Source organism: Sceloporus occidentalis, unplaced genomic scaffold (assembly GCF_023333645.1).
Source record: "Sceloporus occidentalis isolate IW3139 unplaced genomic scaffold, rSceOcc1.0.p SCAF_68, whole genome shotgun sequence".
Lineage (NCBI taxonomy): Eukaryota > Metazoa > Chordata > Lepidosauria > Squamata > Phrynosomatidae > Sceloporus > Sceloporus occidentalis.
The window spans coordinates 1458125-1602303 of NW_028317048.1; the positions used below are offsets into that span (position 1 = coordinate 1458125).

The 144179-nt window shown below is 38.2% G+C and overlaps 1 protein-coding gene across 1 annotated transcript; it reads left to right on the plus strand.

Annotated features, from left to right (window-relative positions):
- The first annotated feature begins 1524 nt into the window (after nucleotides 1-1524).
- Nucleotides 1525-67405, plus strand: COG6 (component of oligomeric golgi complex 6). The gene is made up of 19 exons (XM_089494004.1): nucleotides 1525-1596; nucleotides 2064-2207; nucleotides 3797-3868; nucleotides 12897-12955; nucleotides 23900-24011; nucleotides 24660-24742; nucleotides 24855-24925; nucleotides 32701-32794; nucleotides 40351-40479; nucleotides 42308-42399; nucleotides 43528-43592; nucleotides 48311-48402; nucleotides 52587-52704; nucleotides 56374-56505; nucleotides 57865-58032; nucleotides 60430-60537; nucleotides 60855-60908; nucleotides 61223-61302; nucleotides 67258-67405. Exons 2-19 carry the CDS (start codon nucleotides 2067-2069, stop codon nucleotides 67403-67405), a joined length of 1818 nt encoding a protein of 605 aa, XP_089350130.1. The 5' UTR covers nucleotides 1525-1596; nucleotides 2064-2066.
- The last annotated feature ends 76774 nt before the right edge of the window (nucleotides 67406-144179 follow it).

Consider the following 144179-nt stretch of genomic DNA (forward strand, 5'->3'; position numbering starts at 1 on the left):
GGCTTCAAAGATATTCCAAAGAGGAGAGGGAGGCACAATGACCAAATGACCACCTGAATTACGCATGCCCCAAAAGTAGCCTTTTACCAGCCAAACAATCTGACAAACCCATGCATGTCGGGTATCACTGCACTCAGGAGATGTTCCTGAACACACATTGGGGGGTTGTTTGACAGTGACATATACCAGCACCTGTATATCTATAACTAAAGTACAATTTGTGTGGAAAAAAAAATAAAAAAAATTACTATTACAAAGTTTGACAAAGTGTAGTTGTATAATTGGTGCATGGAAAGGGTTAAAATAACAGCATTTGGAATACCCTGGGGTGTCTAGTTTTCAAAAATATATGGTTTGAATGGGTTAAATTGAGTTAACCGGCTTCAAAGATGTTCCAAAGAGGAGATGGAGGCAGACTGACCAGATTTGTTAAAAAAGATTTGGAAATCATAAAACGCTGCTTGTACTTATTGCCCTATAACTTACAAAAAACAGCAAAAAAACATAAAAACATTGGGTATTTCTAAACTCAGGACAAGTAGTAGAATCTATTTAGCTAGTTTTTTTACTTGCTTTTTTAGGTGAGTAAAAGATTTTTCAAATAAAAGTCATAAAATGTGTTTTTTTTTCAATTTTGCACCATGTTTTTTTAATTTTTTTTATAGTAAATAAGATGATACGATCAAAATAATGGTATCTGAAGAAAGCCCATCTTGTCCTGAAAAAAACAATATATAACTTATGTGGGTACACTAAATGGGTGAGGAGAAAATTACAGCTGAACACAAGCACCACAAAAGTGTCAAAACAGCCTCGGTCCCACAGGGTACAAAACGAAAAATTAGCCCGGTCCTTAAGGGGTTAAGGGCAGTGTTCCTATGGTTTTAATGTATAATGTTCTGTGCGTTCGTAATGGAAAACATACTCGTTCTGTAATATTTAGTCAGCCACTGAATTGCTGTTTTTTTAATAAACAAACACTTTTTGAATGATTTCTTCCCATTATTGGCTTTTGTGCATTGTCCAATAATACCTTCTTTCTGGTCTCTGTGGAGACAAAACACAAGTTGCATGTATGCATTAAGCAAGCCCTCAACTAACTATACACTTCAAGGCCACCTCATGAGTGACTTTATAATTTATGTTATATGAAGGTAAAGAGTCGTCTACAGCTTTATCGGCTGTCCAGCTGAAATTGCCAGCGAGATTAACTATTTTATAGGCATTATTAAGTACATTACATTGTCACACCAACAGGGCACAGCCACCATTCATGCCCTCATTAATCTGCCCCCCCCCGGAGAATAGCATTTACGTCGCAGCTGCTGACGTGTCGCGGCATCTCATTGGCTATTATCCCGGAAGTCCGTGTTGGTTTCTATGCGTGTCACCAGATCTGTCTGCGTTCCACGGGTTTTGGACGAAAGGAAGATCAGAATAGTGTAACGTCGGGCTGTGTAACCGCCAAGCATGGCCGATGTAGACTTGAATGGGGGAAATGCATCTCTTTCCAGCTCCTCAACCTCGGCGCAGAGCTCTAACCCTCTGTCTAGGAAGCTCAATAAGATCCTGGAGACCCGTCTGGATAATGACAAGGTGGGGGTGATGGTGAACTCACTGCCAACTGGTGCAGGAAGTGTTAACACTATGTGTGAACACGCACAGACACACACACACACACTTCTGAGTTACACACACACACACACACACACACTTCTGAGTTACACACACACACACTTCTGAGTTACACACACACACACACACACACACACACACACACACACACACACTTCCACTATGGTTTATATGTTTTTATGAAAAGATGTCAAACTGATCCTAAATTATTGAATGATGTTACATTTCTATAGACTTTAGACACAAAAGTTTGAACTGTAAATACATCCTGTTCTTTTTATCTCTTCAATATCAGTATTTCGGTTTGGCTCTAAGCATACAATCCTAGTTCAAACATTACGTTTATTGCCCTTTCTCTGATATGCACTGTAAAAAAAAAAAAAAAAAGGTAACTTTTACCATTTCTTTTTATTTATTATTATTTGCAGGAAATGCTAGAAGCTCTTAAAGCCCTCTCCACGTTTTTCACTGAAAATAGTTTGAGAACTCGAAGAAATCTACGAGGGGATATAGAAAGGCGCAGCTTATCTATAAATGAAGATTTTGTGGCCATTTTTAAAAAGGTTAAAGAGGTATGTAATTTTTTAAAGGTGCTGTTCCACCTGTTCTACACTTTACCTAAAATATAGGTCTGTCTTAGTCTGCCAGCTATAGTTTTGTCATATATATATATATATATATATATATATATATATATATATATATATATATATATCACACACACTTTTAATAAATGCACTTTAATTTAGTGAATGCTTAATTGTCATGGCACACATAAGCAAGCAATCATAGACTGTTGCCATATAAACCTTATAATGTTATGATTTCTGTGTTTTACGAAGTGCCAGGATTAGTACAGCGCTGTATACAGTAATGCAATTTAGCACTGAAAAAAATGTAGTTTTACTTTAAAGAAGTTTATTGCAATAAAATTATCTGCAGATGTGGAGGCTGCCATTGTTGTCAGTCACATAATATTTAAAGTGACTTTCTCTGGACAGTCACCACACTGAGCTGATTCTTCATAGCAATGCTAATGAAGTCCATTCCTCCATAGACTTTCACTAAACAGAGAGTCCATCTGGGGATTAACACTGAGCCATTCAATTGTTTACTATAAGACAGTATGATAATATGTCAGTGTGTTTGGCAGATACGGCTAACAGAACTAGAACACATACACATGAGAAACAGAGAATCCCAGAAATCTCCCTTACAACAGCTGTCTGGACCAATTGAGTACATGCAAGATATAATATAATGAGAGGGATAATAATGCATCTTCTGAAAGTATGTTTATCCTTGATATACAGGTTAGACGTATTGCGAATATGTATATATATATTGTTGGTGTTTTGTTGTTTTTTAAGCTATAAACACTATTAAATAGGCTTATTTAGTGTGATGTACCACAAACGGTAATATTCATAAAACGTGATTAAAATTAACTATATAAATAAATAGAACACATTTAGACAAATGATACAACCTAAAGCATTTGTATTACTTAATAACATATATATGTATGTTATGCAGGGGCTCACCTGTAAGACAAAATTGTCTAAAGTTGTCAAGTTTACATTCTCTACATCTTTATTATACATTGCGGTTTATTCATTAAAGTACGGATTTGCAGGAGAGCTGTGGTTTTGCTTCTTCAACGTCACTCTATATCGTGATGAGTGGACCCTATTTCTTTTGCAGGAGTAAACCCTGTGTAATGCATATAGCAACGTGACTTTAAAGCTCAGCTTTTGTTGCAGCGAACCTCTGCAAGAAGTGCTTAGCTGGCCCTGTATAATGGATAGTTAAAGTGGAGGATCAGAGCTCATCCCTTCTTGCAGGAGAAGTACACTGGAGTTGACTAGTCATAATGTATAGTGAATTGCGGTAGATTAAATGTTCATCTATTCTGCAGATTCCTGGTTTAGTGAATACGCTCGCTTTACAACATCCGTAAATAAGTAACTCAAAAGTGTACATATTTCAGTAGATATTCAGACATGGGACATTTTCCATAGAAAGCAATTTGAAATGTCCTTCTGCCATGGGGGTAAGACCACTTGTACACATAGTGTCACTAACTGAACCGTTCTGTCACCATTCTTCCCAACAGAAAATAGCAGGTAACATATAATTGTACCATCTGTTTATTATACAGGAGCTTGAAAGTATAAATGAAGATGTGCAGGCAATGAATAGTTGCTGTCAGGACATGACAGGACGGCTGAAGGTAAGAATATGTCTCTGCTACTTCATGATGCCCACGGTCTTATAGCCAGCAGATTAGATTCAGGAAAGCTTTTAGTGTGGTAAGTTATACCGCTTCTGCTGGGAGCCTGTTCCACTTATCTACCAACCTCTCAGTAAAGTAAATCCTCCTTACATTACATCTAAGCTTCTTACCGTCTAGGTTAAAATGATGACCTCTTGTTGTAAGATTTCTCTTCCTTTGAAATATACTTTCCTCGTGCACGTTGTTAGATCATTTTAAATATTTAAGTGTTTCTATCCCATACCCTTCTTCTTTCCATCAAGCTATACATATTGAAAATACTTTTTTATCCTACAAAACATTCACTGGTAGAATATAATACAGTTCTGCGGAAAAGGACAGGTCTAAAAACAATCCTGTTCTGAATTCAAAGTGCAAAGTTTCCAATACACTTAGAATTCTAGGTGATAATGACGTAAAGTATGCCAATGCTTGATTCTTTGCCCGTGGTTTCGTGGGCTCCCTCATTTACATATGTTTTATACTTTGTGTAGAGCGCGGGTTTTAATGGCATGAGCCGGAGAGTTCCACCCACATACAGCTCTTTCACTCTTGTTAGACCCTCATCAAATGCATGAAGTATTTATAATCATGTACGATGTGTAAATGTACACATTTATGCGAGCACTCTCAAACTTTTTAGTTTCTGTCATTATGTGTGAGTAATTCCAAGCGCGGTTTGTATCTTGCTGTGTTTCGCATATTTACTCACTCATATTTATATATTTATTAGACGCCACTAATAAAGAATACATGCAGCTTCTGCCTGCCAATGTTCTCAGCTGAAGAGATATAGCAGCCACTATTTCATCTGTGAACCTGCTCTGTGACATCCTTTTCCTCTTAAGCAGGTGTTACTTGAACTGGGAGAATTATTATTACCTTTTAATTACACAGCGCTGTTCAATTTAGTTGGGGCTGTTAACACATAGGGAACAAATAGACATTAATACATACAGACACATGAGGAGTTGGGAACACTGCCTGTGAGCTTACTATCTAGCCTTATGGTACTTTTATACAAAGCTCCTAGCAGGAATGGTGGGCTTAAGAGGGGCCCGCTCATGAGCTAAAAAAAATTGCTCCCCGGTGTCGCTGTGCCAGCACGTGTGAGTTTCTCTGCAAGAAGAACTTCAGTTGATGCTCGTAATGCATAGTGATATCAGGGACTTGGGCCATGAAATGTCCAGGTTACAATACTATGTTCTCTGAACTATCAACACTCATCATTGAATTTCTGCAGATACAGATTTGTACTTGCCGTTGTGTTGAGATTTGTTGATTTTGTCCAGCTAAAGTTTTTATAGGCATCCATTGTCGCAATTGGGACCAAATTGGGCCTGGCTTCTTAAAGATGAATTGTCATATAAAATGTGTATAAACAACTGAATTCAGCTGTTACTTGTTTTTTTTTTTGTTTTTTAGTATTATGATTCCCATTGATATTTTCAGCTCTGGCATCCACCAAAAGCATAGCCCGTTCACGGCAAGCAGTTTTTTCCTTGTTGTCCTAAGTGAAGATGACCTATTGTCAAATCAAGTAGAAAGTATAACAATCAGCATATAACATAAATGTTTGGTTTAACACATTGAGAATAGGATGCATAGTAAAAGTTATCCAGTAGTAATTACCGTAAAATCTCATGTATAATAGACACATGTATGTAATACGCAGGTTAACTTTACATGTAGATTTATAGGAAAGTGCTTGTGTGTAATACGCACCCACCGGATTAGGTCACTGGCTGATGATTAAGGAGACTGATCATTGATCGGTGCCTTAAAGAGTCACTAATTATCATTCAGATAAGATAAAATAAATATTGTAAAGTAAAAAATAAATAAATCTGTAACCGCTATCAGATCACTTGTAAGTGACAGGTTTAGGCCCCTGACATTGTTAGGTGAATCGATCAATAATTAGAGACCTAAAATAAAAAAACTTATCAGATTTGTTGGTGTAATAAAAATGTAAAAATAATAATTTTATAGGTTTGTGGATTTGGATTCATACAAATTTAAATTTTAACACATATTGTGACATTTGTCAGTTTGTATGAATGTCGGAAAACGAGGAGAGCTTTGGTTACTCTTCCACTCCCCGTCTTGTCGGGCCTTTCATTCTTTTCCTCTGCTGCTCCTTTTGTTGGCCTTCTGTCTTTTCTCTTCTCGACTTTCCTTGTCCTTTTTTTTTTATATTTTTTTTTTCCCCTCTTTCTCTCTCCTCCTCTTTCTCTCCTTTTCGTCTTGTCTTTTTCTTTCCTGGGAGTTTCTGTTTTGGGTATTGTTTGCTCTCCCTGCGGGGAGCTTACTCTGTGCTTTTGTTCTTTGTAATTTTGATGGTTCGTGACCCGCTGTGCCGGGTACTTTTTTGTTATTTGTACCTTCTTGTTATACTACTGGACTCCCCTTTTGAAAACTTAATAAAAACATATTTACTAAAAAAAGAAAACAAGGAGGGGCCTCGACGAAAAAAAAGCAGTGCGCCCTAAATTTTTGGCTGCATTTCATTGTTTTTTTACTTTTATTCAAGGTCACTCTCGCATGCTCTCTGTCAATGCCTTGCTACTTCCTCTGTGTCTCCATCTCTCCTTCGCTATACTGCTTGTCCTCTGTTCCTTCTGTCTTCTCTAGGGGGCCGTTTGGCTTTCTGCAGTTTTATTTAATGTTGGCGCTTCATAGGAGTGAAGTATTGATTGTGACTTGGTCCCCCAAGCCTTAGGGGACCAAAGACGCAAGCGGTAACCACTTCAGTGCCACAATCGTGTCATTGTGATCCCGGCGTTCAAGGGGTAAGCGACTCTGGAGCAGTCATGCGGCATAAACAAATTTGTATTATACCCAAGATTGTACAGGAGTTTTACTAAATTATGCTCATTTCAGCATATAATAATTATAATAATGATGTTATCTAGTTCTTGGTAGTATATTGTATATAGTATATATTGATATAGATGGAGACTCAAGATTGTAAGCTTGCGAGCAGGGCTCTCTCTACCTAATGTATCAGTTTGTCTTAGTCTGTCAATTCTAGTCGTGTCATACCCTTTGAATATATGTAATGTGAGAAGCACTATATAAATAAAAGATAATAAAGTAATAATAAGACCCTGCTCTTACAAGTCCAGCCCAGTTTCATTAAGTAACTGTGTAATCATTTTCTGTGTTTGCGTATATGACCCTAGCGTCTGTATTAGAGTGCTATATTGGGTTTCTAACCAACCACTTGGCTTAATGCAGGACCACCAATGCCTTCCTAGACACCTCATATATATGTTCATATAGCGCCAACAATTTACATATTGCTTAATACAATACATATATATCCAAGGGGTACGACAAGACAAGAATTGACAGACTAAGACAAACCGATACATTAGGTGGAGAGGGCCCTGTTGCTCGCAGATCCAATGCAGAGTAGGGACACTTTACCTTGACAGCTATCACGTTCTCAAGACTGCCTGGCAAATTCGGGAATGGTGGCAGCTATAGCACTGTATCAACCACATGTGTTGAAATCACATATGTTACCAAAATGAATGAAATAAATCTTCGTGCACTACCCATTTTGTTTTAGATTTTTTTGTAAATTTAGAGCTGATGTTATCATAAAAATAACTGGTTAATTCGTGCAGTACTTTGAGATAATGAGACTCGCGTTCCCCGAGCAGTAATCTGCTAGGAGACGTTATATTTTATTCATTTATATCAGGACTGCAGCTGTATGCATTATAAAGATATGTTGTTATACATCTCATTTTGGGTATAATTTTTCTTTATGGAAAGTACCAGCTTTCCTCAAATAAGCAAATCCTAAGGAAAAAACACATAACAGATTTAATAGCCCGTTAGGCTCTGTACTTAGAACATTATTCCATTCATTCACCAAATGCGCCACATAAAACAAATATTAAGCATTTCATTGACTTGAAAGATATTCATCATACATGTATGCCTTCCTTTTATCATCACTGTCTGTCAGCTTCAATGACAAATCATTGATATAACATTCCTATAGTCTGAAATATTGCTCTTTTGCTGAATCCCCCAATGCCTTTTTTGAAGGGACACCACAGGTTAGACCCAGATAGCCTTAACCCCTTGACTACCAATGGCATTTCAGGCCCATCCCGGAAAAAGGGAAAAACCAATGACGTGCGTAACTGGAAGTAGAATAAGTGCATGGGAAGAGTTAAAATACCACCATTTAAAGTACCCCAAAGTTATTCCAAATAGGACACGGGGGCAGGGTGACCAAATGTCAACATTCCAAGTTGAAACACTAAATTGCACATGTCCCAAATTTGGCCTGTTGGCCTCCAAACAGCCCAACAAACCCATGCATGGGTGGCATCACTGTACTTGGGAGATTTTGAACACATATATGGGTGTTGTTTAGAGGTGACATATACTAGGAGCTGTGAATTTATGCCTGAAGTACAATTTGTGTGAAAGAAGAAATGCACAAATTACTACCACAAATTTTGGCAAAGGCTGGTGATAAAATTAGTGCATGGAAAGATTTACTAGCATTTAAAATACCCTGGGGTGTCTTGTTCTCAAAAATATATGGTTTGATGGGGATAAATTGAATTGTCTGGATTTAAAGATGTCCCAAATAGGACATGGGGCAGCATTGCAAGGTTTGGAAAACAATTGTTTTGAAATAACAATACTCTACTTTTTGACCTTGCAAAAAAAAAAAACAACAAACAATAGAAACATTGGGTATTTCTAACTCAGAATAGAATTGATTTAGCAGTTTTTTTTTTTTCATTAGGCTTTATAGATAACACACGTTGGACTTCTTTCCTAATTCCACTAGGAGCCTTCTGCCAGTGAGGACTATTGCATGCCATTATCCTTACTCCCCATCTACCTTCATATTCTTAGAATATGATCTTCGGCCTGCAAGGCTTATTACATTGATCGAGGAAGGGGGAATCAGGGAGTTTCATACGCAATATAACTGGATTCTTGTTAACGAGCACAGCATTAGGGCTACCTATGTATTGTCTTAAAATTGTAACCTTCTTTATTTGGGGATCCTTTTAATTAATACTTAATAATGTTTACTTTTTAACTTTTTAGTTCCTGTTTTCCACTCTTGAATATCAAAAATGGGACATAATAAATGTTGCCCCCCCACCTTTCAGAAAACAAGTTTTTTGCAATTACGCATAGTATAAAATGGCTTGTGAATACTGTGTAAAGTGTAAATGGAAGGCAAGCTTTTAGCTGACGCTGCATCATTTAGAATTCCTCTTGCTCATTAATCAGTTTGCAGCGATTGCGCCAGTTTCTTGTTATTTATTTGTGCTATTTTGAGGGTATTTTAATTGGAAAGTGTCATTGCTTTGCATACAGCAACATAAGGTAGCTGCCCGGAGCTTTTTAATTTTGCCAAGTTCTGAAAGCGCTCTTAATTTCACAGGCAATTACTCCATAATTCTCTGGAATCTGACTGAGTATTGTGTTCTCTCTGGCCTTATTACGCCGACATGGTTGCTTAGCTATGCTAAAGTAAGCTTTATTAACAGCTAACAGAACACACTGCTTTTAACCCCCCTGACATGGCACCAAGGTCCCTGAGTCAGGGATTACTTCAACCTTACTGTTTATATCAGGACTTCAAATACTCTATATGGACAAAAGTATTGGGACATACAGCTTAATTATTTTAATCAGACCCATCGCCACGGGTGTATAAAATCGAGCACCTAGCCAAGCAGTCTGCATTTACTAACATTTGTGAAAAAAGGGTCGTTCTGAATAGCTCCGTGAATTCACACGTGGTGCTGTGATATGATGCCACCTTTGCAATAAGTCAGTTCGTGAAATCTCATCCCTGTTAGATATTCCTCATTCAGCTACAGGTAGTATTATTGGAAACAGCAGCAACTCCGCCACGAAGCGGAAGACCACGTAAAGTCACAGAGCGGGGTCACTGAGTGCTGAGGCGCATAGTGCGTAAAAGTGGCTCTGCTGATTCCATAGCTGAAGATTTCTAAACTTCCATTGGCATGGAATGGGTTTTCATGGCCAAGCAGCTGCATGCAAGCCTCACATCACCAAGTACAATGCCGAGTGTTGGTGGTATAACACACGCCACCACTGGACTCTGGCGTGAGGGATCGCGCTTCTCTGTTTGTCAGTCTGATGGGTGAGTCTGGGTTTGGCGGATGCCAGGAGAACGTTACCTGCCTGACTGCATTGTGCCAACTGTACAGTTTAGTGGAGGAGGAATAATAATATGGGACTGTTTTTCAGGGGTCGGCCCCTTTCAGTCAAGGAAAATCTTAATGCTTCAGCATTCAAGACATTTTGGATAATGCTTTGCTTCCAACTTTGTGGAAACTGTTTGGGGAAGGCCCTTTTCTATTCCAGAATGACTGTGCCCCAGTGCACAAAGCAGGGTCCATAAACACACAGTTTGATGAGTTCTGTGTGAAAGAACTTGACTGAGACCTTACTTCAACCCGCCAACGCTCTACTGGATGAATTGGCCAAAGTTTCCACAGAAACTCTCCAAAAACTTGTGGAAAGCCTTTCCAGAAGAGTGGAAGCTGTTATAGCTTCAAAGAGCAGGCCAACTACATATTATTGTCTGTATTTAGAATGCAATGCCATAAAAATCCCTGTTGGTGTGATGGTCAGGTGTCCCAATACTTTTGTCTATAAAGTGTACATTTAAACATACAGAATATAGATTGAGAACATGAGCCATTTTCATATAAGAAGTAAATCTATTATTTATCTGGCTGAAGCACCTGTTATAACTGTACCACCAGTAAATATTCCATGTTTTGGGGAGCTTTCCTAGAAAAACAGTATACCTGTACCAGATGGACACACTTGCTTGGACCTATAGTTTAAAAGCATGCATTTTTGTAAGGGTTTCTCTTTTAAAAATTAGGTTTTTATTGGCACCTGCATTTTATCCATGGAAGTTTTAATATAATCAGACCTTGCATCTGCTCCAAGATTACTTACCGCCAAGTACAGCAGGCTTTCATTGGACCTCTGTTTTGCTAATTGTGATAGAGGGTAGAACTTTACCTGTTCTTTGTCACTAATAGTCTCCATCCCTTCAGTTTTTTTTCTTTTTTCTTCTTTTTTTACCCTGGTGTTTTGGGAGTCCTCAGTCTTTAGACAAAACAGTGCTCTGTAATCTTTCCGGGTACTTGCCATTTATTAGATTCTTGGCTCACTCCTTGTTTTGACTCCTGTCTTGTCTCTGGCCTCAGTTGTGGGAAAGTCCCATGGAGAAAAAAAAATATGATCCTTGAGCGTATTGTGCTGTATACAGTAATATACGTTAGCATGTTCAAAAACCTGGTTTCATCAAATTTTGCACCAATGATCTCCTTTATCTGCATGACTTTTGTGAGTCGTGACAACGACAGCCTACAGGTCTGAATCAAGGAGCGGAATCAGTAGGACTTCAATGCATTGGGGAACGCACAACCTAAAGGCCTATGTCCTTTACGCTTTTAGGTTGTGCACTCCCTTATTTTATATATATATATATATATATATATATATATATATATATATATATATATATATATATATATATATATACCGTATTGGCTCGGATATAGGCCGCACCCGAAAAGTTAGGTGCTTTTTTTAATGAAAAAAGTTTCTGCCCCCCCCGAGATATGCTGCCACTCTGTCCCCAAGATGTACCCCCCCGAGATATGCTGCCACTCTGTCCCCAAGATGTTCCCCCCCCACCAGACTTAGGGGACATCTATACATAACACGTATTCAACTTCTGGTGCCGGCACTTCCGCCGTGGGAAGTACCGGCAAGGAAGATTGTTCACGCAGACGTTCACCGGCAGCGGCGACGCGAGCAGAAACAACCTCTGCTGCCGGCACGTCTGCAAGATGTGCTTTAAAAATCTCCCTTGCCGGGACTCCCCCCGTGGGAATTCCCGGCTGCCGGTGAACGTCTGCCTGGACAATCTCCCGTGCCGGCACCCCCCCCCGTGGGAAGTGCTGGCAGGGGAGGCTGTCTGAGCACATCCGAAGTAGGATGCAGGTCCCCTGCACAGCTGCGGGGGATCTGTATCCTAACCCCGCTGCCTGCCTGGCGCCCGGGACTGCATGTCCCGGGCGTCGGGCACTAGACCCCGAATATAGGCCGCACCCCCAATTTAAAGATTTAAAGTGGGGGGGGAAAGTGCGGCCTATATTCGAGCCGATACGGTATATTTTTTTGTGCTGTGCATATTTACAGGTTCTAACCAAACCTTGGTGTTGAGCGGCCCCTCCTGACACATGAGTGCCTCATTAATGGTGTCCAGAGAAGGCTTTCAATTGCTTGAGAATCTCACTGGGTTAAAATGCAGTCCCACTGATTCAGCTCTGGGGGAAGCAATATAGCCATGAAAAATTAGATAGGATTCACCAAAATGGTAGCACTTTGACATAGTGGCAGGCTAAAAAACATATGACCATATAGTGTGATGAAATCCCTAATATTTATGCCTTAGGAGCTTTTAAATAGTATTTTTTGGGTGTGGGCTGATTTTCTTGCTTTGGTATGTGTGTGTGTATAAATATATATGTATATAGACACATATAAAATTGTTGGCTATTGAACTTTCATATATTAAAAAACAGTATCTTTTGAAAACTAAAGGAAATAGTATTCTTAAACCCCCATAGTATTTCACAAGATCCTGCAATTTCTTGAGTTAACTAGCCATTTACTTGATGTTTGTGTTTTTAATGAATAATTCATAGTAGAGTCATTAGTAGGAGGTATATTAGATACTCCCGTGATAAAACGGCAGGTGGTTTTAATGGGTTTCTGCTCGTCATACATACATGGGTAATTATGTTTTGTTTTATATTCCTCAAGAATAAAAAATCGTGTTTTCAAAATCCTATACCCAAGCGTGTTGTCTTTAACCTGAATTAAATAATGAGGTATGTTTTACTTTTTGTAAAGTAAATTCATATTTTCTTCCTAGGCAGCAAAAGAACAAACTCAAGATCTGATTGTAAAGACAACAAAGCTTCAGGCAGAAAAGTAGGTGAACTTTAATTTCAATTAAATGGCCCACTTTGCCATCGTATTGTATGAATAAACGAGCGGGCTGCATATTAAATCACCTGCTGCTTTGAAACATGTTATATCTGGTAAGTAAGAGCTTATACATGTAAAACCCAAATTATAACAACTTAAAGGGACAGTAATGGTGTTTATATTGTTTACCGGCATGGTAAGCCTCGCTGTGCTCAGATAAACCAGTGGTGTTTCACTCACAATCACTGCTTGTTTCATTAAGTGTCGATGCTGCTGAATTCATGGTAGGCAGCCGTGCGCATTTTATTGTGCTTGTTGTACTTGCATATGCCATGCGCGTTCAGCAGGTGAGAGCTGGCACATTTTGGATTGGGGAGCAAGTGAAGCCAAGTGCCTCTACAGAAATTATATACACACACACACTTACACTTATTTCCTGTTGTGCAAGCTGCCATGCTGCTACTGCTGGGTCACACAATGCTGCATTGCATTACCCCCTACGTACCAATCCCTGTTTGAGGAATATGAACTGGCGTGGGAGGCAATTGCCCCAACCTGTTAGACCAGCCTGCCCCGTGCTGCAGTCTTCAGACTAAAGTACTATCAAATGTAAAGGGGCAAAGCCAAGCGGCTCTGCAGGGTGTTTAATTCATAAACCCTCTGCAGAATAAGATTAAGACTTCAAGCAGCCAATCGGGACCAGGAGAATGATCCCATTGGACTCAATGGCCGATATTCTGTGTATGGGGGTCTGAATAGCTTCTTCTTGCAGCTTTGGCCAAGCCAGCGATGGACCTGACTGACGGTGAGTATACTGGCAGAATTCTCCCATGCATTTGTAAAAGGGAAACCACAATGGACCTCACGTCTATCATATGCATTAAAGTGCATGCAGTAGCTGGAGTGTCCCTTTAAGACACACCGGTACAGAAGTAGAAGAGGTTTTTCAATCTATGCGGATGTTACAGGGGAATGGGACTGACGCAACAAATGCGTATTTATATAATACAACCTTACCTTTTAAAGCATTGTTTTTAGAAATATATAGAGATTTTTGCCCTGCCCTCCTTTCATAATTACATTAAAACAATAGCAGATACACGGTAATGATCCTAATACTAAGGAAGCTTCTGCTGTAAATGTTTTTTGTTTTTTTTTTGTTTTTTTTTTTTTTTGCTCCTATGACTGCTCATCGCAATCCTATCCTATAGTTTGTTGGGCTCTAAAAAAGTATTTATCTCGCTAACAGCACGATTCCCGTCCCCTTTCTCATTTTTATGTGCGGTGGCACTCATGTTTTATGGTACACATGAAAATATAGTTTACCTGTAATTCATCTATCTGACCTCAAATAGTTGTATTTGCAGAGTTTGGAACACGAAATTCATCCTGGGCACATGGCAGCGCAGCCATAATTGAGATTTAATAACAGCCGAGCCGGCTTGAATGTGCGGTATGATAAACCTTCCCTTGCTTTGGCCAACTTTAACGACCCTGGAGGTTGTACAAAGCAAACATTTCCTACCTGCTAGTCTGTAATACGCAGAGCGGAAGTTTTATGACTCGCTCGTAATAAAAAAAAAGAAAACTTGGTGTTTATGTCCCATTCATCTCCGTAACAGGTATTTACAAGCAGGGCTATAACGTTATTTAATTCAGATTTGGAATCAAACAATTGATCAAGGTCGTTCAGTAAACTTAAGGAGTACCTAGCATTTTGATTCTAATTAGGTTACAAAGTTCTGTAACTACAATTAGTTCTATCCAAAACAAATAAAAATAAAACACAGATCCGTATTGTTCCTTTTTTGATGTTAAGGAAGTGATCCTCTGGTGTTGTTGAGGAACAGCAGAGCCACCTGGTACTTTATAGTTGTCAATTACATCTATACAATGTTTATGAACAGCATCTCAGCTCTGCTCTGAGCCAGAACTAAGTTCTAAAAGTTGTCTTATTATAATAGTAATGAATAGAGGTCCAGTAATTGGGGTACATTCTGTTGGCTGCTTTGGAGAGAAGACCATTTTCAGATGTATTACCGTGATCACTCGTTACACATAATCCCCACAATTTGTTTTGTGTACGATATATTTAACGAACACTGCAGAGATCTAGTTTATGGTGTGAAAGGAATTCTTCTACACCAAGCAATATGTAGCACCTGTCATTCAATTTTTCACAATCAACTTCTAGAAGACTTTGTTGGAATTATCACCTGTAGTCAACTTTTTCTAATGGTACAGGTGTGTTTTTCATATATTTTGTTTGATTGATGTGCCCCGGGTACATCTTCTCACAGTTCATTATCCACATGGGAGTTTGCAGGAGATGGTCGGGACATCACCTATCTCTGGATGTCACACTGAAGCGGTAAAGCTGATGATTTTTTTTATATATATATTTTTTTCACCCCAGCTGAGCTAGCTTTCAGTTTCCCCTGACTCTGCAATCATCTCAAGTTCCTCCAAACTTGTTTAGTAGGAAATGAATGAGCCAACATGTGCTCCAGGATGATATCCATACTAGTGCCACCAACAATTCATTAGTATATCCTGGATGCTGGGCTCATGATAACACATGAAGATTTTAGGGCACGATGCCCCCTTTAGTACCCCCCCCCTTGTATTAAGTGATGTGTGGGGAATTTTGTACTTCTAGAGAATCTTTAAATGTTATGTTTGGTTTTCACCAGTTGGAACTGATGTGTCAAAAAGAAGAGACTACCAACACTCAATGTGTGATTACAACTATAGTATTAGAGAATCCTCTTTCTTTTCCTGCACCGAGTATTCTGGTGCTTAATGGAATTCTCTGTGTGTGAATTCATGACTGTCTAATTGTCGTTGCGCATGGACAGTGCGGGTTTAATGACGTTTGGCATTGTGCATGAGAGGGACCAGGTAGATAGAATCAGAGTACAACATTATTGCGCGTACTATGTAGAACCCGGCACCGAGAAAGTTCCTCCAGTGTTTGTTCCTTTACTTTTTCACTGCATAGTGTACATAATTTAATAGAGAACTATTTCCATACTGGTATAATAAATAATCTGTATATGGCCTTTATTTAACAGAGGATCTTTACAAATAATGAGACGTTGTCTCCTGTTAAATACAAATAGTAGTGTGTGTGTGTGTGTGTGGGCGCACAGCGGATTAGAAAATCTTTTATAACTTTTTAAAGTGCTAAAATATAAAATCTTCAAACAAATAGAGTTTGACCTCCTAATTTGCAAGTAGTTTAGCCATCATAATGTATAGACACGTGCTGTGATAATATATAGCCTGTAATTTAACCCTAATCTAAACATTTAAATACCGGGATTTGAAACATTAAAATTCCACTTTTTCATGTATTTTCATTTATATGCTACATATGCACATTCGGCAATCAAGAACTGATTAAGGAAGTGCCTTGCATCTGGTTATTTTATGTTTCTTTTCAATCTTGATACGTTTTATATGAAATCCTGATAATTTCATATCATGCTCAGTACCGTTAGGCTATCAAAGTGTTTTTTTTTTGTTTGTTTTTTCTCTCATTTCACAACTGTTTCTTTTAGATTGGCATTGCTAATTACTTAGCTCCTAATTCTGAATCAGCGGCATCACTTTCATTTTGTTCTTTTCATGAATATTCAGGAGTGGCACTCATAGCCCCTCGGGGAGCAATTTTTCCTGCCTAAGATGATCAGAATGAGACACCGTCTTGCCACCTTTGTCCTATATGGTTGTTCCTCTATGTTCACCCTGTGTGGCACTCAAGGTGTTAACCAGATCCAGTGAGAATGGGTTTGTGGATTTATGTAAATGCACTTGACATGTGTAAGCCTGATTGTCACTAGTGGCAAATCTATGTGCGCGCATGCAAATTGAGGTCAGGCTGCTCAGTGCCCAATAACCGAGACAGCGCGTGTAGCATGGATGGCTGAACATTTTCTATTACTGAAAGCAGCAAAATGTCAGATCATCATTTTCAGTCCCATAAAGTGTCAGCAGTCTATAGTGGTAAGGGAATGTGTTGTTTCGCTCATATAAGACATATTACTGATATGTGTTATATTTATTATTATTATTTATTTTATTATTTAATAAAATTAATGTCTACCAATTGTTTGCACTGTAAACAATAATGGTATGTAGGGTACATTAATCTAACATTCTGTAAGTTTTCTATATACTCCATTCAAACATAATGAAACATATGGTTTACTCCGCACTTAATATGCATATAACTGGTTCTTACAAAAGCTATGATCCGAACAGAGTTGAAAACTTTTTTTTTTTAATTATTATTATTTGTGTTATCGGCATTCCCCGCTTATATAAAACCAATACACTAAAAGAACATCATAGGTCAAAGCTGCAAACGTATCATTTAGATTTAGAATATGGGTGTTTATAGTGATTTAAAAAAATAATCTGGTTTAACATGTGACTGAGCAATATTTCCTGTTGTATAATAAACCCCCCCTTAATAGTATAATGTAACACGGAGGAAGGACATTGATAGACTGTAAAATCTCGGGTTTAATATGCACAATTAACCCCTTTTTGAGGAGACCTGTAAATGAGGGGTGTATTATACAGAAGTACAAATTTGTTTATGCTGCATGATTACTCCATGAGAGTGATTGTGCAGCGTTAACCCCTTCAATGACACAATCGTGATGAGGCATTTGTGGCATTAAAGGGGTTAATGCGTGTCTTCCGTTCCCACAAGCTTGTGAGGACCAAGCCACAATCACTCCTGTGCTCTGATGGAGCTCCAGCATTGAAAGGGTTCCCATTAGTGAGAGTCAAAGAGGGAGAGGTCATCTAGGTCATAAAGTAAAGAAACACACACTGATTACTATCTGATTAGTGACATTTTAGGTCACTGATTATTGATCAGAATCACCAATCAATGTTGGTGGCCTAAACCTGTGACTTACAAGTGATCTGATTAATGACTCCCTAGGTCGCTGATCATTGATCTGTCTCACCGATCAGCAGCCGGTGACCTAAACTGATGGGTTCGTGTTATATGCAAGTATTGTTGTTTTTTTTTCTACAAACTTGAGTGTAAAGCAATACCTGCGTACTATACTCTACACTAAGTACATTTTACAAGTGAATACAGCATGATGGACAACTTTAAAGGAACAAATACAAATAAAGGACCTGAAACCATATTTGTACTGCCTTCTAAATTACATTAGTCTTGAAGATTTTTTTTATATTAAACTAAACTATGAATTACAAATTGAATTGTTTCAACGTAACATTTTAGATCTAAAGGGTTTTTACTTCCCTGAGAGGGTAGTAAAAAAGTGGCACAGCCTTCTAGCAGAAATGGTACGGGTTAGATATAGGTTGGATAACCATATACCAGACCAAGGTCTGATTAAGGTGTTATATTTTTACAGCAGGAAAGCGTGGACAGACTACATGGGCCAGGTGAATTATATCTGCTGTCTAGTTGTATGTTTATATGCATTATGAAGACTCAGTATTTAGAGGTGCATGTAACACATGTTACATGACCCTGCAGTAGTAAAGCACTGAAGATAAGGGTTGTGCTTAAGGTAAGAAGGAGAGTTATGTAAACTGTATCAGTGATGGGAGAGGGCTAAGGTTAGAGGGTATGTGTATATTGTTAGTCAGTATGTTTGTGTATGGTGTTGGAGTGTGTACGCTACTGTATGGTGTCAGTGTGCATCAGCATATGACATTAGTGAGTATGTTAGTGTTTGGTATTAGCATGGCTATATGTTACACTAGCACATGCACTCTTACATACAGCATATTGTTAGCATGAGTGTGTGTATGTTAGCAGATGGTGTTAATATAAGTCTGTGCATGTTTGTAGATATGTGTGTTAGTGTACGGTGTAAGCTTGAGTGTGTGCGTCAACAAATGGTGTTGATGATGGAGTTAGCCTGGAGTTAGTGGCACCTGGGAAAGGAGGAGCAGGTGAGGGAGAAAGTATCTATGTGTAGGGTGTTTGCATGATAGAGAGGGGAGGGCACACCAAAGACATATTGCACCCTGCTGCCTCTAACCCTGGGCTCATCCCTGCCAATACCAGTTATTTGGGTTGGCCCATAGTAATAATTAAGCTTGAGATTTTCTCATCAGCTCTTCCAGTGTTGGCAATTCAGACATTGCTGCGTCAGTGAGTTAAAATGCTTTCTTAAATAAACCCTCAAATTTGAATGCGGTGGTGAGATGAGCTTTTCTTTAAATGTATTTCTGCTGAACACAAAGAAACTGCCTGCAGAAATGTATAGTTCCATGGCATCTCTTGCATCGAAGAGCTCCTGAAATTGCAGTTCAGAATATCCAAAGATCCCCATAGTTACTGCCTATGAAATCTTAGAAATTGTCTACATTTGCTCAGGCAATCCTGTCTAATTACTGAGAATGTTATTATGAAGCTACCTGCGGAACAGTTTTGGCTTTTATTGCCTCAGCGGGGTTGATGCTACAGTTCCATTTAAGTCATTATGCAGAATTCTCACCTCTGCCTCACTTAACATTCTAATAGCCCGCTAAGCAAGCAATCAAGTGAATTAAAGTTTTAGTTGAGGTAAGCAATTTTCATGGTCAACATTAATTCACATCACTCCTACCAAAACAAGATTTTTATTGGAAATAAAAAATATGTGAACTGTATCCTAATATTAAAATGGAAATACATATTTATGTGACATCCTGCTTTAATGTTTTATTCATAGAAGTTTTACGTGTTTTATGTGTGTAATGTATATAACATATTTTTTAAAATTTTAGCCTAATTTGAAATAAGTCCACACTAACGAGTTGTATGTTTCATATGTAAAATTGGTGTTTCTCCTCTACTCTTGATCCATCTTGAGTGCCTGAGCCTGAGCATATTCATGTAATAACTGTATTTTTTTTACATTATTTCATAATTCGGGCATTTTATGTGCCCAGTCTATTTTTTACACAGGTTGGAATTGTATATTAAATAATACATTTAAAGTGATAAGCTTAAATAAATTGCAATTAAAAAAGAAAAAAGTAATTAAACCATTTTTCATCTAGTACATTAGGAATTGATGAATATTGATATTAGTTAATGAAACTAAGGATGTTATTCCAACACTATGATGGGTAAAGCAAAAATGAAATCAGACTGATAGCATCCCTGTCTATTTACTGCAAGTCTTAATATACTGCGTGTAGCCGATTGTTTTAATAACAGTAATTTGATTATTGTATATGGAGTTTGATACAGTGCCCATAATTTTCATATTAGTTACATAGGCTGAAAAAAGACGTCCATCGAGTTCAGCCTTTCCCATATCTGTTAATTGCTGTTGATCCAAAAGAAGGAAAAGGAAAGATCCTTCTTGACCGCAGACTGGCAGTCAGATCTCTCCTTGGATCAAGAAGGAGAGCCTCATAATTAAAAAAAAATATTTCCCTGAATATTATGTTTTTGCCAGTATTCATCCAGTTGCTGTTTAAACGTCTTTACAGACTCTGATAAAACTATCTCTGCGGGCAGAGAATTCCACATCCTTATTGTCCTTGCTGTACAAAATCAATTCCTTTGCCTAAATCTCCTTTCTTCCAGTCTAAACGCGTGACCACGTGTCCTGTGCATAGTCCTGTTTATGAATACGTTTCCAGACAATTTTTTAGCCCACCTCTGCACCTTTTCCAGTGCTATGATATACTTCTTTAAAATAGATTCCCAAAATTGCACAGCATGTTCAATGTGTCATCTGCAACATGACTTTCAACACCTATTTTATATAATATATATATATATATATATATATATATATATAATAAATAGATGAATATAGTAGAAATTTACTAGTCTGCCTGATCTAGTGAATTTAAAGTCCTATGAAGATGATCAACAACAGCTTACTTCTAACTTTAGAGCTAAAAGAATCAAATGATACTTTTTATTATTTGACAATGATACTAATGATGTCTGAGGCATTAGGCCGGTAACATGTACCATGGAAGCCAAAAATGGCAAAAGAGGTGCCCTTTAGTTTAATACAAAAATAAAACTTTTTATTGTGACATACAAAAAGTGTCGGCCAACATTTCTGCCAACCCATTGCAGCCACGGTCTTGATGAAGCAAAAAAGTTGACCACCGGTTTTTCTGGCCCATCTAGCCTGCCTGCAGGCTGCCTTCATTTGATCTTTGGCCTTGTCTTATGTTAAGATAACCTTACATTTTTCCCACACAAGATTGAAGTCCTTTCTATATTGACTATTGTGGTTTAACTGAGTTTTTTTCTGAAAAGGTAAAGTTGAGTATTCCATGAATGGAAGTTTTTAAATTGTGGTTGCAATAAGCATTTTTTTTAATACTAGAAACCCGCATGTTGGCTTCAGTATCTGTCGCTTGTGGGCAGTTTCCGTTTCATTGATCCATGTTGTAATTTCTTTCAGCCTTCGTCTTTCTAACTGAATAATAAGCACAAAACTTGGCTTTACGAAGTTACTGTAAATGAATTAAAGTAGTTGTGGTCTCTGTGCTGAAATCCCAGGAAACAGTACTCTGTTGTAGTCAGTTCAAAGGCAAATGGACTATCACTTTATTGACAGCGTGAGTTCGCTACCACGGGAGCCTGGTTCCCATAGAAACTGGTTAAACTGGGGAATAGGCCTTGATTAGGCCCTCCTGAGATCAGGAAGCGAGGCCGTGCTGGGGAACGTTCCCATGATCTGCCTGCTTTGTATTCCTGTGGCGTCTTTAAGTTTTCAATAAGACTTTTGTTTCCTGTGTCCGCAAGACTTATTCTTACAAGCGTGTTTAAAAGCCAGGCCAGTTATTTCAGCCGACTTCCTACTCACAGAAGTGCGATAGCCATACATGCTTAATATTTTGCGCCTTGTGACGTTAAGATTGTGACAATAATAATTTGATCCCTGGCAATTTCCATGTTAAATAAAAAGGCTATTAAAGTTTAGGGCAACTCCTAACCTGGGAACTTGCAGGCGGATTTAATGTTACTCCCTTACTTCAGTGTGAGCTGTGAAGGTCCCACACACACAGCCTACATATTTATCTGCTGCCTTAGCCCAGGCCTAGGCTTTGTTGCTGCCGTTGTTACTGCTGAGCGTCAGATGCGATGTTCCGGCTAGTGGTAGTGTAAACTGGCCAGATTGTAACTGGCTTATTAACCGGTGGTGTATTGTGGGGCCTGATCGCTCAATAGGGCTATCCGCCCTGGGTATGGTGGCTACTGTGTCCCCCCAAACCTGTGGTCCTAGTTAGCTAAGTTTAGAATGCACCTCAGCCAACACCCATGATGTTTTCTCACAGAAAGCGCTGAGCTGATCCTGCATAATGCATAGTTTGTGTGAGAAGACCTCTTGAAAGTTATCTAGCCATTGACTAGATAACTTATTGATCCAGCTAAACGACTGGGTCAGAGCATCCCAAAAACTGTGCGTTGTTCCCGGTCTGCAGTGGTCAAAAGTGGTCAAAGGAAGGAAAAATGGTGAACCAGCGACAAGATCATGGGCAGCCAAGGCTCGTTGATGCATATGGGTGGGTTGAATCCACCAGACAAGCTATTGTAGCTCAAATTGCTCAAAAACTTAATGCTGGTTATGATAGGTGTCAGAACACACAGTTCATCGCAGTTTGTTGCATATGGGGCTGCGTAGCCGTAGACCAGTCAGGGTGCCCATGCTGACCCCTGTCCACTGCTGAAGACACCTACAATGGGCATGTGAGCATTAGAAGTGGACCACGAAACAATGGTGGAAGGTGGCCTGATCTCCTGAATCGTGTTTCAGTCATATTATGATCTGTGTATATTCATTTTAGGATAAGAAGTCAGATTGATATGAAGTGAAAGGATAGTTTCCAGGTGATGCTTTGCTGCCATCTCCTGTTTGCAGAATTATTAGCCTTGTTATCTTTTTGTCATATTACACAAAATGAAACTTGCATATCTATCAACAAAGGAAACGTCTTCATCCAGTTTTGATCCAGTGACTGAAAACTGGTTATCCTACAGTTCTTAGATGTAATAAGTAGTCGCAGTCCACGTCTTGTAACGTGAATAGTAATAGCAGAACAAATTGATCCCAATTTAACAGTGTTCTTTGTGCCTTTACCAGGAGACACTGTATTGCATTAAAGTGGGTATAATTTAAGCCTTCTATTCTCTAAACCCTTTAGTGAAGCTAATTCCAGTTTGCAGGCACAAACGTCTGGTAAAGAACTGTCAATTAGCAGCTGAAGTATTCACTGAAGCAATTAAATGTAGAAACAAAGAGATACTCACAACATACAAAAAAGAATGAGAACTGCAGACACTCAACACAAAGACCTTGTAATACCTTATGAATGGACAGAAAACAAACTGGGAAAAGAGGCTGTCTTTGTGAAAGTAGGTACACAAGTAGAACAAGAAGCCATCCGTAAATCTTTTTCTGATCTCCAGAAACAAATCCACGCTGGTGCGTTGAGCAGATTTCAACAGTCACCCAAGTGCCACCTCTGTTTCTATAGTTTATTCACAAGCCAAGTCTCCTAAACCCTGTAATTGAACTTGGCCTGATCTTTTTGCATCATGGAATAGCCTGCCGTCAGAAGTGGTAGAGACTAATACAGTGAGGGAATCTAAACATGAATGGGATAGCCATAACGCTATCCTGAGTCTAAGACAAGACCAAGGAACAGTCCCTACAAATCTGCTGTCAAAATCTCAAATCTGGGACAGATTATATAGAATATAGATTATATAGAATTTATATTTTTAATCCCTCTGGTTAGGTAACTAGGAACAGGGGGTTACCGTGGCCTGCTACAGAATTCAAGTTACCTTATTTATAGTCCTTACAGATCCGTAATAGCAGTCCTTTGGTCCGTAGATTAATGTGTTGTTAACATACTCGTGTTATTGATTTATCTTGTTAAAGTTACCTCTATTTTATTTTCTGCTTTTTAATACAGTCAGAGACTAGAGGTTCGAGCACAAGTTGCAAATGCCTTCTTAGACAAGTTCCAGCTTACGTCGGATGAAATGAATATACTCCGCGGTAGTCGAGAAGGACCTTTAACTGAGGTATGGCCTGATTTTCTGTACAGTGTATATTATTTAATAATAATAAAATAGATTCTGCTTAGGGGCTCCCCTTTTACTGCTAACTCGCCAAATACCAGTAAAAGCAGACCCTGGACATGGTTACGTTGTCAGCCCTCCATAAATATACATTTACTCTGATCCTGTGACCTACTGCCCTTACATTCACTTGATTACTAATATATTACTTACTAATAATAATATTGATTGCTATCAAAAGAAAAACCAACTGCTGTTGAACCCTTACCAGCCCAGCATCCTGGTCAGTCGCGTAGGTCGCAGGTATGATAGGGCCGTCCCTGCCCCACACATCCAGAAATAACGGTGCCACAACAGGGCCAAAATAGCTACTTATTTTACATGGTGTAAACAAAAATCTACTTTTCTGTTGGAAAAGGAGCCATTCCTAAATACAGTAACTTGACATCGATTAATAAATACCGGTACTATTTCCTGTGCTTTTGTTGTTGTCATAATGGTCATTAAATGCATTTAACCCTTGAGTGCCAGAGAAGTATGCAGTCCATTGCAAACCCATGCTTTGATCGCCTATAACCCAGTGGTTTGATTTTAAGTAGTATTTTTTTATATTCTGTGCTGATTTCTGCTTCTTCTTCTTTTGATTTGCAGGACTTTTTCAAAGTACTGGGTAAAGTTAAGCAAATACACAACGATGTAAAGTTACTACTGCGTACAAACCAGCAGACCGCAGGGTAAGGATCGTGGCGTGGATATTTTGGCTGTAATATTTTTCATTTTCGCATTCTAAGTGGCTAATATGCTTAATGATCTAATGATAATTAGACAATTAATTTTTTTCTTTAGCCTTGAAATTATGGAGCAGATGGCACTCCTTCAAGAAACATCTTATGAAAAGCTTTACAGATGGGCACAAAGTAGGTGTTTATTCTTAAATGGATCTCACAGTCATATTGTCACCTGATTAGATACATATTGATCCAGCTAAAGTTTATTCTTTGTATTATGTACATAAACGTTTGCATTATTATATGTATTCTGCAGTGTGTATGTATGGATGTATATATATATGTGTGTGTATATATATGTGTGTGTATATATATATATATATATATATATATATATGTATGTGTGTGCATATATATATATGTATGTGTGTGCATATATATATATGTATGTGTGTGCATATATATATATGTATGTGTGTGCATATATATATATGTATGTGTGTGCATATATATATATGTATGTGTGTGCATATATATATATGTATGTGTGTGCATATATATATATGTATGTATGTGTGTGCATATATATATATGTATGTATGTGTGTGCATATATATATATATATGTATGTATGTGTGTGCATATATATATATATATGTATGTATGTGTGTGCATATATATATATATATATATGTATGTATGTGTGTGCATATATATATATATATGTATGTATGTGTGTGCATATATATATATATATGTATGTATGTGTGTGCATATATATATATATATATGTATGTATGTGTGTGCATATATATATATATATATGTATGTATGTGTGTGCATATATATATATATGTATGTATGTGTGTGCATATATATATATATGTATGTATGTGTGTGCATATATATATATATGTATGTATGTGTGTGCATATATATATATATATGTATGTATGTGTGTGCATATATATATATATGTATGTATGTGTGTGCATATATATATATATGTATGTATGTGTGTGCATATATATATATATGTATGTATGTGTGTGCATATATATATATATGTATGTATGTGTGTGCATATATATATATATGTATGTATGTGTGTGCATATATATATATATGTATGTATGTGTGTGCATATATATATATATGTATGTATGTGTGTGCATATATATATATATGTATGTATGTGTGTGCATATATATATATATGTATGTATGTGTGTGCATATATATATATATGTATGTATGTGTGTGCATATATATATATATGTATGTATGTGTGTGCATATATATATATATGTATGTATGTGTGTGCATATATATATATATATGTATGTATGTGTGTGCATATATATATATATATGTATGTATGTGTGTGCATATATATATATATGTATGTATGTGTGTGCATATATATATATATGTATGTATGTGTGTGCATATATATATATATATGTATGTATGTGTGTGCATATATATATATATGTATGTATGTGTGTGCATATATATATATATGTATGTATGTGTGTGCATATATATATATATGTATGTATGTGTGTGCATATATATATATATGTATGTATGTGTGTGCATATATATATATATGTATGTATGTGTGTGCATATATATATATATGTATGTATGTGTGTGCATATATATATATATATGTATGTATGTGTGTGCATATATATATATATATGTATGTATGTGTGTGCATATATATATATATATGTATGTATGTGTGTGCATATATATATATATATGTATGTATGTGTGTGCATATATATATATATATGTATGTATGTGTGTGCATATATATATATATATGTATGTATGTGTGTGCATATATATATATATGTATGTATGTGTGTGCATATATATATATATGTATGTATGTGTGTGCATATATATATATATGTATGTATGTATGTGTGCATATTGTTAGGGATATTAATGAGACAAAATAGGCAAAACCAATATTTTATCACACACGCAAAATAACGACGCTACCAAAGATTGTAGTACCACATCCACAATATTAATTTAAGGAGATACCCTATATTTTATCTCCGATCCTAAATCCTTTCATATCGCCGAAAATTATAATTCAAATCAGATATATATCACAATAATAATCAATCAAAAATATTTATTTATTGTGAATACAATTTATAAAATCTATATATGAGTCAAACAGTGCATGATATAAAACACGAAATTCTTAAAACATGTCAAATTGCAGTATATCCAAATACGGTATATTATCGAAAGTTATCAATATGAATTAGTACTTTGAGTCTAACACAGCATTAATTTCCATCCCACTCAGCAACCAAAAATGATAATCAGGGCGGTAATAAAAAGATCACTAACTCTATTATATTAGTTTAACTAATATGACAATTTAAAATAATTTAATAATGTCCAAGAGTATTCAGTGACATTCCTAATAGATGCAAATAATGTCAAACTTCATCTACAGGTAAAAGTACCTTTTCATTATTGTTATTATCACGGGTTATAAGCTGCAGTCTCACAAGCCGTCATATACAATAATGCAATATACTATTTCCCAGAAACAGGGAATTCTATACGAAGAAGACAAAATTCACCTCTAGTGAGAATAATAAAACAATTATATTTACCACCACTTGTTGCTGTTGTCCAACTGGTCCTTGTAGAAATTAATCCAGGTTCATTGGCAAGAAATTAAGTGGAAAGAAATATAACTTACTAAAAGTTATATAGGTTGGGACTCAAAGTAATTCTAAGAGTAAAATTATGGTGCCAGGATCTTAAGATTCCAATTCTCTGGGGTAAATTTAAATGAGTCCGTCAGGGTCTGTCTGTTTCAGGTCTGTTTCTTTTTTTAAGGTCCGTTTTTAAGGTCTGTTTTTTAAGGTCAGCCCCCTAATTATTAAAAACATAAGCTTTTAAAGACAGAGCTTATTATCATAGCCTCCACCTCTTGATTGGAATTCTCCAATCATAACGGTGGGTTTTACCCATTATAATTAGGACTTCTACTCATATTTACATCGTTGTAATTTCTTAATTTACCTCCGAGAGACGCTCTGGTCTAAGAAATAACTTAAGACCATTACATATGTGTTAGGAATTTATCCTTGGTCACCTTATCTTTAGATGTTACCTCCTATATAGTAAATCAGGTCTTTGTAGTCACTCATATCTCCAGACGTTGCCTCCTAGGTAGTAAATTAGGTTTTGGTGGTCTTACGACGTATCCCCCATTCCAATTTACATTCCTAAGGATATGCAGTGTCTACTCCTTAACTTTCTCATGGAAGATAACATTAATTGAATCATATATACTGAATACTTCTTTGTTCTCAATTATTGAGGGAACAAAGACACACAGAAATAACCGTTATATGATTAAATAAAATAAAATGGCTCTGACTCCATTTTGTGCTCATGTAAAATACAGAATATATAGAATACATGTTTTCTAGCATAAAATATCTGACAATATATATGTATGTATGTGTGCATATATATGTATGTATGTATGTATGTGTGCATATATATATATGTATGTATGTGTGCATATATATATATGTATGTGTGCATATATATATATATATATGTATGTATGTGTGCATATATATATGTATGTATGTGTGCATATATATATGTATGTATGTGTGCATATATATATGTATGTATGTGTGCATATATATATGTATGTATGTGTGCATATATATATGTATGTATGTGTGCATATATATATGTATGTATGTATGTGTGCATATATATATATGTATGTATGTGTGTGTGCATATATATATATATGTATGTATGTGTGCATATATATATATGTATGTATGTGTGCATATATATATGTATGTATGTGTGCATATATATATGTATGTATGTGTGCATATATATATGTATGTATGTGTGCATATATATATATGTATGTATGTGTGCATATATATATATGTATGTGTGTGTGCATATATATATATGTATGTATGTGTGCATATATATATATGTATGTGTGTGTGCATATATATATATGTATGTATGTGTGCATATATATATATGTATGTATGTGTGCATATATATATATGTATGTATGTGTGCATATATATATATGTATGTATGTGTGCATATATATATGTATGTATGTGTGCATATATATATATGTATGTATGTGTGCATATATATATATGTATGTATGTGTGCATATATATATATGTATGTATGTGTGCATATATATATATGTATGTATGTGTGCATATATATATATGTATGTATGTGTGCATATATATATATGTATGTATGTGTGCATATATATATATGTATGTATGTGTGCATATATATATATGTATGTATGTGTGCATATATATATATATGTATGTATGTGTGCATATATATATATATGTATGTATGTGTGCATATATATATATATGTATGTATGTGTGCATATATATATATATGTATGTATGTGTGCATATATATATATATGTATGTATGTGTGCATATATATATATATGTATGTATGTGTGCATATATATATATATATGTATGTATGTGTGCATATATATATATATATGTATGTATGTGTGCATATATATATGTATGTATGTGTGCATATATATATGTATGTATGTGTGCATATATATATGTATGTATGTGTGCATATATATATGTATGTATGTGTGCATATATATATGTATGTATGTGTGCATATATATATATATGTATGTATGTGTGCATATATATATATATGTATGTATGTGTGCATATATATATATGTATGTGTGCATATATATATGTATGTATGTGTGCATATATATATATGTATGTATGTGTGCATATATATATATGTATGTATGTGTGCATATATATATATGTATGTATGTGTGCATATATATATATGTATGTATGTGTGCATATATATATATGTATGTATGTGTGCATATATATATATGTATGTGCGTGTGCATATATATATATGTATGTATGTGTGCATATATATATATGTATGTGCGTGTGCATATATATATATGTATGTGCGTGTGCATATATATATATGTATGTGCGTGTGCATATATATATATGTATGTGCGTGTGCATATATATATATGTATGTGCGTGTGCATATATATATATGTATGTGCGTGTGCATATATATATATGTATGTGCGTGTGCATATATATATATGTATGTGCGTGTGCATATATATATATGTATGTGCGTGTGCATATATATATATGTATGTGCGTGTGCATATATATATATGTATGTGCGTGTGCATATATATATATGTATGTGCGTGTGCATATATATATATGTATGTGCGTGTGCATATATATATATGTATGTGCGTGTGCATATATATATATGTATGTGCGTGTGCATATATATATATGTATGTGCGTGTGCATATATATATATGTATGTGCGTGTGCATATATATATATGTATGTGCGTGTGCATATATATATATGTATGTGCGTGTGCATATATATATATGTATGTGCGTGTGCATATATATATATGTATGTGCGTGTGCATATATATATATGTATGTGCGTGTGCATATATATATATGTATGTGCGTGTGCATATATATATATGTATGTGCGTGTGCATATATATATATGTATGTGCGTGTGCATATATATATATGTATGTGCGTGTGCATATATATATATGTATGTGCGTGTGCATATATATATATGTATGTGCGTGTGCATATATATATATGTATGTGCGTGTGCATATATATATATGTATGTGCGTGTGCATATATATATATGTATGTGCGTGTGCATATATATATATGTATGTGCGTGTGCATATATATATATGTATGTGCGTGTGCATATATATATATGTATGTGCGTGTGCATATATATATATGTATGTGCGTGTGCATATATATATATGTATGTGCGTGTGCATATATATATATGTATGTGCGTGTGCATATATATATATGTATGTGCGTGTGCATATATATATATGTATGTGCGTGTGCATATATATATATGTATGTGCGTGTGCATATATATATATGTATGTGCGTGTGCATATATATATATGTATGTGCGTGTGCATATATATATATGTATGTGCGTGTGCATATATATATATGTATGTGCGTGTGCATATATATATATGTATGTGCGTGTGCATATATATATATGTATGTGCGTGTGCATATATATATATGTATGTGCGTGTGCATATATATATATGTATGTGCGTGTGCATATATATATATGTATGTGCGTGTGCATATATATATATGTATGTGCGTGTGCATATATATATATGTATGTGCGTGTGCATATATATATATGTATGTGCGTGTGCATATATATATATGTATGTGCGTGTGCATATATATATATGTATGTGCGTGTGCATATATATATATGTATGTGCGTGTGCATATATATATATGTATGTGCGTGTGCATATATATATATGTATGTGCGTGTGCATATATATATATGTATGTGCGTGTGCATATATATATATGTATGTGCGTGTGCATATATATATATGTATGTGCGTGTGCATATATATATATGTATGTGCGTGTGCATATATATATATGTATGTGCGTGTGCATATATATATATGTATGTGCGTGTGCATATATATATATGTATGTGCGTGTGCATATATATATATGTATGTGCGTGTGCATATATATATATGTATGTGCGTGTGCATATATATATATGTATGTGCGTGTGCATATATATATATGTATGTGCGTGTGCATATATATATATGTATGTGCGTGTGCATATATATATATGTATGTGCGTGTGCATATATATATATGTATGTGCGTGTGCATATATATATATGTATGTGCGTGTGCATATATATATATGTATGTGCGTGTGCATATATATATATGTATGTGCGTGTGCATATATATATATGTATGTGCGTGTGCATATATATATATGTATGTGCGTGTGCATATATATATATGTATGTGCGTGTGCATATATATATATGTATGTGCGTGTGCATATATATATGTATGTGCGTGTGCATATATATATATGTATGTGCGTGTGCATATATATATATGTATGTGCGTGTGCATATATATATATGTATGTGCGTGTGCATATATATATATGTATGTGCGTGTGCATATATATATATGTATGTGCGTGTGCATATATATATATGTATGTGCGTGTGCATATATATATATGTATGTGCGTGTGCATATATATATATGTATGTGCGTGTGCATATATATATATGTATGTGCGTGTGCATATATATATATGTATGTGCGTGTGCATATATATATATGTATGTGCGTGTGCATATATATATATGTATGTGCGTGTGCATATATATATATGTATGTGCGTGTGCATATATATATATGTATGTGCGTGTGCATATATATATATGTATGTGCGTGTGCATATATATATATGTATGTGCGTGTGCATATATATATATGTATGTGCGCGTGCATATATATATATGTATGTGCGCGTGCATATATATATATGTATGTGCGCGTGCATATATATATATGTATGTATGTGCGCGTGCATATATATATATGTATGTATGTGTGCGTGCATATATATATATGTATGTGTGCGTGCATATATATATATGTATGTGTGCGTGCATATATATATATGTATGTGTGCGTGCATATATATATATGTATGTGTGCGTGCATATATATATATGTATGTATGTGTGCGTGCATATATATATATGTATGTATGTATGTGTGCGTGCATATATATGTATGTATGTGTGTGTGCGTGCATATATATATATATGTATGTATGTATGTGTGTGTGCGTGCATATATATATATATGTATGTATGTATGTGTGCGTGCATATATGTGTGTATGTGTGTGCGTGCATATATATGTGTGTATGTATATATATAGTAAAATGTTTACTTTTTTACGACAGATGAGTGCAGGACACTGACCCAAGAATCCTGTGACATTTCTCCAGTTTTGTCTCAAGCAATGGACGCCCTGCAGGACAGGCCTGTATTATATAAGTAACTATCCATTTATACATATATTCTTTTTAATTCCTGCATTAAGCTAAGTTTTGTAATTGTTTAAATTGTAGCTATATTTGACTTCCTTGTGTTTTATTATAGGATAGACTAATAATTATACCGCTATTGTAAGGGCTTGTCCCCAGTCACAGCTCTAACCGAACCCCTTGAAACAAGTGTCTCACTCCCCTTCCCAGTTCAAATGTATACATAAGTGATAAAAGTTATACATTAGCTATATGATTAAGCAGACTTGGAACGCCACATGTTAACATAGGAACGCAGAATTTTATTGCAAGATAAGATACCATTCGGCCCATCTCGTCTCAGTCTCGACCTAGAGCAGTGCCCCCGTCCACCCTTCCTCGTCGGAGTCTACAATGCCTTAAAAGGCGCCTTTAAGACATGGAGCGCCTGACTGTTGTGCACAGCCTCCATAGTCTTAATTGACCGGTTGAGGAGTTTAAAGATCTCCCCTGTAGCTAACACGGCAAAGGCATAAGGCTATCTTGAATGCAAGATCAACAACTGAATACGATTTTGAGGTTTTTATATCGGGGGGGGGGGGGAGATGGCAGACTAGAATGGTTCTTATCTGCTATTTAAACAATAAATAGCTACTACAGGGTTCCTGGACAGACATTTTTAGCAATAATAGGATTTCATTCTCATTTATTCAGGAAGCCATTAAGTAACTTCACCCTTAAAAAGGACAATATGGAAAAAATCTAGTTTTGTGTATTTTTCAAATTTTTTTCATCTCACATCTCACCACAAGGTGGCAGCAGCAGAACAGTATAATGAAACGCGATAATAATTGCTGATAATGCTGAATTACGTGTTTTCAATGAACTTTTCCGTTTCATTTCAATTAAAGTTGAGTGAACTTTGTGTCAATGTAAATACGCCAAAACAAATTCAGAAAAAAGTGTGGGGCTCGAGAAATATAATTAGATTATGTTCCTTTTTGCGTGCCCCAGTAATGTTAAACCTACTGGTGTTATTTGAGTCACATAAAACCGCCCAAGGACACATTGCCCAACTTTCACAACATTTCTTGGAAGCAGCATACACTTACGCAAAACTTGTGTTAAGTTTTACAAATAATCCACAGCGGTATTTTTTTTAATACCTGAAAACAGCTTAAAAGCAAATATATGAATGTATAGCAGACAAGATAATATATCTTGCTTACTCATTGCATACATGTTCATTGACTGTAAGTTTTAACTTTATTTCCTTGTTTTCAAGACAAGTTCCAGGTCTATTTTTTTTCTTTGTATTTTTTTTTATTTTTTTATTTAATCAATTGGATCTCATGATTTTGGATCTTTATCAAAATATCTTGATAAATGTCCAAGACCCTAATTGATTCCAGCTAATTATTTTCCATTTCAGTTATTGTTGTCATTTTATGTTCCATTTTTAAGTTATTCAAATTTATATTTTCCTTGTCTGATATTACATCTGCCTCTACCAAAGGCATAGCCAAGACATTTTATGCAAATGTTCCTTTATTTCCCATGAACCTTTAGTGAACATAGCATCGGAATCAGTCCCTGTAAGGGGGTTGTAAGGAGTCTTCTGGGGGCACTACCTGTGTTTAGCATGTAAAATACATAAAGCAGTATAGATGGTTTACATTGTTATAGTTCCTATATGTACGTAAAGGTACTTTCCCAGATAACTTGGGGTGAGCCACCATTTTAAAATGCGATGGGGCAATAAGGGCTCAAATATGGCACAGAAGAAGACAACGGAGGTAATTTCTAAATTAATACTAATAAAAAAACCAATGTTTATAAATGATATCCGCTAATTATGGATATAGCACTTTTCCACCTATAAGGGTTAAGTCCAGAAAACATTACGTTTGCAAAACACAGTAACATTTCCTTGGAAAGAACAATGAAAAAATTAGGTATCCAGTGTATATTAACTAAAGAGCGTACACATAGCCCTAACGTCCAAATCTCCACTGTGTCATAGTGTGCCGTTCCTTTCTGTTCAGTTAACTTAAAATGAGAGAACACAGAAGTCCAGCCCTATGTCTTTTAGTAAGTAGAAACGGTTTATTAAGCAATCGATTAAAAATAAGTTTAATTATAGTAAATGGACTTGGATCTCTGCTGCTGATGATGTCACTTCCTCAACACATTAGTGTGCACTTCTCTTTCGGTAATAATTCTTTGTGCCAAAAGAAGCAGGCAATTCTTTTTTTTTCAGGGGCCTGTTCGAGTCTTGACGTTTTAAGTGAAAAATATCCAGTCTCTAAATCTGAATCAGTATTTGGTTCCAACTACACTATATGGACAAAAGTATTGGGACACACCGCTTAACTATTGAGTTCAGATGTTTCAATCAGACCCATTGCTACAGGTGTATAAAATCGAGCACCGAGCCATGCAGTCTGCATTTGCAAACATTTGTGAAAAAATGGGTCGTTCTGAAGAGTCAATGAGTGCTGATCCACATGGTCTGTAAAGTCACCAACGCTCTGCTGATTCCACACCTGAAGAGTTCCAAAATTCCCTTGACAATAAGATCAGCACAAAAACTGTGTTTTCATGGACGGGCAGCTGCATGCAAGCCTCGCATCACCAAGTACAATGCCAAGCGTCTGATCGAGTGGTGTAACACAAAAGTGTTCTGTGGAGTGACGGATCATGCTTCTGTTTGGCAGTCTGATGAACGAGTCTGGGTTTGGTGGATGCCAGGAGAACGTTACCTGCCTGACTGTCAACTGTACAGTTTAGCGGAGGAGAGAAAATAATATGGGACTGTTTTTCAGGGCTCAACCCCTTACTTCCAGTGAAGGGATATCTTAATGGTTCAGCATACCATTTTGGGGAAGGCCCTTTCCTATTCTAACATAACTGCGCCCCAGTGCACAAAGCAAGGTCCATAAAGACATGGTTTGGATGAGTCTGGTGTGGAAGAACTTGACTGACTCTCACAGAGCCCTGACCTCAAACCCATCAGACACCTTTGGGATGAACTGGAATGGAGATTCAAGCCAAGCCTTCTCGTCCAACATCAGTGCCTGACCTTACAAATGCTCTACTGGACGAACGAGCAAAAAATCCCACAGAAACACTGCAAAATCTCGTGGAAAGCCTTCCCAGAAGAGTGGAAGCTATTATAGCAGCACAGGGGGTGCCTAAAGATTAATATATATGTATTTAGCAATGTCACAAAAGTACCTGTTGGTGTAATGGTCAGGTGTCCCAATACTTTTGTCCATGTGTTGCATAATCCTAAACCTGCATTTGTCATACACCAGATATTTGTGATGTTTTGGGTGATTACCGTACAGCTGTGTAATGTTTGACTACAGATAATCTTAATGGGATCATAAGGGATTGCCACTCTGTTCACCTCATTTACACACACACACTGCAAGAAGACACACAAAGTAAAAGTAAGCATGCATAGTTATCTAACTTATACATGTTTGTGTGTCATCTGACCAGCTGGTATGTTTGCAAGAAACCAGAATTATAATATTCAACTATAGCCAGCTGTCAAAGTTTGAAGACTGGGTAAAAAATGGTGAGACCATCCATAAAGACTAGGGCCACCATAGGAGTTGCATCAGCTCTTTTGTGATCTTGATAATATATGGGGTAACAAATGAAGAGTGAGTAGGGTTTACCTCAATCCTGTCAAGATTGGACCTGTGGGGGATGGTTACCTTCTGGGCTGCATTGATTTGAAAATGTTAATCCTCTACCAGAAACTGTTTGTTTTTACTTGGAATCACTTGAGTGACTCAAAAAACTTGAGTTCATTATAAAGGGCAATGTAGTAGCTTTTTGGGAGTATGTTTTCTATGTTAGAAGGTGCACTGACTGTTTTATCTCCCACCTATGTTTTGGTCCTACTATCACTGGATCATCCGGCTTGGCGGCAAGCCTTTTTTTTGGGTCTGAATTTTCCAGGAATTGCATCTAAGTTGACTAATTCCTGGTTTATACAACTGAGGATCTTTGACCATGTTTGCTTATAAGGATTGCACTTACATGAGACCCACCGCCACACTGTATAAATTACAGTATAAATTGTATGTTTTAATTTTGGATGTCAACACGTGGTCTAATTATCACAAATCTATTTCTGTATCTATTAAGCGTTTGTCTTCATTCAGGTTGGACTCTATTATTATGCGCAGGGCATCCGTGAGAGTTGGCAATAAACGAAACACAAACAATCCCGGCTTTCTCACAACGTTGCAGTGACAACGTTTCGCTATCTCAGCAAAAAATGATCTATGGGTCTTTAAACTTAAACTTTCTGGTCCGTCCTTCGTTTACACCATGTAATGGGAAAAGCGTAGAACTTGGTTCTCACTGAAGCCAAAGCAAAACATGGAGATAAATGTGATGTTTTGTGCAGACTCGATTGGACAAAATTCTTCTGTCCTTTCTATAGATATTTGTACTTTTTCATATCACACCATAATAATACAAAGTGTACATTTTGGAAATTAGTGAGAGTTACAGGAATTAAGTGAAGAGACACATTATTTGTATTCTCTATTATGTATTATGCTTTGCTGTTTGTTTCCAGATTGTCAGTTTGCATACAATGTTCTGTTGGTTTCTGTGTTTTGTGTTCACAAGGTTCCTCCCTTCTGAGAACTTGGGCTTGAGTTGTGGGTTCATACTTTGTGGTAAATAATAGAATAGGTCTGGAGAAATGGCAGAGATAAATAATCACATGATGACCGTTGGTCTCTATGAAGATGCTCGGCAATAAGCACAGACCTTTAAATTCTCGTTAAGCAGACACTTAATGTTCCCATGATGATTGCTTCCCATTTAGAACATGTAGGCGTTTTTTGTTTTGTTTTTTTAAACGTGTTTTTAGAGAAAAAAAAAACCAAAAAACAGTTGGAATGTCCCTGTTTATTGGATCCTTACATTGGACTACTTTGTGCCTGTTTTGTCCAAATTTTTATTGTGTATGGGCAAATAGACAAGCTTACCCTGGAGCTTAAGGACTAGTCCGTTAATTAAATTAAAGAGCACCTAATATTTTCTTGAAGCAGAAGATGGGGTCTGTGGACAACCTTTTCGTTCTTTTCACCCTTTCATGGAAGGTGCCTCTTTGCCTAATCTACTGAATTCAATATATATATATATATATATATATATATATATATATATATATATATATATATATATATATATATATATATATATGTATAGCATTAGAAGCTTCATATATAGTATTGCTAAATGCAATACAAACATTTTGCCTAGAACACTTAATGTTTATGTGACACAAAGAGCAGGCAGTGATTGGTTGTTGAAATAGAAACTGAGAAAGTTCCTAAAGTTTCTGTGTCGTTTTATCATAAGGAGAAAGAATAAAATGATAGATTATAAGGTTTCTTGGCTTGGCATACTAGACAATGCAATTAATGGTTTGGCTTAATGGAACAACACCTTTAAGTGCAATGGATTTCCTTGATCAATAGCGAACATTTGGAAAATTGTGGTTAACTACTCAGTAATTTAGTGAATATATAAACCTATGTGCATTTCAACAGCTAAATTGACCTTGATTCTTGGTTATGTCTGTATGACTACAACTTTGAGATCTCTCGATTGCTTTTAACGCTGTATCGCATCAATATGAAAATTATTCATGATCTATACATTCTTTGTTCCAGCAGACTGAAAATACACATTGGCCACAATGTGACCCATAGTTATGCGTAATAGCTTTCATTTCGGTTATTGAAACGTATCGTAATCTACAGAAGGCATTTGTGAACATGCAACGGGAATGGCTTGTGTAAAGTGGAGTTTAATTGTGGCCTTTGATCGTTCGAAATATTTAACACAATAGGTTGTTTTATGTCAAACATGATGAGAGCAATTCTGCTTGTTATGTTGTGACTGTGCAAAATGGATTTAGTTGTTTTTTTTGTGTTTTTACACATACCGTATTTGCTCGATTATAAGACGAGGTTTTTTTCAGAGAAAATGCTTCTAATCAGGGTCGTCTTCTAATCAGACCTCAAATAGAGGTCTGATTATGAGACTAAGATCCAGATCCCCCGCACCGCTGCAGGGGACCTGGATCCTCCTGTCTCCCCTCCCACACACACACACATACACACACTTACCGGTGCTTCCTGCTGTATTGCCGGGGGAGCGGGTTGACGTCTACGCGATCCGCGTAGACAACGTCCGCTGCAGCCGGAAGGAGGTGGAGTTGGCAGCGGGGGTTTGTCTGCGTCCATCCCGGATACCTTCCCCGACTGTCAGAGATCAGAGTTCCCCGCACCGGTGCCGGGAACTTTGATCTCTGACAGCCGGGGAAGGTATGCGCGACGGACGCAGACAAACCCCCGCTGCCAACTCCACCTCCTTCCGGCTGCAGCGGAAGGAGACGTCAACCCGCTGCCCCGTCAATACTGCAGGAAATTGGAAGCACCGGTAAGAGAGAGAGAGAGAGAGTGTGTGTGTGTTAAATGGGGGCATAGGGCATTTCTGGAATGCCTTTTACCCCTATATGCCACTCTGGCACTTAGGGGGTTAAAAGGCATATTATGGGGCAGAGTGGCATATAGGGAGGTATAAGGCATTTCAGGAGGCAGAGTGGCGTTAAGGGGGCATTTAATAGAGCGCTCTGCCTCCTGAAATGCCTTATACCTCCCTATATGCCACTCTGCCCCATAATATGCCTTTTAACCCCCTAAATGCCAGAGTGGCATATAGGGGTATAAGGCATTTCTGGAGGCAGAGTGCTCTATACAATGCCTTTTAACTCCCTTAATGCCACTCTGCCTCCTGGAATGCCTTATACCTCCCTATATGCCACTCTGCCCCATAATATGCATTTTAACCCCCTAAATGCCAGAATGGGATATAGGGGTATAAGGCATTTCTGGAGGCAGAGTGGCACATAGGGGGTCAAAAGGCATACCATGGGGCACAGTGGCATATAGAGGGTTAAAAGGCATATCATGGGCCACAGTGCCATATTGGTGTGGCAAGCCTGGGGGCAGATGTGCGTAACTGGGGGGCAGGTTGGAAAATACAAGGAAATAAAAACAAAAAAAATATTTTTCTCAATCATAGCTTTTATTTAAAAAAATAGTTTACATGAATTAACATTTACTGGTAAAACTTTTTTCCTTTAGGGTCGTCTTATATTCAGGCTTTTTCTTTTTTTCCTAAGTTAATATTCAGATTTTGGGGGGTCGGCTTATAATCAGGGTCGTCTTATAATCGAGCAAATATGGTATTTCCCTAATAAAATCCAAAACACAGTAACTGAAAATCAGTTAATGCAACCTGTTAAATTGATATGTCAGTATGCAGCAAACTTTTGTTTTCATAGCAGATTTCATGATTTTAGCTAAAAGCTTCACAAGGCCGTTTAAACGTAATGCTTTTATTCAAAATATAAAACCAATAGATCAGTGTATAGTTAAATAAATGGAAATCACAGTGTGATACACGTAAAGGCAATTGAAGTAACATCACCCCAAGAAAAAAAAATCTGTAAAATTTGAACAAAATTGTGTTATTTTTCAGATACACCCTGGATGAATTTGGTACAGCCCGAAGGAGCGCAGTAGTCCGTGGGTTTATTGATGCACTCACAAGAGGTGGGCCAGGTGGTACCCCTCGACCTATAGAAATGCATTCTCATGACCCTTTAAGGTAAAGCATGGCCTTTTTCTATATTTATTCTTCAAGAATACTGAAATAAACATTTATCTGTAAGAATACACGTGTTCACCCATATGGTTATGTTTTATGGGTTATCTCTCACGTTAAATGGAATGTCATCTACGTTATCCTGACTGTTCAGATAATGAGTAGCATACTTGGGAACTTCCCAGGGTAGCATCTTGCGCTTCTGTGGGAGTGGCTTCATGTGGGAGGGCAGGGATAACCCCTTTACAGTGAGGGTATTGGGTGAGCAGAGGGGAAGTGGGCGGGGCAAGGAGTGGGTGTGATCACACAGAGCTGTCCTGCTCAGAGAAGGAAGAAACTGACTGGGTGACCTGGTGAAGGAGAGCTTCACTAACACACTCCGTAGATGAAGCATGGATTGGTCGGTTAGCCCTGAACATCAGTGTATTTAGCAGTATATGGGCAATTAATATAATATTCTCCTATGTGTATAGGTAATTAATATAATGTACTCATTTATGTTTACATATACATATCCATATAATGTTGGAAATAGATTTTCTTTGTTTGCTTAAAGCTTTGTTACCCCAGCTCTAGAAAAATACTATTCTGAAAATGTTGATTTATGTCCAGCAGCAGTTCTTTCAGTCTGCCCCAGGTTTTGTACCTCGATGTGAAGTCTTGAGATGGCAATAATGCACTATAGAAAATAAACTGAAATTCATGAGGCCTGTTTGCTCAGGGCTAGTTTGAATTAGGGCGCATAGATCACAGCTTTTGCGAACATTAAAGGGGTCTGTCCCATGCAGCCCCGCCAACAAAGAATGCATATTAAAGTACTTTAAAATCCACCCATTAAACCTTATTTTTAGTAAAAAAATAATAAAGTGGTTTAACCTTAGGAGAAGTTGCAACTCCAGAGCTGCAGAATACGGTCCCCTCTGTGGTCCCGTCTCCACTCTTTAAATCACCTGAATTCAATCAGAGTCCTTTCTGGGCATATCGGCGAAGGATCATGCAGAAGTGGTTATGATGGCTGGGGTGTCCCTTAACAAACTTTACTTGCATTTGCTAAGGTTTTGTACAGAATGATGGATTGGTAGATTTTTTGTTATTTGGCATTCTGTATTCACAGTCTGAACCACATGTACAGAAATATCTTGGTGTGTTTCTTACACAAACTACAAATAAAGTCCAAGAGTCCATAGCAGCAAGATTGGAAACAACATTCCAGTATTGTTTTATCTGATTTATTATTTGTTGATTTGCATAGCACAGAGTAAACCGTCAGAAGAAAAATTAAAATAACAGGACTGCTAAGGTCCATTTCATTAAAATAGATTAAAATTGTTTAAGTGGAAGAGCACCTTTTAATATGCTTCTACTGTGTCCCTGACACTCCCATTAAACAAGAACACACAATAAACTACTAGAGTTCTTTAAAATGCATTTTTCATAACTAAATAAAACACCTGACCTAGAAGTTGCAGCCCTGTGGCTGCAGCTGCCCCCTTCTTTCATGGTCTGAAATTCCTTGCTGTTGGTTGGCTGCTGGAAGGAAAGCTCTAAAATCAATCGATTGGAGTGCTAGCCACGCACGTGCATGGGGGTCCGAGCAGCCGAGCCAGCCTTGGAGCTCACTGTAGGTAAGTATATTACGTGCCAGGCGATGTGTTCAGCTGGGCGGTGGGAAAAGGTGCAAATGGGGTATTGCGCTGAATCCCCCCTCCAAGCATTTGCAAAAGCAACACCACAAAGACACCATGCAGCTGTATGCACTGAAGTACATTTCATATGTTTCTTAGTTATAAGGAACTTTTTAATTCTAAGTGTGTTTCGTTCTTATGTAAAGGTATGTTGGAGATATGCTGGCCTGGTTGCATCAAGCTACTGCGTCTGAGAAGGAGCACCTGGAAGCACTTTTGAAACTTGTAAACATTCAAGGTAGGCCAAAAGTAGTGCTATTTTTTATAACCATTCCTAAGAACTATCATTAGATGTTTTAAGGGGATCTGTGTCCCATTCAATTAAAAATCTCTATTCACACAAATGAGTTTCTGCCTGTCTGATGGATTTCTTGTAGACAAAACCTCCAGTGATGCTAGCTGTGTGTTCCTGTATAACGCTTCTGCCCATAATAATCAATAGTGGCGGTAGATAAAACCAAAGAATTTAAGATATTTGGAAAACAGATTTTTTTTTGTGTTATGCAAATATAGTATAAAATATCTCACCCCGTCTAAATAATATTCCAGGGTTATCAGCGAGTTCCCATGATGGAATTTGCAGTAAATGGATTTGATTATTAAGTCAGCATGAAATATCCAAAATGAAGAATGTACACGTCCAGTGGTTGGTGAATCATTTACCCCTTTATACCCTGGTGCATGGTATTACATGAGCTTGGATAGGTCTTGGATTCACAAATGCAGACTATTCCCTGTTTTACCAGATTTGACTACCTTAAATTACAGCATCTGATTAAGATACTCCAAGAAATTGACTCCCTAAAAGTTCAAGCTGAATGTGTGGTTACAAGACATCAGAGGTAGGGTGATAGTGTACTGAGCCACACGTTTCTACATATGTTGCCTAATAGTTATTGAGTACAGCGATTGTTTTCCATCCTCTACGTCGTTCCAATTAGTCAGCCATGTATTTAATCTCTGTCCGTACCCCGTACATGCAAGAACCTTTGCCGATTAGCTATTGGTATCCAGTACTAGCTATTTTAAGTTATGTAGATTTTAAACTCTCAGCCAAAGTTTGGAGATCCAGGTATCTAAACGTGATTTACTGCATATTTTCATGACGACATATACGCATAAAAGTATATTAACATCTGCATAAATATATAATTGTATAGTATATGTATCTCACATGCAGAAACTATGAATGCTTCTGTATCTTTATTTGCGACGCCATTTTGCATATGTCGTTTATAGGGTTAAATAAACGTAAGGTTCCAGGGTAAATAAACCCGACGACCTTTACCAGTATAGAAGACGCAATATTTAATCCATGATCCATCAGGATGTTCTGAAAGAGATGTCACTGTGTGTTTGTTGACAGGGGTTGAAGACAATATCCAGGAGGTAGTCGGCCACATCACAGAGGGTGTCTGCAGACCACTAAAGGTTAAAAACAATAACTAATTTTTCTTTAATTCTTCTTTTGTTTTAATTCTTCTGTATAACTTTAAACACATGCAGTACAATTTTATGTGCCAGCCCCGGCTCCCTGCACACATGCTCTGTTATCAAAAGAAGTAACTGTGCCTGCTCTGGAAGAACAGAATATTTTATTGTAATATTGTTTTAATTATCTGACTAATCAAACGGAAGTGTCGCTTTCATATTTCTTAGAACACAATTCATTTCTCAAAGACAGCTAATAACTCGTACTTTTCTATTTTTCAAATAATGAAATTCTTTAGGTGTTATTTTGTTTCAAAGCAGACCTAATTTCTGTGTTGAGGCTATCTAACTTCTCTTTACGCACCCTTACATACGCTGCCTGAACCTATCAACAACTTAACACCTGGGAAGAAATAACTTAACTGTACATATTGCATTTATTTATATAGCGCCAGCAGATTCCATAGCGCTGTTACAGCAGTATCGGTAAAACAATTTAAAATCACACGCAATAACAGACTGGTACAAAAGAAGAAGAGGGCCCTGCTCTTGTGAGCTTACAATCTAGTCTGTGGTTGAGGGGCAAGTGAAACAGTAGGACTGCTTGGAAAGGGATGAGTCTACTGAGGTTGTTGAGATGGCTTGATTAGGATGCTGGCTGAGAGTGTTAGAAAACGTTGTATGTAAGGGAGAAAGTCTGAGTTGTTAAGGGCTCTGTAGGTCAGGGTCAGAAATGTGTATTACTGCGCTGTACTGAACGATGAAATGTAGGATCTGCTTTACATTTGATATGCGAGGTGTATTTTCTTTTCTTTATATTCATGAGGGATTATGGGTAGTCTATTTTGTATACATGTTACAGTGGTTCTTAAATTGTTTTTGTTTTTTTAAACTTTATTTCCAAAAGAGGACAGTTCTTGCAAAACGTACGTTACATGAAGGTTTCAAAGTATTACTGCTAGCTGTCAAAGCATTTCGTGACAAATTATGCCATTGAATACCCTAAGCCAGACACTCGCCTGGCCTCACACCCCACAATTCAGTTAGCCTGTTGCAACCCTGTAGAGCAGAATCAGAAAATCCCCTAAAAGGCGTGAGGGTGGGTAACAACAAATACCAACCCGCATTACGAAATGTCTGATGGTGGGATCGAATGATGCAATATAGGTGGGGCATTTGTTAAAAAATGGATCTTGCCTTCCTTTATGGAGAGATGTTTCAATCTAGTCCATGTGGAAAATAAATTGCATTCTGGAGAGCATCATAACCAACATTCGGGGAGGATGACTTAACCATGGCGCCATCATGGCCTTTTTCCCCACTGCTGAGAAGACCTCTAGTAGCGTTCTGTCTTTTGCTGTCAGCGGACCACTAGCCGTTACTAGCCACAATGGTAAATATGGCCCAGTGTATGGACAGATTAAGCTTTAGGCCCAAGTAATAGTTACGGGGTATTTAAGAAAGGATTACAATACATGGTGGGAAAGTGACACGGTTTGTTCATTTTTAATCCCACTAAACCTGCACATACGGAATTTATTCTGTAGTACACAATCTGTATACAATCCCTTGTATGGGAAAAAAAAGGTCCCGTTTCAGATGTTTTCATTTGAATTCCTAGAAGATACTAGAGAAACGTTCTAATGCTATCAACATTTTATTTATGATTTGTACGAGTCAAGAACACATGCAATCATAATCAGTCTTTCAAGGTTCCCTAACTGTTACTACTGTAAACAGAGTGCGAAAGCGGACCTATCGTAGATATGATTACTTGAAGCTGATAATGCTTCATTATGTGGTTAGCTCATAAGTCGTAACATCTTGACCTTTCCTTCTGAGCTGGATAAAAACCATTGGTTTTTGGTGATGTGATGAACCTTGTAATTCTTGATGCTTTCATTTGGTTCCCAGTTGTAGACTAAAGAGGTTGATTGACCCTTAGGGGCTCATCTAAAGAACTAGGCTTTTCTGTACAGGCAGGGGAGTAACCAAGTGTAAAAACTAGGGCTGAAACAACGAATCGATAAAATCGATAATAATCGATAACGGAAATCGTTGTCGACGATTTCTGTTATCAATTAATCGAGTGATCGATTCGTTGTTGGAGCACTCGGCTCCTTTTACTTACCTCCGCGAGCGTTCCCCGCTTCCGCTGCACTCTCCGCCTTCTTTTAGTTGCGTGTGGCTCCGTTCGCACAGAGCGGTTCGCGGGGGTGGGGGTGGGGTTTCAGGGGATGCAGGGCAGAGTGGGGGTGGGGATGCAGGGCAGGGTGTGAGTGTGGGGGCAGGGCAGGAGACTGGGTGCAGGGCAGAGTTGGAGACTGGGTGCAGGGCAGAGTTGGAGACTGGGTGCAGGGCAGAGTGGGTGCAGGGTGTGAGTGTGGGTGCAGGGCAGAGTGGGTGCAGGGTGTGAGTGTGGGTGCAGGGCAGAGTGGGTGCAGGGTGTGAGTGTGGGGGCAGGGCAGAATGTGGGGGCAGGGCTGGGTGCAGGGCAGAGTTGGAGACTGGGTGCAGGGGCACAGTGCAAAGTGCTGGGTGCAAAGTGCCAGGGCTGGGTGCAAAGTGCCAGGGTGCAAAGTTCTGGGTGCAAAGTGCCAGGGCTGGGGCAAAGTGCTGGGTGCAAAGTGCCGGGTGCTGGGTGCAAAGTGCCGGGTGCAAAGTGCCAGGGTGCAAAGTTCTGGGTGCAAAGTGCCAGGGCTGGGGCAAAGTGCTGGGTGCAAAGTGCCAGGGCTGGGGCAAAGTGCTGGGTGCAAAGTGCCGGGTGCAAAGTGCTGGGTGCAAAGTGCCAGGGCTGGGTGCAAAGTGCTGGGTGCAAAGTACCAGGGCTGGGGCAAAGTGCTGGGTGCAAAGTGCCAGGGCCGGGTGCAAAGTGCTGGGTGCAAAGTGCCGGGTGCAAAGTGCCAGGGCCGGGTGCAAAGTGCCGGGTGCAAAGTGCCGGGTGCAAAGTGCCGGGTGCAAAGTGCCAGGGCTGGGTGCAAAGTGCTGGGTGCAAAGTGCCAGGGCTGGGGCAAAGTGCTGGGTGCAAAGTGCCAGGGCCGGGTGCAAAGTGCTGGGTGCAAAGTGCCAGGGGTGGGGCAAAGTGCTGGGTGCAAAGTGCTGGGTGCAAAGTGCTGGGTGCAAAGTGCCAGGGCTGTGGCAAAGTTTCTTGAACAGTAATAGTCCACCTCTTTTCAGAATGTTTGGGGTTATTTTGTTTCATAAATATTGTGTTTGGGTTTTTGTACTTTGAACATATTGTTTTTTTATTACATCATAACAAAATAAGAATGTTAATGTAAATTTTAAGTTGTTTTTTAACATCCAGTTCATTAAATTTTAAATAAACAAAAAATTTGCATATTGTTTTTTTATCCGATTAATCGATTAATCGAAAAAATAATCGGCCAACTAATCGATTATTAAAATAATCGTTAGTTGCAGCCCTAGTAAAAACATATCACCTGAACAAGGTATTTCAGTTGGCTTTCCTTTCCGAAATATAGAGGTCTCCTCTTCAACTATCATTCTGAATGTCTATCTCAGACATTTGAGAAAGGAGCTGATCTCGGACTATGATGAGAGACTCGTTTATAATGAGATACCAGGATTATACATCATTATACATTATAAAGGCCCATCCTAATAAGCTTATCCTAAGGGAATAGCTTAGCTGGCCAGTATAATTAAATCAGTGAGATTTCTTCGGTTTCCTTGCACATTGAATTATGCATTATGCAGGGCCATAATGAATAGTGAAGTGAGGGAGCTGAAACCACAACTCCCCATTTAGTAAATAAACCCCATTGTTCATTTAGAACAAATGCATATGTATGTGAACCAGAGATTAAATTGCATCTGGTGTCGGGGAAAAGGCAATTGTGAATCCTGCTTTTAAAAACAGCAAACAGCAGGATTTGCAGTTCTGAATGTGAGTAAAGGTTTTCTCCAGGATTTGATGTCTGTACAATGAAACACCTGAAAGATATCCTCTACCGTACTGTTGCAGTCGCAACTTTGTTGGTAACTACCTTGGCTGGTGCTGTTACATTTATTTATATAGCGCCAGCAGTTTCCGTAGCGCTTTACAATAAGCAGGTTAAATGTAAAACCCCAAAAGTACATTGATTGTCAAAAGCACAAGCTGTAGGAAGTTTCAACACATTGATTTATTTATGGTAAAACCTATAACAGTCTCTATTTTAAGTGTCTTCATTTTGTTGAAACATGAATCCCTACAAGTGGTGTGACAAGATCAATGATCTTTTGAAAAGCAAAAGCACATATTGATAGCGCACGCTCCAGAACCGTTATTTGAAACATTGTAATTTCAATATAAACATATAATTTGTTTACCATCAAACCATTTTGTCCCAATTTTTTTTTTTTATCTGGCTCTAAAAGGCTTTCAGTGCTGGTCAGTTAATTTAGTTTATTAAAGTACCCCCAAAAGCACTGTTAGCCATAACTACTTTGTGTCTCATTCTTTATATGTAGATCTATACATTTGTCACATTGGTTAAAGCAAGGAGGCAGGGGATTATGTGCATATGTACACACACACACACATTCATACACACACCAGCACGCAACTGTTAGTGGTCACGAGCTTGTTGACTAGATTGCTGGCATCTGTGTCTTATTTTAAATATTGACATATATGGCAACTGAAAGTCCCATTTAACAAGTTTTTATTCTGCTTGTTTCTGTAATTTCTTTGGTGTTGGTTTCCTTCACAGGTTCGCATTGAGCAAGTGATCATCGCAGAGCCAGGCGCTGTTTTGCTGTACAAAATCTCCAATCTTCTGAAATTCTACCACCACACAATAAGGTACCTGCACGATCACCCAGAGTACATTTTTGTGCTTACATTTTAACCCCTCCACGACAATTGAGAGCTGTCACAAGCGCCACTGCGGGAGATTTTGCTTCTCACAAGATGTTGGCGTCCTTTAAACAAATACGTTTCCAAGAGGGTCTCTCCAGACCCTCCTGAGAACTCTGGGCTCCCCCTGCAAAGTTTGACAAAGACTGGTAGTAGAACTAGTGCATGGAAAGAGTTAAAATACTAGCATTTGAAATACCCTGGGGTTTCTAGATTCAAAAATATATGATTTAATGGGGTTAATTGCATTGGCCGGTTTCAAAGATGTCCCAAGTAGCACATGGGGGCAGAATGACCAGATTTGAAAAAAGAAATGGTTTCGAAATAGCAAAATGCTGCTTGTGCTTATTGCCCAATAACTTGCAAAAAAAACCCCAAAAAACATAAAAACATTGGGTATTTCTAAACTCGGGACAAATAGTAGAACCTATTCAGTAGTTTTCATTAGCTTTTATAAATTTTTCACCATATTTTATACTTTTTAAAAAAAAAAAAATATGTATGATTGTCTAATATGATACAATCAAAATAATGGCATCTAAAGAAAGCCCCTCTTGTCCTGAAAAAAAATATAACCTGTGTGGATACATCAATTGAGAAATTACAGCCATGGGCGTAGGAACCGGGGGGGACAGATCCCCCCCAGTATCTCATGCGGGGGGGACCGATAATGAAGAAATCCCCCCCAGGGCCGTAGGACCCCCCCCCAATAGAAACGCCGCAAATGCGGCCCGCAAGACCTCGAGGTGCGGCCCGCGTAAGATCGGCAGCCAGGGCCACCGATCTTACGCGGTCTGCACCTCGAGCCCTGCTACTTACCTGTGGGAGGGTCTTCTGTACTGCACAGAGGAAGCGGAACCCAACAGAGTTCACGTGACATCACATCACATCCTGCTTCCTCTGGCAGTACCAGAGAATGCAGAGGGACGCCGCGCCCCCTGCTGAAGTCTGTGAGCAGCATCGAGGAGCTGCAGTGCAGGTAAGGGGGTGGGGAGGGTGTTTGAATGAGTATGCGTGATTGAGGGAATGAATCTGTGAATGAATGAGTATATGAATGAGTGTGTGTGTGATAGCATGGATGTGTAAGTGCTGGAACCTAGGCATGATGGGACTGTGATTGCTGTTAGCAATCACGCTCCTATCATGCCAAGTCAGCCAGTAGATGCTGAAACCTAGCTAGCTGCCCCCCCTTGTGTATTGATGCTGCCAGCAGTATGGGGTCTGCACACCACTTACAGCCACCCTTTACCAGCATGTACTGGCTGACTTGGCACGATAGGAGTGTGATTGCTAACAGCAATCACAGTCCCATCATGTCTAGGTTCCAGCATTCACTGGTTGGATGTGTAAGTGCTGGAACCTAGGCATGATGGGACTGTGATTGCTGTTAGCTGTTAGCAATCACACTCCTATCATGCCAAGTCAGCCAGTACATGCTGAAACCTAGCTAGCTGCCCCCCTTGTGTATTGATGCTGCCAGCAATATGGGGTCTGCACATCACTTACAGCCACCCTGTACCAGCATGTACTGGCTGCCTGGGTATGATAGGAGTGTGATTGCTAACAGCCAAGTCATATTGCTATTTTTTTTGTCCAGTTGTGGTGTGTTACCTACTTTTATAAAAAAAAAATTTGAGTTTATATTATTATTTTCAAAGGTGGGGGGTCATTTTCGGTTTTGGCTAAGTGAACCGTGAATGTTTTGGTCCAGAATTTTCATTTTAGTGCATCCCTAGAATAAATAGAACTATTTCATTTTTAATTATCCTGAGTCCTGAATTTGTAGTCACAAAACTTTCTAGGCCCAGAAATCAGTGAGAGGAAAAGTAAAGGTTTTGTAACATAGTAACATAGTTCATAAGGTTGAAAAAAGACCAAAGTCCATCAAGTTCAACCTATATACATATTGTGTCCCTACTGTGTTAATCCAGAGGAAGGCAAAAAACCCTTATGAAGCAGATGCCAATTGCCCCATACCAGGGGGAAAATTCCTTCCCGACTCCAAATATGGCAATCAGAATAAATCCCTGGATCAACTTTCTGTCCCTATTAATCTAATATCCATAACTTGTAATATTATTGCTTTCAAGAAACACGTCCAGGCTCCTTTTGAACTCTTTTATTGAGTTTACCATCACCACTTCCTCTGGCAGAGAGTTCCATAATCTCACCGCTCTTACTGTAAAGAACCCCCGTCTGTGCTGGTGTAGTGTTATTTACTTTATTTTAATCTGCATATTTTATTAAAGCCCATATTTTCTCACAGTGAAAAATGAGTGCGGCCCGCACAAGTATACAATTCTGATGAAGTGGCCCACTGCAGAAAAAACTTGGACACCCCTGGGGTAGACAGTGAGAAGGGGGGGTAGGCAGAGGGTAGCTAGTGAGAAGGAGGGGTAGAGACAGGGTAGCTGGTGAGAAGAGGGGGTAGGGAGAGGGTAGCTACTGTGAAGGGGGCGGTAGGGAGAGGGTAGCTAGTGAGAAGGGGATGATAGGGAGAGGGTAGCTAGTGAGAAGGGGGGTAGGGAGAGGGTAGATGGTGTGAGAAGGTAGGGTAGGGAGGGGGTAGATAGTGTGAGAAGGGAGGGTAGGGAGGGGGTAGATAGTAAGAAAGTGTTAGAGGGGGTAGATAGTGTAAGAAGGGGAGAGGGGGTAGATGGTGTGAGAGATAGGGAGCATGATTACAGCTAAACCTGAGCACCGGCCACTGTCACAAAGGGGTTAATTATTATGCCTTCTTCGGACCCTGTTTTGTGTGCCTCTTTTATGTTTTTACAAATAGTTTTTAAGTTTTTACTATTGACTACCGAAACTTCACATTATAGCAGGATTTTCATGTACTAACCTTCCGTGCGATGCAGCCACCAATTTGTATTCTGTCCGTCATATTTGTGGCTATAGCAACACTTAAACCTTTAAGGGCTATTTTACACTACAGGTCCAGAGTAATTTTCATGTATTTACTATGCCTTTTTTCAACCATAATTTCCCTGTTTCTCATTTAGTGTACCCACACAAATTCCTAATTGATTTTTTTTTTCAGGACAAGTAGATCTTTCTTTTGAAACTATGTATGCATAAGACATTACATGTAATGAATACAATTTTAAAAAGGGGGCTTTAAAAAAGGCAAAAAATTCTGTTCACAGTATTACAGGTATATACATCGACAGCTAGTATAGGGGAAAAATTCCAGAAATATACTTGATAAATTCTATTTGGACACCACTTTATATTCCTACATTAAGTTTTTATTTTTAACCCCTGCCTAAGGACCCTAACCTAACAAATTCCCCACCAACTAATCACCTACCACACTGACTAAAAACAATTAAATATAACATTTTAACTCCTTAGGGTAAAGTTTTTTTGCGGGGGGGGGAGTTATAATAAACCTGAGGCATGAGGCCTACGGAAACACGGTTTTCTTACTGTTGCCTGTCTGTCTCCAGATCACGATCACAGTTATAACAAGAGAGGCAGTGATCAGAGACAAGCATTGCCTTTGTCATGTGACAGTGACCATGCATGTGATTGGCTCCCATACTGGGAAATGCGGGGTATTTGCTGAAGATTGACCGCTGGGGTCACAAAGCAATCAGCAACAGCATTACCTCCGCGATCATGGGAATGATTTTAACATATGATGTACCATGTACGTCACGGGTCCTGTGGAACCATTTGTTTTTCTTTGATATACCTGGTACAGTTTTGGTTGCAAAGGGGTTAAGGTTGACTAGGAATCCATTTTTTTTCATGTCTTTTATTCATGTATTAAAGGAGAGGCTAGATGTACATCCCATGTACACCCCTGGGATAGTCGTTTTTCAAAGATCAATGTTTTTGCTATCCCAGCAGTTAAGTGTGGGAGAGTAACAAATGTTACTTAAACTACGTTGCTCACTAGTAATGAATATTGGCAAAGGATACAGTAATGTAGAGCTGGGGTTTTTTTTGTCTTTTCCCAACCCTTATTCTTTTTTTGTCTCCTTATGGTCCTGACAAGCTCAGTGCATTAACAATAGTTACTTTCCCCTCTGGAACTCAGATAGTTACATTGGCTTTTCCATTATGGCTGACAGTATACAGTGGAAAACTGGTTTAACCTCTTTATTTTTTTTCTTTTTCAGTTCTATTGTTGGCACGAGTGCATCCACCTTACTGACCACAATTGAAGAAATGCACTTATTAAGTAAAAAAATATTCTTTAATAGCCTGAGCCTGCATGCGAGTAAACTGATGGACAAGGTATGTACTGTCTGTAATTAGATACTGTCTGAGCAACCTTATCTACCCTAATTTGCACTGGTCAGCAGCCTTCCTTCCCTGCATGTTTGTTCAGCGGTAGTAAGTAAACATTCATTAAAGATTTCAGGAAGCCAGAGATGACCAGACAAAAGGATGGAGGTTGTGACCACGGCCAGCAATATACTTTACAGTTCAATGTGATTTATGTGATAAGACGTCTCATTTACTTGAGGGTTGCAGAAATGTTAGAGATGGAAAGGTCCACATAGCAAGTTCCTTTCACATGGGGCTTTCTTTCGGCCTCAAAACTCTCCCTTTTCTTTCCTCCCCTGATGTCCCTCTTTTCACCGAGCTCTGAAGGTTGTATCGCAGTGTACCACATCCCTAAAGCTTATAGTAATGTGCATAAAAAAGGCTGAAAGCTTGTTTTACGTTTAACTATGTAAATAAAATATTTACTCATTTAAATGCCTTATTAAATAACATAAATGTGTGTATCACGCGGCGGTAAATCCATAAATTATCATAAAAAGGCCTTCCTCCTAGTCTTGCCTCTAAGAAACGTCCAAAATCATAGCACCCTAAGTGTTGGGATGTATGTGAGACATTATAGGGACTGTATGTTTCATATGTTTAAAACACTTGTCCCACAGTTGGTACTCCTGGCACGTCTATGATGTTTCCCCCTAATCTGGGCACACCAGTGGTGTTATGCCCCTAATTGCGGCACGCCGGAGGTGTTATCCCCCAGTCCCGGCATGTCGGTGATGTTATCTCCCTGATCCGTACAACAACAGCCGCCACTGGCCTCTTTTTGTCATATGGCCGTTAAGTGTCCCCAGAAAAAATTATGAATGGGGCAAATTTTAAATTTTTGTAATTATTTCTGGGAGCTGTTTTGGTATTCAGCAGTACCCCGAATATTGTTTACCAGTTTACTTGATAATGCGATTTGTTTATGTATCTTCTCACATTGAAAGTAACAGAAGCTAAATTGTAAGCAGCATGAGTTTATTTTATCATAGCAAGCAAACACTTAATTTTATCCTGTTTTAGCTGCTTTTTTGTGGCTCAAAACACATAACCTTCGTTCAGTAAGTTGTGCGTGCTTGTTATTTGGTTAATACATGGCACAAAATGAGCTCTTAGCTGGATTATTAGTATTGATTGTGCTTCGAACAAGCTGTTCTTAGTTCCAGTCTGTGCCGTGTTCAGAGATATTTTGGCTTTAATTTAAACCTGAAGTGTGATGTTGTTTTCACTTTGAATCTGCACGGCACTCATGTCAGGGAAAGCATATAGTTTAGATTTTTGCTTTGCTCATCCTTCTGCCGTTCTCAATAATGAGCTAAAAGACCAGAGTCCGATAAATTGGGAATGACGAAGATCTATTCTGAGTCTGTGGGTCACTGATGATCCTGTGCGCCAGTAGAATGGAGCGTTTATGTAAATGATTTAGTGCAACTACATCAAAGCTATAACAGAGCAGGAATCAAGATGCCAAATTTGTGGGGGGGGGTTTATGTAAGGCCACATGGGATACCCAGAATGTGTTTTTTCAGTTGAGCTTTTTGTATAAGAACAAAATTTAATGTACTTCTCTCACTCGCTTGCTTTCTCTGTCTCTCCCTCACTCGCTTGCTTTCTCTCTCCTTCTCTCTCTCTCTCCCCCCTCCCTCATTCTCTTACTTTCTCTCTCTCTCTCTCTCTCCCCCCCCTCATTCTCTTTCTCTCTCTCTTTCTCTCTCTCTCTCTCTCTCTCTCTCTCTCTCTATCCCTCCCTCGCTCGCTCGCTTGCTTTCTCTATCCCTCCCTCGCTCGCTTGCTTTCTCTATCCCTCCCTCGCTCGCTTGCTTTCTCTATCCCTCCCTCGCTCGCTTGCTTTCTCTCTCTTTCTCTCTCTCTCCCCCTCGCTCGCTTGCTTTCTCTCTCTTTCTCTCTCTCTCCCCCTCGCTCGCTTGCTTTCTCTCTCTCTCCCCCCTCCCTCATTCTCTTGCTTTCTCTCTCTCTCTCTCTCTATCCTAGACACATAATAATCAATACGCATAGGCAATACCTGCTACACAGTAAATCTACCCTATACACATGCATCTCAAGCTTTTCACAGTGACACAATGCATACTAAACAATTCACAGAAGGCGATACATACGTTTACTATGTAAAGTCACATTACTCCATGCACATAGATTAATCGATACACAGTGACCCAACCCAATGCACATTCAGTTCCACTGCCCTATATACATGCAAACTACATAGATTGCTTTACCTACATTCTTTTAATTATTTATATTCCTCATCTCACTGTTCCTCTCGTTAACGTAATCACTTGGAAGTAGGGCTGCAACTAACGATTATTTTAATAATCGATTAGTTGGCCGATTATTTTTTCGATTAATCGGATAAAAAAAAAATATGCAAATTTTTCGTTTATTTAAAATAATTTAATGAACTGGATGTTAAAAAACAACTTAAAATTTACATTAACATTCTTATTTTGTTATGATGTAATAAAAAACAATATTTTCAAAGTACAAGAACCCAAACACAATATTTATGAAACAAAATAACCCCAAACATTCTGAAAAGAGGTGGACTATTACTGTTCAAGAAACTTTGCCCCAGCCCTGGCACTTTGCGCCCAGCCCTGGCACTTTGCGCCCAGCCCTGGCACTTTGCGCCCGGCACTTTGCGCCCGGCACTTTGCACCCAGCCCTGGCACTTTGCACCCAGCCCTGGCACTTTGCACCCAGCCCTGGCACTTTGCACCCAGCACTTTGCACTGTGCCCCTGCACCCAGTCTCCAACTCTGCCCTGCCCCTGCACCCAGCCCTGCCCCTGCACCCAGCCCTGCCCCTGCACCCAGCCCTGCCCCTGCACTCACACCCTGCCCCCACACTCACACCCTGCCCCCACACTCACACCCTGCCCCCACACTCACACCCTGCCCCCCCACTCACACCCTGCCCCCCCACTCACACCCTGCCCCCCCACTCACACCCTGCACCCACTCACACCCTGCACCCACACTCACACCCTGCATCCCCACCCCCACTCTGCCCTGCACCCACACTCACACCCTGCCCTGCATCCCCACCCCCACTCTGCCCTGCATCCCCTGAAACCCCACCCCCGCAAATCGCTCTGTGCGAATGGAGCCACTCGCACAGAGCGAACCGCTCTGTGAGAATGGAGCCACTCGCACAGAGCGAATCGCACAGACATGAAGAATACTTACCTCCGGAACGCGTCACGTAACTAAAAGAAGGCGGAGACTGCAGAAGCGGGGGACGCTCGCGGAGGTAAGTAAACAACGAATCGATCACTCGATTAATCGATAACGGAAATCGTCGACAACGATTTCCGTTATCGATTATTATCGATTTTATCGATTCGTTGTTTCAGCCCTACTTGGAAGCTGGCCAGGAGTTTGTGATGTCATCCATCAGTCAATTACCCTTTGTTACATTTTATGACTCCAATGAAAGTAATTAACTGCTGGATGAGAACCAAAAAAATCTGCGCCAGCTTCCGCATGATAATGTGAGGTGAGGCACCAAAACAGACCCAAATAATAATGATCTTAATTTTTTTTTTAAGATTTTAAAAATCTCGCTTATATGTATAGGTTTTAAAAGTGGTAGACTAATCTCTTACATTTTATATAGGTGGAGCTGCCTCCTGCAGATCTCGGACCAAGTTCTGCACTGAATCAAACGCTCGCCTTGTTACGAGAAGTTCTGGTTTCTCATGACTCCTCTGTTGTTCCACTTGATGCGCGTCAAGCTGACTTTGTTCAGGTAGCACAACTAACAATGTGTTACTTTCCTTGTAGATGTGTTATTAACCTTTAATCATATTATCAAAGTGGTCTTGCGTGCTGTCTATCTTGAAATGGTGGAATCAATCTTTTCCTGTGAATCAGTGTACGGTATTGATTTTGATTACACTTGGTGCTCGTGGTACATGTGGAATGTAGCAGTATGGACAGGAACAAGACATCCAAATAAAATACAACGTAAAATACAAACATCACAACTCTACAATTCTACCTGTAACTCAGACTAAAATGTCTTGTGTAAAAAAAAAAATTTATTTCAGCTTTATACTATAATGTTATTTTAATGTAAGTGGGAGCTGAATATTTTGAAACCCCAGGTTTTATAAAAATATTAAAATGCAGCAAAGTGTTAGATCTGTTATTACCCTTGAAGGTCATTAGATCTTAATATATGAACAATATATATATATGTGTGTGTGTATATGTGTGTATATACATATATGTATATATGTGTATATATATATATATATATGTGTGTATATTTGTGTGTGTAAAAAGCACATATGCAATCAAAAACAAACAAAAAACCCTGCTTGCTCAGTTGTCACCCGCAGCTTTCCATCAGAGTTGGTAATGACGTCCACATTTGTTTTATTAAAAGTATCGTATTAAAGCACGTTTTTAAGAATCCTTTTTTCCTGTTATTCTTCAATGGTCTTCATTAGCTCTTCCTTAAAGAGTGAGATCACATGACTGCCTACAATGTTATATATCAAGGATCCTCGAGCTTGGGTTCAGGACCAAGTGTTGGGTCACAAGATGCCCTTCACTGGGTCATGCCAAAGCTCTCGATCTTCCCTCGCTGTTGTAACTCTAATTTTTGAGGTGATGCAATGCAAAGGATCATATTCTCTGATTGATTACTGTCTTCCAAATGTGTATTAAGCAATGTCATATTACTGGGCCTCTTGGCTGGACTTGGTCCTGTGGGCTAGAATTCATCCTGCCGTTATTGTAAACACACAAACAAGGTCGTGAGTGTATCTGATATGACTGCACTGGTTCACCGGAAACCCTTGAAGTACACTGACCTACTGCTTTGTAGATAAAGTCAAAAGGCACAAGACAAAATATAACTAATACAACATGCTAAACTGCGTTACAGTATAAAGCTGAAATTAATTTTTTTATGTAATACATTTTAATCTGAGTTGCAGGTAGAATTGTGATCGTTGTGATTTTTGTATTTTACATTTCCATTGTGTGCAAGTTTCTATCAGAAAACATTTTTTTTCCCCGGTCATAGTTAATGACAAACATGGCAAGGAAGGCATGAATGGTAACTTTGTATCGTGTGCTTGATGTTTTGCTCTCTTAGGTTCTCTCTTGTGTGCTGGATCCGTTGCTGCAGATGTGCACAGTGTCTGCCAGTAATTTAGGCACAGCTGACATGGCCACATATATGGTGAATTCCCTCTACATGATGAAGACAACGCTGGCTCTGTTTGAGTTTACTGACAAGCGGCTGGAGATACTGCAGTTCCAGGCAAGTCAATAAATCGGTTGGCTCAGTTCCGAGCTCAACACTGAGATACGATGTCATAATTCAGCCTTTTGTCTTAAAACGATGCACGTGCAAGGAGATATCACAGTTAAGACCACTGTAGTCTTTCCCCAAGCATCCTGTTTGGCCACAAACCTCCATGGAGACTGATCTCCCGATTGGGATGCTCTGTCCCCAATAAAGCACACAAGGACCTAGTCATCCCAGGCCAGAATATACTATGCCTAGAGCCTCAAACAATGTAGAGGTACCGCTTACATATAAAATTATGGCGGAAATAAATTCTGTGCACTATGAATAGAGTTAACCATAAAATCATTCATACTGCAGTATTTCTTGACAGAATGTTGTGACCTATAACAATCCAATAGCCCCATAATGCAGCTGAATAAAGGCATACAAGCTCAAGTTAAAGTGTTTCTTCAAGTGGCCTTTAAACCGAAGGTAGTATGTACCAATGTATCTATTTCTGTCCTGGAGTGAAGCAAGGACAATGTTTTATGTGGTTTCTAGTGAAAATATTACTTTTGGAACTTTCTCAAAGTTCATTCTAGGATGAACCAAACTCACTGTTATAAGTATTTAGCCTTGCGATTTAAAATCAGTAGACGGCTATAGGAACTGCTATCTCCTCATCTTAGAATAGTTCGTCCATTTATTAAAATCAGCTATACCCTGTATTTTTCCCATTTTATCCCAGGAAAGCCGAGACAAGGAGGTGGAATTTCTGTCCCCTTCAGTCTCTTGCTGCCTTCTCCTCCCGCCCTCTAAAGGCAACCAGAAAAATTCACCTGCCACCAAAGGGAAGTAATAACCGATTGGGTAGGAATTATCCTGCAGATCCTGAGAACATGAAGTTAGCTACAGAACATGCACCCCATGGGGTACATAATACATAGCAAGGCATGAGAGGCTGGTGTTCTTGAAATGATATTCCACCTTCGGTCACATTGGAGAATGGACAGTCTGTATAGAACATGATGATGTATTCTGCTTTATACATTTGGTTTGGGCCTGGACAAATTGTAAGGTTTTTGTCCTGATTAGGGCTGAAACAACTAATCGATAAAATCGATAATATAGTCGAATCGATTTTATCCTTATATAATCCGACCTCAAACAGAGATCGGATTATAACACTAGAATCCAGGTCCCCGCAACGCTGCAGGGGACCTGGATTCCCCTCACTGTCGGCCGGTCTCTCACTTCCGTCTCTCTCCCCCCTCCCATACACCCCTCTGACTCCTCCCCCCTCCCATACATCACTCTGCCTCTCTCCGACTCCCTGGTATTTTGTGAACCTCCGTTGCTGACGGGCACTTTCACTGCAGCTTCATAGAAGCCTCAGCGTAAGTGAAGGTGAGTAACGGAGGCTGTCTGTGCGCATCGTGCAGACCCCCACCGGCTGACAGAGAATCGAGGTCTCCTGCAGAGGATCCTCCTCTCTGTCAGCTGGTGGGGGTCTGCATCGCACAGACAGCCTCCGTTGCTGCCCTTCACTTACACTGAGGCTTCTATGAAGCTGCAGTGTAAGTGCCTGTCAGCAACGGAGGTTCACAAAATACCAGGGAGTCGGGAGAGAGGCAGAGTGGGAGGGGGGAGGAGTCAGAGGGGTGTATGGGAGCCACCCTCCCATACACCACTCTGGCTCCTCCCCCTTCCATACGCCACTCTGCCTCTCTACCCGGCTCCCTTGTGTCTTGTGACCCGCTGTTGCTGACAGGAGGCAGAGTGGAGTATGGGAGGGGGAGGAGGCAGAGTTGTGTATGGGAGGGGGGAGGAGGCAGAGTTGTGTATGGTAGGGGGGAGGAGGCAGAGTGGTGTATGGGAGGGGGGAGGAGGCGGCAGAGTGGAGTATGGGAGGGGGGAGGAGGCAGAGTGGAGTATGGGAGGGGGAGGAGGCAGAGTGGTGTATGGGAGGGGGGAGGAGGCAGAGTGGTGTATGGGAGGGGGGAGGAGGCAGAGTGGTGTATGGGAGGGGGGAGGAGGCAGAGTGGTGTATGGGAGGGGGAGGAGGCAGAGTGGTGTATGGGAGGGGGAGGAGGCAGAGTGGTGTATGGGTGAGTTATAGTGGTGTATGGGGGTATAATGAATTTCAGGGAGGCAGAATGGCATATCTGGGGGAGTTAGAGTGGTGTATGGGGGGTATAAGGAATTTCAGAGTGGCATATCTGGGGGAGGCAGAGTGGTGAATCAGGGAGAATTTCAGGGTATTAAAATAATCGTTAGTTGCAGCCCTAGTCCTGATAACTGAATCTAGATTTGTCATGCCTGATCACTAACGTCACTAGCACCGATGTACTGTTTCGTCATTCCATAAAGTGTGCTTGATGATGTTACTAGCATTTGCTTAGGTTTCCTTATTGCTGTGATTCACAGATTGAAGCACATATGGATACTCTTATCAACGAACAGGCCTCTTTTGTGTTAACAAGGGCAGGACTGAGTCAGATATACAGCTGTGTACAGCACCACAGACCTGAGCAGGTACATTTCTTCCTATAAATAACTTACACTAGACTTGTACTTTCCGTTTCATACTGATTTCAATTTTAATGAAATTTGCCAGTTTTGTCAATTCATACAAATCTCTGGAAATGAGGAGGGACCCCCAATGAAACCAACAAAAACAAAGCAAAGAGCTCTGAAATGTTTTTTATTTTGTTGGTTCTCTCACCCTCTCTCACATTTTCACCCACTTTCTCTCGCTCTTTCTCTCGCTTTCGCTCTCTCTCTCTCTCTCTGAATGTCTACCTACCTTCTGCGCAAATTGTACTATATTAATCTTTTTCTATCCTATGTAGGGGCCATTAACAAACTTACCAAGCATGGACTCTGTATCACTGAAGGCGGCAATGGTAAACATTTGCACTTTTCTTCCTTATTATTTTGTTGTTTAACCACACAACTTGTGCCATAACATAACTAGCAAATAGTGATTGTCAGGAGATAGTTTTTGTTACTGTGATGTGCCAATTAAAAGCCACCACAAGAGGTGGGCATCGCATTCCTCTCCATCTCTTAATAGACAGAAGTAAAATCATTGGTATGATAGATATGGGCCTTTTGTGACATAACTATTTTGCTAGTACATGGCTTATATTGATCCCGGCCTAAATGCCTTTGATTAAAGACATGTCCAGTAATTTGACATCTCTTATGTCATCATTAGGTGCAGTTTGATCGTTACCTTTCATCTCCTGACAACCTGCTCATGCCACAGCTTAACTTCTTCCTGAGCGCCACCGTAAAGTAAGTGCTTTCAATAAATCACTTCAACAGAAAAGGACAGCGATCCATAGCACTCTTTCAAGGTTGCTATTCCATTACATAAGTTATGGTGGGTAAAGATGATGGAAAACCCTTCCACTAAAATTAAGGGTAGTATTATTAAACACTCATTTACAGACACCAGACAAGCCAGAAGGCATGTTTTTCCCTCAGAAATCTCATGGTGCTGCCACAACCACAAGGGATTCTGGGTAGGCGCATGCAAATAAGGTCAATAATTATCACCTTTTTCCTCTATATCCACTTTATACATGGATCCCTTGAAAGTAATTGCCCGCTGTACAAGACAGCCTTTAGACAAAACTCAGGAAGAGGAGCAATAGCCAGATCACCACTCATGGACAGCTGTTTCGTCCTTAATGGGACTGGTCAGCATGAGGTTGTCATACTGACTTAATAGTTGAGGCTTGGGGTAACCAAGAAATACCATTACATAAGTTATGGTGTTAAAGGTGATTGTAATGGGTTCACCAAGAGCGGTGTAGTAACTCCCAGAGATCACCCACATGTATCCTCCTCTTGTCCCCGGAATCACTTCCAGCACCAGCCAGCATGCGCACTTTGGAACCCTGCTATGTGTACCCAATAAGTAGACACAACTACCTTGAATTGAGTACAGCAGGAATCAACAGTTTATTGTTGTAAAACATAGACTGATATAGCCACAGAACTTCATTAACATAAAGTAACATTGATAAACAGGTAGACAACCCAACCTTTGATCCCCTTTAGCTACTGAATATCCCCCTGGTAGCCATCCTGTTAATGGGATTAGTTTAACAATGGAGTTCCTGCCTGTTTGGCAGCCAGGCTGGAGCCATCTCTGAGTACCTTGGGCCCCTGTATGACAGGTAATTCTGTCACAGAGATGGAAAACCCTTCCACTAGTTGAAGCATTAATAAACACTCATCTACAGGGATCCATGTATAAAGTGGATATGGAGGCAAAAGGTGATAATTGTTGACATTATTTGCATGCGCCTACCCAGAATCCCTTGTGGTTGTGGCAGCACCATGAGATTTCTGAGAGAAAAACAAGCCTTCTGGCTTGTCTGGTGTCTGTAGACGAGTGTTTAATAATACTTCTACTACCCCTTAAATTTTAGTGGAAGGTTGCTATAGATACTACTACTCTCCTCTGTAGCACCCTATGCAGCTTATGTTACTGACGCCCCTTCTCAAACATGCCTGCTAACATACTAGTCAACCAAGAGCAACACCACAGCCAGTCGCACAGTAAGGCCAGCCACGTTCATTACTCAATTCCTGTGTTGCGATATCAGAAACAAGGGTGAAAATTGAGGGATGTGTATACCTACCTGTTTGGTAACCAAGGGTTTTAATAAAGAGCAAAACAGCCTTTCAAATTAGAGTATGTTCAATTCATAAATATATACTATAGTCACAAATAAAAAATAAAACCTAATGCAATAATATGCACAGAGCAGCCTGTATATATACAGGCTAGTGCAAACATCATGCCATATGTACCTCTTGAACACACATAAACCTGAAAAATAATGTAAGACATTACATTGAGGATGGCTGTGGGCTTCCCAGGTTACATAGCTTAATTGCAACCGTAGACGCATACCAACCCTCTGCCAGAACACATGCGCGTGGCTACCTACAGCATAAAGGCATATAGGAGAACCTGCACTGAATCTGATACGGCCAATCAATTGTACCCTGTGTGCCAACATACTGAGCGGACTACTTAGGGCAATATTAAAGAAGACTCCATAAGAGTGTCCGGCTGGGTAAACCATACTGTTTACAGCAGTCAGCAGTGAGACTTTAGTATATTGGTTCTGGGAGCAACCGTGTAGAAACCGCAGCAGTTACCTCTTTGGCAATGACCTTTGAAACAAATACTGCACTTAACAAACTCCCGGGCTGCTTAATGGATTGAGCGCTCCAGTAGTGCTTTGTGTGCGTTGCCTGTGATTTTAGCGTGAGATAAAGACATATATGTTTAAAAGCATTGTTGAGTAGACGAGTGGCCGTGTTTAAAAGCATTGTTCAGTAGATGAGTGCTCAGGATTAGGACCGGGTAATTTAATTTCTCCTCCTGGTAAGTGAAGAGGAAGCATTTGAATTCAAAAAGACACGTGACTACTGGGTTAATTGTAAATAGGCTATCCTCTGAGATTGAATTATATGTTTGATCAGACCAATATTCTATACAAAATCAGAGGGGGAAACAAGTATAGGCTTTTAACCTCCGTTGCATAGTCTTGCATGTAGTTAACTATTACTCTTTTTTTTTAAAGGTTCAAGTTTAAAAAGAAATAACTCAATAGACCAGACATACCAAATGTAAGCAGTCATATTGTCAGCTTTTCAAAGAAGCCATGACATAGAAATTGACAGCCCTTCTAATCTGCCCATTTATCACGGTTGTAAATACCTCAAATCTTATTCTGTCCTTGGTCTCATCGTGGATTTAAGACACCCATATGCCTATACTCAGGGCCGGCCTTTGGGGTGTGCGACCTGTGCGACCACACTCCAGGGGGCGCCGCCGCGGGGTCCGCTGCCGCCCCCTCTGCACCTAAATAAAAACATTGTTGGTTTTTTTTTTTTTACTTTATTTAACATCCTCCATGTTAAATAAAGTTTTTTTTTACTTTATTTAACATGGAGGATGTTAAATAAAATTAAAAAAAAACAACAAAAAAAACCAACAATGTTTTCATTAATGTCCCGGGCAGGGGCGCCGAGCGGTTGCTGGTGAAGTTCTCAGCAACCGCTCGACGCCCCTTACTCTCCGTTTGAAGGGGCAGAGGGGGGGCGCCAGAGGAGTAGTTCGCACAGGGCGCCGGAACACCTAAGGCCGGCTCTGCCTATACTATCCATATTTACATTCTCTCACTGTGTTAACCTCTACCACCTCTGCTGGGAGGTTCTTCCGCTTGTCTACCACCCTGTCAGTGAAGTGAAACCTCAACATTACATTTGTCTTTTGTTAGGCTATGTCCTAACATTTCCCGTCTTTATTAAATAAACCTTTCTGTGCTTTGTTCAGTCTCTTATCAATCCATCATCATTAATAATATTTTATTCTTTTGCAATAGTTGTTCCATTTAGATATGTGGTTTAAAAGTAAGGGAATATCTTACCTTAAGGAAGCTGAGATCTGTTGCAAATGGGGCGGAACTTGCGTATTGCGTAAATTGTTGGCACTATATTAATGAAATATAATAATATTTAGTTAATGCTAAATGCTGTGACAGCGAGAATTCCCCTTTAACTCGAAAGTGTTCCCATTTATAAAGGCAGGAACGATGAGAAAAAAATATTACAAGGTCTATTTTTTAAATGGTTGTGTAATTCGGGTAAATCAGATTTTAAGAGTCTTTTTTTTATTACTGTTCCTATATATATATATATATATATATATATATATATATATATATATATATATATATATATATATATATATTTTAATCTCAACACTGGCTTCCTTTTCTGTTTTTCTAAAATTGAAATGCTGTATGCACATATGTAACCCACAAACAGCTCTCATTAACGTGCTTCTATTTAAACTATTTAATAGGGCTTTTAAGAAGCATTAGCCTCTTCTGTAACGATGCCTCTAATGTCCTTCTCCCATTGAACGTTAGCTCTCTAGACGAGCGGAATTTTGTGGCATTTTAATGTGGGCGATGTAGGGGTAGGATCAAACATTAAACAGGGAAAATAACATTCATTGTGTATTTATAGTTTTCTAAGATATAGAAAAACACAGCATATTTAAATAGCATACAAAGGATGTACTCTCCTTGAAGGTATAGCATTTATACCGATTTAGAAGCATGCTTGCATGCAAACCTATGCATATAAATAAGCATTTTCACTAGTGCAATCTAGATGCATTGTGAATATATGCAAACGTTCAACTTATCGAGGGCAAAATATTTATTTCCTTTCCATAGCCACAAATACACTATTTAGGGGGCACCCGTATAGTTCTACAATATTGGGTGTGACATAATGAAACTTTTTATTTGGATTCATATGATAACACTATAGGAGTCCTATAGAATTAATGACATTATTACAAGTTGCATTAACCATAAAAGTCTATATTCTAATTGTATCACAAATATAAATGAAGTTAGGAGAATTTGACTTTAAATGGAAAATAGATGCGAGTCTAAATATCTAAAGAGGCTTTTATGGTGGGAATATAAATGTAGTAAAAACCAATATTATTGGAATCGGCTAACAGTAGAATTAAATGCATTCATATGTAAAGGATATCATTTCAAAATACTACTTTGACATTCAGTGCATTGTATATATAAATAAATATTATGCAAATATATACGTCCGTACAGATTGCTCGTTGCTGAAAAGTTAAACACACAAGGGCTATGCCGTCGCTCACCAGGTCCCTTTAGCATGAGCCTTATGCTAAACCCTCACATCTTTGGAACCGAGCCGCCAACATGCATTCAGTAGTCTGAGTTTTTTACTGATCTTGTATTGTAAAGATTTATGCTTTTTTATTTAATTTCAGTTTTTGCCATGATGTGCCAGCTTTGTTATGGTTCGTATTAAAAAAAATGTTTTGTGATTGAAGGTCACGCTCTACAACGCAGTGAAAATTTGTTGAAAGCTGAATGATGTCACCATAAAAGGGATACTCTTGAAGGCTGTGATCACTTTAAATATTCCACATACACAAACTACTTTGGTTTAAAAACACGGATACCGATTTTTCCTCAAAGCAAATTCTAAAACATTGCAGCAAATAATGTGCCATGAACAAATTAAAAAAAAAAAAAAAAAAGCTATCCTGTGAACTATTCAGGTTTGGAACAGTCTGTTTAGATGTGGTTACCACGAGATCCAATATTAGATCCTTTATTTACCTTATATGATCTTATCGTAATAAATACATATTTGATGAGTTCATGTCCGTGGCATATGTTTGAATGTTTAAATTGTTATTTTTATTTACGTGGTACTGTTAATACCGTATCGGCTCGGATATAGGCCGCACCCGAATATAGGCCGCACCCGAATATAGGCCGCACCCTAAAAGTTTGGTGCTTTTTTTTTTTAAAGAAAAAGTTTTCTAATAGATATGCTGCCACTCTGTCCCCCCCCACCCCCGAGATATGCTGCCACTCTGTCCCCCCCCTCGAGATATGCTGCCACTCTGCCCCCCCCACCCCCGAGATATGCTGCCACTCTGTCCCCCCCCCCCCCTCGAGATATGCTGCCACTCTGCCCTCCCCCGACTTACCAGAGCAGACTCCCGGGGGTTTTGCGGGACCGGAGGGAGACATCTACGCAATACACGTATACAACTCCCGGTGCCGGCCCCGCAAGACACCCGGGAGTCTGCTCTGGTAAGTCTTGGGGGCAGAGGTAAAATGCATCGTGCGGACGTTCACCGGCTGCGGCGATGCGCATAAACAACCTCCGCTGCCGGCACGTCTGCACGATGTGCTTTAACAATCTCCCTTGCCGGGACTCCCATCGTGGGAATTCCCGGCAAGGGAGATTGTTAAAGCACATCGTGCAGACATGCCGGCAGCTGAGGTTGTTTATGCGCGCATCGCTGCAGCCCGTGAACGTCTGCGCGATGCACTTAGACAACCTCCCGTGCCGGCACTCCCCCCGTGGAAAGTCCCGGCAGGGAAGGCTGTCTGAGCGTATCATAGAGTAGGATGCAGGTCCCCTGCAGCGCTGCGGGGGATCTGTATCCTAACCCTGCGGCCTGCCCGGAACTGCATGTCTCGGGCGTCGGGCGCTAGACCCCGAATATAGGCCGCACCCCCACTTTAAAGACTTAAAGTGGGGGGGGGGAGTGCGGCCTATATTCGGGCCAATACGGTATATATTTATTTGTGTCAGACATTGGTTTCTACTTTTGTATTGAAACTCTTTTGTCTTCTGCAGGGAACAAATTATTAAACAATCTACAGAGCTGGTTTTTCGAGCGTATAAAGAAATCTATGAAGCCGTTATGAATCCAGCCAATGGATACAAGGAACCCACAAGCATTCTTCATAGATCTCCACAGCAAGTTCAGACACTACTGTCTTAAAAACTTTTTCCTATCCTGAACACGGTTATGTACAATAAAAAAATATGCAGTACATTTGATTATTATTGTCAGCGCTATTTCTATCTCTGACCATGGTTATATTTTATGAAGCTTCTGCGATGTTTATGAATACACAGGACTGTGAACTATTTTCACTTAAGGTACCGAAAATGGTTCTTTACAGTAAAAAGGATAAAGATATGGAATTCACCTCCCAAAAGATGCATACATGTATTTGATGTGTTATCAAATTCGAAAGATGCCTTTTAAATATTTATATGGTTTTGATAACTTTTTAACAAAGAAGACCTTTTCTCCTTTTCGATGCACAATCAGAAATTGCTTCAACGTCTTTGTTTTTTTTTCCTCTTTCTTTTGAAGCAACACCAAGGTTAGACTTGATGGAGTGTGTCTCTTTTTCAACCTAAATCAGTGTGTTACTATGGTAAATATATTAGGGCGGCCACAACTAATCGATAATGAAAATCGTTTCCAACAAATTTCATTATCGATTAGTTAAATCGACTTTATCGATTATAAGATGAGGGTTTTTCAGAGCAAATGCTCTGAAAAATACCCCTCGTTTTATAATCTGACTTCAAATAGAGGTTGGATAATAACACTAAGATCCTGATCCCATGCAGCGCTGCAGGGGACCCGGATCCTCCGGTGCGGGGTGTCCTGTGCGATGCGCGCATACAACCTACGCTACTGTCCTCCACTTCCGCCAGGGCTTCTATGATGGAGCACCAACGTGACGTTATTTTCTGGTGCTCCACCATATAAGCCTCGGCGGAAGTATCGGCCAGCACAGCAGAGGTGGTATGCGCGCATTGCTCGACGTTCGCATCATGGACTCCATCAAATATTTACAGATATTAAATGAACACCTGACTGCCTCTGCCAGAAAGCTTAAAATGGGCAGTGGTTGGTTCTTCCAGCACGACAATGATCCAAAACATACAGCAAAATCAACACAAAAATTATTTACTGACCATAAGTTCAAGGTCCTCATCCCAGGCCCCTGACTAGAACTCCTTAGAAAACTTGTGGGGTGAACTGAAGAAGACATGGAATTCGCCCAGATTGTCTCAGATCCATTGCCATGTATTCTCCAACCTCATCAGGCATTATAGGAGAAGACTCAGAGCTGCTATCTTGGCAAAGGGAGGTAGCACAAAGTATTGAATAAAAGGGTACAAATAATTGTGCCACACTTAACATTTTTGTTGTTGTTTTGGATATACCTATGTTGTATTTGCAATGGTTTGATATTCATGAGAGCTGAATATCTTTGTGTATTTTTTGAAGAAAGGTTAAATAATCACAGCCTTCTTTAATATTTACCAAGGGTGCCAATATTAGTGGAGGGCATTGTAGATTGCACACAAACCCATAAATATGTAACAACATGTCACAGTGTATGGCACATTTCCATGATTGATTAAAGATACAAAATATAGGTAGAAAATAAATATGTCCATTACCTTCACCATCAACATTCTATCTATGGGTGGTAGGAGTTGTAGACCACAGAAGGTTCACCAGTATATTTTTATGTTACAAATTAAAAAAAATGTATTTATATTATTTAATCCCATAGGGTTTTTGTCTCCTCGTTGGGTTACGCTAAATCTTCTGGTCAGTCACAGAGCCTTCGCATTTAAATTTAAAGAGACAGTCCAGTTGTTGGGGCATTTTGGGGCCTTTCAAGTGCCAGGACTTGGAACACAATTTTTATGTAATTTAAGAATTATCTTTGGGAAGGGTTCAGACATTTTAGGTTTATGAAATACCTTTCTTATAAATATTTAATAACATGTTGAATTATGTAGCTGTTAATCCTGTACAGTTTAATGAGACCTACAGTGTTGCCTTTCAGCCTAATAACATAGACTTGGTAATATATAATTTTGACTTCCAGACATAATTTATTTTTAGTGCGAAATTTTAAGTTACTATTAATAGAATCCATAAACACAGCTCTAGAGGTTTTATCTTCCAAACATAGCTTTATGCGTGAATGATCACAAAGTCCTCTATTACATGTTTTTAGTGGGATGCTTTGTAAAGGCTGAACACATTAAATAACTTGTTGCCAAAGGCAAATAATTGTAAAATTTGATTAACATAGAATGTAACTTTTCAGCACAGCTGGAAAGGTGACTTTTACAAAACCATTAACATAACTCATCCCTAAATAATATGAAAACCTTTCTGTGTACAGTGTAGACTCTATAGTTCCAGTGGGTTTGAAATTAATGTGGTGCCACTAATTCAGCCTCATGGTAAATAAATAGTACAGCCATGGAAAGATTACATAGGATTTGCCCAGATTGTAGCCATATAGCATGACTGAATCAATGCTTATACCTCCGATAGGTATTCTTAACTACGTTTTATAGCATACGTAGGATATATATCTACAGGGTACTCATTTGAAGTTTTCTTATCTTGTCACTAAATCCACCGTGGCTATTGTATTTTGCCCGGTTTGCGGCCAGTCGTCCACCTAATGTGGATATAAAGTTTGTAACACACTGGTCACAACCTAATGCTATATTATATTAGCTAACAGGATTAAGTTAATAATGTTTCACTTCTATGTTTGTTTTCCGTTGGGTGTAATGTTATACATACCACTAGTCAATTTGTCACATTACCATCAAATGGGGAAATATAACAATGGCATTTAAAATTGAGGAGTATGTAAAAAGTTTGAAAGGTTATCTTATTATTCAAGCAACTGATGCTCCACAGATATGACCAGTTTTCAAGCTTAGGACCAGAATAATTTGTTATACAAAACCCAGTTTGTATTAATGTGATTGCATTCAATTAAAACATTTCATCAATAGGTAAAAAGTAGTTGTGAGTTTGGACAATAAAGCAGAAAAAAGTTAATAAAAAAACAGTAATAACATCTTTTGGTCACGAACAGTTTATTTCTCATACATAAGAGATTAGTTTGATTTATTTCAGGTGTCAAGGCTAATAGAGTCATGGCTGTGGTAGAGTACTTTGCACTGATAGGATCTCACTCCCACAGAGTAATTCCCTCTATCAAGCTATTTATGAATGGTAAGTCACATCGCTTGTTCTCTTCCCACTTAATGTGGGGGTATGACTTGCACATGATCTTATCACCAGGTTTGTAGTATAAATTACGTGACTTCGTTCCTATTAGCAAGTCAAGTGTCTCCACCAACCCCGTCAGGTTATGAGTGTTAAATAGGATCAAACATGAGAAAACTGATATTTCCCAGTGTATGTCAACAGAAATGCCACCAAAGGAACACGATCTAGGAATAAAATATGCATTTGCACAAATACAATACCCTTTTTGTACCTTTGATACACTTGATTTTATGGGTTACTCTCGTTATCATTCTAAGGATCATAGAGGTTGTAGACATGGATGTTATGAGCATGCGCAGAATCGTTATAGCAACGATGACTTTCAACCGCTAGCCATATAAAAGTATATTATTGTTATCCGTGCACAACAAAAGGCTAAATTTTTGTATAGTCAGCAGGCTAATGGCATCCTTGGAAATCATTGATTGGGATAAAATGGAAAAAGATTAAATGGAATATAATATGGCATCCAAAGCATATAAATCAAAGGGAACAGTGGCAACATATATGAAATACAAAGACACCGACAAACTATTGGGACAGGGCAATTATGGTAGCTTAAATTGAAAAAGAGAACTGGACAGCAATGACACCCCCCCCAAAATGTTGAATATAAAAAAATTGGACATTGTTGGTCCATTGATATCTAAAGTTGGTTTATGATGATCAGGAAAATGCAGAAGATCTTATGTGTGTACCAATTAGACTTGCACATTCCATTTAGATTCTTACAAATATGAATTTCACCAACTTTTGTCAAATTTGTTCAAAGACGAGGAGAGGCCCTAATGAAACAAAAGAAAATGAAGCGCTTGAAGAGCTCAGCCCTGTTGCCGAAGTACTACACCAGACCAAAATAGTGCAGACAGATCCATGGAGAAAGAGAAACATCTTCTCTTTCTCCTCAAAACCAAAAGGGCCGAAAACAAAATTTGTTGTCTGAAAATGGTTGGACCAAAAAGCTTTTCTAATTTGTTTTTGGTCCATGTGTACAAGTCTACTCCAGCATGAATGTAAAAAATGCAATTTTGGGGGCTAGACTGTTCCAGTTATTAGATTTTAGCAATGATTTCACCTGGACATACTAGAGCAAACAGCACCACTTTATATGCTCAAGTATTATTTGAAATAGTGTGGACTGTGGAGGAGTCCGTTCCAGGCAGTGTAGTCCTGAGTTCCCAGGTATGGTTATTGGTGATATTTCTGAAATTAGTTTTACAGAATTCAGATTATTCTATGGATCAAACAATGAATGGCTCTCCACAAATTTTATATGGATGATGAAACTCCTAATATACCAGTATAATGTGCCATGTTCTGGGTAACCCAGCATCCCATGTGTTTTGCTTATTATATAAAAATATTAAGTTCCATATGGCTATGCTGTGTATGTGAGTTAGTGTGGGTGTACTAGAGTATGTTGTTAGCATGAGTGTGTGTAAATTTTTGGTGTCTGGTGTATGTATCAAGAGTATGTGTGTGTGCTGGTGTATGTATCAGGAGTAAACCTATGATTAGTGGTGGGAGAGGATGGACATAGTGTGTGTATAGATGTGTATGGGGTTTGCATGCTAGTATGTGAGTGTGATTTAGTTACAGTAGGATATGCCACTAACCCTCGGCTCACCACTTATTGAAAGCCATATACCTGTGTTTGTGGATGATGCAAAACTTCATTAGAAGAGTGGCCAAATTGGCGGTCTGGATAGCCAACTGGCAGATCCGATTTTATGCTGACAAATATGTTGTATATACTTCTCCTCTCTCAAACCAATACCACCAATTGATATGCGTGGAGAATAATCCGTTCTGCGTTGTGTATTAATGATAAATGTAATACCCTTGTTACCTCCTCCAAGAACTACATATAACCGTATCCCCTTTTCCAGATAATATATATGTCTAGTTCTACTAAGGTTTTCTACCTGATATTACAATAAAACAGCCAACCCAAGATTCTTACCAGAGAGAGAGCTTTAATTAGAATCTACCCAGATTAATGTTACAGCAAAGACAAAACCAGAGTTACAGTGATATACAGATGACAATCATTCATACCACTCACAAACATCCCATCTATCTAATATCTGCTGCTAAGTGTGTATGCTGTGTGGGTGATGTGCCAAAGGTGAGACTCACCAATCCAGTCTCCTTCTATGTGTTTCTACAATGTCTTTTTAAGGGATTTCTCTATTGATGTGTAAATGAGGTCCCTGTCCTCTGTTCCCAAGACCCCACCGTGTGATGTTATTGACTTGCTATGTTTCCCATGCCTATCTCCAGGTGATGCATTTCCTTCCTTCTCTACATAGTATGCAGGTGTGATATCTTCTTACAGCTGTCTTTCCTGTTACTTCCCCCCTAAGTGGCTTGCAGCTATCATACATACATATATACACATAAACTTAATCAAGCACATATTAATTACAAATATACATACTTTGTATTTACCCCAACAAAATAGAGAAATCATTAGATGAAAATGATTTGGGAATGGAATAATTGTAGAAAATAAACTTGGCGACAGTGCCACTAGCGGTGCGGTCCAGGTTGGAAGGGCTCTTTCTGAAGAATTTTGAAGTGGCACGGAGAGACAGGGGTCAGTTGCAAATCAGTAAAATTTCTTGAGGGTCACCAGACTACGTACTATGCATTATGCAGGGTCGGCTTAACACTTCCTGCAGGAAGACTTTGCCAGGGATTGCCCTTCATAATGCATTATGAATTCAGTACAACTGTCCAGCCAATTCCAGCTTTAGTAAAAAAATTTGCCCACTAGCAACACAATTTTGTTAATCTAACTCCGTCTCAAAGGCTTGGCTCTCAGTACATTTTTGATTTTCATTCTTTGTTGTTTGGTCTTGCAGGGGATGGAGGTGAAAAGAGTCACAGAAAGGTGCTTTCAAGCACATACTTGAAAATAAAGGAAATCTCGATTGTTCCATCATATATTGCCAATTAAAAGTGCTAATAGGTTGTAAATAAGAATTACCGGAAGATGACGATGATGATGTAAGTGTTATTAATGCAAACAAATTGTAACCGCTCGACAGAATTCGTTTTGATCATTTATTTAAAAAAATAGTGAGACTATCAGTTAATACTAGTAATTTAGAAATACCTTGACACTGAGTTCAATTTTGTACATATTTGTTAAATATTTATGTGAAATTGCCATTTATATGAATATCCTATTCATACACCATTTGCTTATAGATTTTCAAAACGGTTTTCCCACTACACAATTTATTCAAAGGTAACATCCTAGCACACATGTGAGTTCATTTATTTATTAATTCCTGATACTAGCTATTAGTATGGCCTTGTTAGTACTTCTGCTAGTGGTCCTTTAGGGTCTTTGTTGAAGGACATTAGTGGAAATACCTTTCATAATCCTGCCAAAGGAACTTAGTACAGCATTCTGAGGACAAGTAGTTGCTGGGAAAGTTTGCAGCACTCAAGAGAACAAAGTAATCCAAACAAAAGCAAGGCAGACCTGAAGTGCCCAAACCATCAGAAGACCAATATTTCAAGGTATAATTATTACATAATTCAAGTGTGGATGTACCAGAAACTTCCTACTCCATTAAGCAAAAGTAGAGACAAACGATGACTAGTGTAGGGCAACCTCTGTAGGTGAGTACTTCTCTCTAAACCTTTTTTTCTGTGAAAAAGGAAATCTAATTGTCTAGCATGGACCAAACAATACAGATTTGTTATGATGAAAATTGGAAAAACAGACAAATCCAAATTTGGATTTTTGGTTCATGTAAGATGATGGCCTCATGAGAGGCATTTTCCATATTATTGTCAAAAATCATAGAAATATCACGTTTCACAAAATTAGCAAGCATTTTATTTCAAGGCTACAGATAAGTGATGGATCCTACTTTTTGTATACAAAGCGGTGATCTTAATTTCTCATTTTCAGGGTTTGCATGATTATATATCACCATTAAGTTACTCCTACCCTGATTGTTCTGACAGAAGGATGAGAGAGGAGATTCTGAAGATCTTTAAAGTGAAAAGTGTTATGTCTCAGGCTACTTTATGTTGCCCCAGACAAAGACATCCGAGCTCTCGACAATCAATTCATCCAAAACCACAAGAGAAAGGTAAGAATTGACAGTCATCTTCAACAAATAGGATAAAATGCCCTAGGTAATAATTGGGCATCCAGAAGGTGAGGGCATGAAGGATATGAAGACTTGAGAGTGAAATAAATGCTCAGATAAAGTCAGATAACCCATCCTGAGCCATACATGGTCCTCTGAGGACATGTGATTGTTTCCTGAGGGTAAATAAAATGGCTCTGACACTTAAAAATAAAAAATAAGTACATTCTAATGTTGGTATCAAAGGCCCTCTACTTTAAATTTAATTTAGGTTGCAAAAATAATAATGGCTATTATAGTATTTTCATCCACATTGTTTGATTTCAATTACAAGAATTTAAATGGCATATTTTAAAAAATCTCTTCATCCTTCTACAGAGGCCTGGTTAAGTGTAATTTATGGTATTTCTCCTGCTCAAAATTGGATGATTCTGTTTCATAGTGTGACAATTAACCTCAAATGTTTGCTTTCCATCAACTGCCCAAATAATAGGAGCACTTTGCTAGGCATTCAGAGTGTGTGTTGTATGTTTTCCCATTTGGAACTGAATATCTTGAATATACAGTGGATAATAGTATATATATTTCTAATTGACTAAATAATTGAAACTATGACCTGGTTACATATTCAAGGGAAGAGCTGTTGCCATGGAAACAATATTTTATAAAAAGGTGTTTTAGATGAACTGAGATTTAATTAAAAAAAAATGTAAATGATTACATAAAACATTGAGTGAACCTGAAAGAATAGTTTGCTACAACATTACATCTGGACAAAGAACCTGCACATTTTTTAAATACATTTTTCTTTTTAAAATTAAGTTTTATAATCATTAAAGGTGTGTGATTTAGAAGAACACTGTGCTTTGTTTTGCATTTCAAAGCTGATGACCAGAAATCTCAGAAATATTATCAAAAAGACAAAATATAGTTTGATAAAATGAAGAAAAATAGACGTATAAAGCTGTAGTATAAAGTCTATATTCTCTGTGGGACTGTCACATCCAGCCCATTACAAAATGAGAGAGGCCTGTAATTTTCACCATAGGTACACTTCAACTATGAGAGACAGAATGAGACAACAAAGTCCATAAATCACATTGTCTGATTTTTAAGGAATTTATTTGCAAATTATGGTGGAAAATTTGGTCAATAACAAAAGTTCATATAAATACTGTTATATACCCTTTGTTGGCAATGACAGAGGTCTCTGTTTCTCTGAGGTCAGTTTTTTTTCCTGGAAAGTGGAGCAACTTTGGCTGTTCCCCCTCCATGCCTCCCACTTCCCCTGCTCGCCAACCAATGACATTAGACCAAAAGCCTACCTGGTGCTAGCCCCACCCCTATGTGTGGCTACACAAAGCAGATCCACTTTGTGATTGGCTATAATGGTTTTGCTACCATGGGTCTCTAGGAGGAACTATCTGAAATCATAACATTTCTGCTTTGGGGATAATGCCATATGTATCATCGCTTTGCATTATTGGTTTAATGTATGGCTATTAAATACGATTATTTACGTATTTGAAGATAAAGTTTAGTTTGTTTTGTTCCTTAAGGTCATTATATCGTAAGTGTGTTTCCTTGTATATATATTTGGTGCGTCTGTGAAATATGCAATCATTTTCATACAATCCTTTCAGTTATCTGCTATATAAATTATAATCGCCCGACCATTTAAACTGTATACTTCTTTCAATAGCTTCTACTAAATTGTACGTATGAAATGAAATGAAATTAATAATTACACAAATACAAATGTCACCCAAGGACATGATAACAAATGGAATAATATTTTCCATCCATTAAGTCACAAACATAGCAAAGGCTATATATGTAATGCTCATGTATTCTGGTCTGTGACATGTTCCAAGGCAGAGGTGTCTTGTCCTCAAGGTCCCCGTTTCTGAATAATATATAGACAATCATCACTGTGCATCAGCACGCATTAAACAATATGTATTGTTTTTTTACAGTTATCGAGCCCTAAAGTTAGATACAAGCCATGCTAATGCACAGACGTAATAGATCTATAAGAACACTTTTAAGGACTGTCCCACCTGGTATATTTAAAAAAAGACTGTTATGTTTTGTTTTTGTTTTTTAATTATTATCCCCGTTGTAACAGGTAAGTATAAAGTACCGTATTTGCTCGATTATAAGACGACCCCCCAAAATCTGAATATTAATTTAGGAAAAAAAGAAAAAGCCTGAATATAAGACGACCCTACAGGAAAAAAGTTTTACCAGTAAATGTTAATTCATGTAAACTATGTGAACAATTGTTTGTTAATAAAAGCTACGATTGAGAAAAATATGTTGTTTTTGTTTTTATTTCCTTTTTTTCAACCTGCCCCCCTAGTTATGCACATCTGCCCCCAGGCTTGCCACTCTGCCCCAGAAATGCCTTATACCCTCTAAATGCCACTGTGCCCCATGATATGCCTTTTGACCCCCCCCCATGTGCCACTCTGCCTCCAGAATTGCCTTATACCCCTATATGCCACTCTGGCATTTAGGGGGTTAAAAGGCATATTATGGGGCAGAGTGGCATATAGGGAGGTATAAGGCATTTCTGGAGGCAGAGTGGCATTAAGGGGGTTAAAAGGCATTTCACAGAGCACTCTGCCTCCAGAAATGCCTTATGCCCCCCCATTTAACACTCCCTCCCCCTCCCTCCTCCAAACTTACCGGTGCTTCTGAGTCCCCGGGGCTTAGTCCGGGCAGCGTGTAGAGCTCTACGCGCTTGAGCGGAAGTTGTCTACGTGAATCGCGTAGAGCTCTAAGCACCGGGGACTCAGAAGCACCGGTAAATTGGGGGGGGGGGAATAACACAGGAGGATCCAGGTCCTCTGCATCTGAGACCCCGGTGCTTAGTCGGGGCAGCGTGGATTCGATTCGCGTAGAGCTTTACACGCTGCCCGGACTAAGCACCGAGGACTCAGAAGTACCGGTAAGTTTGGGGGGGGGGCATAACACAGGAGGAAGATCCAGGTCCCATCTGGATCTTAGTCTCACAGTCAGACCTATTTGAGGTCTGATTATAAGATGACCCCGATTATTTTTCAGAGCATTTGCTCTGGAAAAAACCTTGTCTTATAATCGGGCATATACGGAAATATCATGTGAGAGATAAGATTTATCTGTTGTGATCAACATAATACAAAATGACAATAAAATTAAAATACAAATAAATAAAAAATAAAGATATTACCTTTCCCATGCTAGTTATCAGGATCCTATTGACCCCCCCCCAAAAAAAAACAGGTCTGGGTATTTGAGGCACAATAGCCCATAACTTACATGAGCACATTGAGAAAGTGCCAGACCCAACACTGAGTCTAAAAAGTGTCAGAACCCTACAGTGAGTCTAAAAAAGAAAAACTTTTACCATTTATGAAATAATCTGACTGACTGTATTTTGTATTTTCTTAAACTTTCTATTTTACAAAGTACCAAAGAAAACAAAGTAAAGATGTCTGCCCTATGAAACTGTATTTACTTATATTTCAGTAAAGCTAAATTTATGGAACTGTATTAGGGAGGTAAACTCTGTAGAGGTTAAGGTATGGTAGAGCTTATTGAGACAAATACACAGTCTCTTTCCTGGCTGCTCTTACAGGAGGACATGAATGGGTTAATTGAATAGAAAAAATATATATACCGTATACTGTGAATGCAATCAATGGAGCAGAAAGTAATTATGTACAAAATAACAGGATCCAGATAATCAGCATAGCACCTCTCAGAATAGCGCCAAAGTTTGGATAAATGGTTCTGGTCTCCAGGTTTTATATGTAATATCAACTTTATAAAATAAATTATTACATCTACATGTATGCTGTGCAAATGAACTATACAGTCCATCATGAAATGTGTAATAAATGACTTAATGTATGCATATCCACTGCACATGGACATCTCATGTTTTACATATGAATTGTTAAGTTTTTCTCTTTTAACCATCCAAATGGCATTTTCCTTCCTCTTTTGGCTTGTATTTCACCCTTTTCACTTTTTTTATTTTAACTAAATGTCTCCAAAACAATTACACTGAACACAGAAGCACAAGTTATGGTATTTTTTTTAAAATCTGTATCAGCACAATTTCCCTTTATAGATGTTGTTCCACCTACTCTGATGAATTTAACATTTAACAGCTAAACATCAAATCTTTTCCATGAATAATGAGGGTAAAATGTTGTCTCATTTACAATGTTTGCCGGGAAACGTGTCATATTACACAAAGGCACTTAGAGGATATTTTCATAAAAATATTTAGTTTCTTTGTAATTAAGACTTCAGATTAAAGAAGAATAAAATGAGAGATCTAAGGTTTATTTACCAAAACAGTGCAGTTAATCTTGTGGAACAACAGATTTTGAATATTATATATATATATATATATATATATATATATATATATATATATAATATGTTTTGTAGCAATTTACAAGAAGGATTTTTTCCCCTAGTTTGTGCAAAATTGGAAAGAGACTCAACTGTTTTTTTTTTTGCCTATGTAACTATGTAACAAGCAGATCAATATCAACACTATTTCCAACCTTAACATTAAATCTTTTTAAAAATTACACTACATCTGTCACAAGCAAAATTCTGCCAAAAGCACTTTCAGGTAATTTAGGACTGGATTAAATAGCCAAAGCCAAAATAGTAATTAATAAGCTTTTCTGATAGCCTGCAATAGAAAAAAAATAAGATTTTTTTTTACAATGTGATAAAAATGTATAGACAATAATTTGTCTATATATTTGTATATAAAATATTTAGTAGTCTTTTTGACTGATTTACCCATACCTACTGAGATTTCAGAATCCACAGATATAAACGGTGCAGTTTACCCAGTCACTGTAGGGGGCAGTATTGGACAAAGTATACTCAGAAAAATACACTGCATGTTAATGACGGAAACAAAATAAGGTGATACGTAACTTAGGATACACCATATGAGCTTAAATCAAGTTATCGTTTCTTTTTGTTGTGGTTGATATAAGAGCGCATGGATGCAGCACGATCAGCTTTAAAGCTGATCACAACAAGCAATATTAATATTCTATGTAAATTATATGTATTCTCTGTTAGAAAAATAACATACAACCTGAATCTAGTTCTGTAGGGCAGGCGGCGTTACACTGGGATAAGCCTAGGGGAGCGCCTAAGTAAAATAGGCCACTGACTACACCTAGTACTCAAACAAGTCTTTTGGCTTCCTTAGAAGCAGAAGCAATTTTGGCCCCAATTTTCTTTTACTACTTCACCTCTATTCAACCTTTTTTGCCCACCACCCTACTTTGCCCCATTCATCTTTTCGTTCTCTAACCCCTACATCTGCTGCACAGACATCCCTTTCTATGCATGTAGTTCAGTGCGTGTGCAGGTGCCTTCAATACAAAACCTTTACTGGAAATGTATGTAATTTTCTGAACTAATCGGTGAAAATCTTATTGTATAACCTTGTTTAAGAAGTTGTTTAAAGGATACTTTATTTTCATAACTAACTTACACTGGGTTGTGTAATATATGTGATATATTCTGATTCCAGATTCATTCCTTGGTAGGCTTAACGGTTAATACATTAAGCTGTCCTCCAGCAGGTGCGTGTTGTTTCAGATGGGATACGAGACTGGTAAAAAAACAGCCTAACACCTGTCTGACTTCCCCTATTTGTGTTAAATGAACTGACACTTAGTGTATCGATGTGTTAAATTGTTACTTTATTTTGATACTGAACACAAGTAACAGGTGCATCACCTTAGATGCTTCAAACTGTTTTGCAAATACCTGGAATCGCTTAACGTGTTGGACAGAAATAAACCTTAAAGGGACGCTCCAGCCATCGTATGCACTTTAATGCATATGGTAACTAAATGGGCCCTTACAATTTCCATGATGTCTCCCTTGGAAAGTTTTCCTCCCATATACATTTCACCCTTTACCCACCACCTAGCCTTTTGGTGTGTAGGTGATATATTTGACTAAGTACATTTCCTGCCGCTTGATATAACACGGGGTTAACAGAGGTCTAATGTGAACTCCAGAGCACATGTGCAGAGAACACTGCCATTGATTCCAATGGGAGCAATTCCCAGACGCTTCAAGCAGCCAGTCAGTGGAACAAAATGTCAGACCATGACGGCAGCCCTGGCGCTGCATCTTTTCCCTAAGCTAAGTTCTTTTATTTATTTTTACTGGTTTCAAAAAAGTATATTCTAATCCCTTTTTTCTTTATTTCTCCTCCTTCTCATCGTCTTTCCCATCGCTTACCTCGTTCATCATGACATCATATCCGGGTACCCAGTATCAATCGCCTGCAAACATTGTGAAGGAGCACTGAAACAAAGGTCACGCTCCCTTCTTTTGGTTACAGGAAGATTCGTAATCTTCCCAATTGGCCCTGCTCCTCCAGCGGTGGTCACTCCAGTCCATCTCTGGAGAGAGCTGGCAGGGGGTCTGTTTACTGACACCTTGCCAACACCTCCCACGGCAGCAGGCACCCTGGCATCTGGGTGGTCTGTCCCGGCCTTGGCACGCCATTTCTCTGAATGTAACTGACGCATACATTGACTTTTTTTTTGTCTACGGAACAGAGGAGTCTTTGGGGATATTCCTTAATTTAGTTAAATTCCTTGAAATGTAGTTAAATTCTCTAACTTTGCTACGCTTTGTGTAATGCCAACCCCAGTAAGTTTCTACTATAAGAAGGAAGGAATGAATTGAACTGCATAATGTATGATAAATTTGGGGTGGTTTCTTGATAGTTTTCACACTAAATGAACTATGTTCATTTTAAGACAGCATTATGGAAGCTGCTAATCCATAAATTCCATAACTCAAAACATAGTTAATTTTACATATCTCACAAATAAACATATTCATTGTGTGCCTGATTCAAATTACCAATCTATACTATTAAATAGCATAAAACACTACCCATACATGTAGATATTACAAAAACAAAACAAACACTGATATAAAGCATCATATTTATATGTATGTTTTCCCCATTCTATATTTTATACATTTATGATTACATTTTTATAAAACTTACAAACAATCGTCAGCGAAAAAAAAGGGCTGCGCATATGAGAATTTGTTGTTATACCTTATCTTTCATAAAATCTGTCTTGCAATTCCAGAGAGATTCTCCAAACATATAAAAGAATATTAAAAAAAATGACAATACAAATATATAACCTTAAAGACCAGGCTCTGGTTTATATTGCATATGGATTGTGGATCCCAAACTGCATGAGGATCCCCCCCCCACTTAAAATAATGGTATCCCTCCTGACGCACGAACACTAATATAAATATAGCATGGAGGATAGATTGGACATAGTGTACAACCATAAAAAGTTATTTGTGCCGCTTACTTCAAAAAACATAATAATCCGCTTCTCATAAAATAAAACTTGCTAGGCAGCACCTCCCCCATGAGGAATCTACATTTTCAGTCCTTCTCTATCTTGCACAGCGGGTGCTGCAAAGTGCTTCCTGGCAGCTGACATCACTAAGCCACGCCCACCACGTGCATAACGCGTTTCGCCAATTGATGGCTTCCACAAGTGCTAACATTCTTCCTATATTGCCTAAATTTCTCCTCCATTAACCCCCTTCTTATCTCCCTATTCTGCCAGGGATGTGACATTCAAAGAACTGCAGTGGATTTTATTGGAAATATCATGAAAAACCATAGCACACCAAAAAATCAATATAAAATAAAAACATTACTATGTTAAATTCCAGGGAAAAGTTCCAATATATAGCCCAAAAAAAGGAGACCAATATATCAAAAGATTTAAAAAAAAAACATTATACACATGAGTTAATATAATCAAATGCAGTACATCCTAATATTTTCATAGTGTCTCATTAAAAAAAAAAAGATTATAACTTATGTTAAACAGAATTCTAATTCAATAAAAGAAAACCCACATTTTTTAATTAATAGACTATGAGGGAGATGATAAATATCAAACCCCCAGCCCTGGGCAACGTATACATTAGTGAGAATGTGCTAAAATAAAAAAAGATGTAAACAAATGCAAGAAAAGAAGTATGTCAGAAAATATGTCTTATAAAAAGTGGTATAATTCACAATCTGAATCAAGACCTCCAGGAATCAATGTGTTTAGATTGTATATCCATCGAATTTCTGCCTGTCTCAAATTCCATTCTTTATTCCCCCCTCCAACGATTAGTGAATTTTTCTATCTCCATAAAACGTTATAGCTTAGGGTTTGATGCATGGTGGGTGGAGAAAAGCTTGGAGACATTGTGTTTTTGATAACTATTCCTGATATTCATGTTCTTCTACGTGGGTTTTTAAAGCCCTGGAGGTTCTGCCCACATATTAATATCCACATGGGCAGAACATCAAATATATCACATTAGTGGTGTCTTCATAGAACCACAGGAACTAATAGTCATGCAAAAGCAGTAATATTCTTCAGGAAATTCAATTAAAAACTATATTATTTTCTAATTGAGAATGGATTTTATTTGTACTTTGTCTTCCTATTATAATTTGCTTTCAGAAAACATTTATTTACTTTTACCATGCTTCTGGAAACCAAACCGACGTTACATGCTATGCAGCTTCGTTCAAAAGCTTTTAGCAAATATTTTCTCATTGAGTGAATGCCGGTTCTGGAAAAAAAAATGTGTTTACAAACAGACAATGACGTTTTTGATGACATGAGTGGCTCAGATAACAGAGGCTTATCAGGATTCAGGACTAACCAAGTAGTATTTTTAAATGAGTAATATGTGCATTACGGATTAATTTCCTGTAAATCAATGTACCTTGTAGAAGGCTTAAAACCCAAAATAAACTTGCCCTTAAGAACAACACAAAGATCCCTAATGAGCTCTAAATTGGAAATCCACGTGTGGCAATCATGTTTTTTTGTTCCATTTTATTGCTTTCAATCTAAACAGATAGAGGCTTCTTGTTTGAATGAAAAAGAAGAAATACTTTTTATTTTTATTTTAAAAAATATATAAATTTGTGATCGATTAATCTGCTCATTTTCCCATTCTCAGGAGCTCACTCTCTCAGGAGGTAGAAAGAAAGTGTGGCCAAGATAAAGGGACAGGTCTAAATACACAACTGACTCAAGAAGTCTCCCAACATTAACCATGCATTTTGCAGGCTCACCTCAGCCCTGCATAACCCCCGAAGCCCACCAGGATTTTCCTTTAGTGATTAATTTCCTCTCCTATATGTTCATTTTACAGGATACCAGAGTTAATATCATTCATATTATCATTCAAGTATTATAATCTTTGTCTTGGAAAAGACAGTATTAATCTCAATGATAAACTGTGTGGTTCGCAACACACCCAATGTTTCTTCATTTCCAGCAACGTCTGTGAAATATGCAGCCAAGTCTATCCCATTCACCTATACATGTACATAAGGACTTGCCCCAGCACCCGGATTGCACCCACAGTGGTCTCCTCTCAAAGCCTCAGGTTTCCTCTTGATCTCTGCTCTCCCTCTCTTTCTCTTTATCTCTCAATTCTCTCCCTATCTCTCCCATTTCTCTTCATCTCTCTTTTTTATCCCCCCTTCTCCTGGATCCCCTTTTCTCATTATCTCTCCTCTTTCTCTTTATCTCTCTTTCTATCTCTTCCCCACAATTTTACCCATACTCTTTATTTGCACAGACTTACACACTCACGCAACACACATGGACACTACTCACTAACATGCAATTAAAAAAACACATCCATGGTCACACACACTTACATTTCCATGCTCACACACCCTTAGACATACACATATATATATATATATATATATATATATATATATATATATATATATATATATATACTAGCCTTTGTGTTAATTTAAATGACAACATAATATTAAAGCAGTACAAATGCCCCTTAAGGACTTTTACAGATTGACATCTCTAAGACACCAAAGCTCCAGGTAGAAAAACAATCATAAAAAGGTCTTGGAAGCCACAGAGGGGAAATGGATAGATCACAAGAATAATATGTGGGGAATCCTATTTGAACTATAGTATGATCAAATAAGTTGGAATGGATGGATTGTAGCGGGACTGAGAATATTTTTAACATGCATTTGTCCAGTTCTGTTCTATTCCAAGGTTATGGGAAACAGTCTTCTATTCACTAGAATTAAAACATATCAGTAGGTTGAAAATGACATAAAAGTTTTGAACAGCACTTTAAAAAAAAAAAAAACATGTAGTATACAAACTTAACTAAAAATATATTACAAACAATTATACCAACCTTTTTTTTTTAAAAATTACCCGGCTACAAAAGAAGAAAAAATGTTTACAGAGCAAATCATTCTTGAATTTTGATTATTTAGGTTTTGCAAAAGTTTTGCATGTAATATTCTGTTCCTTACAGATTTTACACACATTCACAGAGATTACAGTGTTGATTACTAGGACAAGGAAATTCTGCTACCAGATTAATAATTGTCACTCAAATACCAGTAGTGCAGAATATGTGACAATAGTACTGCCAGTAAATTAAGAAATATTTTTAAATAGAAGTTTAAAGGATTTCCAGGAAAGGAAAGTTAAAGCAAAAGTTTGCTGTTTCCATGATGCCTGAAGGGTGCCTTCAAAGTAAAATAGACTTCATAGGGACAATATAATACAGATTTGCATAAATATGTAGAAAGCATAATGTGACGCAAATGTCAACAGCATAACCAAGCAGACACAGACATATGTTAACAGTAAATAATAGAAAAAGTACACCTAAAACAGGAAACATAATCATACATTTGTAATTACTGTGGTCTGATGCACCACAACAGAAATACATGCATTGACACAAAACATAGTTCAAACAAGCAACATTTCTCATGGTAAAAACAGTGCAAAACATGAATCAGTTCCAGGGGTGCAAGTGGTGTGCAACGAGAATAACACCTGGGGATCAAGGGGCAAATGTTCTGTCAGGAGGGTCGGCTGAGGATTTGTCCGGCTCCTCAAGTTTGTCAGTGAAGTCTTTAAGCAAGCTTAGGGTAAGCCTCCAACAACTAGGACAGTGACCAGTTCCGTCCTCAGGATCTGGTGGCTCCTTCAGCTGCACCCTCTATGTGAGTCCATGGAAAACACTGATATAATATGGAGTGATAGGATAGAAACAACTTCTCTGGAAATATGACACATCTCTTCCGCTATGATGCACTGTGGGCAGTGTCTGTATTTGCAGACTTTAGTGTGAGGCCTCCTTCAATATCCATCAATGTCATGTCCTTGTGCTTGATGTCATGTTAGTACAATCTCTGCTGGTATCTGCTCCATAATGTCACTGGCTTTTATAAGCATACTAATGACCCTAGGAGACCACAAGTCCAGTTTAACTCCTTCTGGTTTGTGTTCTATCACAAACTTTATAACAGCCGGTTAAAACCAGGTATTCCATTGGTAGGGAATGGAGCTGTCCCACTAGTTCCATTTCTGGCTCCTCTAGACGACGAGCAAGTAAAAGTGGGGCATAGAGCTCCTCGCAGATCTCTTTTCAATGCATCTCAAAGCCCTACTCACACAGTTCCCGAGGGAAGCTGAAGTTTTCAGCAAAGGTTTTCCTCATTCTTTCATGGGCAACTAAATCAACTAGCACTAAAGGCATCACCCACAAAGAGGAAAAATAACTTAATGAGGAGCAATAGTCATGCAGATCCTAAAAACAGCTTAAAATGGCCACTCCTATGGAATGCACATATGATACATTTCGAACATACCGTATTTGCCCGATTATAAGACGACCCTGATTATAAGACGACTCCCAAAAATTTTAATATTAATTTAGGGAAAAAAGCCTGAATATAAGACTAAAATTTCAATATCCTTCTGGAGATAAAGTCTCCAGGACTATACGAGATACTCAAGGAGAGATCTGACCAGAGATCTGTAAAGTGGCAGAGCCACCTCCATCTTCCTGATGCTAATGCTATACAACCCAGCGCCCTGCTTGTTTTTTGGGACACTTTATTGCATTGTATGCTTAATTTTAAAAATAGTTCTTCTTAAGTCCCTCTCTTCTGTTTCCACTGATAGGACAGCATCCTTAATTCTGTCTTACGTTATTAAATTGTAGCTGCCACCAGGGCCGGCCCGACAATGGAGCTGAGTGGGGCCTTTTTTTTATTTTTAAAGAGGAAGAGAGAGGGGCGCCGAGTGGCTTTCGCTTACCAAGTTGTCAGTACCCGCTTGGCGCCCCTCTCTCCTCTGCGGCGAGTCTCCCAGTTCGGTCTCGGTGCCAGCTTGTAATGCTGAGCGCTGGAAGATGACGTCATTTCCGGCGCTCAGCATTACAAGCCGGCACCGAGACCGAACTGGGAGACTCGCCGCAGGACTGCTGAAAGGTAAGTACAAGGGGGGGGTAGATAATGGGGGGGGCGACAGGGACGGAGGAAGAGGAAGGGTAGATAATGGGGGGGGGCGGCATTTTAAACTTCGCGCCAGCCGGCATTTTGTCTTGGGTCGGCCCTGGCTGCCACACTCTCAACCATTCTTCTAATTTACTTAAATCACTTGCAGTATTATCTGCCTTGCTGTAGGCCTTTGTATCATCTGCAAAAAAAGACATATCTTGCCATTAAGATAAATATTACAGATCCTTGAGGTACCCCCACTAGAACAAGTCTTTCCACTGAATATACACCACTAATAAAACCTTCTGTCTTCTACCACTCAACCATTAACTTATCAATTCCTTTTTTTTGTTTCCAAGTCCAAACAGTGCGATTTATTTATGACTCCTCTATGAGGGACAGTGTCAAATGCCTTACTGAAATCAAGTTAGGCTTTATCTACTGTTCCCCTCTGGTCTGTTATTTTAGTTATCCAGTCAAAAAAATAAATCAAATTAGAGTTGACAAGATCTCACTGCAGTAAACCTGTGCTGTTTCTGATCTTGCAACCCATTTACATTTCCAAAGTTTGGCTACTTAGAGTTACAGTTCTGGAAGTGGCTTTGTTGATTGGTGGGGCTAGACCCAGTTAGATATTAGCATACCTGGGAACTTCTGAGCTCCGGCTACCTGAAGCCTTCCCTTGCTGGACACGGCCAGGACTGCCCACTGACGTCGGTGGGCGGTCCCACTGCCATGAGTGGGAGTTCCCGCTGATGTTAGGGGCGTTCCTGCTGATGTTGGGGGCGTTCCCACTGCCGTCAACAGGGAAAAAACCCCCATTTAAAGGGAAAATGGGTGGAGAGCGGGGTTTGTCATAAACCTGCTCCCGCGACCCAGAGGATTCGGGTGTTGACCCAGAGAACCGGAGAAGCAGTGCTTCACCTAGAGATCTCCGGGTCAAACCCAGAGAGTTCCCAGGTATTAGTGGGTGGTATGTGGGTGCGACCAAATGTTGCTCTCCTGCCCATAGATTGAAAAGCTGACCTGGTGCTCTGGGGAAGCAGAGGTTTACCCAGAAACTCCAGGTCAAACCTGGAAAGTCCCAAAGTATCCAAAATTCTTTGTCGCTTCTATACGCATATACTTTTAATCTGAGAACCTAGAAAACAAAGGCATCATAGGAGGAAAGGGGAACAAAGGGATTTAGGTTTCAAAGAGTCATTGTCCCTCCTAAAGAGGGATCTTTGGGAGGTATACCTTGCAAACTTCCTTACCAGCTTAGATGCTGTAACTGATGCTCCCATGTAAGTGAATCCTAATGCGTATTTTCATAAAAGTATGCAAACATGTTCAACATATGTCTCCCTAAATCATCGGTTACCCTAAATTGCCCTAATGGTTTGTATTCTGTGAGTTTTTCTCTCTTGTACCAGCTCAATGGCACACTGTTTATATTGACAAGAGACAGGCTTTAAAGCAATCTATAAAAGGGAATTACTACAATCACAGGTAATGTGCTAAGGGCACGTGACTGTAACCATGTTAACATTTCATACGTCATTTGCTTAATGCTCTGTTTACAATCTGTATCAATCATTTCTTGACTAGGCTCTTTTGTGCTTACAGACAAATGCGTCCGAAACATTAGAACATCAACTAAAACGTTTCCCTGTTGAGATTTTACTGTGCTGTAAAAAGAAAAATCCTTAAAAAAAATAAACAAATACATTTTACAACATTTTACTATTGTATTACAAGATTGTACAAATGTATTATCCTCCAATTAGTTTTAATGGTTTGCCCAGCATCTGGAAGAAATATTCTGTTTGAAATGAAATACTGGGTTTACTTTGTCAACTCCTATCTACACAAATTTAAAGGTAACATTAATACATATTATTAACATCATATTCATGTTTCCAGATTATCTGTCTGGTACTATAATTAATTAACAAATTATAGTTTTATCAATACTATGGGTGTTTTTTGTTGGAAAATGTCAATAATCATCTTGCTCATTTATTGTGCCAGAAGATTATAGGTTTTACATTTCAGTCCTTCTGCTTCAATGCTTTGGAAAATAATTAAACATTGAATATTATCTTTGGCACCAGCCTAATGATATAATACTGTGGCTTGTATATTGTATTGTTATCTTGAGCCGTCAGGTACTGGGAATGTGCCCGATTAAAAACAGATAATGTTAATCAGCAGGTTATTGGATGAACTATCCCCCTCTAAAAAAAAAAAAAAATAAAAAAAAAAAGTAGGAGAGTTTTTGTAATGTATTTTTTTCCATTTGTTAAGAGACAAAAGATCTTTTTTATTTTATCGTATATGGTATTTTATCGTATCTGGTTTGGTAACTCTAAAGGGACAATAATGACTGTTACTAGTTGGTAGCCTTCAGGAAATTGAAATGTGCATTAAGCTGGTCTGCACATGAAGAATATAGGACCTGTAATTATAAAGGAAAAACTAGAGTAATTCTGGTACAAAGTGCTCGATTTGGAACAATGAAACATGAAAGGTACACCACAGCCCTCATTGGTATAACTGAGTGTCCTTTTTAAATCACCCCCGCTGCAAGTACATTGAGGAACTGAGCAGACTCCACCATGTGCACTTGTCCGCTTCTCTGGCCCCCCAGCTACTTTGGTTGTGTCTGTATAGCCAGTCACTGGCAGGAAAGTGCCCCCACTAAAATCAATGTAAGCTGGTTCCTGCACCTGCTAGCTCAAGAGATTTAGGGGGTCTTATACAACTTCATGTACAGAGAGGGCCTCCATTGATTTCAGTGATGTAGCCAGAGCTGGTATGAAAATCGGAGTATGCTGCAGCTTCTCCTAAAGTTAAGTCGACATATACGCTTATATGTATATAGTAGACTTGTGCATTCGTATTCGGGCGAACATTGAAAACGAACATGAAGGGGTGCGTTTTTGTTGTTCAGCCCGAATACCGACAAATGAACATGGCAACGGCAAAACATATACGAAGACACACAACACGAAGACTCTGGCATCAATTGGTTGATGCCAGAGGAGGCCCCTGCAGGTGACCAATAGATTTACTCGCACGGGCCATTTAACTCCTGAAGGCGGAACTCTATTGGTCGTTCATATGGACCTTTAAATTTTGGAGCGGGGAGACCAGTGGTCTGTAGGAGCAGCTTTGGGACCAGGATTTTAGAAGTCCACACGAGCGACTTTATTGGTCCCCAGCAGGGGGCTTGTCTGCCATCAACCAATGAAGTGCAGGTACACTTCATTGGTTGATGGCAGAGGAGGCCCCTGCCGGCGACCAATAGAGTTGCTCATACAAACTTTTGAAATCCTGGTGGCAAAGCTGTTGGGTAGCGCGTACCGCGTTCACGCAGTATTATCCCCTTCTACAAAAGACGGCAAGAAGACGAAGAGTGTACACGGATATTCGCCCAAACCGAACACAGGAATGGGCGAATATTTGTGGAATACGAAGATTTTTTCCCCACGAAGACAAACGCGAAGAGTTGCCCGGCACCCAAGTTTAGTATATAGTGCATGGCATAGAAGACATGGTTCCTGCTATCTCCCCGTGTATGAATACATAGGCACCAGCAGCATTTGTATATAGGGAAACCTAGAAAAAATTTCCGATTGTGGCTATTATTTTCTTGTGGGGTAAACATTATTGTATAAATGACAGAAATATCTCTTGCAGATAGATCTGATTGACCCGAGTAATAATACACATTAAGTGTTGTTTGTTAAAACTATAATAGTTGCAGTGGTAGCAGTTTGAAAACTGTCTCAGACAAAGTGGATGCAGACACCTAATACCTCTAAATTAGCCATAATCCTAAAATTATAAAGCTGGTTAATGAGTCATTTATATGCCTCCTACACTGTATTCAAATGCCGGCTGTGAGTTCTCTAATATCTTCACTCATCATACCTTTTGCCCATGGCATTTTCTTTTCAAAAAATTAACTTTGTAGGTCACACCATGTTCTAAGTTTGGTTTACAGCATAATTATTTTGTCTTTTTTAGCACTGATGCATCTCAAGCTCCTATTCAATATAACAGCATAATTATCCCATCTTCTTTGGAATGATGCTTTTTGAGTTCCCACTAATAGTCCATGTTTGTATGCATTTTATTCATTAGCACAAAGAATTATCCTGATATAATTTATAATATAAAATGAAAAAGGTTTTCAGTAAATTCTTGGGAAAGCATCATTGCCTGGTATTCTCTTTACCAGGGTAGATCATTTGACCTACTGAAAAACAATCAGTAATACCTCTAATGTAAATTTCAAAAATGTGATTTTTATTTTGATTATTCTTCCCAGGTTGAACAGCCTACCAGCAGGCGTGGAAACTTGTAGGCTTCGGCTACCCAGAGCCTACCCTTGCAGGACGTGGCCAGAACTGCCCACTGATGGAAACATCCCCATTTAAAGGGAAAATGGGCAGGGAGTGGGGCTTGCCAAGACCCCTCTCCCGTAACCCAGAGGATCCGGGTGTTGACCTGCAGAACCAGTGCTTCTGTAGGAGTTCTCCGGGCTAAACCGGTTGTGTTCCCAGGTATGCTAATACAGTGAGAGAACATACACTTGCATGGATCTGGCATAAAGCTATCCAAGGAGACTAACTACTGATTAAGGTTTGAATCTGTACAGCAGAAAAAATTGGGCCAACAGGATGGGCCGAATGGGTTATGATCAGGAAATTAGGATTTAAAATTAAAAAAAAATTCAATTCCTCTTTTTTTACATTAAAATCTTTTTGTAGCCACGTGAGATCTGCTAGATGCATTAATCATTAATATACAATATCAAATCTGCATGTTAAGTGTCCAAGTTGTTTTTTGACTGAATTTGTTTATTTTGCCTGTCTCTAAATGTCTGTCTGTGTAAACTTTGTATAACTTTATTATTCCGATCTTGTGATAACACAAGGCTTCATAACTTTGATGCTTCTGTTAGTTTGTTTTAGAGTGGGCGCCGCTTCACATACAGTTCATGTGAGGAAAGTTTACGCAGATCCTGTAACATTATTTGCACAGACTGTTGAAGTCAGATTACTTGGCAGTGCTCCTCGATTGGGGCCCACGCTTAGCTTTATTCAACCGTGCCCTCACTGGTGTCACCCTCTACTGAGTCACATAGATAATGACACACAGATAATGATAAGACAAAGTTAAAACCAAATTTTAATATTTACAGATGCAGCCACAGAATGTTTGTTTACTATTTAGTATAGTCTGCAAAGGTCATCTTATATTGATCTAGCCTAAAACTTAACCATTGTTGAAGCAATAGTATATTACTACTAATACTAATAAAAATACCACTACAACTAATAAATATAAATGGAATAATAATAATAAGAAAATCCATGAATCTGAATAGGTAGTAGCTAGCAACAGGACCTAAAGAGACTAGCAATGGTACCATGGTAAGCAATATAACCTGATTCCCATACCTGGGAACTTATTGGCTCTGGCTACCCGGAGCCTTTCCTTGCAGGACACGGCCAGGACTGCACACCCTGGTGGCTGTACGTGGAAGGACTATTTGTAATAACGTTATTCTTACTTTGAATTCTGCAGCCTTTGCAATAATTGTCAGTATGCTGTTTTGAAAAGTTCTATTCAACAGGATAAATCATGCAGGTGTAACTTGAGTATCTGTAATCACTGTCCTGTGCAAAAAAGTAGAAGTCAATGGTTTATGTTTTAGCATCAGAGCTTCAATCTTTCCATCAGAAGAAAAGACCTCTGAGATCCCCAAAGCTTTCTAGTGTTTTTCTCTCCTTGTCTTTTCTCTGCCTCTCTTTCTTCTATCTCACCCCTCTTTTATCTCCCACTACCCTCCACTCTCTTTTGCTTTCTTTGCTCTTTTTTTTTTCTCTTCACGCTCTTACTTCACTTGTTTTTTTTTTAAGTCTCCATCACCTGCATGCAACACTATCCAGCAGCCCCTCGCACTTTCCAGACAACAATATCTGGGAGTCTGCGTGTGTATGATGTTAGCATGAGTGGTTGTCAGCATATATTGTTAGAGTATGTGTGTATGTTAGCCTATGGTGTTAGCATGTCTGTATGTACATGTTATGTTGCTAGAGTATCAGGAGCAAGGGTTAATGGTGCAAGGAAAAGGAGGGGGATGTGTGTGTATGTATTTATATGGACGTATATGGTATTAGAGTAAGTGCCATACCTAGGAACTACCAGGAGCCCTTCCTTTTCAGGGCAAGTGGCTTTGCGTGGGGCGAGGTTAGTCCCAAGCACATGCAATTTGTATGGGGGGGTTGGAGAGGAACAGGACTAGGATTGGGCATGACAACTTGTTGCGACCCAGAGAACATGTGTTTCCCCTGGAGTCTCTAGGCAAAACCCAGAGAGTTCATGTGTTCAGTTGTTAGTATATGTTTAAGTTGCTGTACTTAACAGGTTTGGGAAAAAAACCCAGAGAACCCTACTAATGCTTTCTCTGTTTGGAGTGTCTATGAACTGTGAATTTCATGCTAGTGGTGTAGACTGGCCTTCTTATCTTCAGCATTACATATATGATTAGTCATTACTGTCAAGCTGCTTGCTGTAATTTCTAAAGTACACACCAAATGAAAGAAATTGTTTCTCATACAGCTGATTTTTAATGCCTTTATTTGTTAAATTAAAGAACGTTTTAGGCATACATTTTTCTAATTTCCATACTCCAGAATTAATTACAGTAAAATATTTAGAGGAGACATTATTCGGGTTCTTAATATTCATGATTAATGTCAACAATTTTCCTGTCGTGCAATGGAAATAATTGCCAGCTGGGTGATACATTTTATTGAACATCTCTATGTGTCTAAGTCACTGTGGAGATATTATTACTTTTTTTCTCTCAAAGTTGAATATGATTAAAATGAAGGGTCTATTTTCAGTTTTCGTCTTTAAAATGATTTTGTTTTAGTAAACTACTAATTTCTATGTACCTGAAATATTATTGTTTATTGTGGAAAATACCCTCAGAATTGTAATACGCAATCATGTTTTGCATCATTAATTTTCATGAGAGGGTTGGTATTGGTACCATTCAGTCATGGGCCCAGTGATAAAGACATCTTAAGTAACCTACCAGTAACGAACAAGGAACATAAGTTTTCCGTTCCTGAAGAATGCAAATAGTATTGGAGTATATAGATACAATACCGCGGTCAGATAACCTCCTCTGGAACCACATTGACCCTATGGGGTTTTGGTGTGAAGCTCTAGTGTATCATTTATTTATGGAGGAGAGATAGTGAGGAAGAGATTTTTAGGATCTTTTCCTGTATTCTGATGGATACGATGTTTTTTTCCGATTGTTAATGTTGGCTTGTTACATTTTAACTTGATCTCAGATCTAGATACACTATTTTTGTTATTGTTTACTATATGGAGCAAGTTTATTGGATGGCCAGTGGCACAGACAAACCCCCTTCCATCAATAAGATCTAGGAACTTGTTGTTACTATGTAACCATGACAATGGATCTTTATGCAGCAAACTAAGGGTGCATTCTAGTGAGCACATGTCCTTGAGGTCATGACCAAGCCCCGAGAACCAATGAGATGACCTTTTGTTAGTTTTCTTAAAAAACATATTTGCCATGACCCAGATACTGAATATGAGGCTCTGTTTTTACTCCTCATGATAAAATAATGAAGCAGGAGACTGTAATCCTTTGGCATGTGTAAGGCCACAGGCCATTACTAGCAAAATGTGACACAACACATTGGCAACATCTCTATAGCGCCCATTACTTACCATATTTTCATCACGTTAATCTGTTAAAACCTTATGTGATTAAGCGTGTTTATCAACATTAACTTTACTTTTCATGTAACCAGAACTTAATCTCACGCAAAGAGAAAATCCAGGAACAGACACTTTACTGATATTGCCCACAAGTCGTCACACTACCCCAGCAGGTGGATCAGTACTCCAAGACTGGTCATGGGAAAAAGCCAATAACCACTGCAAACACACGGACCCTACAGTTTTTGCTTGCCTTGTTGACCAGAACCCCTATGGAAAGGGGGGATGAGCGGGAAGATCTATTTGCTCCTGCTTTTCTAACAAACAACTACCCACAAAGACTCACTTTGCCATTAAATACCACCTCCGAAACAAGGAGGGGAAGGAACAAGTAGACCTCCTCCTTCTAATCAGACAACTGGGCTCTGTATCAAATACCCCACATCATTGGTTTACCTTTGGCTCAAAATTAAGGCTTAGTGATTCCGCCCTTGTCCTTCCTAACAGTATACTCCAGTCAAACAGTCAGCAAAAGGCAGTGCATAGAAAACTCAGAGGGAGCAGAGGAAGAAACCAGAGAGAGGATATAAACACCACCTAAAGCTGTAACTACTCCAGATATCCCAGTGACTATGTATGGTATTGTAACAGATCTCAGTACCCTGAATGACTATATCAGCTAAAGTGGGCTTCCTCTGCTATGCCGAGCACTGAACCTCTGGCTAATTATTGGCTTCTCTGCACAGTGCTCAGTATTTGCACTCTGTCCCTACCTCAGCCCAGTGTAGTCTCTGAGGAAGATGGTTAACACAGGCAGTTCCCTGACTTCTGACCAAAAGTCAGTCAAAAATGGCTGGATATCAGATCATGGTGCAAATGCTTGCTAAAGAGGTCTCTGTCTTGTAAATCCTGACCTGATGGAGAGCAACACACCACACATAAAACCTCCTCCCAAAATGCAGGTACCCCAAATCTGTGTAAGAGCTCCAGAGTCTTTAGAGTATTTAGTAATTTGGGAAACATGGCACTCTGTACCATGAAGAAGAAGTACCCACCTCCCCAAAAAACAGAGCTCCTTCCAAGGCCAGGGCTCATAATATGTGGGGAGGAGGCTGGCCAGGCACCTAGCCTTCCGTGACAGGTATTGCCGTACCTGGGAACTTCCTAGGGTAGGCTAACTGAAACTCTACCTGTTCTGGGTGATTTGCTTTGTGAAAGAAAGCTTTCCCCAGAGACTCCAGGTCAAACCCAGCGAGTTCTGGGTCCAAAACATTTGTAACAGAACGGCAATTGTTCCTCTTTACCCATTAACAGCCCTTCCATGATTCCTTTCTTATAAATTATACATCTTCATTTTATTAAGTTAATTCTCTTATTTACAGGCTGTGAGCTTTTGTAAGAGTGGTGTAATGAGAAGGTGAGAAGGCTTTAGATCATGAAATAGACATGCTAGATTTGCTACCTCTTGTCCCAAATCTGATATAAAACATTTTTTTACTTTTCAAAGATACCTTTAAATATTTCTTTACTTTTGAAGACATCCCCAAAACTGCAACATTTAAGACTGTGAAGGTGACAATTTTTATTGCTCTTTTTAAACTGCAACCTAGCACGTCCTCCTTTTATGATATGGACTGTTATGACAAGTTTATACATCTTTAAAAAAGTGAAACTCTAAATAACAGCAAAAAGTGAAGAACTAACAAAGTGTGCAAGGCAGCTATCAATGATCACACTCAATGCCCAATTGCAGAATATCATCTGTTCTTTGTTTGGACCTTTGAATTTCCCCCCGTGTCAGAAAAAAGCCAGTAAGTGGTATTAAAGTACATGTTAGCCATCACTCTAATTTTCTGGCCATTTACTGTATATTTAATTAGAATATATTTTATGTCAGTAAATATATTAATTGGAATATTTTATGTAAATGTTTGTTTGTTCTAAAAATATTAGCAGCATTTCTGTAAACTGAGCCATAATGGGTGAGAAACTGTAATTAGTAACGCTTCGAGGAATGAGTCACAAATCACTCAGAGTAGACCAAAATGTACATGGTATGATTTACATTTCTCTGTTTTGATTATTTTGACTGGCAAACTGGGCATATTGGCCAGTGGCCCATGGGGCTACATACTTGCAGATTGGGTCCATCTGCTCCTGTGGGCTATCTGCACGTACATACATACATAATTTGGCCTTAAAGTGCAAGGGCCACTAGTCCAACCTTGCCTATACAGCTATACTTTTTAAAAATGTTTTCCCATTTTTATTTATATATATATATATATATATATATATATGATTATATTTTTCCTGTGGGTCCTCATATATCAATAGCTAAAGTAATAAATTCAAAACATATATTTGGGATATAAATCTATAAGACACTGGAAAAAATGAAAGCAAGTATGCTTAGTTGCAATGCAAAATAATCAAATAATCAATCTGATCACATCATGTGAGTAAACAATTGTAGCTACTGCTGACAAGGAAGACCCCAGGCTAACGATAGTCTGATCTTCCTATACCAATGAGGAAATTCCCCCACAGGTGCAAAAACCATAGGACGTACCATTCTGACACCTAATAAAATGGTTTTACTTGGGTGATTTGCTATGTTTTAATGTAAGTTGCTCTTGGGGCTAGCTGTAGCTCCATTCCTCAAGACCAGAAGCGAGCACCATTGTTGAACAGGTATGCATGTCCTGTATATAGCAGTTCTGGGGGATAAACCTTTGGCTTTCCAAAAGACTAAAAAATGTCAGATTCAAATTTTGCTACATGTCAAAACAGCTCTGCGGTTTCCTGTTGAAAAAAGAGGAAGAAAGTAATATTTTGAACCTGTGGAATCTGCTATTAATGTTTTTATAATAGCCGGATAGATACACAGACAGCAAGAGTAGAAGACAAATATTAGAGGACTTTGAAGATGCATTTAAGGTGGTGATAGCGTGACATAATTACCATAATCTACAGCCTGCCAAATAGGACCAGACATGTCCTTGTTGTGAGTTCATGAACTTAATATTCAGAAAAGAATAAGATATTCGTGTCAAAGAATAATTGTGGGTGATCGTTGTGGTTAAAGTCAGCATGAATCAGTGGAACATTACATTAATGCTACGGCTGATTCACACACACTAAGTGTTAAGGTTTAAAGTAGAAGTCATGCTAATAACATACTAACGTGCAAAAATATTATACCACTCATGGTGTTAAAGGTACCTTTACATGTGAATGTGTCATGTAGTTAAGGCATATAAAGAAAGCCCAGTGCATATGATGTTTTTTACATACCATACATTTTTGTTATTTGAATAAGTCCAGCAGCCTTCAAAACTGTATGTGTCATAAATACAATAAACATGTTTTCTAACAAGCAAAATATATGTAGTGTGTTTAGAATTGGTAGAACAATCAGAACTGGTGTATCGGTGTAAAGCTAGAATGTCAAGTACAAGGTTCTAATCATAGAGCAATCAACATAAAACATCTTTGATGGCTAAATTGCAATCACTTTATTTGTTTCAGTTTGCAGACACATAGTAACGAGCAGAGTTCGAGTATGATAAATGCAGCCTTTTCATGTTTGATGATGTCTATAGCCACCATTTTTTTTCAGTCTGTCCGTTTGTGGGCCCTAATTTTTAATTATATGCTGATACAGCATTCAGGATTTCTATTTTAAAGATTTTCTATTTTTAAAAGCACATCTACTGAAAAGTGCTGGGGAAAAAACAACTAAATGCTCCTGAACTAAATTACATTAAAATTATAATAACATGGAATCCAGTTTGATTAACCATAATGTCAATTTTTTACCAATGATTGCATACAACATTGATATGGGGATATGGATAATGCACTTTCCAGAGATATCATTTTAAATGTAGGGGAACCCCCAAAATTTTCAATTTCAGTAAAACCATTATTGAGAAGAAAATATAGCAAAAAAAATGTTGTGGTCACAGAAACATGCAAAATATGCTGGACTGCCAGCTGTGTATTAAAGGGGGCCATGTTTAATAATATAGTTTGTATTAATGGAAAATTAGCATTTGTCCAGAGGAATGAAATGCAAAACTTGTCACAGCTGCACCAACTTTCTGTGCGATGTATGTTCAATGATTAAATCAGTCTGTAAAAAGTTCGTTCATTTCTAAAGTAGGCCTTTTTCTACTGTAATTATGCAATCATAGATGATTAGTCAATATGAACGTAGGGATCATCATGTTGTCTGTTAGCTAATATTTCATGTAGGTACATTGATGGGTATAGTGTTAGGAAGTGTGAAAAATGGAAGCTTTTTTTCTTGATTAGCAGAGCAATTTACAAAATGTAGTTCCCAGAAACCTTTCGCAATTCTATTATCTAACATGTGATCCAAAGAAAACAGCAGTGTTGATTTCTACCTTAAAAAGAATAGTGAAAAATATATTGTGGCATAGACTTGTTTTCATGGAATGGAAATAATATTAATCAACCGAATAATATTTTTGTCAAGTTGTTTCTTAATATTTTCAGCAATTTTAAGCAATTTTTATTGCATGTGGAAGGAAACACAAGTGTTCCTAGAAAACATGTTTGGGTTTATACAGCTAGAAGTGAAATTTGGACAAACAGGATGCTGGGTTATTTGATAATATGGGTACAATATAAATCAGAGGAAATCCCTACTAGAAGTATTGTTTACATATCGTTTACTATGCTGCCAAATAATGTACAATAACAGTAACTGTATTAGTATTATTCTATATGTATTGTTAACTTGTAATTGCCCCTTTGCCCCTCACCCCCGGATCTGCCCATGGTTTGTTTTTTGTTTGACCATAATTTCCCTCTTCCATATTTAAGTTATTCACTATAAATAGTACACAAGAACAACATACAGAGAAGGGCTGACGCCTTCTGGCCCAGGGATCAGGTAAGGCCATATGTCCCCACCAGCCCTATGCGCTTTTCACCCGAAAGGCTTTGTCTGGGGTTAACCTGGGTATACATCACATTTTTTTTATTTTTTTTTATCAAATGAGGTATGCTGGGACTGTAGCCTTAAATGTACGTACAGATTATTATTTAATATTCCAGTGTGCAAAAACATTTTTACTTAGATATTCTTCCTTACGTGGAACTGACAAAACAACATCTCTGATTAGAGTAATATCCCACATGAAAAAATGTCTTACAGTATGTTTTGGGGCCAAAATGCTGCTTTAAACTCATACAGAATGTATTTAATGCCTGTGGGTTGGTGGACAGTGAAATGGTTTTAGTGGTTTTATAAAACAGTTTTTTTTAGTTTACTGAGAAGAGTACAGGGTATTATTTTACCTTTAGTGCAACAAGAGAGAATTCCAAATAAATTCACGATGATATTACCAGGAAGGCTTCCTTTATGGATACATTTATTAATTTAATTGATTTAAAGTTTTATAAGGCATATTCATTTATTGGAGGAAGAAACCTTATTTACCACTTCTCATATGATCGCTTTGTCTACCGATTACACAGTGATCGCCATATAGGATCAGAGGATGTAAGGTTGCTTGAGCCTCACGTTTTGCTTTTGTCAATCTAACTTTTTACGTGATTCATTTCTTTTCATGTCCCGTTTACCTATTGTACAGCGTTGCAGAAAAAACGATGATGCTACATAAATCAGTGTAATAATAATAATGCCAGATGGACCATCAGAGACCCTGCATGGGTCTGTGACACCTAATTTACCATTGTGGGGCTCCTGCTGAAAGAGGTGAGAAAACACTTTCAAATCCGGTTTGGTGCCTGGTGTAAAAAAGAAGAGATGGGGTGTTCCTTGGGCAGACTACCCGGGACATTACAGTGTTCACCTGTGTGCTGTGGGGGTGGACTAATGACAAAACACACAACTTCATGTGTATTGACGGCCTGGCATGTTGTTTTTAGGGAAATTGCCAGCCCTACCCTGATAAAGAAAATACTATGACACAGTGTGTTTAGAGTGTCCACATTATAAAAAGTTAACCAATTTTCCACGTTACTAATATTTATTTCATACTTTTATAGATTCCACTGCTCAGGCACACAAGCATGACATTCTAGTAAAAGCAGAGACAATATTTTTACAATAAAGTTACTCTTTTGCAAAAAAAACAAACCTGATGAGTGTTCTTGTTTTATGTCTTAAGATTGACAGAAAAGAAAGTAAAGTATCTTGTGTACAAATATATACATGTTTTAATAATTACTTGTATAGTATTCATTTGTAATATTTGTAAATGTTATCACGTGCAAAGAACGTATTATTACATATATTACAATCTTACTTATTACTGTTTTTATGGTACACATCACACACACCTTTGCCCCACTAAGCCTAAGCGAACATGATTCCATCAGAATATACATATTATATATATATTATTTTTTTCTATATCTGTCTTTACGTGTCTCTGTTTTTCAGTGAGGATCTACTGTTACACTGGAAATGAACTTAAATACGCATTTGTCCCCGGTTTGCTCTGCTATTCATGCCAGTTTAAAGCAGATAATCATGGTCAGGAGAGCACTCTCATTGTTAGAATACCTGAAGCCAGAGCTGGGGCCGTCTGGTTGTATGTGTGGGTCTGTTCGGCCAGACACATCTGCAGCAATGCAAATAGCCGGTGGGCTATAAAAGAAAACAAATGTGTAATTCTAATGAAGAAAGAGGTACTCGGCTATCAAATGTGTATTATGGCTGCAGCATCCCTTTCACTTTGTCTTCAAGACACTGTTTTTCATTCTTCTTAAAGATTGCTATGCATTCAAATTCCAAAAAGTATATGAATTTAGCAACAATGGACTATCTAGGGACAGAAGAATGGCATTACAGAAGATCTTTAACTGCCCCTCTCCCTTGGGGCCACGCTCTCTCCAGTTTTTGTAGGTCACACATGTATCACACGGCGCATACTTAAATATCTGGTGGGCTGGGGCTTCATACCCACTGTTAAGACTTCACAGGAAAACAATGTATTATGTGTCTGGAACATATAGTGTTAAACTGCGATCTTTACCAACCAGAGCTCATTTCAAGGCTTGAGACTGTTTATCTAGTAAATGTCTTTTTCTTTGCTGATTTGATCAGTAGGATTTTCGTGGAATAGTTGACAGAAGGAGTTTAGCCACAAGTTTTATTATCATAAGTGAAATAATCATATTGTGTTTTAGAGTCTAGTGTTTATCTATTGCCATCTGTGAGCCTAGACAAAACAGACCTAATAAGTAGGTTGAGCTTAAATATAATCAGAACTATAATTAGCCCATAGTTAATAAGTAACGCTAAAAGAGTCTAAATACACAAACCGCTATCTGTATGTATTAGTACATTACAAGAATGCACCCACCAGATAATCAGTGTATTCCTACAATGTAATTTTCCGAAGGAAATCGCAGCTCTACTGGAGCATAACTAGATGAAAGGCAAAGCATTTATTCAATACATGTGTGTGTATGCATGCACAAATTTTACCAGATTGGAAAAAATTACACCTACAATACAGAGGAATAAAAAGGCGTTATTTGTAATGTAGAGAGAAGAAAATGGGGATGATGCATAAAGTTGTCACAAGAGGATAAGTGCAATGCTTAAAATTGCACCATAATGTTCAGTGCTGTAAACAAATATTTGCCCCCACAAAATGCAGTTTTAAAATGATGATTTCATGGAAGGAAAACATCTATCCAACCCTACCTGGCCCTATGTGAAAAGGTAATTACCTCCTTGGTTAATTGATAACTGGGTTACAATTGCACTAGACACACAAAGTCATAATTACTACCAGCCATCATCAATTAAATAGAACGTGAATACAAAGTGAAGTAGGCTAAAAGGTCTCAAAATGTCAAACATGATGCTGCGATCTAAAGAAATTCAAGAGCAGATGCCTCATTGACATCTATCAGACTGGAGAGGGTTACAAAGCTATTTCTAAGACTATGGAACCCTGTAGCTGGCCTAACAAAATTTCTCTAAGAGTGCATCAAAGACTCATCCAGGGGGTCACAAAAGACTCCTGACTAACATGTAAGGAACTGCAGGCCTCACTAAAGGTCAGTGTTCACAACTCCACAATAAGAAAGAGACTGTGCAAAAATCATATCCATGGGAGAGTTGCAAGGCAAAAACAACTGCTGACCATAAAGAACATAAAGGCTTGTCTTACATTTTCCAAAAAAACATGATGACCCTCAAGACCTTTGGGATAATATTCTGTGGACTGATAAGCCAAAAGTGGAAATTTTTGAAAGACATGGGTGCCATTACATCCGGTGTAAAGCTAACACAGCACTCCACAATAAGAGCATCATACCAGCACGGTGGTGGTAGTGTGATGGTCTGGGGCTGCTTTGCTGCTTCAGGACCTGGCCGACTTGCCATTATTGATGGGACCATGAGTTTTGCTCTCTACCAGAAAATCCTGCAGGAGAATATCCGGCTATGAGTTCGTGACCTAAAGCTCAAGTGCAGTTGGGTTATGCAGCAGGACAATGATTCGAAGCAAGTCCACCTCTGATTGTCTCAATAGAGGTTTTGGAGTGGCCTAGTCAAAGTCCTGACTGGAATTTGAAATGTTGTGTCAGGACCTTAAAAAAAAAAAAAAAAAAAAAAAAAAGGCGGTTCATGCTTAAAAAACCCTCCAGCGTGGCCGAATTAAAACAATTCCGCCAAGTAGAGCGGCCAAAATTCATCCACAGTGATACGAAAGGACTCGTTGCCAGTTTTAACAAACGATTGATTGCAGTTGTTGCCGCCAAGGATGGCTCAACCAGTTATTAGGTTTAAGGAGGCAATTACTTTTTCACATGGGTGATATAGGTTTTGATTAACTCTTTACCTTCAATGATTGAAATGATCGTTTACAAGCTGCATTAACTCACATTGTCTATGTCTTATATTAAGACTAGTTGCAGGAAACATTCATCATTCAAATCTAAAACATTTAAATGTGGCAAATAAGCAAAAAAATAGAATAAATCAAGAAAGGAGCAAATACTTTTTTACATCACTGTATGTATAATGAATATGTAGTATTACCTGAAAAAATACCTGGTGATCCAGTGGCCGATGGCTATTAATGCTGCTCATGCACCAGATCTGAACCTTCAGTGTGTGGACCCAGTAGGTAGCCACACGTATGTTATTTAGCTGTGCTGACCTTAAAATACCTGGGCTGATTTTCACCCCATGGCTTGCCCTGGATACCATCACTTGGTATGTCTCAATTAATTTTGTCAAATTTGGGAAAACCCAACAAATATTTATACATGAGATGTGCCACATCATATTTTTTCACATATCTACTTGCTTCATTAATGGGTCTGTCATTGTGCCTTTACCATTGAGAGTGTAATATTTCATATACTCTATGAGGAACCTGAACCTAAAATTTTATGGCATAGACCAGCATCAGAGTTCAGAAACACTCAGTATCACCTGTTCCCAGGATAGCATACACATGTGCAGCAGACCTGGCAGTGTCTGAGCACTATTGTGCGTAATGTTGTAAGCAGTTTGTGTTTCTAAGTGAAACATTGCTTGTTTACTCATAATCAGGGCCAGACTGGTGATGCCAAGGCAGCCCTGGCACTTTAAGACTAGTTTTTATGCTCACGTAGCATGCAGCCGGGCATATTCAGCCACTGGCTACACATTTCTGTACCTGATCTGCTGCTCCAGTGTGGGGTGCTGTTGGCCAGCGCCCCACTGGGCATCTGGCACAATGAGCAAATGCCTGGCCCACCTGGTGTTTGCCCAGTGTGCCAGATGGCCAGTACAGGCCTGCTCATAACTGAAAATCAGTGAAGCAAATGGTGTGTGTTTCATTGATCCCTAGGGGGAAAAACTGCTTTCTTGTTTATCTCCTTCCCAGGACCTAATTGCCAAATACTAAAAGTAGACCAGGAATACAGTCTCAGTCTCAATTCTCATTAATTAATTAATTAATATGGAAGGCCCTTATTTTAACTCAACAGATATTTTAAAATAGTTGTTGCTTCTATAAATGATTTAGTGGTCTCTGCTTAAGTCGTAAGAGGTGGATATCGGTTAAAGAATAACCAAATGCAATTGTCCTAACAAAATCTACATTACGTGTCTTCATTACTAATGTTGGACTTTCTAGCAGAAACTGAAGATTTTAGCAGTCAAGAGAGTCAAAGTTACTCACCCACCAAATGTTGCATTAACAGAAAAGCAGAACTGGATTGTAGTCTAGTAATCATGATTCATACTTTTTACTGTAAAGTATTCTACTTAGTCTTCTCCACTCTTGCCTAAGTACCACCCTTATCAATCTCCAGATGCCTGTCTCAGTCTCTTACACTAAATTTCTCTCCCGCTCATCCTACTTTGCTCTTTTCCTACATTGGTTGAAGCATTTAACTTTATCTTTCAAGTCTTTCATTTCACGGCTTCTAATCTATGAGATGATACCACCAGAGGTATAACAATCTAGCAGTCACCACACTACAGCCTAGTAGTAAATTCAATGATTCCGTACTTCTAGCTGCTCAGGAGGGCAGCACAGCAACTGACACAAATTATCTCTGTGCATTCTCATTCCCTTAATTCCTTTTCTGATCCAATTTGTTACTAACTCTTTACAATCAAAACAACCAATCACTGCACATTAAAATAAAAAGTTAATTTTATTTAATAAAAACCCTTTAAAGTTACAGACTATTAAACATTAATTCACCCAACCAGCATATAAAATGTTTGATATGCTTCTTTTTCATAAATTATGTTATAACTCTTTGTACTGTATGTGGAATAGTATTATTCAGTAGCAGAATGCGTATGTGTTTTCACTTTTCTAAGTGTGACTTGTGCCCATGCCTTTTTATTGGCCTTTGCTGTACATCTTTCTTAAAGGGGAACTCGCACCAAGTTCTTGTACTCCTAGTATCATATTTAAATAAGTTCTAAATAATATTATGGTGATTTTTATAGTTTTTACATAAAAATTTCAGACAGCTGCATAGGAGCCATTTTTATGTGTTCTATTCATACATCAGCCAATGACTAACAATACAATGGCTAGTAATTAATCACCGGATTGGACCCTCCAATTAAAGCATATGTAGGAGGGGACTTCATTAGCATTGCCATAAAGAATCAACTCAGTGTGGTAAGCCTGAGGGAAATGGCAGATGGCAGCAGACTTGGGGAACTGGCAGATGACAACAGAGTCTGATGAAATTAGAGTCAGATCATACATGGAGGCAAAGTACAGAAGGATAGTCCAAGACAAAAAATCAAAGTCCAGTTAATCACATTCAAGTGAAGTAAAAAAAAACAGGATCATAGTCAGAGTCCAAGGCCAGGGGACAAAACCAGAGAAATGTGCAGAATGAACAAATCGGATTCACAGGATGCAGGGCCAGGAAATATAATGCTCCACAAGGGGTAGCTAGGGGGCAACTCTGGATTTAAAGTTCCTTGGTTGTAGTCAAAGAGCATGTGTTTCAAGGGCAGGGATCACCTGTCCATGGAGACATAGACTCTTGATAGCCACCTGATGGTGACAAGGATAGATGCAATACCATCAATATGCATGGTCACTGCTTCAAATCCCCATGGTTCCTGACATTGTTGAAAAAAAAAACTTCTCCTTTAAGGAAATATTCTTCTTGATCACCTTCTGTTACCTTATGTTGTACTTGCTCCTTGGGGGCATGGCCCTCCCAACCTAGAACTAGAGTTAATGATTATAATCCATACTTTTGCTGGTGCTACAAATATGTGATAGAAATGTCTAGCAGGTTCCATGCACACAAAGCCTCAGTACAATTTGGTGTTGTTATTTCACTATATATTATAGTCACAAAACACCATTATATTATACTATATATTATGCAGTTTTCTGTTCTGTTGCATTGTAATTTATTAAGTGATTTGTGGATAATTTTGAGCTATGAGGTTCCTTGCACGGGAGGTAATATTTCCAGTTTGTGTGGGTTTCAATTATGTTATTCAATTTCATTTTTTGTGAAGAGGAGTTCTGGATAGCTCTATATCAAGCTGTTGGATTATTCTTGGAGCTAGGGGTGAAAATTACATGTACGTAAAACTACATAGGCGTTGAACTTAATGCTTCAAGACGGATACTTATAATGTGTATAAAGTACCATAAATATGATAAATATACACCTCCACCTGTTATCGTCTTTTCTGCTTTCTTGCCGCCCCTCTCTCCTTTTATTCTTAGAGTGCCAGACGCACAGTCTGCACAGTATAAATAGTCAGGTTGGGGAGATAACTGGCCTACTGAGCAGCAGTACACGGGGGCCTGGTTGCCCAAGAAGGTGGTCTGCGCCCATCTTTGTAGTAAAGTGAGGCAGCCACCACTGCTGGGCAGGTCTTCAATTATAGAAAACTTGTGGAAACTTCTATTGTGGAAGGGAGAAGGTTGCTAATCGGTCAATGACAGCTTCCCTTTTCTGTTTAAAAAAAAAAGCTTCTGGTAACAAGAACATCTGCATTCATGTGTCATCTTGTCCTATTTAAATCATGGAAATTATTATTTGTATATTTTTTTTAAATTATATTAGCTTTTGACACAAACACAGGAAGCGGCTCCCAATCGAACCAGTGCCAATTTTTCAGCTAGATTTGGCAAGTCCATAGCGGCAGTGATTTCCTTACCATAAGTACCTGTTAATTTTGTCCATATGTGCACACAGCATGCATAACAAATCCATGCTACAGATCTATTTTTTCTTGCATAGTACCGATGTGCACAGATAAAGAGAGGACAGTAAGTTATGGTCTCAAGCCATGTGGAAACTCTCCTTCACATTACCCTACTAAAAACACAGACTGCTGAAGGTTCCAAAGTAGTTGGCGTTTCCAATGCTCCTTGTCAACAAAGTACCTACCAGAACACACTACAAGTCACTGCAGTGCATGTCTATAATGCTGTTTTTTATCCATGTAGCCCTACTGTGATCCACAGACAAAAGGAGAAAGTGTAATTCATTATTCTAATCTACCTTGATTTATATTGCCAAAGGCAGCAGATCATGATGATTACCTAATTTATGCATCATTAAAATGTGCTGCACTCATACTTGTCAAAGCAAATTTCTGACAACTGACTTAACAGGCTCATGACTAATTTTTTAACCTTTAATACTCATTGAAATATGAGGCTATTTTAACCTTTTCTTATGCTGCTTCTGGTGTATTCTCCAGTGGGTATAATTTAATCTTTGGCTTTTTTTTTCTCTCAAAGTGGTGTATGGCAGAACTGGCAGAACTGGCAGAACAGTACCTATGAGATTAATGTTTTTCTCCTGAAGTACCTCCTAAAATGTTTGGAGTAGTTGAGCAACTCATGGAAAACTTATAGCATGTTAAGGCGTTTTGAGTTTCCTGATTAGTGTTTATGGGTTTTCAATCCCCCCTAACATCAATGGAGACTGAGCCTGCTTATTTTCATTTGCTTTCTGACAGTGGAGTACCTTCTTGCACCACTGATAAAGGTAAATTAAGATGAATGGTGGTCAGAGAATATGTTTTTAACCAATCATTTCCATCTGGTGCACAAGGTAGCAGTATAAGCATGGAGTACTCTTAGTTTCATTTAGAGTGATGTGTGATGTAGAACAGGATCTGTTTGCAGGACACTAAGTATGTTGTATTACATCACAGTTGGAGGAACTCATACAAGGAAGGCTTTGCAAGACCACAATGTAACTTGTTCTGTGCACCAGATAAGATGAATGACATACCGACATTCGGTAGTGGGGGTACTCACAGTAGCATCCATTTTAATAGCTAAATGCTCGGTGACACGATGTCGGTCAGCCCTGATCCGTTTGGATGCTGAAAAGGCCTTTGATCGGGTGGCATGGGCTCACTTGTTCAATGTAGGTCTTGATCCATTAATATTTGTCCTGATCAACTCACCAGACTTTGAGAGCATCAGAGTGCCTGCTTTTGCAGACAAAATTTTACTTTAGGTTTCTAGGGGAGCAGGCAATTGGTTATAACACTTGCCACATTTACAACTCACAGACATCTTCAATGCTGTTTATGAAACACAAAGAGTCATACCAGTGGACCTGTATAAAGACATGCCCCGTAAGATTAAGATTAAGCCCACTATGCCTACTATTACCCACTGTGTCTCTTCAAAATGGGGCATATGCAAGATTCAAAGTGTATGACATGTAAAGCCCCTTTCTGCAGACATGTTTCATTGTGTTTTACAATGTACACAGATAGAACAGATCATAGCCTTCTGTAAGCAAGTGGGAATAACAATACTGCATATAACACTTGGCCATCTTGGAGGTCGTAGATGAGAATCTTTGGGGTGATAGGGCAAAGCTGAGAACATTAATGGCAGCTACAAGGAAGGCCATCTTAACTAAGTGGATGCTAGACATGTGCAGGTGGGCCAAAAAACGATTCTGACAAATATGTATAGATATAAAAATGATATGATGGTCAAGAAGAGCATGCTAAGCAAAAACAGGCACCTTTGGATCATCACAAGGTCTAGCTGGTTGTGCTGGACCTTGTGTGTATACCCATGTGCAGAGGGGAGGGCAGGCAGCCTAAGGCCTGGGGGGCAAGTCAAGTGGCCCATTGTGCCACCGAATCAGCCCACCATACATGTCCATCTTTTCCTGATTTTCTAATGCATATTGATGTAATAAAGCAAGACAAATATGATTCAAATGTGGTTTAACATAATTAAATGTTTTAGCAACAAAGGATGGTAAAAAAAGCAAGACCTAATGACCCCTTGATGCTCAGCCAGTTAAATGTGCCCCATGATACTGGCTGAGGATTATGGGAAGTATAGTACACAGGAGCAGACTAATATGAGTATCCTACCAGGATCATACCTTAAAGTGGGCTGATTGGGGACAGAGCTGACACTGAAGAGCTGAATGGGGACAGCAATGGCACCGGGGCTGAAGGGGGACAGAGGTGACACTGTGAGTGGCTGATTGGGGACAGAGGTGACACTGGGAGGGGCTGATTGGGGAAATAGGTGATACTGGGGAGCTGAATGGGGACAGCAATGACATGGGGGGCTGAAAGGGGACAGAGGTGACACTGGGAGGGCCTGATTGGGGACAGAGGTGACAATGGGGAGCTAAACTTATGAACACATACACAGAGATTTATTTTTTGTTTAATAATTTAAAAAAGCATTATGTTGTTTGTCCGCCACAGACACACTTACATACACACACTGATTTTTTTTGTTTTTAACAAATACAAAAACATATCATACAGTTTTTAGAAAAATAAATGCTTACTGTTTACTGACCTACTTCTTCCACTTTGGGGCTTTTTCATCTTGTCCTCCATCCTTTGGTAGCTGCAGGCTGCCGTTTTCTACGCTAACAGGATGTCAGAGTGCAAGAGGGCGGAGCTTTCACCCCTCACGCTCCTCCCATCACTATGCGGCCATCAGATTGCTGGAAATCTAATCTAAATGGCCGATGCGTGCTGATGACGCCGGCCGGAGCTACTTTAATGCTTTTTAAAAAAAAATTTAGATGCCGGCTCGACTTGCCATATTAACCCCTTAACGTCCATTGCCGGGTCAGGCACGTGATGCAAAACGGTCACTTAACGACCTATGACGTGCCTGGCACGTTATGAGACTTAAACAAGCTTAGAAAGTGATCAACGATCACTCTCTAAGCTTAAACGGTGTTGCTGTAATGCCTCGATGTTGAGGCATTCAGCAACACCGAGATCGGCATCATGGGCCGTGTCTGGCCCCTCCCCGGGGCGTCAACAACCGCCATACATTGTGCGTTTTGGAGGCGATCAAAGATCACCTCCTTAACTTCAACTCCTTAACCAAACACTTACCCCAGGACGGGCTGTGACCGCTCCGGAGAGCGGTCACAGCCGCTACTGCCGGTGATCTTCGCCATCCGCAAGATGGCGGCCGCCCGGGAAAAAAAATAATAAAGTTGAAAAAGTTCGCTAGATGGTCTTCAGACCCTCTAGAGAACTCTGGCTCCACTTGCATACAACTCAATGGAGCCCAGCTTTCTAATAACTATGTGATTAGTAAAATATAAAAAAAAAATTAAAAAATTATGAAAAAAAAAAGGGGAAAAAAAAGCTTAAAAAAAACATGGTAACATTTAAAAATTATTATGCATCAGAGGAACTATCCAGTTCCAGCAAAATGTAAAAAAAAAAGTCCAAAAAGAATAAAATAAATAAAATGAAAAAATAAAGTTTATTATTATGAGCAAATGCTTAAATTAGTGCTATATCTTCCCAAAAATCCTGACATGGAAGAATTTAAATAAAAGCATTTCAAATACCCAAGGGGTGTCTAATTTAAAAAAAATAATGGTTTGATGGGGTAAATTGGAGTGGCCGGGCTCAAAGATAGGGCATAGGCACAGACTGACCGAAATGGGGAAAAAAAAGCGCACTTCCAAAATGTGGCATTTTAACCCCAAACACTAGGCAAACCCATACTAATTTTCAAAAATATATGGTATGTAAATTGAATTAGCCGGCTTCAAAGATGGTCCTATTAGGACATGGGGCAGAATGACCAGATGTAAAAGTTAAAAAATGTGCACTTCCTAAATGTGGCGTTTTACCTCCAAAACAACCAGACAAACCCGCGTATGGGGGGTATCACTGCGCTCAGGAGATGTTGCTGAACACATATTGGGGTGTTGTTTGAAAGTGTTGTATACCAGGAGCTGTAAATCCATACCTGAAGAGCAATTTTAGCGATAAAAAACACAAAATAAATTACTACCACAAAGTTTGAAAAAGACTGGTGGTAGATTTAGTGCATGGAAATAGTTAAAATTCTAGCATTTGAAATACCTTGGGGTGTCTAGTTTTCAAAAATATATGATTTGATGGGGTAAATTGCGTTGGCCGGCTTCAACGATACCCGAAATGGCACATGGGGGGAAGAATTACCAGATTTGGAAAAAATGGTTTGGAAATAACAAAACGCTACTTGTACTTAATGCTCCATAACGTGCAGAAAAAAGCAAAAAAACATAAAAACATTGGGTATTTCTAAACTCAGGACAAATAGTAGAATATATTTAGTAAGTTTTTTCATTAGCTTTTTTGGATGAGTAAAAAATTTTTTGGGAAATTAGATAATATGATCAAAACAACGGTATCTGAAGAAAGCCCTTCTTGTCCTGAAAAAAACAACATATAATTTGTGTGGGTTCACTAAATGAGTGAGGAGAAAATTACTTCTAAACATGAACACCGCAAAAGTGTTGAAACAGCCTCGGTCCCAATGGTACAAAAGGTAAAACACAGCCTGGTCCTTAAGGGGTTAAGGGAAAAAAAGCATTAAAGTAGCTCTGGCCGGCGGCATCAGCACGCCACAGCCATTTAGATTAGATTTCCAGCAATCTGATGGCCGCATAGTGATGAGAGCAGCATGAGGGGTGAAAGGTCCGTGGGAGGGGGCGGAGCTTTCACCCCTCACGCTGGCGCTGCTCCCACCACTAGGCGGCCATCGCACACGGCCGCTGGGTGCTGATGCTGCCAGAGCTACTTTAATACTTTTTTTTTAAATTAAGTAAAAAAATAAAAAGTGTTATAGTAGCGCCTACCGGTGGCATAAGCACCCAGCGGCCGTTTAGATTAGATTTCGGGCGGCCCGGGGGGCAATGTGCACCAGCCCGCGCCTGCATGTGCACCAGTAGCCTCAATTGGTTGGATACATTACATCATAAATTGGCTTGAATTGGCCCCAAAGACATACAAGTAGCCTTTGACATTATAACATTTAGTGGACTTCTAGTTCAAAACAGGCTTTTCATATATACTTACGTCTCCTTTTTTAATTTCATGTAGTTTTTTTAAGTCAGACGTTAAACACGGAAACAGTATTCACAATTTGCACGTGAGTTCAAATGATTTGGTATTCATGTGTCTGCTTCAAAATATTTCCATGGATTAAGCTACTCATGTATCTTGAAACTGGTACTAAAACAATACTGACTCATAAGAAATGTCATCTAACAAGATGTTGATCTTAGATAAGTACACTGGTTTTCTCAAATCACCTGTATGTTATGTGTCATGCGTCTAGAATGTTTTAATTACAGTCTGTCTTTGCGCCTACAAATGTGGGTTTTGTTGCAGAAAGGTCTTTCAAGGTCTCATATTGTTTTTTACCAGGATATTTAGAAACTGCATTTATCACATAATTGTAAGGCAAGTATTTTATTTTATGTTTAAGAATAATGCTTAGAAAGCAGGTGATGCATAACTTTCAGTATGCAATCATAGCTACTTAATTAATGGTACAAAACTGTGACGCTTAACTTCTAAAATAGCATCATCAGTTAAGTCATCAAAAAAGACCCCTAAAAGCTGTGAAAAGTAATACTTAACTCTCGAGGTGACCATTATCATAGACCATCAAGCAGGGCCGGCCTTTGGGGTGTGTGACCTGTGCGACCGCACAGGGCGCCACACTCCAGGGGGCGCCGCCTCCCGGTCCGCCGACGCCGCCCGACGACAACACGGGGTCCGACGACGACGACGCCGTGGGGTCCGCTGCCGCCCCCTCTGGACCTAGCTTAAAACATCGGGGGGGTTTTTTTGTTGTTTTTTTAACTTTATTTAAAATCCATGTTAAATAAAGTTTTTTTTAACTTTATTTAACATGGAGGATGTTAAATAAAGTAAAAACAAACAAAAAAACCCCCAATGTTTTCATTTATGACCCGGGCAGGGGCGCCGAGCGGTTGCTCGTGAAGTTCTCAGCAACCGTTCGACGCCCCTGACTCTCTGTGACTCCGTCGCGGTGCCGGCATCTCATGTTGAGCGCTGGACTATTCCGGCGCTCAACATGAGATGCCGGCAGGACTCCTCAAGGTAAGTTAGGATAAGGAGAAGTAGGGAGGGGGGGGTAGTTTGAAGGAGCGGGGGGGTAGTTTGAAGGGACAGAGGGGGGTAGTTTGAAGGGGCAGAGGGGGGGTAGTTTGAAGGGGCAGAGGGGGGGTAGTGAGGGGGGGGCGCCAGAGGAGCAGTTCGCACAGGGCGCCAGAACACCTAAGGCCGGCTCTGCCATCAAGCTAGGTGTTCCAATGTGGACTCAACCACCACCAAATGGACAGACCTACAGTAGCAGCTCATCAGGAAGACACAAAAATGTGTCCTCCCTTGCCATCTTTGGGTACTTGGGCACATAAGAAAGGGCACTCTTAAGGAGCATGTGTAGCAACAGGTCATCTGGCTGGGCCCTATTGGTCTAGTTTAGCCCCAGCTCAGATCATGTCAGGCCACGGCAAGCCTGCTCACATCTACTAAATCATCTGCATCCAGTGACCTCTTAGACTTGGCGGATAAACACTTTTTAAAATGGTAACAAGGATAAATCCTACTTAAAAGTACTCTCAGACTTAATCTTTAACCATTTATCTTTAACGCTTTCTGTCACATTCGGATCCAGTACATTTACCCAATCTTGTGTTTCTTGAAGCATAACCTGTTGTATGACAAACTATAAAAGGTTTCATGCAATCAATGTGGATCACATCTGCAGCATTCTCTATAACAATCTTGAATACAATACTGATTGAAGGTATTTGCTTTTTACAGAACTCTTGGTGGTTTTGATAACTCATTTATTTGTAACAAAGTGTAAAACCACCCTGTTGATTTTCATTCTAGCAAATAGTATTTAACACGATTTTCATGCTGTTTTTATTTGCTTCATTGCAATAACAATTTAAACTTATTGGCTCAAACTGCTAAAATACCAACCTACGCTCATTATCTCTTATCGTCACAACTGTGTCTTCCTACTCATATGCTTCCCCCTCTCATCTGCCTTAGCACGCTGTATCATGGTGTAACCTGTATACTATATTACTAATTTCTTTTGCACCAATTAGGCCTAATATGCTTATTTTATACACATTATGAATTGCCATTACTGCACGGTTAGGTCTGTTTTGTCTATTCCATAGTAAAAATAATCTATGTATTCAGCAGGGTTTTACCATGCTCTCTTTTACCAAGTGCCGAATAATTTTATAAAAAAAAAAGGATCTCAACCTTCTGACTTAAGGGCACATATTATAATAAAATATGTGACTGGTCCATTTTAAATCGGATTCTTTGAATAGTTGTAGTATGACTTAGCTGCCAAGTGTCATGGTTTACAAAGGATAGTCTTTGTATGACCAAAATCCCTCCGTTCTCTGTTTCCTCTCCTGATATTCTCCAGGTCAAAATAATTTCTATAGAAACAGTATAAAATGTATTTATAAATTAAGTAAAAAAAATGTTTACTTAATTACATAAACAGCTATGAATAGCCAGGTCCGGACTGGAAATTAAAACCAGCCCTGGAAATTATTGAATACTAGCCCCATATTTCATGGTGTCATTTTTAGGCACATGTTGGATTCTGGCACCAATATTTTTTGTTTAGAATAGGGACAAACCCTGCATTTTAAAGTATATTTGAGAAACACATTGGTCCTAAATAAGATACATATGAAAACACATAGTTCCATACCTCCCAACATTTCAAAACTTTTTTTTTTTAACCCGTGGAACTGATACAAGCAGTTGCACTTTACAATGTTGCGCTTGTATCGCCACTTAAAACATGCTTCGTTTTTGTCAGCACAGTCATGCATATTAAAAATAACCAACACATTGAATTGAATTCCCATGAGGCTCAGCCAGACATACTACTTGCATGATGCTGGCTGAGAAGCGCAGCAACAGTAAAGCTGCAGATCCTAGGTGTGAACTAAAATTCCCATGATTCTCAGCCAGCCAGGTGTCTACCATAATGCTGGCTGAGCATCATTGAAAGAGTAGTCCACAGCAGCAGAGGTTTTTTTAAATTAAAAAGGCTAATGTTAGCCTCCTTCCCAGGATCCTTACACACTGCCTTTACACACACCTGCACATAAACACACATATACACATACACTGCCTTTACACACACACACACACACACACTGCCCTTACACACACACATATAAATGTACACTGCCCTTACACACACACACACATACACGTATACTGCCCTTACACACACACATATAAATGTACACTGCCCTTAAACACCAGGTAACAAATACCTATAGTGCTCTTACACACACCGGCCCATACACACACAAGCTTCCAAAAACATACATACACATACACTGCCCTCACACCCCTTTCTCCCCATCTCTTACCTCTTCCACCATCCATCATCCTTCTGCCTCCATCCTGCATCCTGTGGTGGGTTGCGCAAGGCCTGTCTCCCTCATCGCTACGCGCCGGCTATTGCTGCAGAGTGCAGGGGTGACGTCATATCCCTGCGCTCGGCATTATTTGCCGGCAGGTCCCACAGTCCCACACCTTGTCTGGGCCATCTTAGCTCTCTAACAACTTGTGGTAAAGCAGTAAATTAGCTGGACTAGCAGAGATCCAATGGACAGATATGGATCTCTGCTAGTCCAGCTAACTAACTGCTGAACAAATTCCCCAATACCTCTGTGTTTATCTTTGTTGACGTGTGAATTGTCCTTTTGTATTTAGAAAAGTCTGTGTTAGCTTCATTAATGCCTGAGGAAGGGACCTAACAACTTGGTCTCGAAAGCTCGCAATTAAACTCTCAGTTAGCCAGAAAATGGTATCATTTTAACTATACTTTTCTCTTGTTTTCTCAACGGCTAACACGGTACAAAACCTTTTTATCATAATTTACAAAGCACAGTGAATGCGTCTTCACATGTAACTTATGTCATGTCACCAGTAGCGTACTTGGAGGAGGCTGTTCCACTTATCAGGGTGGGTGCTACACTGCCATACACTGGTCTCAAGTCTCCTGGAAATTTGCTCTCTTAATGTCTCCCTACCTTGCCTCCCATGAGCACTTCCACAAGAGAGTGGAGCCTCTTCACCCTTTTGCGGCTACAATAATACCGAAAGATTTGTGGAGAAAGAGAGGTGCAGAAGCCCTTCTTCTGCAAATCCTTCTTCATTATATTGGCCTATTGGAGTACTTTCACGAAAGAGCAGAGACACAAGAACAGCCTCTCTCCTATTCCTGTGATCAGGGGAGAGAGTGTGCCTGGAGGTTCCCCCCTTTCGTGGAAATGTTCTGTGAGGCGCATGAAGACAAAAGAAAGAAGAAGAAGCAAGAGAAACGGTAGGCGTAGAAGGAAGGGAGACATTGAGAGAGAGCGTGATAGTGTGAATGAGAGCGTGCGAGGGACTGAGAGTGTGAGAGTGTAAGAATGAGTAAGTGTGTGGGTGTTTTTACATTTTAAAGTGTGTGTGGGGGGTGGAGGGTGCCCAATAAAGGGATCTGCCATGGGTACCAAATACTCTAGATTTGCCCCCGCATGTCCCTTCAGCATTCTATTTTATTGATCACTGTTATTGTAAACACCTCTATTGTAAATGGTGGCCACATTTCAGTAAGTATCTACATTTCCTAAGTACCAACTGTCATTCCCAGCTAATACTTTTGGGTCAGGGTAAAGGTGTCAAACAGTAGGATCAATCACTATTGATTCACACATGATGTTGGCTAGCTCCTGCAATGGTCATCCTCTGTTTGTGGACTAAAATGTTCTAAAAAAAAAAGGTTGACATTGAAAGAAAAACAGAAATGGGCCTCCATGTCAGGGCAATTTTAAACAGATATTATAAACTGAATTATTACAGCACAAGTAAGGTTGGTGTTCAGCCGGGTTGTGTCAGGTTGCCAGAAGTGTTCATTTTAGAGACAGCCAGGAAAATATTTAGGTTGAAGGACATCGGTATCCTTCGCATTAACCCAGTTAGCGTATGTTACTTGACTCTCACTGGACCACATTACATAAGAGATATCAGTGGTCAAGCAGATGACCAAAACTTATATAACGGTTAGTAATAGCTTGAGACTATTTCTTCAGGAAAACTACACAAGAACAGAAGTTCTTTGTTTTGGTTTACTCTTTCCAATGGTCATCTATGCAACATACACAATTTTAGCAAAATGCAGTTATGTGAAAAAAACCACAAAACAATGAAACTGCCTCCCTTATAGAGTCAGTGAAGTTTGTTTTTCAATTTGTTTTGCAAGGCTACTTTCCTAAAAATGTACACAATCAACTACATTGTTTTAAACATTTATCTTTTTTTTCTACAAACCAGAAAGAATTGAGGAATACTTCACAACAAATCAAGGCATGTATTTATCTCAAAGTATGATAACAAATTAAAATGCTTTTTCAGTTTTAGAGGCTCTTACACCATCAAAATGATTATCTGAAATCTGCAAATTAGAATATTGCCAACTAGCACTTTAGTTTAATTATGCAATATTATGGTAATGATAATTAAAGTTAGATTACTTACCATAATAGGAAGCGTACTGTGTAGTGACTTTTTCTTATTTGATTGTATTTTGTAGCAACTAAAAACATTTCTTGACTGTAGACTATGTGTTTTCATATTTGCATCTTTTTATAGATTCAGCCATAAAGGATTTTGGTATCTCTGGAAAAACAAACATGAACTGAATATCCAAATTGCTGAAGGTACATAATGTGTTATTTTGAACAATTCCATTGGGGTGTGTGGCAGGAGGGACAAGGTTGGCCCTGGAAGTGAGCAGGACAGGAGACGTGGCCACCTGCCTGTCTTACCCCAACAACCACAATGGAGGTCTACAGTACAGACCTCCATTGATTTTTTTCACTTCCTTTGGTCAGTCAAAAAAAAGATCAGGGGATCTCCCAAACCGGCTTACTCTCTCCATTGTACACAAAAGCGGGACAGTGGGACAGCTACCTGGCACAGTGGACGAGGATCGTGATTATCTACCGAAAAACCATCACTGTTTGAAGGTATGCAGTCCTGGGGAAAGCACTAAGACTGGAACATTCCATTGATTGCTATGGTGAACCAGAACTGTTTTTCATACATCCCTACGTAGAAGCACTTTCATTGGAAAGGCCTACACGTGAAGAATAGTCTTCAATCTAGAAATATGATATGTATATATAGACTTTTCCAATTTTTCATGCATATTAAAAATCACAGATGTCCAGGTGGTGAGTTTTTGAATACACATCAAAATGGTTTAACGTGTTATTTCTAACATAAAGATTACAAAAAATTGTTGGGAGGATCGCCACAAATTGAAGCAAGTTTGCAAAAGCACATATGTTTGGACTGAATGAGTCTAATTATGGGATACAGACAATAATAAGAAAATGTTTAATGTGTCTGAAAAATTGCAGAGTAAAACCTTTCTACAATAATAAGTTCCATTAGACAGCATGTAATTAAAAATTATCTTTCCCATCTCCACTTCAATGATAAAGGATAAGTGAACGAGATAGTTTTTCCCTAACCATAAAAAAGAAATGAATTAAGTACGTACATTCTTACTTCTGAAATCATTAGAGAAATTAAGACGTTATTGAAGGAAATGTAGGCTGCTAGCGGGATTATTCTGCCACTATTATATCTTGACTGTTACCTTTTATATTATAGTAATTGTAGTATATTTAATTGTATAATGTATACAGATGATACAATACCGTCTTACGAACATTTTGTATTTTAACAGTTTTAAAAATGAGATAATTGCATTTAGATGAAATTCTAGATAATACCCTGTCTGCACAAAGATATGAAAGCCTTTTAGCTGCTTTTTAGCATTGCCTGCTTTATCCAGAATGAGGCTAATTTGCTACTGTTTGTGCAGATGTTAACCGAGTGAGGAGAAAAAAAGAATATGTTGTCAGCATTATTAAAGAGATTGATGATTGGTCACACTCACTTGAATGCAAGTTCTCTGCCAGACACTATACAACTCATTAGCAGGACCTGAGAGAAGGCAGTATGTCTATATCCGAGTAAAAGCTTCTGAAATAGAAAACCCAGTAGAACTTAAGAAACTGTGTGTCCAGTCACACCCTTGGTGAGCGCTGCTAGCAAAGGCATGTCTTGCTCAAATTGGCTCCCTGGAAGTTTGGATAATCGGTTTCATTCACGTTAAGAATAGCGGAAAAAGGTGATAATTATGTAAGATAAGGGTTGCTTCCATATAAGTTCTAGATTGTTTTAACTGATGTAAAAAGAACGACTTTCTTCTCCCAATTAATATTGCCTGCTAATATGAATAAGGAAAACAGGTTGTTCAGATGTTATAGTCATGGAAAGAGTATTTATTAGGTAGCATCTCTATTCCTCACGTATGGTTTTTTTTCTTGAAAGAGGAGTATATATAGAAAAAAATGTTAGATGTTGACTAAACAGAATGCGTATCATTACTTTAGCTATACCTTTGTGTATATACATCACATATCATAGAAGTGGAATATACTTCATTACTAAGACTGTACTAAAAAGGTAAGACTCAAGCACACTATTTACACCACACAATAGAATCCTTAAATCCCCTCATAGTGTCCCAATTCAGATCCTCTCTCATGTGGCCAGCATTCTAGTCCACCAAGTAAAGCTATCACCGTAAGGTGAGACAAAATCTCTTTCCCTGCATATAAGACATAAACATGTCATGTGTTTTGCTGATCCGGTATCGGCTTTTTGAATAAATATTACAATTTCTATTTTTACTCTGTGTACCTATTGCTATGTGTTTTGATGTTACAAGTTCTTTCTACAATGTTTTGTACAGAACTGGGAAATATCTTGTCTGATATATACATTATAAATAACACTACAGCTTGCATTTCATTCTGGATCATGATTAGTCTAGTCACCATGACAATCCAATTTTCAGGCCAGCTTAAGAGGAATCAAGCTTTTTATCATTTCCGATGTGAAATAATATTGTGCTTAATCCTTTTAGTGTAAGAGAACAATCATCCACTAGAACAGAGTTCATAGGATGTCCCTGTGACACCTGGGGGCATTAATTCTATCACTGTTTAACACTGTATGATAATAATCTGTGGTCTCCACTGAAATAAGAAAAAATATTTTTTTTTTAAACTCCTTTCATTAATTATTATAGGAGAAATTAGAATATATTCAGGTCATTCATTGCTGAAAACACCAACAGTTGGTGTTCCAACCCAGTATCTGAGACTGTATTAGTCAATTTGGTAAAATAAAGAAAGTTTTGTTTAGCACCTGCATTGTTTCATAAATTATCATACTTATATGCAAAGTGGTAAGATTATCAGGAAACATTTTAGGCTTGGCAGTTGTAACAGTTGTATTGTCTGCACAAGGGCGGTGAAGTGAAAATAAAATCAACCAAAAAAGTTTGATATTTTTAGTTTGGTAGTGGTCAGGTTGGAGGGACCTTCTTCTGCCATCAAAATAATGGAATACAATGTGCCTGCACGGCCTTCTTTACCTAATGTATCAGAGTCAATTCAAGTTTTATCATACCCTTTGAATATACAGTATTTACTGTAAGAAGTGTTGTGTAAATTGTTGGGGCTGTAAAAAAGATAATACAATAATTCCTTAGCATTCCTGAGTTATCTAACCTATTGTTTTGTGGGCCTCACATAAGGAAAGGAGTATGGTCTAGCTTTTGACTATTTGTTCTTTACTTCATGTAAAATAATTATTTATGTTACCTGTGTTAGAGATGGGACCTTCCACATCTTTTTCTTAGGGCCCCTAAAATCCTAAAGTTGCCCACAGAGCCAATTAACTATATATGGTGTAGAGTCAATTCATTGTGTACAGTTGTTGAGAGACCTGAACTGGAAAATCCAAGAAAAAGCCTATAATTTAGGAAAGAGTGAGGATGGTCAGGAATGATCCAGTAGCCAAAAACAGTCCAAGACTAATAGGAATAAACACAGTTACTGGCAGGGTCTATGTTTCACTAGCGCTCAGTGCTAAATGTGATAATTTGGACAATTATGCCATGCAGAGGTGTATCTACAGTATTTGGCACCTCCCCTACATAAATATAATGTTTGCAAGACATGCTGTTTTATCCCAGCGGTTTCAGGACTTCTTCCCTGGTTATTTCTTGTGGGGTTTTCATGAAGGAGACACACAATGACACTCTCCAGAGTCCAGCTAGCAACCAGTGCACCTGAAGGACATGCTGAGCTAGCATATTACCCAGGGCGCTCAACACTCTGCATAGACTTGGCACACAGACAGAGCTCAGCACTCCACAGTGGACCTGATAGTCTGCAGTGCAGTCACAGGTCTAGAGGTTGCCGCTTCATGGCTGGAAGTCAGGGGCATAACTAGACACCCCAAGGCTCTGGTGCTAAAATGGCCCTCCACCTCACCAGCTTGTTTTTGCCACCTTTGTCACCAAACATCTTGTCAGTGCCACCAAGCAGCTCCTCTGTGCAATATTAGCCACCAAGCAGCCTTCCAGTTCCCTAAACATCCCACCTGTGACATCTTTGACCAACTTTGGGACAAAGATGGCACTGACAAGATGTTTGGCAAAGATGGCACAGACAGGCTGTTTAAGGTCAAACAGCTTATCAGGGCCATCTTTACCCCACAACAGCTTGTCAGTGCCCCCAAACAGCTATCCTGGTCTGCACATTTGAACCACACCGACTATGACTCATGATTACATGATCTTTGCAAATGAAAAATAGGTCATAATCCAGATAATAATGTCTAATCTGTAGCTGGCAACTAGGACCCGTGGCATGTTACCTGATGATTCAGAATTTGAAGGCATATTAAAACCATTTGGCCCACTTAATCTGCCCATTTTTCCTGCTCTGAAAAGCAATTGATTCTGTCACAGCCCACCTTTTATTGTGAATTGATTGTGCTATATGTAACCAATAATACAAATTAAAAAAATCTACAATATTCACATAACTTGATTAATTACCCACTGAAGAAAGACATACGTAAATTCTTAATTATCTTCTTTAAAGACTAATTTATCCTACATGAAAATTATGCCAGCAAATAGCAAAAAAAATTAAATAGTTAAGAAGAATGTTTTTGTTAAGATTCTTACTTTCATTTGAAATTCCAACATATTTTTGATTGCTTGTTAAGTGACACATAGATAGCAAGCAAAATAAAATATTAAATATTTTGACACGGGATATGTATTTGCATTTTATTTTACATAACCCTAATTTTTCAAAGGTGTTAGAACTGTATTTTGAGAGATGCTTAAGGAGTGCTTCAGTTGTTACTGAGCTTTCCTTCCAAGACTGAAAAAATAAGCATGTGCTTCCCTTTCCTTCAACGTCACATATTGCTGTCACGTTTTACTGCACACATCTTGAGCGTTTGATTCAGTCTTTCCTGTTCTAACGGACAACAAAAGTAACAGACTTCAAGAAACTGCCCTATTTAGAAAGAACTTGCAAAATATTTGCTTTTTAAGTGTTGACCTCAGAAATAAAAATAGCTAATAGCATCCTGATATGACTAATCGTACTAAAGTCGCTATTGGTGTCTGTTCAATAAAGTGGAAACATCATTTTTTATAGTTAGGGTTGGAAACTACTTCACATTGCTGAAAAGTTTACCCAATTGGCAGACAGAAATACAATTTTTTATGTGTTTAGAATTTCCAACAATCCAAGTCTTCTATGTAAACAAGTAAAATATCAAAATGCTAAAATATTTCTGTTGCTAATGTTCACATAGTGGATTTGAATGTATTAAGTTGGTAAAAATACTTTTAGCCTATCTTTATGGGTAACCAGATGTCCCTATTTTCAGGGGATAGTATCCTTGTAACAATTTGTACTTGAACCTAAAGGTACATTTTTCTCTTTGAGTGTTAAAAATCCCAACAATGCATATTTAAATGTGTTTTCAATTTACAAAACTGATCAGTTACGGTAAAATTACAGGTTTTTTTAAAAAAAAAGCAAATGCAAATGTTTCTTCACAAGGAGGATAACCATTTCCATAAATACCTTTCTGCTACATAAAATTATGGAAAATATGTAATAATTAAAATTTAAAAGCAGCAAGTTTTTAAGGATGTTGACTCTGCAGTTGTTCCTTTGTACACGTGGGTTTTTGTGCAAAACAATATTTGCACCAGAAGCAGATTACTATATTAAATCATAGTAGATCTCTCTTGATAAATTTTACAACGACAACTAGGAGTACTTGGTCCCCAAAGGAATGGAGTCTCTAATGAGGAGTGCTCACTACTTTCCATAGCACACCAGATAGCCGCAGAAGCAGTGACACTGGACGTGGTGGACCGAAGCAGGGTGGAAACTTAGCTGATCCAAACCCAGCAGGCATGATGCCTGGCAGACATTGATGCCAGTTTGGAGGATAGTAGAACAGTAGCTGGAAAAGGCAGACAAGTACAGACTACAGTGGATGAAACCATCAACACTGAACATGCTAGTCCCGATTAAACTCAAGCTACTCAACAGGCTCAGAAGAGAGTACTGGGACCACTAGAAAACAGGAGGTGGCTGCAGGACTGGAAGCAGGAGTCAGAAACCTCTGGCACTGGCAAACTAGGTAGTTAACTCCACAGAAAATAAAACAGTATATAAGTGAAAGAATCACCAACCAATATTAATTCTTCCCAATAGTGGCACAACTGCAACCCACAAATGACCCTCTCCAATGTCCAATTCAAGCTCCAATAGTAAACACAGTGGGGTGCTTATGCAAACAAATGACAAAAAATAAAGCACAAAATAACACCTTATAATGTAGTTAATTTAGACCTGTTGGATATATATAATATTACATTGCATAGGATATCAATAAAAACAGGTTCTATACTTCCAAATTCTATAAAAATTAAAAAAAAACTGATTCCAATGGTACAGTATCACAGTGAACAGCAGCAAAGAGGAATAAAGATCATGCTTTATATGAGGTTCCAGTGAGGTGGATTCCAGACAGATATGAAATGCTTCCATTCGCAGGTTTAAGGTGGTCAGTTGATGATATAGAAGATATCGCACTAAACAATGCTCTACAAGTCTACTGGAATAAAGTGCACTTTTGTACATATTAAAGTGCTTGGTTAATATAGAACCCCTTGTAAATTGCTACAACGACTAAAGTGCTGGAGATATACAATACTATAAAGTACAAAAACGCAAAAAACAAAGCTGTACCCACTTGATGATCCTTTTATTTATCTACAAATAGTAACTGCAATATTTAAATAAATAGGTAAAAACACAGCTAAAGTCTGCAACAATAAAAAGTCCTCTTATCATCAACTTATTTTGCCAATATCTCGGCTTCCTCAGATGGTAAAAATGCAGCAAGTAGGAACAGTCAGAATAGCCAAAGTAGCAGATGAACAGTAGCAACACAGATTTGTAGTCAGAGCTATCCAGAGGGTAGCAGGGTTCAATCAAAGCTGCGGACAAAAAAGCCAATAATCAAGACAAGAGTATAATCTACAGTGTAGCAATCCAATAGAGGTGTATCAGTGTGGCACAAGTAAGGTCCCTGTGGAGGCTGCGCTACTTAGGCACAGTGCTCTATACTGTATATGGGTAGGTTACAAGTGATATATCCCCAAATGAATGTGTAATTGTGTGTGCTTGTGAGCATGAATGTGTAATTGTGCATGTGTGTGAGCATGGATGTGTACGTGGGGTGAGGTGTAGTGTGTTTTAGTGAGAATGAGTAAGTGTGTGTAATTTGTGATAGTTGAGTAAGTGTGTTTACATATGTTGTATGTTGGAAGGGGGAGCAAAGGTCAAAGAAGGCACAGACAAGTTGTTTGGGGGCAATGATGGCACAGTCTAGGGGTCCCGGGGGCAATTTTAGCACCAGGGTCCTGTGGTTTCTAGTTACGCCCCTGTCCACGTTTTTAATCACTGTATTAGTATGTGATAATCACTTAGTGGAATGTCTTTGTGGATCACAAAACAATGAATTTGTTTCCTAGACACAAACATTTCTACGTGTTGTGTCACTCCATTTGAGTATAGTGGAAAATTGGTATTTTTTTCAGACAGGAAACCAGTTTCTGAGTCAGAGTAAAAGTTGGCTCGATCTGTTGCTCTTTTTATGGTTTTTTGCTAATTAGCTGATAATGATCTGACTAATCTCACAAAGGATTCAAGCTGTGGAGACCATTCACTAAAATCTCTGTATCAAAACAACTGGAACAATTCATGGAAAAGATAAGTAGCTCTCCAGCTGCTATCTAAAATGAATTTATTTTATTTAAACATTATATTTATAGTATATGTTTATTATTTAAAGGGTAGGTGTCACTTTGATTTTCCAAAGTTTACTACCTTTTTAAAGCCTATTTTAAATTTTTGCCATTTCTCAACCCATTGAGGCCAGTGCTATGAAAATAAGAACAAGAAAATACTTTTTGGGGGAAGGGAAGACATAAAATGAAGCAAGTGGCTAAGGAGATTTGGAATGCATTAATTCTTGGCTGCAAAGCAGTTAAAGAGCAGCAACATGACCCTTTTCTCAATTTTTGGTGTATAATTATAGTTGAGCATGTATGAACTATTACTTTCTTGTATTGTAAATTTTTCATCACAGCTGATCTTTTCAAAGTAGTACACAGATTAGAACATGCATCAATATAATTGGCAACGTTTCTTAATTTAGGATGACTTCCATTGATGATTGTAGTTAAAGGTTCAACCTCAATATGAAATTATATTATAGATCAATATGTATAGATTAGTTCTTGTATGATGTATGACATTGTTAACAGGGGAAGGTTGGCATCTTCTAGCCAAAGGGGCTAGCTAAAACCAAGTTTCCCTCCAGTAACTAGCATATGCACTCGCTTACACACATGTAATCACTCTCACACAGTGCACCACTATTTGTTTATATACTAAACCTTATTAACCGACTTTAGTTTTAGGTTATCATTTTGGTTTTGGTGTTTCCCCTTCTATTGGCCAGGTGGAGCTGGACAAAAGTACATTGTTCTTCCTGTGGGAGTTACTATGAATAATGAACAATTACTTTTTAACCTTTGCCGAATTAGCCATCTGAGCATACAGACATTCTACACAAATTGAGAGTCTTTCTTGCCATTATTGGCTAGTTGGCCACAATATCATCAGTAGCCTGTGATCACACAGATTTTACCAGCAAATGCCAGTGTTTACACCCAAGGGCACATCTATTTCAAACATAAAATATGTGATTTGAAGCCATACTTTACATCAAAATACCTATGTAGTTCCCACGTAAAGTATGTGGAAGAATATTCATATGTTGTAGCCTAACTACCAGGAGTTCTAATGGTGGAGTAAGTTGTTCCACCAATCATACTCTGCTGCTGGGACATGTGAGCTGCTGTACCAATCAAGGGGCAGCAAGAATATGTTGAGGAGTGAATCCTGTGTCCAGTGCCAGTTGACCACTACTAAAGAAAAAGGGAAGCTGTTGGCATACTGCTGATAAAGGCCACCCCCCCCCGTGACAAAGTGGAAGATATTGGTAGGCCACACATTTTCACTGTCCTGCAGGCAGGGACACCACACCTGATCACCTATAGATACTTGTACTGTGTACTTAAAGGGGTAGTGCTATCATACCCAACCTAAAGACCCCCCAACTAGGACTCTCACCCATCCCGGTTTCACAGGGAAAGTCCTGAAATGAAGAGGTGAGTCCCGGACTTACCCCTTTTATGCCCTGGAAACCAGTGGGTGGGTGATGGTGGCAAGGTTTAGCAGGGTCACATAATGTCGGCTTTTAAGTGGCTCCTGTGGTTTTAACAGATGCAAAATGTGTTTATATGTGTCTTAGAATTGCAAGCATTGACATTTTCAGACTTTGTCAGATTTGTTTTTTTTATATTGATGGAGCTTAAATGTTTTTTGGCATTTTCCAGAAATTACTAAGTGGACATTCTCACAGTAGGTGGGTTACAGGCTAAATAATGAAGCAGTGCTATGTACCAACCCATTAATATTTTGAAGTGTTTATTTCATTATTACAATGTTAATATTCTAATATTATAATGAAAATATGAGTGTTTAAACACCAAAAACATGCTTTTGTTGCAGGTGTTTAAGTTCCTTTATGGGTGCAAATTATTGATAAATGTTAATTTAAGCTTATTGTATCGTACCACAACAACAAAACTGCCAAAAAGCCATCTAATTTGGTATGATAGAAATTAAAGTAATTATCTTGTGTATTAATTTCTGTCAATGTGTCACATAAGCTTGCAGTATTTAGCATGAATTATGAGCATTTGCTTCACTTATCTCTGATATGTGAGATTTTGTTGAAATGAAGAGCTGTTATGTGCTTTCAGGGCTGATAGAATGAGTGATATTATATATATATATTGTGAACTGTTTTATTTTGCTTTGAGGAAAGTGGTAATATGGCCTGTTTAACTGATAGACAGCTTTTTAAAAGCGGTGTATTAAATCTAGAAAATAAAAGCTGTTACAAACGTTACATGAATTTGTTGTTTTGAAAGTGGAAGGCAGAACAAGAAGAGGTGGAGAGCAGGAGGGGGAGAAGAAGAGGAGCTGCAGGAAAGGAGACAATGACATAGGAAATGTAGGAAGACTGATGTGAATGAAGTTATACTGTACCACTGTCAATGCCTTGCTCAGTAAGTTATGCTGTACCACAATCAGTGTCTGTCTCAGCATATAGTGATGGGAGTTATAGTGAATGAACATCAGTGCCTCGCTCAGTGTAAAGTGATGGGAGTTATGGTGTAACACTGTCAATGTCTGCCTCAATATATAGCCATGGATGTTATGCTGTAATAGTTGGTGAGTTCATGACTTTTTATTGCTTGGGGTCCTGGATCTCAGTCCGCCCCCAAATGCTGCTTTCTAAAGCAGTGGTCCTCAAACATCTCACAATTGTGAACCTCTTTAAAGACATTGTACCCCAAAAACTGCTGGCATATGCTATGATGTATAGTGTGTAATTTGCAGTAGTCAAAAACATAAAAAAACATGAAATAAAGATTAAATAGAATTCAAAACCTATAATTATAGTTAACGACTGGTTAGTCCTGCTCCTATTTTCTGTCTGTGCACACCCACTTGCACTTAGTTTCTCTAAGAACACATAGTGTTTATCACAAACTTTGGAACATTCCCAAAATAATTTTTAGGATCTGGAAAAGTTTCATGAACCTTTCATTGACTAAGTATAACTCCCTTCTACCATGTGTCTTCAAATATTAACCCTTCAATCACAAAAAATATATAGGATTGGTTTATAATGACAATATTAATAATGGCCCATATATAAACCATGTCTGTGATTAAATAAACACATACTGAATTTACTCACTGATATTTCAGTAGGGATTTTAGATTTGATATATGCACCCACTGGCATACGGTAAAACTGTAAAATTAGAACGAGAGCATTGTCGCATTTACCCTTAGACCCTTAAATTAAAATAGAAACGCAGAATTTGACAAAAGATAAGAAACATTCGGCATATCTAGTCTGTCCATTTTTTGTGGCTCAGATCTTAATTAGTTCATGGTCTTCTCTTAGACTCAGGATAGCTTTATGCCTATCCCATGCTCATTTAAATGTCATCACTTTTATTAGGCTCTACTTATCCTAATGGGAGGTTGATCCATTTATCTGTTGCTCAGTAAAGTAAAACCTACTTACATTACATCTTAAAATAAATAAACCCTGAATTTTTTTTTTAAATATGTCTTACAACAATTTAAAGAAAAATCTGGTCTTGTCTAGTAGAACTTCCTCACCGAAACTAATGTATAAGGACCATCCTGTGTCAATGTGTAGCCCGAATTGCCCCCACAAATATTTTAGAAAACTCTTGACATATTTACCCTCAATTTAGTTTAAAGTGTTAAAGTGAGTAAGGGTAGCAATATTCGGTAATTAAATGATTACATATTAATCATGCTATATAATATATAATACAAAGGCGGTTTCATTATTATTGTTATTATTATTATTATTATTATTATTATTATTATTATTTCTATAGCTGTAGAAAACAGCATCCGAATAGCTCAACAATTTTTATCAACAGAACAGTGACAAGCTAATTAACGATCCTTCTTGCCAAGAGTTTGACACGTTAAGAAATCTAGGTCAAAGGTCCGAAAACTGACATTTTATTACAGAAAAAAATCATTAATTAAAATAGTGACTGTCAAATAAGTGACAGGTTAAAAATGGAGAATGTAAAAATTATATAAATATATATTTTTATTTGCTTCATAATAGGTCATCTACGTATGCTTAGAAAAAGTCTCATACCATTAACATCTCAATAAGTATCACACTGTCCTTTGGGAGACTAATGAGGCTGACTTGTGTCACCTCACAATCTTTGTGCCATCTTTAAAACCGAAGGAAACCTTTCTCCCCCAGGCATTCCTTTGCTATAGATGTCAAGACCATTCAAAACAATTTCTCTCATAATTAGCGCTTAAAATAATATATTTATGTTTGTGCTATCAGATAAAGTATGGAATAAACATTTAAATGAACAAGATTTACCAAAAAATAAGAAAATTTTAGCATACAGATAATTAAACCGGTAGTTTTTATTTTGGTAAATAATGAAATTTTATCAGGTGTAGTGTTTTTTCTATTTACGATGATTGTTTTCTGTTCAATATGCATCTTTAGTCTCATTATCATTAATTCAAATTTATAAGTGTTAGTGTCCATTTTTAATCAACTAACTTTGTGTTTCAACATTCAAAATATTGTCCGAACATCTTGTTTATGTTTGGGACTGGACCACCAGATTTTTGTATACTTGCCTTTTTCAAGTTGATAGATATTTCAAGGATAACAAATTGGATTGCCAAACAAATAAAAAACAAACATAAATATTACTTAATATAAATAGTGATAGGATAAACATTTTAATTTGAATTAAAAAGAATGACCAATTATTTCCCAAAATTATACAATTATGCTAATACAAATTAAAAGAAATACTCATATTTACTAATGGAGACTTGTATGTATAAATCATGTGTATTTCACGGCTAGATTATGGTAAAACATTTGCTTACAGAGATCTTTGGGAAGAAACTAAAACTGAATGACCTCACAAGTAAAAATAGTTAATGCTTGATAATTGCCTCTTTTAGTCCACTTAATATATCCACACACAGGTGACAAAATACAAAAAGATAATAATGTGATTCACAAAGGGATTACACATGTGGAACCTGAATCCTGTGGGAGACAAAGAGAGAAATTATGAACCTAATTATTGATACATAAACAAAAGGCAAATATATGTATTTTAAATAATTTAACTAAATTGGTTTATAAATATTTTAAATGGTTTTTTTTTAGATTCCAATGAATATAGAAGAGATTAAATAACAGATTAAATAAAAATATGTGGTTTGTGCAAATACAGGTGAAGAGGCTTTTGTTGGAGTAGAAATCACATAATTACATCAGGTAGGGGACTGTCTGGCACTGAAAAACCTGCTCTCTGGGAAATTGAGCCAGATTTGAAGTGATTAATTATGCTTCTATGGTGTCACTAATTTATATCTATTTAAAGCACAATTTGCAGGACCATGCTGCCTCAAAGCCTTTCTATACCGTGTGACCCTGGGCAATACTGTTCTCTGCGCAGAACTAATGCACTGGCAAGATAAATCTCAGTATATAGCACAAAATAGGGAAAGACTATTTGGATTTATAAAATGGTGTTTGTGGAATGTTTTATGAACAGCTCTCTCTCGCGTTTTCATTTTACTTCTTGTTCTTTGTATTTGTGGCGAACAACTTGTAGTTGGCCTTCAGAATCTATGGAGTAGTAAAGTAGTTTCAGGCCCTTTGGAGTCTTGAGGTCTATCAGTGGTGACTCTGTGTTTCTATTAAGAACATTATATCCAGATTGTAGGCATCATAGTTAATAGGTCGTGGTTTGCAGTTGCTTCTGGCAGTCTATGAAATCTGAGCTTTTGCAAAAAAATAAATAAATAATATCCTAAACTTTCCTGGTTTATCTGAAAATAGACCTTTAGGGTCCTGAATGTGTAATTTTCAACTTTGGTCTAATAAGTGGTATCAGCTTGAACTAAAGACTCTGTACTCTCTTGGACCAAAAATGGCTATATCAGTGTTTCTTGGAAACTAAGATGGGAGTGTTAATACTGATGTTCTGCAATTACAATCCATACAATCATGCTGGATCTATGGGAAATATAGTTAGATGGCAGGTAAGAACAGAATCTGTTCTACTAGATACTTGAAGCCCCTTGATTAGCGTAGGATTATGTGTCAGAAGGTACTCTGTACAAAAAGCTAAAATAAACATTAATAAAATTATAATAGGCAAACTGGAAAATAACTTTCATTTGCTTTAATTTGATGCATCAACCAAAAATAATACAGGTAATTACAAGCGAGGATGAAAGAAGTACTGTAACCAGAATCCTGAGCATTGTCCACCCAACATGAATGATTGAAACCAAACAAATAGGTCTGGGGTTTCAAACATTAACAAGAGCAGCTGAAGAGTTCTCAGCCACAACAATCTGTTTTGTCGTTGCATATGCATCATTCTATGGTTGCCTGGTACTCCTGTTTTTATATCTTTCGTCCTGGTGATGGATTCATTTAGAATCAGTGCCAGCAAAGCAGGAGCTCAGGTGTTGGAAAAAAATGGCAGCTGGCTAAAGCTGACTTAACAGCAATTAAATGTACAAATCTTTGATTAGACTCCTGAGAATGGAATCATTAGCAGCACTGAATGGACCAGCTTGCTTTCCCCCGCCTCATTAGCCTCAGTACTCAAGTTACGTTAAAGAGCCAGAGCACAAAAGTAATATAAATAGAGAAAAGCTTCCACTTTCAGTAAGTAGCCTGCAATGACTCAAATCAGCTGCTCTAAGCATTTTTGTTTTGTGTTAACAGGCAGGTCATAAATTAACAGGTAAGTTGAAAAGGTTACTGTTACATTTCCAAATCCTACATTATACAGTTCATTAAACCTAATAATCCTACATAATATACAAAGTTTACATATCCAAACAATATGAGGTCTGATAAAAAAAATTCTAACAAAATGTCTTTTACCGGTGGTGGGGTAAAAGAAAAGAGCTATGCTGTGGTATGTACAAAAGCTATATTATCCCAACCCTAAGCCATTTCCCCATACCTTATATCAGTTTGGAAAGTGTTAAAAATACAGACGGAGATCATAAATGGAAAAGCGTGGCAATATTTGTTAATCAAGTTTTGTGTGAAAAATAGTAAAAATGGAACAGAAATCATTTTGTTATTAAGGGCTGCACTTGGTGGCTATAATGGGTATCAGGTAGACCAAAGGGTCTATGGCTAAAGGGAATACAGAAGTTACACGTTCTCAAATGCCGACTACACAGTGAAACGTCAAAACACATACAAATAGAAACAAGGGGGTCAAAAAACACATTAACAAGGCTATGGTACAAAATAACCAAACATGGCAATAACAGTAACGGGAACGAGTCCTGTTACAGTGGTCCATTTTTTTAAAATAAAGTCTTAGAACATATGGATCGTTCAATGCAAAGACATTAGGCTCTATTCACTTCCTTCAATCTGTTTGCAGTGCGGTGGGTGTAATAAATTAAACCTTTGGGTGCATAAGCTTCCATACCCCCTAACTGCTATGCCCTTCTCATGTCCATTGGGTTTAATGTCTTAAAATATTATATGAGAGGCATGCACCACACCCATACTTCATCTCCATCTCATGTCCAGTGGGATAGAGAGTTTAACAATTATTAATAAACCATTGAAATAGTTATTGCCACCCATTGCCCAATACCTAATCACTGTGGTGAATCAAAAAAATACTTTGTAGAGGCACAGAACCCTCTCTCCTTCCTTCATCCTAATGCATCCTGGTCATGATTAATGGCAGTGAATTTTAAAGTGGTGCAGCAGCTTGTATTTATATTTCCATGACCCAGCGACCCAAAGTGTTTAAAGGATGCACTGTGTTTTCCATTGGCCCAAATTAATACAAGCTTTGCCAGGTTGTCCTTAAAAAGAATTTGGCTGACTGACAAAGATTCTTGGTTGTCAACCTGCCATCATGAGGGCTGGCTTCAGGGTGTGTTATTTGTCTGATGCCTCCACGCCCCTGGAAACACACGCAAATATACTAACACACAGACTTACTCTAAGAACATAGAATTACATCGACACATTAACTCTAACACCATGCACATACACACACTCTCTCCCCTGGCTCCACTAACTTTAGACACATCTTTTAAACTCAGGCTTGACACACACACTCACTCTAACACCAAATTACACATAGAATCTTATAACATATGTTCACGAGACACACTTACTCTAACACCATTTGTTGGTGTTAGTCACTCATGCTAACACCAAATAATATAACATATAATCTAATATCATACATTCAACACATTCAATCTAACACTATACATTGCCATGGACCCACTGCACCTACATTAATGCTCCCCTGGCCATCACCCAGGTGAAAATCAGCTCTACTCGAATTAAAATGGCATGCTACAGCAAGATGGTAGCTCTAACTTATAGTACAACATTTAAAAAAATTTATATATATAAAGAGAAAGACAAAAACATGTTGGTAGTGATGTTTACAAATTCCCGTTATTTAGGCAATACGATCCCTGATAATGGGGATTTAGTGGTAGTTACTGAGATATGGCTCAATGAACAATATGATCGGGATGTTGCAATACCAGGATACATGTTATCCAGAAAGGATAGATGTTGAAGTTGTAATTTTAGAACAAGAGGTCTAAAATTTGAGGGTGAGAGGCTTAGAGGTAATGTAAGGAAGTTCTGCTTTACTAAAAGGGTGGTAGATAAATGGAAAAGTATTCCAGTGGGAGTGGGATACAGTGGGGGGAATTTAAACAGGCATGGGATACACATAAAGCTTTCCTTACTATGGGACCCAAACAAGAAGTGAAATGGGCAGATTACATGGGCCAAATGATTCTTATCTGCTGTCAAATTATATGTTTCTATGCTGTATGTTGGTGTAAAAAACAGAACTGGAGATAATCAAGAATGTAATATTTCTGCTTTAACTTTCTATTCTCAGTTTGATAACAGGCTCCTTAATGAGTTAAATAATGTTACTGTATAAACTGCCGTTTTGATCTTTAAATTTGACTGGACATTCATCACTTGGTAACCAGATACCCCCTTTAACTGGAGATTATAAAAAATCACTTATGCCAGGTAGAACTTATTATTTACACACCCCTGTGGTATACAGGGGTTAACTTGGCGCAACTTCGCCGGCAGAGACCACTGGTATCCCTGCTCCAACAGTTAAAAGTCTGAACGAACGACCAATAAAGTCGCTTGTACGGACCTTTAACTGTTGGAGCAGGGAGACCAATGGTCTACACTGGCCAAGCTGCGGCAGCAGGATTTTCAAAGTCTGTACGAGCGACTCTATTGGTCGCCAGTAGGGGGCTCATCTGCCATCAACCAATGAAGTACACCTGTACTTCATTGGTTGAAGTATCTGGTTGCTCATATGAACATTTAAAATCCTGGCGCCAAAGCTGCTGCATAGTCCGTACCACAGTAACCCCGTATTAACCCCTACTACAAAAAACAAAGAAAGAAATGAACGCGAAGAATGTACACAAATATTCGTCTGAACCGAACACAGGAACGGGCGAATATTCGCACAATAAGAAGATTTTTTCCCCCATGAAGACGAACATGAAGACAAATATGAAGACGAACACGAAGAGTTGGCCAGCGCCCAAGTCTAGTAAACACACACTATGGGCAAGATATTGTTTTTAACAAAGTATATATTTTATTTAATATGTAAAAAGAAATGTTTGTTACTGAAAGATCTGCTATATGTTATAGAGAACATTACCTATGGTTGCAAAAGTATATCTAGTTAACTTAAATGGTTTCCACATTAGGGAAAGATAATATGAAGTATTAATTATTGAAGAAGTAATACAGAATATCCTTGTGATATGGGATGCCAGAGACAGTAATTAGCTATTGTTATTAAATTAGAACTGTCAATTGAATTTAGGGGTAGCTATTATTTTAATTCATTTACTTTAGCAATTACTGGTAATCACTTATATTTACAGTTACATTTTTTCTCTTAACATGTGTTTGGAGTTCGTTGTTCACAAACTGCTGGCATTGTATTCCAGATTAACCAAACTATGGGTTGGAATCTAGCTAGGAATGAGTTTGCTTGACAAAATTAAACATTACATACCATGATTTTCGGATTTGCAGATCCAACAGCTGATTTAAACTATCCCTAGCTTGGGTAAAGATATATTGATCACCCTATATGCTCCCATTAATACCCCTCTTCCTTTTGTCCAAGCCACATTCTGCTTCAGACCATTTCTCACACTCATGCTTGATGCACAAAGCCTTTTTACTCCTTTTTTTAATGAGTGCCTATGCTATTGTTTTATACGGCCCTGTACCATTGTGAAGGCTAATATAACCCAATAATGAATAATTCTGAATATAAATGTAAAACATATTTCTGTGAATCTTTTACATGTTGCCACTCAAAGAACCAAACACTATGCCCACCCCAATATCCTCTTTACTGCTATTTTCAGGTAACTCAATGTAAAATCCACATTTTGTCTGTAGATGAATTCATAATTTATTTTTTCTTTCTTATTTAGAAACTGTGTACAAAAAGTAAAAAAAAAAAGAACATTAGCATTTCACAGAAGCTGTCAGCTTCAATACACATTTGAAAGTAGAAAGTCTTACATCATGTGTAGATTTTCTCTGTAATTTGTATTCCATCAAGTTATGTGTAATAACCTCTCTACAAACATGCCATGATCAAATAAAACCAGCATAACAGATTATGGTAGCACTCATGAGACAGAAATGATTAGACCCTTGATGTCTAAGTGCCAAGGTCAAAATTGTCAAATATGACTGATTACACTTTCTAATGGTTTCTCACTGCTTATTAAAGAGCACTCAAGGGTTCTGAATCTCCTGTGATCATAACATGCAGAACTTGTGCTGATAGAAGTGATGTATTTTCTAATCTCAGATGCCATAAACAATGGCTAACCGCTTGTAATTGAGTTTAAATTGATTTCAGGTGGCTTCAGAAAAAGCAATTTCTATAGCAGATTAACCTTTTAATTAAAGTAAATTAAGTATATAAACAGGTATATGCATTGGGTCGAGGCGTAAAATCATATTTTGTTCACACTAGCTTGTGATGAAATTGCTATTGTTGGAAGAAATATTTGTTTTAAAATATTTTTTGTAGCTTAAATAATTAGAGAAAAAATACGCTCACATTTCAAAGGTTTTACACATTTTGTTTTGTTATTTTTGCTTGTTTTTTATGTCTCTGTTTACTTGCAACAAGTGAAAATATTCTAAATATATTCTAATCTAAATGTTTTATTACATGTTACGAAATGTGCTAACTTTGGTACTCGATTAAAGGTGGAGTCTATAGTTAAAGTTGATACTTTCTACTGTGTCAACACAGATGTAAACTTGTAAAGTTTACATCTGAATAGGTTATACCTAAAGTCCTAAATGTATATGTACAGGTTTTTCTATGTTTAGTCACTAAAAATGTATTACTTTGGGCTTAAGAATTCATTTTCTCTTGGATCAATGCTGTCATATCCATTGTGGTATTGCACGTTTCAGAATGCCTCTAGGGCCGTAATTCAGTGAGGGATTTGGAGACCCAATCAGCTTTAACACTTTAATTTAAAGAATGGTAGTCTCGGCATATTGTCCCTTTAAGTAGAGACTGGATCACAGGATTCACAAACAAAATTAAGCAAACTAAAAGACCTACTCCTGTTTAGGAGATTACCTAGATTGTAGTAATGATGGACGGGCCATTTTAGACAGTTCCCAGTTAAAAAAAACACAAACATAAGTACTTTTAACAATAAATCTGGCACACTTACCAGCTCTGTCCCTCCCACTTCCACCAAGGATAATGGTTGCTCATATGAGAGAGTTTCAGTCCTGTATATAACACCCGCGGATTAATGATACCTAAGGGAAGCTGTGTTAATTGGACTTTTAGTTAACTAATTAGTCACAGTTAAACACTACCCTTTCCAATCTCCTACTAATACAAAAGCCATCTTCACCCTCATGCCATTCTTTTCTAAAGATGTACTCAAAGGAACAATCAGATTAATCAGTTCACCAGCTTTAAGATCTGGAAACCCATGGACAAGGTCTTCTACGCAGTTCTTTACTTGAAGGTGGCTAAACAAGGACTGAGTTAGGACCCAGTTGAGAAACCAGTAAATTGTCGAAAAGCTCTCGAAGAGATTACTTTTAACCTTTTCCTAAGAAAACTTCATAGTCTAGTTCCTGAGGAATTATTGACAGTAATCTCTGGTTAGTAGACATGTGCAAATGAGCCAAAAAAGGATTCAGACACATTTTTTTTTGGTTTGTTTTCGGCCCATTCTTTTTACCCAATGAATTCCGTTTCCTTCCAATTTCTTACACACTCATTCACTCTTATGCTTGCTCACCTTCTCCGACGACCACTTCTACTTCCATGTCTCGCGGCTCCATTTCTTCTCTAGCATTCTCTTCATCTTCTTGTTCTTTATCTTCTGTTTTCCGCCTTCTTTCTTTGTCAACATCTATGCAGACATGACCTTTCCGGAGTCACCAAAAGCTCTGCCATTGTTTTGGAAGTTCACCTGGAGGTCATGACCGCGGAGATATAGACGAAGAAAGGAGATGGAAGAGAGAATAACAAGTAGATAAATCAGATGCTAGAGAATAAGGTGTCAGGAACCGGACAAGCAGGTCGGATAGGAGCCCAGTAGCAGGGGATACTTGGGGGTCTGTCTGTACCCCACGATGCCTCATAGCTGAGGGATGATACAGACAGGTGCAAAAGAAGACACCAGAGGCAGAATACTAGGAAATAGTCTATTTTGAGGGAACTGTCAGGATAAGTAAATACAGGTGATAAGTCTCCGTGGCTGGAAGCCCAATGGCAGGGCGCACGGCAGGAAGCCCAATGGCAGGGCGCGTGGCAGGAAGCCCACTGGCAGGGCGCACGGCAGGAACAATAATGCAAAGGCCTTGACTGAAGGGCAGGGCAGGTTTATATAGACAGGCTGATCCAGGTAACCAGGCACAGCTGCTAGCAATGAGGTCTGGGTGCTCCAGAGAGAGAAGGGGCGGCCACTAGTGGTTGCAGGTAATCCTTGAGGCTTTATAATTACAGCATGGTCCAGGCTGAGTAGGGTGGTGCCTGACATAAGGGGAGCTGCTGGCAGACAAGGTTGGGCAACATTCAGAGAGCGTGACAGAGAGTAAAAGAGCTTGAGAGAGTGGAAGCGACTGAGCCCACAAAATTCAAATGAAAATTCTGAGCTTTTTGCTTTGTTTTTGTTCGGGCAATTCATACAAATTGGCAAAATATGCAAATTTTGTTAAGTGTGCAAATTTTGTTAAATGTGCAAATTTAGTTACATTTACAATTCATACAAATCCGAATGCAAAAGGCTGCTGGTTAGAATTAATGGCACAGGGTCGTATGCTACCCAGAATATATATCTATGAGGAAATGAGAGATCCTGCTATGCAATATTGCTGTTATTAAATGTGTAATTCCCTCTCAACCACTCTCACTAAGAAGCTTTGTTGCTGCAGGTATCTGAAACATATGGTTAAACTCTGTATATAATCTGTATATCTGTATATCATTCTGTATATAAACTATTGAAGTATCATATTTTACTGCTGTTTTGTTTTTAATGTAAATTAATAATAATTAACCTACTTGACCTACTCTTTACAAGGAAACTGTTGATCTCTAAAATGGCAAGACACTTTATTGGTATAATGGTTACCCAATCCCACAGAATATATAATCAGAAGGATAAAATGCAATATTACTAATTCACTGTATTGTAAGGAAAGTTGTGGAAATAATATGAATAAATAAGACTCTAGGGACGGAATATATTAAAATATATATTCTTAAAGATAAACAGAAGACCCTTACTGTAATGTATCTTCCATACTGAAGAGTTTGTATAAAATCTCCATACTCCCAAATTATATTTAGCAAGTTTTCATTCTCCCATCATTAGTCAGTGTGAGAAAGCGGAGAATGATGTTCCAATGTTTTGGAACCTAGTCCAGACAATGAACAACATATTTTATTACCCAATCAGAAACAGAGTTTTTAGAAATATATCATTAATAGTTGTGATAAGTATAAAGTGCCTTAAGGTTACCATAAATAAGTAAAATGGCAAATAGAAGCACAGATATGAATTTTTTATGCCTAATTTGTTAAATTACTTTTTGTGCACTATAAGCAGCTCCAATGAGTAATTTGCCGAGGAGGCAACAGATGTCATTCCTCATTTCACCAACTCTATAATAATAAGGGAACATTTTCAGATTTCTGCCAGCTTCTAGAAACCACAGCTACTTACTGAAGGATTTTAAAACTTTCTTTAGCAAAATAATTACAAAGAAGTGCAGAATTAGATTTTCTACGCATCCGTTCCCCTCTGAAAAATGTATGTGTGTTTTTGGAATACATTTTGGATAATAATATATGACATGGAATTATAATTATTTTGGGAAGCAGGCTAAATGAAAAAAAACAGGTCTTTTTAAAGCAATTTATGTATGTTTTACATAACCAGTTAAGTTGAAGAGTCTCTCTCTCTCATATACATATATATATATATATATATATATATATATATATATATATATATATATATATATATATATATATATATATATATATATATATATGTAAAAGGGTGAAGCCGTATTAGTCCAGTAGACACGATGTCATAAAAAATAGAGTATTGCAGAGTATGCGGTGATACCTTTTTTATTGGACTAACATAATATTAAAAAGACAAGCTTTCGAGAGTTATCCTCCCTTCATCAGGTCTGAAGCAATACTAATCAACATGATAGAGGTTACAACTTAAAACAAGTGATGGTATAAGTGATGGTATACCATCACTTGTTTTAAGTTGTAACCTCTATCATGTTGATTAAGGGACCTGATGAAGGGAGGATAACTCTCGAAAGCTTGTCTTTTTAATATTATGTTAGTCCAATAAAAAAGGTATCACCGCATACTCTGCAATACTCTATTTTTTGACATCGTATATATATATATATATATATATATATATATATATATATAGAAGCGAACCAGTCTGCCATTCTCCTCTGACATCAACATGGCATTTTCGTCCACACAACTCACTGGATATTTTCTCTTTTTCGGACCATTATCTGTAAACCCTAGAGATGGTTGTGCATGAAAATCCCAGTAGATTAGCAGTTTCTGAAATACTCAGACCAGCCCATCTGGCAACAACAACCATGCCACATTCAAAGTCACTTAAATCCCCTTTCTTCCCCATTCTGATGCTCGATTTTAACTTCAGCAAGTTGTCTTGACCACGTCTACATGCCTTAAAGCATTGAGTTGCTGCCATGTGATTGGCTGATTAGCTATTTGTGTTGACAAGCAATTGAACAGGTGTACCCAATAAAGTGGCCAGTGGGTGTATAAGCCCCTAACATCACACTTAAATACTGTTTTTCTTAAGCATTAAATAAGGCCTCCTGAGGGTTCGCAAGTATAGTGACCATTGTCTGCAATCTGGGTGAAAGAGAAGAAAGTTAAAAAAAAATACTTAAAAAAAACCCCAAAATTTAGGTAGACTGCACACAATATTTTACCAGATGAAGAAAGAGGATTAATGTTGTCTGAGTACTCTTGTAACTCTAAAGTTCAGATGTTAAGCAAATTTGCTAAAACATTATAGTAAAAAAAACCTGTTTTTGAATTAAACAGACAAATTCAATGCCAGACTATAAACTGGTGTGAGCAGCCCAGCTTGCAATCAAAATCCAGGATATTCTATTCAATTCTTCCTACGTGATTAATTAAGGAACTCTGGGCTGGATCCAGTGACAAAGATAATTCTATCACAAGTAATAGCAATACCCCTATAGACTACAATGGACAATATATTTAAAAAAAAAACAGTGATATGTTTTATCTCAGCTAATGGATCTGGGCCAAAATATCTTTGTTTTTTCATCTGATTTTTTCCATTACAGTCTACAGGAGGTTTGCTATTCAATTATTAGTTATAGATTTAACGCCAAACATTGAATCCAGTCCATTATCTACACAGTTTCACTTGAGCAGCTTAATAGGTGTTTGTATGCAGTCAGTTGGAGCTGACTAGCGATTTGGATTATGAAAAACAAATATAGTTAAAAAATAGACGCACTCGGGCAATAATGCGATGGTCAACCACTTGTTAACCCCTTTGTAAATTGTACGCCAGTCTTTTGCCAATTAAATATCTTTGTCTAGCCATTCAAGAATAAAAACTTTTTATATGATTAAGGCTCGGAGCTTTGCCTCTTATAACAAACATGTATTTTTATCTGTTCCTTGTATTTTCTAAATCTACTCAAATTGCCTGGAATTGTATGTAAAAGATATTGATGCTTTTGCTTACATGGCAATCTGGTAAAATTTTAGCACCTTACATATTATGTTGATGCTGTGATTCAGAAGTGACTATTCCATGCTGTTAGTGAGGTTACTTTCTTCAGTCGAGTACAAGGCCTATGAACTGGCAGAGTAACATAGTGAAGAATAGGCTACATGTTTGATTTTGGGCAAAGGTCATGTCGCTCTAGAAAACCATCATTGAATATGTAAAGAGCAAGTGGTTTCTTGGTTTAAACAAGCATGTGTATCTGTTTATGTTAATGTGTGTGTCTGGGTATGTTACAGAAATTGTGTGTGTGTGGGTATGTAAGAAAAAGTGTGTGTGTCTGGGTATATTAATGTGTGTCTGGGTATGTTACAGCAATTGTGTGTGTGTGGGTATGTAAGAGAAAGTGTGTGTGTCTGGGTATGTTACAGCAATTGTGTGTGTGTGGGTATGTAAGAGAAAGTGTGTATGTCTGAGTATCTTAATTTGTGTGTCCGGGTTTGTTAAAAAAGGTGTGCTTGTCAGTGTATGTTAATGTGTGTGTGTGTGGCTATGTTAGTGTGTGTCTGGGCCAGTTAGTGAAGTGTTAGAGAAAGTGTGTCTCTGGGTATGTTAATGTGTGTCTGAGTATGTTAGAGAAATCTGTCTGGGTATGTTAATGTATGTGTGTGGATATGTTAGTGTGTGTGTCTGGATACCTTAGTTTGAGTAATTGGGTATTTTGTGTGAAATAATATGTACTATAATAAACAGGCAGCACTAAATTATGCCAATTATATGGATTGGGTTGAGCTTTGGGGCAGCGGGTGTGCAAAATCTTCAAGTAAGCATTGATAGCTGTGCTGCAAAGTGTTCCTGGAAATGTTTTCAAATGTTGGCAACTATGAAAACATAACATAGATTGAGTAACTTTAAGTGTTTGGTTCTTCACCAACTTCAGGTATTTTTTAGCAAATTTATTTTAAGATCATAATTGACCATAGTTCCCCAAAGTAATGAAATCCTGACCACTGATCCTTCCTTTGGAAGTGACTCAGGCATCAATACTTTGCTGGGAGTGGTAGAATTCTCAATGAAAGTAGCCGCAGGCATGTGGTTATGTTTAAAGTAAATTCTGCAATGTTCTTACAGAACTGATTCATTCTAAGAAGTCAGATTTTAACTTTTCATTCATTTCCTGGTTAAATTTTCCGGATTCGCTAAGCTGATACACTGGATGCTTTAAAGATGTTGAATGAAGGCAATTCAATTACCTGTCTAAATCTTAACTTGTTTTACTGGAGGTGAAAAATCCATTGTCTGTGATTCAATTACCTGGTCTTAACTTAACTCACCCTTAGAAAGTAACAAAGTACATTACATACACATCAACCCTTTGATTGCTAAATGAAATTTAATATGTGTCAGCATTGCAATATAATAAACAATAATGTGGGTTATGAAGTGCATATGTACTTAATGTAGACTTGGGCACCGGCCAAGTCTTCATGTTTGTCTCCGTGAAAAAAAACCCTTTGTATTCTGGAAATATTCACCCGTCTGTAAGAGTGACTCTATTGGTCGCCGGCAGGGGCCTCCTCTGGCATCAGGCAATGAAGAGCAACTGAAGACTCTATTGGTTGATGCCAGAGGAGGCCCCTGCTGGCAACCAATGGAGTCACTCCTTACGTGTGCATAACATGTTGAACCTTAACCACATTTTCTGGGAACATCTTCTAATTAACTTGCAACTGTCCCAGAAAATGTGTGAGAGGGAGAGATGACCCTTGAGGGCCCTCCTCTTTTCGGAGATTTGAAGGAACGCACCAAATTGGCATAATTTGTCAAAAATATAGTTCGTACTTTCCAACACCATGCATGCACAAACACGCCTTTACTCAGTCTAACACCAAACACTCACACATACATACATACACATATCACCAGT

What these genes read in the sequence shown, in the direction of transcription:
- COG6 (XM_089494004.1), top strand. Translation starts at nt 2,067, where the DNA reads ATGCTAGAAGCTCTTAAAGCCCTCTCCACGTTTTTCACTGAAAATAGT. An exon ending in GAGAAGGACCTTTAACTGAG is followed by an intron (nt 24,012 to 24,659) that starts GTATGGCCTGAT and finishes TTTGATTTGCAG; the next exon opens with GACTTTTTCAAAGTACTGGG. An exon ending in GACAGGCCTGTATTATATAA is followed by an intron (nt 32,795 to 40,350) that starts GTAACTATCCAT and finishes GTTATTTTTCAG; the next exon opens with ATACACCCTGGATGAATTTG.